This window comes from Rhynchophorus ferrugineus, unplaced genomic scaffold (assembly GCF_030347505.1).
Source record: "Rhynchophorus ferrugineus isolate W39M unplaced genomic scaffold, kcgeb_rfMv2 rfM8, whole genome shotgun sequence".
In the NCBI taxonomy this organism is placed as follows: Eukaryota; Metazoa; Arthropoda; class Insecta; order Coleoptera; family Curculionidae; genus Rhynchophorus; species Rhynchophorus ferrugineus.
The window spans coordinates 31,204,755-31,348,933 of record NW_027472587.1 but is presented as its reverse complement, the minus strand read 5'-3'; the positions used below and the strand labels follow the sequence as shown (position 1 = coordinate 31,348,933).

General features: G+C 32.2%; 4 protein-coding genes and 1 non-coding gene across 7 annotated transcripts; 1 reads left to right on the top strand and 4 right to left on the bottom strand.

Annotated features, from left to right (window-relative positions):
* The first annotated feature begins 20,573 nt into the window (after nucleotides 1-20,573).
* LOC143201832 (U6 spliceosomal RNA) lies at nucleotides 20,574-20,675 on the top strand. Its single transcript, XR_013007036.1, has one exon. It is a non-coding gene; the product is annotated as a U6 spliceosomal RNA (small nuclear RNA).
* Nucleotides 20,676-55,831: 35,156 nt separating this feature from the next.
* LOC143201075 (farnesol dehydrogenase) lies at nucleotides 55,832-67,661 on the bottom strand. 3 transcript variants are annotated; one of them, XM_076411926.1, is made up of 6 exons: nucleotides 67,513-67,661; nucleotides 65,774-65,888; nucleotides 63,821-64,058; nucleotides 61,573-61,796; nucleotides 58,607-58,747; nucleotides 55,832-56,000 (listed from the first exon to the last, which is right to left on the bottom strand). In XM_076411926.1, exons 2-6 carry the CDS (start codon nucleotides 65,879-65,881, stop codon nucleotides 55,965-55,967), a joined length of 747 nt encoding a protein of 248 aa, XP_076268041.1. In that variant the 5' UTR covers nucleotides 65,882-65,888; nucleotides 67,513-67,661; the 3' UTR covers nucleotides 55,832-55,964. The 3 variants fall into 3 exon arrangements, with proteins under 3 accessions (XP_076268041.1, XP_076268043.1, XP_076268044.1); XM_076411928.1 differs by lacking the exon at nucleotides 67,513-67,661 and adding an exon at nucleotides 67,482-67,506; XM_076411929.1 differs by lacking the exon at nucleotides 67,513-67,661 and having other exon boundaries at nucleotides 65,774-65,907.
* Nucleotides 67,662-71,859: 4,198 nt separating this feature from the next.
* On the bottom strand, nucleotides 71,860-90,977 carry LOC143201073 (farnesol dehydrogenase). The gene is made up of 7 exons (XM_076411924.1): nucleotides 90,843-90,977; nucleotides 83,532-83,661; nucleotides 81,459-81,696; nucleotides 77,371-77,594; nucleotides 77,163-77,312; nucleotides 77,038-77,065; nucleotides 71,860-72,105 (listed from the first exon to the last, which is right to left on the bottom strand). The coding sequence occupies exons 2-7, from the start codon at nucleotides 83,631-83,633 to the stop codon at nucleotides 72,092-72,094; spliced, it is 756 nt and encodes a 251-aa protein (XP_076268039.1). The 5' UTR covers nucleotides 83,634-83,661; nucleotides 90,843-90,977; the 3' UTR covers nucleotides 71,860-72,091.
* Nucleotides 90,978-92,032: 1,055 nt separating this feature from the next.
* LOC143201074 (farnesol dehydrogenase) lies at nucleotides 92,033-110,339 on the bottom strand. Its single transcript, XM_076411925.1, has 5 exons — nucleotides 110,175-110,339; nucleotides 105,420-105,657; nucleotides 92,822-93,045; nucleotides 92,604-92,753; nucleotides 92,033-92,310 (listed from the first exon to the last, which is right to left on the bottom strand). The coding sequence occupies exons 1-5, from the start codon at nucleotides 110,268-110,270 to the stop codon at nucleotides 92,269-92,271; spliced, it is 750 nt and encodes a 249-aa protein (XP_076268040.1). The 5' UTR covers nucleotides 110,271-110,339; the 3' UTR covers nucleotides 92,033-92,268.
* Nucleotides 110,340-115,228: 4,889 nt separating this feature from the next.
* LOC143201071 (farnesol dehydrogenase) lies at nucleotides 115,229-124,373 on the bottom strand. Its single transcript, XM_076411923.1, has 6 exons — nucleotides 124,235-124,373; nucleotides 124,080-124,186; nucleotides 122,619-122,856; nucleotides 120,354-120,577; nucleotides 119,968-120,120; nucleotides 115,229-115,326 (listed from the first exon to the last, which is right to left on the bottom strand). Exons 2-6 carry the CDS (start codon nucleotides 124,179-124,181, stop codon nucleotides 115,285-115,287), a joined length of 759 nt encoding a protein of 252 aa, XP_076268038.1. The 5' UTR covers nucleotides 124,182-124,186; nucleotides 124,235-124,373; the 3' UTR covers nucleotides 115,229-115,284.
* Nucleotides 124,374-144,179: the final 19,806 nt, after the last annotated feature.

Below are 144,179 nucleotides of genomic sequence, written 5' to 3'. Positions count from 1 at the left end.
TGAGATTTAATAATTTTTAGAATAAGTTAGGATAGGCTTTAAAAAAAGCTAGTATAGTATCTAAAATAAGGTTTAGATTATAAGTTGTATAGCAGATCATTTACTGAAGCGATCTTCTGCAGGTCAGGATAGTTATATTCTATAACGGAAATCATACACTAATACTTATTGCCCACGGATTATTGAAGTTCTAAGGGATTAATTAAAAAAATCAAGTCCAGCCAATTCAATTTCTTCAAATTATTTTTTTATCCCTTAGATTTTGTTTATAATTTAAATCACTATAATCTCTTTTCAATAGCAAAAACGAAAATTGATAATTGAGATACGAGTACCATCATCGTAATTATATAAAACTGCATGATGGAGTTTGACAACAGATATTTTCAAATCAGTTAACCATAACTCGAAATTATTGTTTTGAGCTCTTCATGATTATTCTCTGCCTGTCTGTATATATAGAGTAACTCAATAACAATGAAAACGGTCTTCTGAGATACAAATATTGTAATTTTCTAAATACGACAATATGAGCAATTTAACTAATTTATCTCGCCGACATCCTGAACAAATATTTTCCACATCCATGGAAGTTTAAAATTAATTTACGTCGTTTAATAGTTTTTTCTGTACTGATACTTCGCATTGTCGCCAATCCGTGGTTAAAATACATGCACCTAATACATAAACACTATATACTAGGAGGTACAAAGTAAAGATAAATAATAAAACGCCGTAAAAATGACACGCAAACGCCTGAAACAAAGTACTTTTTCCGTACGTTAATCCATCTTCTTAGACCGCCGCGGGTATGGATTCAACAAACTGATTCAACGCAATATCCCCTTAGAACCCATCACGAGTGTGATTCGAAGTGTTAGTGCGAGGTACTGTGAAAGACTATTAGTGCATCCCAATGCAATCGCCAAACAGTTAAATGTGCGTGATGAACAGTGTAGTGCGTAGGCTAAAACGCAAAATACCATACAAGCTGATCAATAGACACATAGAGTGAGATTTAATAATCTCTAGAATAAGTTAGGATAGGCTTTAAAAAAAGTTAGTATAGTATCTAATATAAGATTTAAATTATAAGTTGTACAGCAGGTCATTTACTGAAGCGATCTTCTGCAGGTCAGGATAGTTATATTGTATAACGGAAATCATATAATAATACTTATTTCCCGCGGATTATTGAAGTTCTAAAGGATTAATTAAAAAAATCAAGTCCAGCCAATTCAATTTCTTCAAATTATTTTTTATCCCTTAGGTTTTGTTTATCATTTAAATCACTATGATCTCTTTTCAATACCCAAAACCAAAATTGATAATTGAGATACGAGTACCATCATGGTAAATATATAAAACTGCATGATGAAGTTTAACAGCAGATATTTTTAAATCAGTTAACCATAAGTCGAAATTATAGTTTTGAGCTCTTCATGATTATTCTCTGTCTGTCTGTATATATAGAGTAACTCAATAACAAAAAAAAACGGTCTTTCGAGATATAAATATTGTAATTTTCTAAATATGACAATATGAGCAATTTAACTAATTTATCTCGCCGACATCCTGAACAAATATTTTCCACATCCATGGAAGTTTAAAATTAATTTACGTCGTTTAAAAGTTTTGTCTGTATTGATACTTCGCATTTTCGCCAATCGGTGATTAAAATACATGCACCTAATACATCAACACTATATACTAGGAGGTACAATGTAAAGATAAATAATAAAACGCCCTAAAAATGACACACAAACGTCAGAAACAAAGCACTTTATCCGTACGTTAATCCATCTTCTTAGACCGCCGCGGATATGAGCTGTTTTCCTCATAAATAAACTCTGCCAAATGGAAGCGAACGAACGAAAAAAAAAAGAAGAAGAAACCGAATCCGAGCTGCACCAATAAATTTAAAGCATCCATCAATCAACGCTCCGCGTTTGCGGCTTCAAATCGAAATATATTGTACGGAAGATTAAGCCTGATTGTTGTTAAAGACCGAGTCTAAAACATTTTCAGTGTTACTCTGAAATATTTTCAATATATCGCATAAAAGAATGGAGATGATAACGTCCCAGAAATAAAAGCAAAGATAAAATGTTATAGGAAGGGCGTGTGTCATGGAAATATTCGATTGATAAAATAAAATAATGGCATAAATGGATTCGACATGAACTTTAAGTAATTTAGTTGAATTTTTAAAATTTCTTTCGAAAATTTTCAACCCTTTATGGGAAGGAGTCTGAAATGACTATAGATTTGCGGATCATTTTCTAGCTCAAACAATAAAAGATAGCAACTATCCAAGATCTATTCAAAACATTTTTATATTTATATAAGCAAGCATATGATTTACATTTATTTACTGTAGGAACATAGACGCTTTAAAATTAAAAACATTGCGGAACGAACTGTAAAGATAACATTTCCTATTGAATTTTGTTAATTTTCTCCGTATATTATAGAATATACAGTATCGTATTAGTACGGAATATTCAAAGTTATTTTAGTAATGCGTAATGGATATTTGTGACGTCGAAATATTGCAATGTTGCCGCATTAGCTCTGAATTTTAATTCAGTTAGGCTTTGACATGCAGGAAAATTCTAACTAAATAATTTATCAAATATAATTTATTTTAAGTTTATAGTACATTTAATACATATATTATCGAAAACTTAATCAAAGTTATTAAAACTTCAATTAAGAACACAGGCATAATAGTTTGTAGGTTAGATTTGTTTTGTTTATATTGAACTCTTTTCCATGTCACCCATGAGGTAGAGTTTTTTGGCGCTTTTTTTTAAATAGCGGTATTCCCCTGGAGGCCTAATCCACCTAATTAGCATTTGTATATGTGAGAAACGTATTTTACTTTCATTCTAGAGCATATTTACCTTTTTACGTTTGGTACTTTTTTCCTTCGATGGTGTGTTTACTTGTCAAGTCATCTTGGTATCACTGTATATTTTACTTCTTCTGCTACTATCTGTGTACACCATTCTTCATAAAATTAATCACCGAATTCTGTCTAATTCACTTACCATATTTACAAAGCAGTTAGTATTAGTTCTCACCTCATACGTTCTAACCTAATGCTCATGTTTAATTTTAAAACATTACAATCATGTCTGTGCACAAAAACCTTTCGTGCCCTTCAATATCATTTTCTACACTAATATTCAATTAACAATATGCATACCTTTAGTTGTTTCCATTCTCATCACTTTGTCTCGAGAATTTCCAGAATTGCACATCATTACACATATCCTGAAAGTTTTCTTCAGTTATTTTCACTTTCCGACTCACTGTCCAATTCAATCACTAAACTGTTAATTTCTATATGTAAACATGTTCACGATTCCACCATTCATCAATTACTTCATCTCTACGTCTTAACGAATTTATCCAACTCGAAGGTGTTATGGTGGACAATGACAATTCCTTCCACATATCCAAACCGTTTTTAATGGAATATCCTTTTAGACCTGTAATATATCTGTAATTAATTATTAATAAATATAACTAACAAAACCTAATCGAATGCTATTGTAACTTTTACCTTTTTCCATTAATTTTTGTTTTCTTTGCACTATTTTTGTTACTGTCTTGCCATGTGTGTCACAATGAATCATTTTGAAATATTCAAGTTTCATCAAGATACACAAATTCAAAGAGTTTATCTTCATTGCACTTATTGTATGCCTTTAAAAATTAAATTCTTTTTAAGGCAATATCTGGAAGTTTCATTAGACCTCTTCGAGGGTTATCTTTACACCATTTAAACCATATCCAAACCATCCCTCAAAATATTGCATATTTCTAAATATTTTATGTATACTTTTCAGACCGACAATTTCCTCGAAAATAATTTTATTAAATTATGTTTATGTTGATAAAATAGTTTGTGTACTTACTGGTTTTACCCATTTGGTATATTTGGTCTCGAATAGAGCCAATATCAAGATGGTCAAGATTCACCACACATTTTGTATATAGACGGGTTTTCTTGAGTGAATCTGGAGTATTATACTTCATTTTGAAAGCGATGTTATTTACAGTACCCACACTAATATTTAGAGCTTCAGCAACCCCCTAAATAACATTTTCAATAATATTTTAGGGACTTATATTATTTAATATAATCAATAACTACTTCTTTAAAGGAAATTATAGGCAAAAGAGAGTCTCCAATAACTCGTTGCTTTTAGAAATATTTTATTAAAGCCACAAGAAATTTGTGATGCTGATTATCTATTGTTTTTGGTATTTTCAAACGAAATGATGTCTATATGACAATATCCGTAATATATACGGAGCGATTTAAAATTTGTCAAAATAATCAAGGCGCGATTTAAAATTTGTCAAAATAATCAAGGCGCTAAAGTAACGTTTGTCGGTCTGTAATTTGTAGTAATTATAATAATAATATATATATTTTAAATAATTTTGCATACGTCTGACGGCGGCCGGTATGCAAAATTCTTTAATCCAATAGTGTTTAGAGGTTTTAACCTAAATTATTGTGGCTGTATAATTAAGTGTAGTTTTCAGATACTATAATGTTACTGCAAATTATATTTGATAACTTTTTAACTTAATTTGATAACTTATTAACAAATATCTACGGTGTTTAACTTCATACCCGAATAACCTGAAATTATCCTTTAATAATATGGCACATAATCGATATTTCTTAATAAAACCGAACGCAAACTATTTTAGTTACCCCAATATAAAGTTTTACAGTAAACTCGGTTGAAATTTCATAAATTAACAAACTACGTAATGAACAAAGATTTTAATAACATTAATGCTTGTCGTGGCCCTAAATTACAAAGCACTTGTAAACTGTAACGTTGAACGTGAGTGGTATTCTGAGAGTATAACCTTGTTTTAATCTTAGACGTTAATAAATAAGAAAGTGCTTTACGGATTTGATATTTTCGGGGATTATGTTTTGAAGCGGGAATATCTATAAAATAGTAAAAAGCTCGAGTGACTTGAGTGAAACAGAATTCGTTATGAATATATATTTTTTATGTATGTAATATTTTAATGCGTGTTGGATACGTACGAATGGGTATTATTACTTTTTTCTATAAATTCATAGATGATCTCAGGTGTTAAAATCGTTCTTTCACATTAATTTATTAATGATATTTATCGTCAAAAAATGCTACAATACGAGGATGACAAGTGCTTAGCCTCACCGTCCGATAACGCCATTATCAAAAGAAATGTAGCGACCGCTACGACCGTTTAGGCCAACACGTATTCACATACATTAACTTCAAAAGTTGGCAACGCTGGTGGATTGGTACCATGCGGCTCCCGGCTATAAAAGACCACCACGCCGAAGTCTCGCTCTCTCAATCAGCAGCAGGCAGAGCTACTAACACAAGCAGCTTTTTTTCTTTTACCAGATTCACCAGCTAGAACCAAATGGTATTTTGCTGATGTCGCTTCGGGTTCGGGATAGTGAAGTGTCTTGAGAGCGACAGAGACCCTAGGTTACGACTGGGACTGTCGTGGTTTGTTCACTACTAGGGTTTGTGGATGGGTAGGGATTTTAACAAGGTGTTGTCGGGTTCTAAGGTCCTATGGAGAACCTGACAACTGAGCATTTTTATCAAATTTTTCACAAACGGGATGCCTGATTCGAGGGGTGTATTGAAGTTCCTCATAAACCATGGGGCTTTGAGTAACACGCTGACTTTTATGGATTGGAACACTTGTAGTAGTTCAAGTTGTCTCTCCAAAACATACTTGTATCACACCTGTGCTCCGTTGAGGCAGACGTAATAGCATTTTATACAGCGTCGCTTTCTGTGGGATTGGAAGTTTGCCTTTCTGCAGAGTAGTGGAAATAGTAGGTTGTAGATGCTATTTCCTTTGCAAATGGCATGTTGTATTTGGGCTGACCATTGCAATATGCGGTCGAACTGGAGACCAAGGTATGAAACTTTCTGGAGCCATGGGATAGGGACTTTATCAATTTGGAGGCGATAGACACGGAACTCCTTCTTGAGGTGGAGCAGAATAGCCTGAGTTTTGCTCGATAGCCTGAGTTTTGCTCGAGTTTATACAGATAAACCTACAGAGCCGTCAGAATTTGTACCACGCTATCAGTTGGTTCAGCTGTACTTGAAGTCTGTTACAGACAGCGTCAAGGCAGTAACCGGTTGTGAAGAAAGCGGTATCATCTGCATAAAATGCCGTGTGGTAAGTTTGTAGAGCGGGAAATCAGCCATATAAAGGTTGAGTAAGGCTGGAGCTAGTAAAGCACCTTACGGGACACCTGAGGAAATCTGTTTATGAGAGGAGACTGCGTCACCGATCCTCACCTGAAAGGACCTACCGTTCATGTATGAATCTATCAGGGAGATTAGGTTCAAGTACTTTTTCTTTTCTCTACCCCCTTGTAACTGTACCACTTCCGCAGCGCTACCGTACTTTCTTTACCTAACCTAATATCCTGTTCAATCTCCCGTCGACCACATGTGTCATTCAATATCGAAATAAACAAGTTTTTATACAACTAGTGTTTTCAGTTCGGTGCGAATTCGTCAACAAAATTGTAGTGAATGTTCGGACAAACAGTCGCATCGACAGTCACACATTCCGACCGACCAGACGAATATTCCTGCAAGGAAACTATTACTATCGTATAGTACATTCTCGTAGACGGCTACTGTCGAAATTTCAGACGGATGGGACTCGTAGTTTTGGTTTGACCACCTGTAGGAGCGGTTGTGTCTACTGATTATAGAAAAATGGAAAAAGAGCAACATCGGTTGGTAATATGATTCGATTCTTGTTTTCGGAAGGGAAATCACGCGGCGAAATCAAAGACCGCTTAGACGCTATGTATGGTAATTCATCTACTGCGATGGTAACAATTAAAAATTGGTTTAACGAGTTTCAGTGTGGTCGTACCTCGGTTTTTGATTTGCTATGTCCACATGCCCAAAAATGGAGAATAATATAATATACCGTGATAACACGTTTCATGACCATGGAAACATGGATCCACTGGTATACACCAGAGACCAAGGAACACGCGAAATAGGACTTCTCCCGGCAAACGTACTTAAATAATATAAATATCGTTGATCAAAATACATGGTATTTATGGTAGCTATTTTAATTTTTGTGTATTAATATTAATTTTTATAGTTAAGTTTCGTACAAGTGACATAGCGAAAAAAACTGCTTCAAAAACAATTTTACTGTCAAATATTGAAAAAAAAAACTATTACAAAGTGTGTTAAACACATTTATATATTTTTTAAATGTAATTAGTAAGCTGCGGGTTTTAACTATTATGATTCCTGTAAATGGGCCAAAAATTTTAAAAAGAAATTTGGAATTCTTAATTATTTCTATTGATGTTCATTGAATCTTTCGGCAAAAATTGAGAAAATTTGGTAGGGAAGTTTTATGCATACGTCGTATATTTCGAACCATACCTGTTATAGGTAAGTAGTAATGGTAGCTGTTATTTAGGTGTCGTTTGCCTTTATCTTAAAGACGAAGCTATTTATAAATTTTGACGGAGTTTTAGTGATATCAGACAACTTGTCGATGGATCAATTTTTTTTTTAAATTGCATCATTTGATGATGCTACATAATCAAATCAATAGATTCTTCAAGTTTAAGAATCCTACCAAATTAGTGGTTTACATCCATATCCATTTGTGAAGTTTAGCCCATGCTTTTTTCCAGTAGCTTCTTTATCTAGTATCCAACCTTATGTAAATTTCTCAAAATTATTAGCAGATCGACGTTTAGTGATATCGAAAGATATTTGAACGTTTGTTTAAAATTTTAGTGATATATCTAAAGGCGATGACATTATAATTTTGCTTTGCAATAAAATATAACACAACCACCTGGTATTATTATTCAAAGATTAGCATTTTGGACAATCATTTGATAAAAGTAAAAGAGTGAATAATTAAAAGAGCCGCTATAAATTTTTTCAGTCGTGATTTTATTTCTGAAGGCCTAACATTTTTATAGCTTGATATCTACATACAACAACTTAGGCTTTCTTTGGATGTTTGCTGTAAGAAACTACGAACTGTTTTTTATAAACCTAATCCAAACTTACTGTTAAGGGATGAGCCTGTTCGGGTCACTGATTATTATAAAAGTTTTTCCAAAAGCCACTTAGGTTCGGTGTTTTATTCAAGAATTAAAAAGAAGCTAGAATAACAAAAATAAAAAGCTATAGACTTTGTAATGTTACAAATTAAAAATGTTAATATATTTGAAGAAGAATAAAACTGATTTTTTTCTAGCTATTTTAGAAAAGGTAAATGATAGACTGTCTGGAAAAGCACAAGGAAAATTAAAGTAATGCCAAAATGCTAAATATAAATTAATATTGATGTTTACATGGTTTCATAGGATTTTACAATATACAGTTTTGCTACAGTGAATAATAGCAACATTTTAAAATAATATAATTATATTATATATTATTATGTTAGCGTTTTACAAAACATGGTGCCAGAAAAAATAATAATTTGGAAATTGTTATGTCAAGGCAAAACATTGGTCTATGATTCCTTATTATTATACACAACGTAATATATATATATATATATATATATATATATATATATATATATATATATATATATATATATATATATATATATATATACTAAATGCAAACGGTGGTCATATTATTGGTAAGAATGTTTGCGGAATGATTCTAGACGTTTAAATCAGGTTATTTTGCTGTTTGGAAGGCAAACAGACTCATGTACAAGCAAAGAGTTATTGGACAAAGACTATCATTGGTTAGTTTAAATTACCACTACAGGGACCTATGAAGAAAATATTTTATTAGGACAATATTTCATTGGTTGAGGATTGCACACGCACAACTTGACCAATCTCTGACGATATTATAAACACTAATTAAATGTAAATATAACAAAAGTTGACGGAAAAAGGTTAACGTTGGAATAATTATCGATTAAGTTTTGTTAGTCATAACATTTATTAATAATTAATTGCTATATAGTTCCTCATGCTGGAAACAGGAATTTTTCCAGGTGCAGAATTAGTGCTTTCCTCTAAATCCAAGGGTGACTATCATCAGCTCAATCTCAGTTAAATCAGCTTTTAAAGAACTTGGATGAATCATCAGTTATTATTGTGTACAATGCACCATATCTATCTATCATCCCAACAAGTGCATCAACAAAGGCTGCTATTAAGGAATGGCTTAAAGTACCTAAAATAATTCTCGAGAAAGTCACGTTAAAGAATGAACTATTTAAAATTGTTACTCGGTAAATATATACGAAATATTTAATTGCATTTGCTGAGAAAAGACAAATGGTAGATCAGATTACTGAACGTGACAGCATCAGAGTATTATGTCTTCCTATCACTGTATATTTAAACCAATTGAGTTGATATGGAGTATTGCAACAGACATCAAACCAGGACTGTCTGGATTTATGGAAAGGGGCATTGTCGTAAATAACTCCTTCGGTTTGTGTAAGCTCGATCAGATACATAGAAGAAGAAATTGACAAATTGTCAATTGATTAGTATGTCACAATTGATTAGTGTTTCTGAAAGTTACAGTGATTGAATACAATTTAATTAATGTTGGTTTATGAATAAATGCTGACAATTATCAAGACAGGGTGAAGAAAGAGGAAACAAGTCAAGGTCAGTATACAGTTAATATAATTTAATTGTAGGAAAATGTATTATAGAGTGTGAATGCTTTATTAGCATGTGTGTTACTGCTCAGAATATATATGAACATTTGGTTAACATGTAAGAGGAGAGAAATAATACTAACTGTTTTGTAGATATGGCAAATGCATTAAGGAGAATGCAGTGATTAAATGTAGTTTTATTAAGAAAGTTGTATATAAGTAGTAACAGGACAAACTGAGGAGAAATATAGAAATATCATAATGACTTTACAAGGATATATTGCAGCGAAAGAAAGACGAACTAATCGTAAAACATAAATATGCTCTCTAATGAAAGTAAAATATATTACTCAGCTATATAATTGTTAATTAGGTATATTAGGCCTTCGAGGGATACCACCACATAAACGCGCCTAGAACCCTACCTAATCTAGTGTGGAAAAAAGTTCAGTGTATATATAATAAAACAACCCTAACCTATTATAATTTTATATATAGGCTTTATAATTAATTGTAGTTAAAAATGTAGTAAAACTCAAAGTTACTGCGGCAACATTGCGACGTTTTAACAGGTCTCCCGTGTCACTACTGTTTTGAATAGACTATATGTATCAAATCATAACATTTCATGCCTAGTGACATGTGTTAGGAAAACCAGTAATAACTTTCCGGTACATCACCTGTTTGATGCATTCTATTTCTCCTCACTATGGAGTAATTGTTTCATGTTTGATCGATTAGTATGATTAGTATTGTTTAATTTAAAACAAAATTAAATTCGAGGACATTGCGTGCAGTATCTTAAATTAGCAATCAAATAATAAAGATGTAAGAAACTGCAGACATAAAAGAAGATAATCCCACAACGACTATCTGGAAAATATAATAATGAAATAAAAGGCAACGCAACAAATCCGAGCGAAATAAAAAAAATTAATCCAATAAACCGCAAAACGGATTTAGGTGATAATATTCGCGGGCCCATATTTCAATAAATAAAAAAAGTGGGTCAGAAAGTGTGCGAAAACAGACAGAAGTTTTGCGTAACTGCGAATATAAACAAGCCTATAATTTAGAAATATGAGTCGAGGGGTATGGGGCACGGGAGATTTTTATATAAAATCCCTGTCGGTGGCGCTTTTGTTGGAGCTCGGCATCGCCGTGACGGACCACATGAAAAATTAGCCTAATATCCATAAAATTTGAATATGCTTTAATAATGGTTACGTGTCCCTAATGTTGAAGAATTTGGGTAATTTTCATCTAAATCAAACGGGGCTGTATCAATTTTCAGGTGGAACATTCAGGACTTATCAACAAAATCGCCATTAAAATATTTCAACTAGGTCCTGTCAAATAAAAGACAATTTTTATTTATAGAATATTATAAAACAAACATATTTTCGCGTTCAAAAATTAAAGGAAAACGTTATTATTGTTAAAAGGACGAGCGAAACAGATTAATATTACATCAACCCTCTTGGACGGATGGATGTTAAAATTCGCGACAAGACCCCTTATTTTAAGAACAAAAATGTTATTTCTCACCAAAACAGCGTTTCTCGGGTATGATTACCTTGGCTATCCCTCCTATTCTCCAGATTTGGCATCGTCAGACTTTTTTGATTTTTTCATCTGTTCCAAAATTTGAAGAAATTTGTTTAATTGTACTGTTTCTTATTTAATATATATTCAAGGTGATAGGGCCGTAAATGAACAGTTGCAAGGAAGATTATGTAGAATCACTGAAAATTACAGGCACAGAACATTTCGTCTTACAGATAACTTCTGAGATGAATTATAATTTGGTACCTTACCAGCTCATATAGCGAGTTCAGTTGATAAAAACGCTAGGTGGGCAAAAGTAGATTAAACATAATTTTTACACAAAAAGAAATGTTTTTATCGACCACTTGTAGAATCTTGTTTTTTATTTTTACCGATTTTTTGGAGCCAACAATACTATACTAAATTATATTTGTCCTTTTGTTGGTGGAAGGAGTTGTCTAAAATGTGGAAATTTTATCACTTATTACATTTTTGCTTGAATCTATATAACATTATTTCAATTGGAAACATATCGTATGAGTTCAAATTTATAGAAACTGTTGCTCGTTGCCTTAACAAGCCTCCGTTGCATTTTAAAAGCATTTTACTCGGCTGACTTTTCAGGTATACCGAATTATAATCTATAATACACATCAAATAAACAGTTTTCAACAAACAGCAAACAACAACCTTTCAGCAGTAGATTTCAATGAATTACACTGAAAAAGTAAAACTACTATTAAATTGTGTTTCAATGACTCTTAATTTAATCTTTTTGAAACTGAAGAAGTATCAAATACCTCCTTGTTTATATTTTAACTAAAATTTAGAAGACCACGAAAATTTAAGTTAAGTGAGGTTGGATTTTGAGAACAGGGTAAAAATTGTCCAAGGGTCTAAAATGAGTTCATACTAGGATTATTCGTATCTGTAGGTGATATGAACATGAACACTATGTAATTTTGTTTCATTTAGGATTTAATTGTTATATTAGGGGATACTAAAAATTGATCTGAGTGATAACAGGGTTCTGTTGGAAAACGTCTTTCCTATAGATCTAATTTGTGTCGTATTTTGTGCTATTGCTTTATGGATAATCACAATTATAAAGAATCACAAACATAAATTAACAAGCATGCTCTACCAGGATTCAACACACGATTATTATATCAGCAGAACGACCATCCTGTCGCCAAAACTACCGTATAACAATTATAGTTTTTTGTATAGGAAGTTTTTTCTTATTTTTGGTTTTTAAATGATATTCAAAATTCAAATTTTTTCCTGCAGTTCAACCGAAATTAAACGTTTCAAGGAAGAGTTTATTAGCTTCAACTATTTAAATTTAAATGTTTTGCAAAAAGTTAATATTAATACACATATTAAAATAAGATTGTAATAAAATATGTACGATTATTTTTAATTACTTTTAGCGGTTTCACAATCTGCCCAATAGGCAATAAGTACTTCTTATGTTTATATTATACTAAATAATGAGCGATCTCCTGTATAAAATACTATTTTAGTTAATTATTCATATTCAAAAGTTTATTCTAAAGTCCATATATATCCAATTATCAGACCAGGTGGTGCTAAACGTTTTACTCTACGCACTTCACTATCACGTCGCATATTTAGCTGATTACCGAGTACATTGGGATGCACTAACACTTTCTCGAAGTACTTCACACAAACACTTTGTATTACACTCGTTATAGACTCTAGAGAAATATCGCGTTATATCACTTCATTTGAAACATAGTACGGAGCATCAACAATGGCACGCAACACTTTATTTTGGAACCGTTGAATGATGGATATATTAGATTTGTTATCGGTACGCCATAGTAGGATTTCATATGACCAAATAGGCTTCAGTATAACTCATACAGCAATACCTTGTTATCTAATAATAAGTTAGATGTTCGCCCGATGTATAGGCTCATAAATACGATATAATTTAAGTCCAAGTTGTTTTCCATTAGAGAGTATGTAACTATTCCTAGTTAGCCATCGATCTAAAGCATACCGAAATATGTAACATCCTCTGTTTGGGGGAGTTGACAATGATTGATATTCACTGTTTTTCACTGGAAAAATTTATATGGTTGGATTTTGTTTCATTGGCTTTAATGCGCCATCTGTTCAACCACAGTTGTATTTGCTCCAGGTGGGCTTTTAGGTTCATTGATGCTGTGACTGGATCTTCATGATATGCTAAGATTGCTGTGTCGTCTACGTATGTTGCCCCAGTAGTTATTTTTGTTGTGAGTAGATCGGCTGTATATAAAAGATTTAATATTGTAAGTACACTACCTTGTGGAACTCCTAAATATATTGAATGTAATTCGGTATGTTCATCGTCTTATTTTACAGTAAAATGTCTATCAGTGAAATACGATTTTAGAAACTGGAACTGATATACGTTTATTTAATATCGAAATTTAAGGGGTTTTCAAACTAAGAATGAAGTAAAGCGAAGCTTAAGTAAGAAAAATAAAAGTAAGCCAAACAGTTACTAAGCCAATTCGAAAACAGTAGTTTTGGGAAAAGGTCTCGTCAGAAAATCACCTGTATCTCTGAAAATAGTTTAAATTTAAAAAATTTTATGCTAAAGAGGACGTATTCTTCAAAGGTTACGTTTAAAAGATATGAAAAAACTCAAACTCGGGCTATTATCGATATCAAAACCTTAATGTTTTTTATTTTCTACTTCATATACTGTCTGATAATTTATGCGAGTTACTGCAAATGCCTATAAATTTAATTGACGCTTGTAGTGATAGCATAAATGCAAAAAAGTAATAATTTAATTTATGAATTATTTTATTAATGCATTTATTTAATAAAATAATAAAAAGTAGAATCGATTATCATAAGGAATTGTTAAATACGGGTAGTAATACTGAACACTATAAAAGCAAATCACGGAGAACGATGACAAATACTATATGCAGAAACCTCCCAAAACATACGGAAACAAACTAAACCGACGACCTAAAGAGCAAATGTACAGGCGGACAATTTGCCCACATACAAATTGCAGTTTGAATCGTTTTCTTTGGCGTTCGCACGTGCATCGTTTGTTTTCGCCACTGAGCACATCCATTATCATCATGTTTAACAAAATATTCAACGACTGCGTGACTGCGGTCCTACCACTGCAATTACTTTCAGTCAAATTTGCCAGCGAAGCGTTTAATTACAACCTAAATTGTTTATACCGCTTTTAATTTGATATAAAGTTACGACTACGTCTGTTCGAATACTGAAATTATATATTTAGTCTGAAGTGTTTATGTAAAGTTATTGGGCTTTTTAAAGAATCAATTAATTCCTCATCTCAAACAGTTACCTTGGATGAATCTTTTTTTTATAACGTCTTTATTAGATATGCTTAGTACAAACTTAATTATAATATAATTTATTACTTCATTTCATTTGTACTTGGATTAATTCACAAGCAATACGAGTATTCCTCAATTATAAAATTATAATAACTTTAGCTATAGTTTACACTAAAGGTATACACTTTGTATAAGTTTGTATGGTTTGGTGCGCTTCAATCTTCTAATATGCTGCGCGTTGTCTGGTAGTTGTATTTCATCAACGTTACTATGATTTAGTAATCGTGTTTTAAGGCGAAATCTTGGAAAACTTAGCAAATCCATTTGATTTCCGGGTCATCGTGCAGTTCTTCGTTGGTTACGTAACGATGGGCATTGGTATTTAATATAACAATTTTGTTTTGAGAGCGTTGGTTAGCTAGTTGATTTGTTGTTTTATTTTGGTTTTAATGTGTTTTGCTTTTTGTCTGACATGATATTTCCAATTTAATCTATCCTCAAGATGAATGCCGAGGTATTCGAGAATAAGCTAGAATCTGCTTGAGGAAGCGGGCATTCATTGAGCGATATAATATATAATAAGTTTTTATTATTTAGCCGCAATGCAAAATTAACATGAACAGATTTGAAGTTATTAACTAAAATTTTCCAATCTTTCGTCCATTTGTAGATTTTTTGACTACCATTTGTACTTTTTCTACACACCTAGGCAGAGGTATGTCGTTTGCCATAATAATTGTGTCGTCAGCAAAGGTTCCAAGTAGTGTTTCTTTTGTTGTTGGGACAAGACACCGAGACCTTCGGATTTTAACTGTTATAGATGTGTGGCGACCTTGAGACATGTCGAATCTTACATTGTGGTATAACAGTCTACAAAATACCCACAAATACAATCCCAGATGTTGAACACGGGCGGAACGCCTGCAGCGCCAACTAGTAAACGATAACGAATATCTGGCAATCCAGAGACGTTTACTTAGGAGATTATTAAATGATATTTTCATTCATTCAGTGCTTGACGAGCGCTCAGTTCAGATGTGCCGCTATCGACTGCCCTCGTCTACAGGTAAACCCAGCGCCGCTTCCTTTCATCTATTGTATTTTGCATTTTTTAAAACACCAATAAATAACGAGGACCCCATGTAAAATACCACCAGTTTCATTTGGTTTTACCTCCATTCACCGAGTCATATATAGAGATTCGCCACAAGACATGAGGAAAAACCCCATTTCCACATAAAAATCGAAGTGCTAGAATTCTTGAATAATACTGATTTAGGACATAAACTAAAGACAATCAAACCGCGTGATCTTGTGAGTTTGATTGGTGTGGGGACGTGGGTCCCCACACCGAGTTTGATTGGGTTGGGATTTGGGTTCCATGGCGGTGAGGTATAATATATATATATATATATATATATATATATATATATATATATATATATATATTGGCCAAACTAGCTACCCTTTCCACCCTTGGCGTCGATAACAAAAGGATGAAATATCCAGGACCCACTATCTGGTACAGTTATGATCTCTATTCTAATAAATATATCTCTCTTAATATTCACGTGTTTATTGTACCGCCCTTGTTGTTTTAATATATATTTCATATTTGCTCTGCTGTAAATATTTAAAGAAGCGTTTTAATATACGTGTGAAACCTGTTTGAGTATTTTCCTTTGCTCTTCATTTCTAACATCAGAAGTGGAATACGTGTTCAAAATCACTGGCGAAGGACGAAGCTGGATGTCCAAATACGCAAGTAGTTTGGGAATAAGCGTATTCGAATAACTTAGGTCTGTTCATCGACAATATATAAGTACAATCTGTCCACCAGAGAAGTGGTACCGAGGAATGTGACATCGACATTCCAAAAGCCTCCTTTTGTAATCCACGGCAAGGGTGTAAAGGGTAGTTAGTTCGACCAAATTGACAGAAACGATATATATTTATATGTAGTTGCTTAGCGCTAACTATGTTGTTGTTCTCGGCTAGTATTTATACCGAACAATCGAGACCCGACTAAGAGAGACGAAGATGAAGCGACCGAGACGCTAAATTAATTTTCCGAAAGGACCTAGACCGAAGTCGTCGAAGCGATTAATTTTTATCCACTTTAACGCGCGTGCAATTCCATTACGACGCAAAATAAAACTTTTACCACGGCCGATTCAAAGTGAATTACAGCTGTTTGGACCGCGCGACTCTTAAATAGCCCCCGTCTTCTCCCGGCCTCCTTCGACCGTCTCCGACGCCCGCCAAATAAGAAAATCTAATTATGGCGCGATTGCAATCGTACAATTTAATTTTTGTTTAATTAAAAACGGGCGCCGACGTCTTGACGCGGCGCGAAAACACAATCAAGGTAATTTCCTGCCCGGTTTTTGCCCGGTTTTATTATCTGAACGCGGGAATAATGGCGGCGGTTTAATTGACGACGACTCGGGCTGCGACATTTGACGGTCTCGCGGTCGTCTTCGGGTCGCTCGCGGAAGAGATTGAAAAATTAATTGTCGGAAATTATTTGCCGCCACTTGAACTAAATAGACGAAGAAAAAAACGAAGTTCTTTGAATAGTGTTAGGGGTCAATGTTGTTTTGGTCTACCTCAAATTATCTATGCTAAAATAGATGAATTATTTTTCTCATCGGAGCTGTGTAATTAGGTGAATGTTGTTGTAACAGGCATGATATTAATAATCAACAATCACCAAAATATTGTACTTATTCCATGATTAATTAATCGATTTAGGTGCCTGATAAAGAACCTTCCTTCCTAATCCGTCACCCTCCTGTATAATAATTGTAATGAAATTTGGTGAATTTCCTTCGAACCCTCCTGGTCCCACTGTATCCTGATCCCAATCCCTGGAAGAAGGGCAAATCCCGGATATCTCTCCCAAGCTACCGTCGTATTTCCCTCGCCGACCATTTGTGTAAGATATTCGAACCTATGATCCTCAAAAGCCTATTTCAGTTCCTGGAAACCCGTTCATTAATATCTGATTTTCATTGTGGGTTTCGCTCTGATGGGTTTAAAGTTAACCATTTAGTGGGCTTAGAGGATGACATATGGAATACTTACTCGGATAGAAAACACCTGCTGGCAATATCATTGGATTTGCATAATGCACTCGACATAGTTAATAGGTTTTTCATCATCAACAATTTACACTGCTTCGGACTGACTGATAATATCCTTGACTTCGTCAAAAATTTTCTCAGCAATAGATCTTTTCGAATACGTACAGAAGGATTTCTCTTCTCCACCTACCCGTCCTCGACTGGAGTCCTTCAGGGTTCAGTTCTAGGTTCCACTTCAACTAAATTATCTCGACTCAAGTCTCACCTACCAATTTTTTGCGGACGACGTACTTACTTATTGCTGGGCAAGTCTCCAAACTTTGGAGAAAAGCTCCTCCAAGGAGCACTAAATCGTCTTTTCGCTGGTCCTCCTCCACCTGATTCATTATCTCTCCTTCAAAGTCCTCTCTAATCCACTTCTGTTGGAGGCGTAACTATACAGGCGTCCATTTCCTCTCTCTTAATAACACTCGAATCGCAATTGTTGATCCTATAAGGTTCTTTGGGTCATTTTCGACTGCCTGCTGCCCTGGAAGCATATCATTAAAAATCTTATATCTCACTGCTTCAGAGACATACAAATGTTGTCTACGTTATCTAAGCGCAAACTCAGAGATCAGTAAACCATATTTAATATATATTCCTCTAAAATTTTTCCCAAGCTAGTCTATGCTCTCTCTTGTTCGCCGCTGCTGCACCAACTTATCTCAAACCCCTTAATGTTAGTCAAAATACCGAAATCAGGATATCGCTGGATGTATTCCGATGCTCCTCTGTAATTATCTTGTACAGTATTACATCCACGCCACCTCTTTCCTACCGTAGGGCTTTTCTTTCACTGAAGTTGGCTGTGATATCACTTGCTCTGCCATCTTCTTTAGATCTAAGGCTGGGGCTGACTTGTTACTTCCCCTCCCAATCCACAACTCCAATTTCCCCCTTGGACTTTCACTAACCCCTTCATAAACACATCATTTTACCATTTTCAAAGATAGAGCTTTACCCTTATCTTATTCGGTCCAAGTTCCATGAACTTCTCCTTTCTTACCCTAGCCTCGCTAGTATATTATCGCGATGGTTCTAAATCTTTCAGTGGCTTGGCAGTACATTTGGAGTACATGGAGGACAACCGGGCATTCCGTTTCAAGTTTCCTAAATAGGGTTCAATATTGAGTGCTGATTTTTTTTGCGATACTCAAAGCTTTAAGCTACATCATAGCAGAATTTTTCAAAGAATAGCTAATCCTTACCCTGATCCCCTGGTCACCAATTCACTGTAAATCGTCTGTACGGTCTATGTGAATGGCTACAAAAAAGCTTTAGTGTGGATCGCTTCTTACATTGGCATATCGGGAATGAGCGCGCGTATACTGTTTCTGACAATTAGATACCTAGAAGATACTTTTTCATTATCATCATAGGAACAATTATAATTTTTCTCCATCGTGCTTGTCTATTTATCAAGATCATATGAGTAGTACTTGAATTTTGTGATTCTTATTTATTTTATCATACTTTGATGATTTTATTGTCGTTATTAATTTTCTGGAATGGTAATTACTTTCAGAGTGGCTACAACTTTTTCCATTCTTCGAAACGCTCATCATGTGACTTCTTCATGTGATTTTCCTTCAGTCCACCTGTTTTTTAAATGCTGTCGTTGAATCCATTTACTCGTATAGATTAATGTCCTAAATGTTTAGTACAAAGTCCGATATTCACTTTTCGATGTAGCAACTTCCAAATCGGGTGCCACACCATTCCAGTACGCTTCCCCTTCTATCTTTAGCTTTTGCTTGACATCTCTATATAATTTCGGGTACTGTTCGAGATCAGATTGTTTTGGTTCATCTAGCATCTGCAAATATTCGTCCGATATCCAGGACTGAGTTTACAGCAACATCGAAAATTCTCAAATTTCCTCTAATGACTTAAAGAATATATTTTTCTCAGTTTAAATATAAATCTTCTTGTTATGAGCTGTCTTTATATACAACGCCACATATGTTATTGGACAGCATTTAAACTATTTATACATAAATTCTATTTGAGAAACATTTAGATGATCGAAATTATTTTGTCTCCAACCAATATATTTCACTCAACCTGACAAACTTTGTTACATTGGTTTGTTCTGGCTACCTCAAGACAAAAGGTCCGCTATCGATCGGGAACCTAACGGTGTGGTCAATTAGTTCCCTAACCAGATTAAATCCGCACGGAAAATTTCAGTAATTACCGGATACGCCGCCAAGGAATTGAGACTCATTCCAAGCTCGATTTGCCGGAATTTATGGTCACCCTTCGCCATTGTCTTCTTGTTTCTTTTAGTAATTGAGGTAGCTCTGATTTAGTTCGTTATTAAAAAACGGAACGGTTTATCTTCTTGTTTATGTTCAATAAATATTGGTTTACGTATTTCGATAGCAGTAACAACAAATAAAAATAAGCTGCCATAAAAATATGTTGTTTTAAAATTACGTATCATTTTTGCCTCAGTGATTAGATCTTGCTAATGAGCGAAATTGACAAAAATAACATTATTTCTATGAACATTTTCCATGAAAGAATTTTTTGAAATATATGGAGAGTCAGAACTTTGAAGGAATTAAGTTTGGCCAATAAATGTTATATTGGAATCAATCGTAACAGGTGCATCATTAGGTGGAATATTCGCAATGCAAATACTGGTATAATACTGGTCTCAGTAAACTCTCCTGTGCGCCACATCATCACAAAACTGGTTCTTTTTTTCAAATTTAACATATTATTGAATTAGTATATATTAGTAATTACGAGTTACAATAATTAGAGTTCCCAAATAGATATGATTTTCATTCAAAATAGCACAATACTTTTTCACTTAAAGAGGGATTTCTTTAACCCGTCAGTACTCGTCTCGGTGGTATATATACTAAAATTGGAAAGATACAGGGAATATTAGCATGGGGCCGGCGCAAGGACCCAAAATCATGAAGAGTTCCTCAAACTAACTCTGAGATCATTGAAAATGAAAGAGGAGATTACTTAGCCAAGAATAGGGGGGGATCACTATTTCCTCTTCAGGAATAGAGACATGAAGCACCACTCTACTAGAATCTTTGGAGATCTAGACCAACTCAGATGGGATCTAACAGATAACAACAAGCTTTGGTAGAGGTAGAAAAAAAGTATTATCAGGGCTTTAACACCACATCAGCAGGTGCAAATTAATCTTATTCTATCGTCTCCAAATTGGTCACTGTAAACGGGCCCATGAGTTTCTCATTAAGGAAAGAAGTCCACCATTGTGCATCGAATGTGCGGTTCTCCATTGTCAACACATACTAATCGAATGCCGAAGATACAACTCGCAAAGAGGGTTGGTAAACCTGAAATAGATACTGTTTCAGAATTAAAAATTGTTTAGATTAAAATTTGATTTAAATTGAGATTCAGCAATTATTTTTTTAAGCATTTTATAATTTCCATATTCTGAATTTGCAAGTACGATAACCTAATATAGTTCTTCTATTATAGGTAGATAACTCATTCAATTTCTTATATTTTCGACCTTTTTTTACGAAACAATCTGTTCATATATGTAATATGTAATGTTATACATAATACACATGTATCATAAGACACATTTTTAAAATATTGTGATATTTAAGTGTTAGTTTATATTGATTTTATTAAATTTTAATTACCATAGATTATTATTAAATCGTATTGCTTTAAATTTAACTGAACAATAAACTAAATATAAAAATTAGCAGATCAGACTCAAAATCAAAAAAATTTACCGTTTAAATATAGGATGTCAAGTTTATCAGCCTCTTGTAATATCTATTTGTCTTATGGAGAACAACTACACGATGACCTCCAGACTAATTGAGTCTACGAAGATATTCATTAGTTCACCTTACAATATGAAATAAGGTTACAAAATAGCAATGGGGAAAGAATATATAGACATCCTACAGCAGTTCATTGAAGCGAACCAAATCACCTAAACTTGTATAGTGTATAAGTGCTTCTCTTAACTCTAGCTTAAATAGACTAATTTAATTTTAATTTGTGAAATATATACTGATATACGTATACCACACTCATATTGCTTGTTTTTTGATGCAAGTTAAACACTACAATAGTTATAAATTATATTGTAGATTAATATTGTTGACATATCTAACATACCAAGTAGGTAGTAAAAAATATTCAATTTAATTTCGCATTACTTTCTAATAATACATTTTTGATGTATACGTTCAATATGTTATACAATGGTATAGCTGAAAATATTTAGGTCGTTGTAAATGACCTATGATATAATATATTATACCATAACCGATATATAATTCATAATCAAACAACACTACTTAGTTCTGTATTCAATTTTTACTTAAATAATATAATACTCGTGATACTACTAGAATAAATACTAATGAAATCGCATCGTTATATATCTAAGAGCTCTCGTGGATGCATGATCAACTCTAACAATGGCGAGAAAAAAGTAACAGAAGAAAATCGTGGACCAAAACCCCATACAAGCCTATATTGGATATATCCGTGGATTTCACATGCATGTTCATCTATAAAACATCGTAATCGATTCGGCTTTTGATGTTTTTGAATAGGCCGCGAACACATGCATATTCCGTGCTCGGCTGTGGTGAAATGGCGTGTTTGCATTCCATATTTTGCATAACTGTGATTGCGTTAACACGTACACGATATTTTGAATAAAACAGCATTCAATTATTTGTTATGTTACCAAGTATCAGGTGTAATATGGTTTATTTTTCGCCGCTCATAGTTACAGTTTAAACGTAATACATTTGCTATCATGACGGGCATGATGACAATAATAAAGAATCATAAAATATTGATTTATAATAATAAAATAGGATAGAAAGATTACTTAAAAATACATATTTTAAAATGAAAGTGTGATTACTAAAATTTTAGTACAAATAAACGCCATGGAACTATGATGTCCCTTGATGTTATCTAGCCATCATTTTATTAAATAAATTATTAATTGATTATTAACGATTAATGATTAATTATTATTAATTTATTATTATTATTGTTTATTATGATTAATTGATGATTAAAAAATTAATGATTAATAACCCATTAAATTATTTCTCAATTATAATAGTCGAAGGATGTATACGCCTGAGTCCAGAACCTCTAATAGATCCAAAAAAAATCTATCTTGGTTAAGTAGTCTTAATACTATATATTTATTCGAAATATTACCCACTTTTTTCTTTAACGTAATGAGGGGGTTCAAGGTAGTTATTAAATTTTAGATTAATTAACTTTAATACATGTTTTAACACTTTAACAAATGTTTTCCTAGATCGAGAATTCGCTTTACTTATGGTACTAATAATAATAATTTATAGATACTAATGAACAAATAGCTTCGTCTCCAAACGTCGTAAAAATCTAAACGCATTATTCCTTACGTCAGGCATACTGAAAATGGCGCCGAAAATAAACAAAGAATAGAGGTACCGTAGTAACGAAGTGCCCTTTTTTTTCTTATTCCAGAATGACTAGCCAGAACCGAATGGTCTTTTGCTAATGTTGTTTCAGATTCGGAATAGTGAAGTGTTTTTTTTTTGCGGGCAACAGAGGCCCTGGGTTACGACTGGAATTGTCGTAGTTGGTTATCTACCGAGGTTTATGGATGGGTAGGGATTTTATAAAGATGTTGTCGTGTTACACTGAACATGTTCTTGAAACACTTCACGAACGGGATGCCTGATTCGAGGTGAGTGGTGACGTTCCATAACCATGGGGCATTGAGTAACGCGCGGACTTTTTTGGATTGGAACACTTGGAGTAGTTGAAGTTGTCTCTCAGGGACGTACCTTTACCTGTGCTCCGAAGAAGCAGACTGGATGGACTAGCATTTTATATAGAATCACTTTCTGGGGGATTGAGAGTTTACTTTTTCTGCCGAGGAGTGGAAATAGAAATACGTACACGCCATTGCCTTTGAAGATAGTGGGCTAGATTTGGGCTGACCATCGGAAACTGTGGTCGAACTGGAGACTGAGTATGATACCTTCTGGAGCCAAGGGATAGGGACTTTTTCGATTTGAAGGCGATAAGCGTGAAACAGCATAACCTGAGTATTGCTCAGGTTAATTTGTAGCCGCCAGAATTTGTACCACACAATCGGCTGGTTCAGGTAGAATTGAAGTCTGTTGCAAATGCCGTTGGGACTGTAACCGGTGGCGAGTGGAGCACCTTGCACGATGCGAGCAACTTGATGAAGGCTTGAGTGTTTGGCACGGAAACCGAATTGTTAGTTCGGGATTATGTAGTGTGAGTCTTTAAAACTGTTTAAAGCGTGTAATATAGTTTTTTCAGCAAGTTTAGAAAGTGGGGAAACTAATCAGGTTGATGGTACTTAACGAAGTGATTCAGTCAGATCCCGTCGCTGCCCTTAGTATTGCGATTAAAGCAAGTAATAAGTTAAAGTAGCGCCTATCTAGGTGTTGGATGTCCCGAAACATTTCCACAAAACTTCTTCTAAAATTAAATTTCTAGTTTCCTGTGTCTACAATATATAGTCGATGATTATAATGCTGTCCAATGACTGTCATGTCTCAATTTTTGTCAGGGTATTAAAATTATCAGGTTATCAGGTATTAAAAATTAATTACAGATCACCCAGATATATATTTTTCAGGTATTCTTTCTACTTTATGTAAACTGTTAATTTTAGTCAACAAAAAATGCACAATACTTAGTTTGCTATTAAATATAAATAATCCTGCCTGCTGGGACTTTATTAAGGACTAAAAATATTTTACGTTACCACTAAACTATTGTTTATACATGAGGCAGGGGAATTTGAATTGAAATAAACCCTAGATATGGTTACATAATAAGCAATAACTTACTTTAGGCATTATATAGATAGGCCATCAGTTTCTGACGTCCCTTGTTAATTGGATTTGAGTGACAATTAGCAAATTGACAATAACAATAATTTCGTAATTTTCATTAATAGTCCATAAACTATAAGCACACAGTTATTCTCTGTATCTCCAGCAGCCTAACATAATTGAACCCAATACAAATTTTACTGTCTGATGAATTAAGTATATAATGACGGGGAAGAAGTATTTTCGTTTTTTTTTTGTTCGTCATTTCTATGTATAAATTGGAACCAATACCAATGATAATGTGCCATTTTGGGGAATGGCTTCTTTCACCGTCTTGATAACATATATATAGTCCAAAATAACAGTGAATAGCCGTATTTTTTTTTGTATGTAACACAAAAATTTAAATTATAATTATATTTATAATTATGGAGTACATACCAAGCGATTCCTTAAATACGACCTTTGTTGATTGACGTGTTGGGATTTTTTCCATAGCACATTGTATTGAGCATTTTTCATAATAATAACTGATGGTCTCCCAAACTTCTTATACCAAAAATATGTTGTGGTTCACTGCACCATGATCGTTGCCTGTGGATTTGGAGGAAAACACTAAATCAGCTACAGGAATAAATCCATGTCTAGTTCTAGCACTAGCAAAAATATATCTGTAATAAATTAATTAAAAATATTATAACTAACAGAACCTACTCAAATATTCTTCTAACATCTATTTCTTTCGATCGACTTTTGTCGTCTTAAGCTATTTTTATTCTCATATGTTAATATAAAGCAGATATCAGAATATTCCTTATATTCCTTAATTTGACAATACGCTTTTGTATACTACATTATTTTATGATTTACATCACTCATAATACTTGCCTATGAAATAATTGTATTAAATTATGATTATATCGAGAGAAAAAAAGTAACTAGTACCTTTTTTTATTAATTTCTCATATGTTATATCTGATTTAGAATATAGCCAACATCAAGATGATCTTGATTCATCACTAGCTTTGCACTTGGACGGTTTCTGTTTGGTGAATCTAACATTAAATTGTTCTTCACTTTTTGCTACAATTTCTATGTTAATTTTCAGTGCAGCTGCAATACGTTAAAAAGTATTGTTTTAAAATTAGCTTACAAAATGCTTTTGACAATATAGGGTTATCGTGATGATGTGAGGTCACTGTTATTTTTGTTATAGGTCTTTTTTAACGTATTTAAATATAAATATATAACAGATGTATGCGGCATAGGAATTTATCTTTTTCTTTGATATATAACAGCAGATTGCTATAAAGTGTTATAATTAGGATATATCTGTGCTTTACGAAACATATTCAATATATAGATTCTTGGCATAAGCATCGTATATTACTGTCTAAGGCCTTCAAATAGGGACGGTGCTACGAAATGACATAATCTAGCGCAATTTACTCAGCTGCTTGCAGTTCAAAATGTACGACCATAAAATGGTAACATAAAATAGCTTTAAAATGAAGTGAAACATTTTATTTGCAAATTCTACATGTTACATAACATACTGTATTATTTAAAAAATTAATATGGAAAAATCGAACATACAAACACGCGTGGTTCAAGAAAATTTTTAACCCCCCAGTATCAACCGTTAGAAAGTCTACATTAACTACAAAACATTTTAAATATATTAAGAGTAATTTGATATTTTTGGATGTAGCGTTTCATATGAAGTATTGACGTTTTCTAGGAAAATTAAAAAAACGATAAGATAAAGCAAGGTTGTCACCTCTGCCTAATCAGAATGTGCCACCCTTGCAGATACCCAGCAACAAAAGTAATTACCATAAATGGTAACAAATTTGGTCCTCTTTCCATCAAGCTGAGCGACATGTGATAATTTAACATATCCAAGGGACGTTTAAGCTCCATGAGAGTCACTATCTTTTTCTATCGAGTCGATTATACCGCACAGTGTTGTACAATCTGATTTCATTTAAACGGTGAGTTTATTTACAGAGTATTCCAGTTTTCTTGTTGTTTTAGTTCCACTTATTTATCTATTATCACTCTAATTATCTCTATTTGTCACTCAAAATCCTCAGATCATTGTAAATTAGATAATAGTTTTATACTTGCAACTATAAATACAAATTATAACCGCAAACTAATGCCAAAGTGATATCTGATGTATAGTCATGACTTATGGATAATCTGAAGCATACAAAAGCGCCACCGAAAGTGGTTTCTGCTGGCTCTTGATGACAGCGTATCTAGCGTGAGGCCTTTGGTTACTTTCCTTGTGTGCATTGCACGTTCATCATAGCTGGAGCCAGAGTGCACAGTAGCAAGTGTATTACTTATTCATTCATCACAGAATTTAGCTTAATCATAACGAGGCCTATTAAACTTAGAAGCAGTCATAACGAGGCCTATTAAACTTAGAAGCAGGATGTTGCGCGTTTGCTTCTCTTCATCTCATTGTACGTTCATTATTGTTAGTGTTAAGATATATGCTGGTACGTCGTGCGTTACGTTCCCTTCGTACTTGTTATCAAATATATCTATTATATTATTAATATTCCGCAACTACACGTCGAAAATTAAAGGTACTTTTGCTCAGGTACCTTTTTCTAAATCTATTTAACTATTTAATTTATTGTTATTTTTATGTACTTCTGTTTTGTTATTTTTGTAATATTTTATATTATGAAATTATATTACAAACGCATATTTTTTTATTTTATGCGCATATATTCAAATTCGCTCAATAATACTAAATATAGTTTTGCTAAAATGAGTCGTAGATAACACAAAACATAGACGCTATCGATGAAACATTTTCGTAAACATATTTAATTCAATGCGGCCGAAAGTTTTCAAAATGTCCAAAAACGAAAACTTTTCCAACGGCCAACGTTCCTATTGAAAAATATATCATATGTATATTTACAGTCAGCTATTTTGTTGTTTGGGATCAATTCGAAGCCAGGACACGTAGCCGCTTCCCTTCTCTGGGCCCCTGACCGTAAACAAGGCGATAGAATTACGTTTTAGTTCTAACAGATCAAGGAAAGTTAACCGAAAGTATAACTCGACATTGTTGCCTTTTTTGGCGGTATTTATACGTGAGCTTCGACCGTTTCCGAGATAATAAAAGTCTTTGTTTGAGTATCGGTTGCTAAACCTCATAACCCGTAGAGATTTTATGTCCTTATATACGTGGAGGTTCGAAGTTCTTCTTTCTGTAGACTTTTCTTGCGCTTTGAATCAAGACAACAAAAGAATCATATAAAAAAAGAAAATACACTATTAATTAATTATAAATTATTTTAATGTGAATATTTATATATAAACTATTCAAAATAACAGTGAACTAACGTTATCTAGATTTTTAATATATTGCCTGCCGCAATTTGTAAATTCCTTTTAGAAAGAGACGATATTTTCCTTCCTATTTTATTTTAGTTAAAAAGAGACGCAATGCTGTGTGATAAGTTTGAGCGTGTAACCTAACTAGCCTGCAAAAGTCGTCCTGTTGTTAAGAGCCTACAAAATTCTTCAAAATATTAACTATGACAAGACAGGTTATAAACCGGCAAACATTCTTTTGCTGCTTTGCTTCTTTTGATAAATTTAAAATTGCTGCATGTGATTATTCTGATTGAAAATGTCGAAGAAAGACATATTGCTTCTATAGTCAGTTACTTCGAACAGAAACGGGATAATGAGAGCCCCCTCTTGCCAGTAAAATTTTAGTTTTTGTAAAATGTTAGTATTTTTTGAGCGTGTTGCAGCTGCACTAATAATATTTAGAAACTAATACGGGCACGGTGACTAAAAGTTTTTTTGCGAAACGGGTGACGAATCAAGATCACGTTTAGATCAGATCTATCGTAGATCAAACATATGAAAGGTATGAAAACAGTCTAATGTTAGTATGAGATATTCAGCTCTCAGGGATGTTGAACATCTTTTCATTCTCTGTTGGGTAATATAGGATTTAAATGGTATGAAGGTAACCCACGAAGAGGCCTAATGTAACGTCCAACATTGCTTCTAATAAAATGCGATTTTCAAAAGTATAAAATAAAATCTAGGAAGTTAAAACAATTCAACGATTGATCTTTCTGATTATGGGTTTATGATTCAATGCTGATAATTTCCAAGGCAGTTTTATTAGAGTGGAATTAGCTAAATTATTTATGTGTACAGATATGTGATTCAAATTCTTCAAAGAGTGGCTAATCCTGATCGACTCCCGAAATGCTCTCGATAGTTTCCTGAACCATACCCTAGTCACCAACTTGCTGTCGATTATCTGTACCTTCTATCTGAATAGGATCAGGACAAGTTTACTGTGGATCCCTTCTTACGTTGGTATACCGCGAAAAGAGCTCGCAGATAGTACGGCTAATTCTGTAGCCTTATCACGGATGTTTGTATTCATACCGACCTTATCCCATTCGTTTCTTGTTTTACAAATAACGACGCACAATGTCGTTGGGCCCACGAGACCAACCATAATAGGCTCGTTGAGGTTAAAGCTCATTTTTCTCCTCTCTTCGCGTTCCTTCCCTTCGTCACCATGCCCTGGCTTTGAATCGACTAAGATTGGGCCGCTGTCGTTTCTCCCACGGTTACTTGATGACATTTTGTTTTGTCACCGTACTCCTATTTCAGTCTACCACATATGGAACGACTGTTCACGACTCATCCGGATTAGAACTAAGTATGGGCTACAAAATTTTAGAAATGCCTTAACAGGATAAAATACTAACAGACTTCTCGGATGTCTACGAGAGATTGATTTTCTCCATAGAATCCAGCCTATGTGAAGTTTAGTGTGTTACTGACCAAGTAACCATAACCACATCGGTATGGGTGCTGATTTGTGCTGTGTGGATGGAACCTCCAATTTGTTATGGTTTTGTTTGTAGTCCTGTTTTGTGTTCATTTTTAAATTGTTTATAAACTATTTATACATTTAATTTAATTTTTATTTTATTTATTAGTTTTATTTATTTATTAATTTATTATTTTATATATACACTTTATATATAAAAAATACAACAGCAAAACATCACTAGGGATGAAAAGTAAATATGAAAACATCATCAGGAAAAGAAAGTATTGTTGACCGATAATACCAGGTTCTAACAAGGAAAAGCTTTAATGTTCTATATCATTCAATATATTTAAGTAATTATATTTAAACCAGCAATAAATATAAGCATTTTCAATAGTGACGGGCATAATCCAATAATGATAGCAATGTTCTCTTGACAACTTCTTGTTGTTTATTACGTAGAAACTGATTTCAAATTATCACGGGATATTCCAAGAATAAAACATTATTTTCAATATATACCCTACTATATTATATTTCGTTAATATCTCAGAGGCGTCTTGCTTCATTCGATTTCAACATCTCAACATATTACATGAAGCAGGAAAACATTAATTAAGGTAACTGGAAAAAATATAAAACAATATTTTCAATTGGTTGACATCGTGGAATAATCGCTCGAATAAGCACAAGTACGGACCCAACTTTAATGTTGGAAATAAATTTCCACTGCACGTAAGTCCTGCCATGAAAATCATATATTTTACCGTTTAAAAAATATGACTTTGACCGATAAGCATTCATTAATCAGAGGGAAATGGCTGACCTAAATAATGCGAAGTGAAAAAACGGGGTCGGTTGAAAGCTTGAAAACAATACCGCCCCAATATTCGTTCCAAGACTGAACATAATCGACAAAATGATAAGCAAAAGCACTTAAAAGATTTGAGTGAAAAAAATAAAATTCCGACAATATGTCATGGGAATAAGTGAGCGGGTATTAGTTACGTAATATAAAGCTTTATAATGGTTTAAAATTTGAATTTTGAATATCACTTAAAATATATTTATTTGGAGATATATAGTTCAGACATAAATAAATTAACTCTTTATAATATTAAATAGATAAAGATGTTTTGAACGTTCACTACATCTTCCTATGTTATCTGAAGTATCTGAAACAAGATTTTTTCTATGATAAAATAGATCTCACGTTGGTCAGCCAAACGTTAAAAAGCCAATAATATTATTTTAAATGAAAGAAATTAGACCAAACTTCGCCTATAAAATACTATTTCAGTTATTTACATAACGCTGAACTACGAAATAACAGTTCAACTGAAAAGTCCCCGGCCTACCATAGTAAATATTTTTTAAAATTATTATTAAAAAAATCATTAATCAAAATCATCATTTTATTGGACATAATTCCTTTCAAGGGTAATACACTGATTATAGCGACCCTTCAACTTTTTGATACCATTTTTGTAGTACGATTTATCTCCTGCTTCAAAATAAGCCTCAGTTTCGGCGATTACCTTTTCATCCGAGAAAATATCTTCCCAGCAGGCATACTTTTGAGATCTCGGAATAGGAAATAGCTGCTGGGGCCCAGACCTGGAGAATACGGTGGATGAGGAAGCAATTCATGGATTTTTGACACCGTGTATTGTCTTGGTGAAGCAGCACTTTCTTTTTCTTCAAATATGTCCGTTTTTCGACAATTTCGTCCTTCAAACGATTCAATAACGCTACGTAATAGTCGCTGTTGATGGTATTTCCTCTTTGAAGGTAGTCAAAGAAAATTATTCCATGCGCATCCCAACATACAGTCTACTCGGATTACTGTCGATTGGCATTCGGAGTGAAATGATGGAGCCATGTTTTATTTATTCTCACATATCGATGCAAAAACTCAGGTTTATTATGCTTGATTATCTTCAAACCCTGCTCCGAATCACCAACTCGTCGTTGTTTTTGTTCAAAAGTGAGCTCACACGGCACCCACTTTGCACAGAGCTTTCTCATGCCAAAATATTGGTGAATTATATGATGTATACGTTCACTTGATATGTTTAGAGTGTCAGCTATTTCATTCAGTTTCAATTTGCGTTAATTAAACATCATTTTGTGGATTTTTTAAATGTTTTCGTCGGCAACAACCTCTTTTGGGCGTTCACCGCCTTCGGTGCTCATTTCACCACGTCTAAACGTAGCATGCCAATCCTTGATGGTTGATTTTCCTAGGGCAGTGTCCGAAAATTCGGCGTCAAGCCAAATTTTTGCCTCAACTGTATTTTTTCCCTTCAAAAAGCAATATTTTATTAACACGCGAAATTCCTTTTTATCCATTTCTTTACAATAACAATAGTTGCTTAGCTCAAAATGCTATAATTCACAAACTAATGATCCGACAGCTGTCAAATACATACATGCATCTTTTGAGAGTTAGTGCTAACTAAAAAACATAGGGATTTAATTTTATTAGCGCCATCTATATGTCAGGCCAGGGACTTTTCAATTAACCTGTTAAGGTTGGTTCTTAGGTGCCATACTTACAGTTATAATGTTATTAAAGCACTTTTGATATGAACAGACACATGAGGACATTCGATCAAGGTGCGCATTCATTCAATTTTTAGTTAAATTTTGCAAATTGGATTCTATTCACATAGTTTATCCTGCCAAAGTAAAGGTACAGTCAAATATATATCTCGATGTCCTATATTTGACAAATCGTAGCACTGATATTGAGCAAGAAACATAAAAGTTAGCATCGCTTGAAGATTTTTCAGTGTGTCGATTTCTATTTTGGTATAGTTATTACTACTTCTAAATGGGAGCGTAATCAATCAGAAATTCATGAGATTGTGTCAAACGGTGAGAGGTGCGAGTTATAAAACTCAGTTAAAATATGATTGCAGCCAAACTGCCAAATTAACATTTCAATGCATGCTTTTTGAATGAAACCTGAGCTAACTTAAGCGGTGGCAATCTAAAAAGTTTAGATACAGGTACAAATCAAAAAAGCGTTACTGCAAGTGTTGAAACAAGGGTGAATTAGGGTGAATCAACAATAGAGGATATTTATTACATAAGCCACAATCTCTTTTATGGGTACCTACGCTACCTTAAAGAAAAATTATTTTATATTAATCATAATAATTGAAGCAAAACAGGAAATGTTAAAAGAATATAGTAATGAAAGAATACATGTACATTATCCTTGCTTCTATCGATGCATATCGATACTTCTTCGCTTTTATTGAATGAATTGAGAGAAGGTTTCCATAGTGTTTTTGCATATAAAGAAGATTCGATCAGGAAATAATGAAGGTCTTTTTTGGTGCCGTGCAAGATATATATACTCGAGTAATTTTAAAAGCAAATTGATGCTTGTTACTTCGCATATTATTTTATTTTCTCTTTTTCCCTTTAAAATGAAATATGTTTATAAAAGTTAAAATAACCTAGACGTAATATATATAAATTTCAAATTACAGACACAAACTTAACTAAATTTAAACTTGTGTTTCAAGTGAGATTAAAGGGTAATTTGCTATTTCAAGCATATATATTATAATTTTCAAGTATACGGATAATTTACAAGAATTTTGACTTTGATTTGTTATTGTAGCATTCATATATAATTATATATTGTTCAATTTTCTCTTCTTACTTTTCAAAATTATTTTAAAATTAAAGGTGTTTATAAAAGTTTCTCAGAATTAGCTTTCTTATGTTATAGAACTTTTTAACTTGTGTCTAAAGAGAAATATCGGGTCAACTTGTGAATTCAAGATTATTTATTCTATTTACATTATATGCTTCAAATATACGTATAATGTTCCACAACTGGCAATGTTGCAAATTCAAAACCTTGGGCGCATGACAAGATTCTCCGGACTAGCCCCTTGAAAAAAAAAGAATACATTACTTAAAAAATATCTCCTGATTTGGAATATACACACTATCCTGCATAAAAATCCATAGAAAACAATAAACTATATTACCTTCCTTTTCTAATGGCGGTACTTTATTTTCTAATCGATGGGTACAGTCGATCAAGTCAAAATAGAAAACAAAAAATTTAGAATATCTAAATTTTGTGTTACACTAATAGTTCTATAGTAATAATGATTAAATTATTGTGTTATTCTTGGTGGTTTAACATATATTGGTTTTAAAATATGGAAGAACAAGTGTAAGTGCAGAATGTAAGATTAAATTTTTAAAAGTTATAAAATCCAAACTGCATCAATTTCATTTATAGTGGGAATGTTAGCTGCCAAATTTATTAAACATCATTTTCAACGACATCTAATAGGTATCAAAATATGGCAAAATTTAATGATAACAAGAACAGAGAAGAAAATGATTCTTGTTATGTTGGAAGCAGTCAAATCATTAATGAGATTTGTTTATCAAGAATAGTAGCAAAAATTGAAGTAACTGGTAATAACTAGACATTTATTTTAAACATAATATATTTTAGTATTGCTTTAAATTTTATTTGATAGGTAAGATGTAGAATTTGTTCTGAGTGAAAGTCGAAGAATATGAAATTCAGAGAATCAGAAAAGAAGAAATTAGACAGCCTTTTGCTAAGATGTAAGAACAGTATACATGAAATGTACATACTATGAAATAATTAAATTTGCTAACAAAAGTAAACTAGGATCAAATAAACAAAATATAAATCAAAGATACACTACATAAGAGATTGTTATATAAGAGAATAGGTAAATAAATTATTGTTTTGTAAAAATAATGATGTATTGACTGATATTTTAGGCTAGCAAATGTAGAGTATGTTAATTGAAAGCTCTAGATAGTAATTAGTGGGGTTTGTGGATCAAGAATAGTGGCGATCATAGTTGATCCTATTTGGCGATTCTTAGGAGGATTTCACTACTTTCACACAGAGTGGTGGCTTTTTCGTTTGGATTTAATTATATTGGCCGAGTCTGATCTGAACGAATTTGGTTTTTTTTTGTGGTAATGTTTATTTATATAGTTCTTGGAGTTCTTTTAATTGTTCAAATATGCGATTAATTTAAATATGGTGTTTTTATAAAAATATAAGGGCATATAGAAATTATTTGTATTATTTGATATTATTCAATAGATGTTTGAATAATTTGTGTTATTTCAAAAAAAAATGCATTGCTTATATCCCTCCTTATACACAGCTTCAAGACTAAATCAAATAATTATCAAATTTGTGTATATTTATTAAAAAAAATATTTTAAATAGAAATAAGGGTATATACGCATGCGCCAAACCCGGAGACATTTGTTGAGTAATGTATCCTGTAAAAAATAACGCGTGTGCGTGGGTACCAAAATGACTGCCAGAGATTCGGATATATTTCAACGTGCGCAATGTTAAAGTACCGGTTAATATTAATGTGTGCTGCCTTGTGAATAGTAAGATAACATTATTTTAGTTAATGGGAATGTATGTTTGTCCGAAAACATAGCTCTGTTCTTTTAAAAATTATTTTGCTATTTTCTATTAACCGTCTGGTCACTGACCAAACTTTCGTTCCATTCGTTCAATTACCGGCTACCCGGGTTCCCACCTATAGCAGATAGGCAAATGTGCAAGTCATTAGTGTACTGAATAATTTTTATTCTATGTAAACTGGCTATGTGGCATATGAAATGGCTATAGGGACACAGTTTATAGTCCTCATAGAAATAACAATAGCGGAATGCCAAGCCAATCGATATTTAGGTACCTGACATGCCCCTTTCCCCTTCTCATGTCGTACGAATGGTGGTGAGAAAAACGTTGGTGAAAGAGTTGTCAAAGACTTGATGGCATCGTATAGAGGATCCGGTAGAAACATCTATATATCTTCTATGTCTCTTCCACTGACAAAATTTTTACTATCTTGGAACTTGACAATTGTTGGCACCTTGAAGAAAAATATAGCATACTTTCCACCAGAACGAATTTAACGATCTTAATAAAATAAAATAAAACGGAGTTATATATTTATTACTTACTAATTTTGTTATTGTTTATAATAAGAATTATTGCTTAATTATTGTTTAAATAAAAAAAATTACAAAATTGTATGTTAATGGGTACCCGGGTACCTGGATGTGGAACGGGCTGGGTATCAAATTTGAGAGTTAATAACTTTTATTAATTAATTGATTGTTAAAAAATTTGACGAAAAATGGGTGTCAAAGACGCAGCTCGATTCAACTGGGAGGAAAAATATTACTGGTGTATGCTATGAATGTCTCCAAAGTGAATTTAAAAACCATCGCAAAACTAGAAAAATATGTTGGGTATGTGAAAATCGTATTTGTGACGAAAACTGTATTACAACCACGACATGTGAAGGATGTACGAAATAATTTAATGTACTTTAATTTTGATATGGCATTGTGTCATAATAAATAAAATAATGTAAATAAATAAATAGTAAAAGAATGGAAAACGATATTAATAAAATAAAATAAAACGGAGTTATGTATTTCTAACTTACTAATTTTGTTATTGTTTATAATAAGAATAATTGTTTAATTATTGTTTAAATAAAAAAAATTACAAACTATATTATCTATTATCAGTTTAAAATCGTTCATAAAGTCGTTCATGTACATTAATCTTAGTGGGTACCCGGGTACCTGGATATCGAACGGGCGGGGTATTAAGTTTGATTGTTAATAACTTTTATCAATTAATCGATTATTAAAAAATTTGACGAAAAATGGATATCAAATTACTTGAATTTTGGGGATCCAGACATAAAAATTTTTTTAGGAGAAGTTAATATATTTTACCTGCGGATTGAAATGGATAGCCGGGTGCCCGGTCATTGACTGGACAGTTAAAAAGCGACGGAATATATATCTTCTTAGTTTCTACAGCAGTATAATACGTAAATTTATCTATTTATTCCACTCCTTTCAGGTGTGCGTAAGTTCCAGAACTATCGACGGGGACAACACCGTCTCCGTCTCGAAATAAAAATAATTACAGTTGGCTCATCTTAGTCGAGATTAGCAGTTTTGGAGTACAATTAAACTAAACGAAACTGAAGCGAAATACAGTCCGCAATCCACAACCAACAATGTTTAAAAGAGATCAAAGTAAATTAGAGCGCCGGATGAAATAGAGTAAATACCTCGAGTGAAATAGTTTTGTCGCTGCTTAAATACGAAACTGTTTTGTTTTAGTTTCGCTTTTTTCTCTTCGCCGGTTTTTTTTCTTTATCCCGTTCTCTGTCCCCCTCTCTCTCTCTCTCTCGCGCTCTCTTTTTCCGTTTACCGGTCCTGACTTAAAATTCGCGTAATTACTTTAAAAGCTTTTTAATAAAATTAGAACACGGCGTCGCGCCTTTAGTACTGCGTTCGTATAGATACTTTTAAAGTTTATTAAAATTTCACTCTATTCAAAATTAGAAATTTTACAGACCGACTTATTAGAAATGCTTTTCGTTTTTTTGTCACTGTTTCATTTCTGTTTGTTGTTAGAATATTTTGCTTATAAGGCTTTTGTGTCTGTTGAATTACATTCTTTTCATTCACTAAATAATATTAGCAGCGGGTGTCCAGCTCGAAGGATCATAAATGTCTTAATTATGACGTTACTAGAAACGTGAATGTAAACTTATCGCGAATATATACTTGTCGTGAATGAAAGCAAATCTCTTGCTTCGTCCTATTTAAGGTTACACGCCACCGTATCACCTTTCCTTGGAACCACTAGCCCCTTATAGGGATTTTTCCTTTTCCAAATAAGCTAGAGGCTAGGCAGTACCAATAAAATATGAAATAATGGCCTGAAACTGAACAAAAGCAATGAACTCAAAAAATATTTAGATAACTTAATACTAACTGATGCAACGGAATATTCTCTTTGGAAATTAACAGAAAAGACTATAAACCTCAGCAACATAATCGGCCCTTTAAAATTAATAACAATACTTGGGCTAGGAATAATAAAGATACAGCGGAAGTATTATCTAAACACTTAAAAAGAGTACTTATCCGTACCGCTCCAAATTATATAGTTCACTTTCTTACCACCCCGTTTCAAATGGATCTGCCACATGAGAAATTTACTGTTAAGGAAGTAAAACGAACAATAATCAAAGAAATCAATGCTAAAAAATCTACCGGCTTTCGTTTAATTATTGGAATAATCTTAAAAGAGCTCTCAGAAGATTGCATCAAGTTTGTAACGTTTATATTTAATGCCATATTAAGACCTAAATACTTTCCTATTACTTGGAAATTGGCTCTTGACCATCTTGATTCTTAAACCATGAAAAAAATTAAAAAGCGTCTCTTCCTATCGTCCTATAAGCTTGTTACCTGTGATCTCCAAAGTTTTTAAGAAATTTTATATTAAGAGACTGAAAGTAACCACGGCGTAAGAGAGAAAAATTTTTAGGAACATTTTGCAGTCCATCAATTTAGCTTCCGTAATAAAGACTAAACAACAGAACAAATAAACAGATTAGTCAAATAAATTAACAAAACTTAAATGATAAGAAATATTGCTATTCTGCGTTTCTCGCTATGTCTCAAGCTCTCGACAAGATGTGGCACACTGGACTGCAGATTATATTGAAAAAGCTTTTGCAATATACGCACTTTCAACTACCGAAATCATATCGCACTCGAATTTTATTGTGAAACACAATGACGAATACACTGATCTACATCCAATATATTCATTTGTTCCGCAAGACAAGTCCAGTTATATCTATTGTATGCAGCTCACCTACCAACTTCAAGAAACACTACTGTTGCAATATATGCTGATGATAAAGCGGTTTTATTATCATACAAGGATGCTATATCAGCCAAAAGAAACCTCCAACTTCATCTTAACATAGCCGAAGTGTGGTTGAAAACAAGGCGTTTTAAAGTAAATGAGTCAAAATCTATACCTGTGATTTTCACCCTTTGTAGAAGCCCTTGTCCTCCAGTAAAAATGAATAATTGTGAACTCCCGCAAACAGACAATGTTAATTATCTTGAAATGCATTTTGATTGACGTTTGAAATGGAAAAAATATTCAGTGACAAAGCGCAAACAGCTTGGGCTTAAACTAAACCAAATGTATTGGCTGATAAAGGGTAGGTTGATAGGTTTTGAACTCAGGGGTACTACTAGCAAATCCTAGCTATTCTTCGGAGGTTCCAGAGTGAAGTGTTGCGAGTCATTGTGGATGTCCCACATTACGTCTCCAGCAAACCAATTCAGAGCGATATCCCGTTAGAACTCATAACGACAACCACAGGAAGGCGTATTAATGCAAAATTCTCTGAAAGACTGTCAGTGCCTCTCAATGCACTCGCCAAACCGTTAAATGTGCGCGTTGACAGTGAAGTTTAATACGACATTTAAACGCAAACTACCAAAAGATCTGATTACACATAGAGTGAGATATAAGAACTAGAATAAGTTGGGATATTGTCTGGAATAAGAATTTGATAATCAGTTAGTACATCAGATCACTTAGTGAAGCCATCTTAATAACAATAAAATTTGTAATTAAAATGGTACTAAGCCTATCTAATAAAATATCTTACGTAAAAAAAATTGAGAGCCTGAAAGTTATGTGAGAATATTAAGGTGTTTATTCTATATTGTATTAATTAGATGGATTGGACTAATAGACAAACTAATTTGACTAATGAATTTAACGAAATTTTTTGAAAATATATTAAAGGGATATTTCATTTCTCAGTTTAATATATTCATGTTTAAATATGAACTTCCACAACGTACACTGTGCATATACACGCATCTCTCTCATATTCTTTATATGTTTAATATATCTGAAATTTGCTAGTTTTTATATTTTGCTATTTTCTACTTCCTCCAACATCAACATTTTGTATTGGATTAATACACTGTTTATTCAACAAATAATGTTAAAACTGAAAATAAATGTAGCCCTTCTAAACGCAAAGTAATAACTTCCAACAAAATGACAAAACGAGTTTAAGCGTCGTTTTATATGTGGTTGAAAATTTAGTTTACTTTCGCCATAATAAATAGTAAAATGTGAAGTTTTATTTTGGCCAAACTTAGTTTATGTTTTATTATATTAAATAGAAAATAAAGCCGTAGTATTTTCTGACGAGTTTAATATAACGTGCTTGAAAATATCAAATTCTGCGCCAAAACTGGAATATTTTTTAAACTTAAATTATTAGAACTTTCTCTAGAACTCTTTTGCAAGTGAATTAACTTTCTTTAAGACATTACGTATACCGTAATGGCATTGCATGGTAAAAATAATTCACCTCCCTGTTAATTCTCTATCTCAAGATGGCTTTAATTTAATTTCATGAACGTTTAAGCCTGCAAACGCTTCTGGAAAATTTCGACTTAAATTCCGCGAAGTTTCCGACAACTGTGCTTATTTGTTCTTAGACGTGACACTTCGAGCTACTAATATATGTAAAATTCATCTTATATCTGTATAACGTAACAACTTGAGGAACTTGTTAGAGTGAAACTGCGATTTAAACTAATTTGATAATAATTACTAGATAATATTTTCATCTCTTCTAATCCTTTACTAATTTTTGCAGACAATAGTAGATTCGGGATTTTAGTCTTAGGGTAGCCTGACCTCACTGAGAGTAGGTTTGTCAAGGTAAACACTAAAAAACCTTATCGTGGGAGGATTACCATTCTTTGAATCTTTATTTATTGTTAATTTTATTACAGTTATACTCGAAAAATGTCTAGGTTTTTTATTTATTTGCTAACTATTCTCTATTTTCTAATATAAATTCTCTATACGTTTTCTACCTTATTAGTTGCTTGTATATGTTTTCATTATATTCTGATCTTAAAAATGCACTTGTTCAACAAAATTGTTACAATATATATTATTTAAAATACGTTTTATACATTTCTACAACTTACCGGTAATATATTGAAACTGTACAACAGGTAGTTGAAAAGTCCCCATCCTATCACATAGATGGCGCTACTAGAATTAGATTCATATACTTTTAGTTAGCCGTAACCCTCAAAAGATGCGTCTATTAATTTGATAGCTGGCTGATCATTAGTTTGTGAATTATAGCTTTTTGAGTGAAGCAACTTTTGTTATTGTGAAAATAACTGATAAAAAAGAGTTTCGCGTGTTGATAAGATATTGCTTTTTGAGGGGAAAAAAAACTTGGCTTGATGCCGAGTTTCCGAACATCGCGCCAGGAGAATCAACCATCAAGGATTGGTATGCTAAGTTTAGATTTGGTGAAATAAGCACCGAAGACGGTGAACGCAGTGGACGCCCAAAATATATTGTTAACGACGAAAGCATTAAAAAAATCCACAAAATGATTTTGAATGACCGTAAATTGAAATAGAATGAAACAGTAGACACTGAACCTGTACATCATATCATTTATTGACTACATTTGAAAAGGAAGGACCATCAACCATCGACTATTACATAGCGTTATTGGCCATTTGAAAGACGAAATCGTCGAAAAACGGCCACATCTGAAGAACAAGTATGTGCTGCTTCACGAAGACAACGCACCGTGTCACAAGTCAGTGAAAACTATGGCAAAAAATGCATTCATCCACCGTATTCTCCAGATCTGGTCCCCAGCGACTATTTCCTGTTCTCAGATCTCAAAAAAGTGCTCGCTTGAAAGAAGTTTTCGTCTAATGAAGAGGTGATCGCCAAAACTGAGGCCTATTCCGAAGCAAAGGACAAATCGTACTACCAAAATGGTATCGAAAAGTTGGAGAGTCGTTATAATCTGTGTATGATCCTTGAAGGTAATTATGTTGAATAAAAAAAAATAATATAGCCAAAAATTGTAGTTTACTATGGTAGGCCGGGGACCTTTCAACTGACCTGTTAGATATAACGATGTTGATTTAGTAGCTATCCAATCTTCTATTTTTGCATCATTTCAGGATTTCAAAAATGTGTACCAGCCGAGCCATGCTCCACTGATCTGAGCAAGTGGCAACCAGGACCCTGCGCCTGATGAGCAGGCGGTATGCGGCAAAACTTCCCATTCGAGCTATGATAATATATCCATCAAATTTCTCCAAATATTTCTGACAAGAGGAGCGTTTTTAGAGAAGAGAGTTTGCGCTTGATACTCGCTATTGCTTCTTGCAACCATATGTTATCAAATTTGTTAAGTCGTCGGTAGACATCTACAGAAACAGCTTCATTCAGTTTTAGCATCTCATAATACACTACATCTTGCTGACCGCACCATAAGCACAACAAGACTTTATAGATAGGAAAATTCAGATTCGGTGTCAATATGGATGGCCTTTTTGGATTAACGCATGAACTATTGCACTTAGAATTCTTGCGGTAGATAATATTTCCAACCTCACTGACAGTATGTCAGTGCAAACATTTTATTTTTGGTTTAAAATTGACTAGTATAATGACTTTTGACTTTTGCTAGTATAATTTTTAACCAAAGCTTGATTTTTTCCGTTGTTGGCTATGCTGATGTAGTACAAAAACTCTCTAACCTCTTAACATTACATATCATATAAATCATGTCATAAGATCATGTCATAAGATTGTTATATAACATATATGTTGATTGGTGAGAATACGAATGAGATTGATATATGAATTGATATATTGATATATTGATATATTGATATACGAATATGTTGAAGTCTTGTAGATGAGTGTTTGAAAAGTACAGATTAATTTACATTCTTATTATTATTTCTATTTAAAGAACAACAATTTAGAAATAGCTCAGTCTTTAAAATGGTATCTTCTAATTTGAATTAATGTTTTGAAAACCATTCATCACAACCTTTGTTGATCCACTTGTTAGGATCTTTTTAACCAGTATTTACTGTAGGGTGCATTGGCTTTAACAAAAACTCATGTATAACAGATTTTAGCCACAGTGCCATACTAATTTCAATTTAGTTGCAACACGTTAAAATATTTCTAATAAACTGTATCATTTTAATATTTAATTTACTCTAGAGACTTAATCTGATTTTAACTGACCCTCGAACTCTGTGGAATTTTCAATCAGACTTATCACAAATACGAAGAAACGATTTGAAATGTATTAAAACAAGGAAAGCGCCAAAACAATGTCTACTGGTTCATTATATCTAATTATTATCACTAATATTTTGAAGAATTTTGCAGATATTTTGCAACCGGGCAAAATTTATAGACCGATTCGGTTACACGTTTGGCTGCATAAAACGACATTGCACCTTTTAGATAGAAAAAAAATGGGAAGGAAATATACAGTCTGATTTTAAAACGAGTTTACGAATTGCAACAGGCAATACATTCGACATTGTAATGATGTGAGTTCACTGTTATTTTCAACAAATTAGATTTGGATTTGTTCGTAATTTAACTTTATGTATACGACACAAAATTATATTGTTATTTTTGTTTGTATATTTGTTTTTGTATATTTGTTTATTGTTTGTACTCGGCACCGACCTCAAACTAATCAGTTGGTAGCAATCAAAATAATATTGAAAATAGATAAATAGATTAAGATAGGTAATAAGCTAAATTGTGTGTTTATGGTGGAATATAAAATACGAGTATTATTATGCATATTTTATTTTAAAGCGTTTGTTTTTTGTGTTAAAAACCTTAGTTTGGTTATTTTTTACTTATAGTGAGTTCCTTATTTATTTTTAGTCTTAGATATTTACTCATTAAATTACCCAATTATTTTATTGAGTATTACAACGGTTAGGTCAAGTAAAGATGCAGCCCTTATTTGGAAAAATAGAAATTAAGAAACTATGATCAAAAATAAAGAACGATTAGAAGTGTTTTGACAAACTTTCTAACCAAACCAGAATAACAAAAAGTCGTTGCCCCTGCCAAGAATTTAACCCACGACCTTGTGATCTGAATGCCTTCACTATTTGTACGGCTTCTCATGCTTAAAAAGCAAATTGAACGGCTTTTCACAAAGCCCTGAAGAAAAGAATTTTGAAAGTTAGTCATACATGAAAAGAAATATATTCGGTCGAACATAGAACCTCCTCCTTTTTGAAGTCGGTTAATAAATACATCAGGACTGACGTATGCTATTCCTTTTAACAAGATAACTGAGAGTTTAATTAAATAAACAAGCCCGAAACTTTTGAATCATTTCCGGTAATTTTCACTGACCCACTTGTTAAACGTATGCTACGTAACTTATTCGAGTTCAAATTATTTCTGACATAAGACGTATCTCTCTCTCTCAAATACGAAATTACCTACTTCGCCGCCAACATTCTCGTCGCCGTATAAGACAGCTGATGAATTTATTCCGCTTTACAGGCAAATCCCGCCAAAAATCATATTCGAAACGAAGTCGGATACGATCTCCTTCTCCTCCTCCCCCGCCCATTTCCCCTTTGCGCCCGCGGAGGAAGGGCAATACGTTCGTTATACTGTTCGCGAAGTATTCCTCATTAAATAAAGCCAGTTAATTCGAGCAGTACACGCGGCGTCTTTCTCTCCTTGCCTGTTCCTTCTTAATTCAATTTGTTCCTTTTCTGTTATGACATTAAGCTGCCATTAAATATGTATTACCAGTTGTGAGGGGAATGGCGGGAATTTAATACAAATAAAGTGGCGCTTTTTAATAAGTTATCAGACACGGTGGATACGAGCCCTAAGACATTTTCCAGATAGGATACCTTTGATGTTGGCGGCTTGGGATTGGAGATAGAAGCGGTAAAGATCAGTAATTCGCCGGGTTTATTTTAAGGATTATGGAATCAGTTATTCTAGTTTTTCACACTTTTTTCTCATTTTATTCCGTTTCTATTTTCCTATTTTATTATATTATATTATTGTAGTATTAGTTTTGCTTTTTTCTCCTGTCAACTTTCTGTAATTATTTCAGGCCACTTCTAGATTAGCGTCTTAGGCACTCTTTCATTTTCTATATTCTTCCGATGTAATTCTTTTCTGTTTCTCGTTGAATATCTTCGACCTGTCACTGTTCATAATCCCTCGTTATTATTTTTGTATTTTCTTGTAGATTAATACTTTTCAGTAATATTTTATATGCCTAGAATGCTTTATTTATTATGTTTTCTTCCATTTATATCTCTTTGCGTCCATATCCTGACACTATTTAGGATTCTTACATATTTAAATTTATCTACCTCCACCTCTAATTGTGTTTGTGTATCTAAATATCAACTCTTTGTTCACTGTTGTTCATTTATTTACGTTTTTTATCGCTTCCAAAAATACTTCTGAAATATAATCAAACACTTCCTTCGGTTTTCCAGCATTTTTTGCTTTGTGCGTTTAATATCTGGAATCACCTTCCTGCATCAGTTTTCAATCTCTGTAAATCCGCTTAAAACAATCATATCCGACAGAACTAAACCTGTCTGAGCGTGATACTCGTTGAATGAATATCATTTACTATCATTTACTATAACTATATGATATTATATATAATTTTCATATAATTAAATTTGTCTACCTCTATCTCTAATTCTTGAATTCCTATATTTTTGTTTACTCATTGTGTTTCTGTTTCTAAACCCTTGTTCACAGTTGTTCATTTATTTAGGTGCACAAGGCAACTGCGTCTATTGGAAAGGCGTTTGAGGAAAAGAAATACTGCCCAGCAATATTCCTGGATGTCTCACAAGGTTTTGATCAGGTTTGGCATTTGTAATTAATCTGTAAGATGAGCAAATTATTATCGCGAAACTATTGTCAACTGCTGGAGCCATATTTTTCGGTAGAAAATTTAGAGTCTTGCACGAAATGGCGTTCTCGACATTTAAAACTATTTCGGATATAGTTCCACCTAGATATAGGCTCGATTCCTCAAGCAGAATCAAATAAATACCTGGACATCCATCTTGACGGTAGATTAAATTGGAAACATCATGTTAGACCAAAGGCAAAAGACAGAACTATAATTAAATAAATATATTGGTTAGTCAGAAGATACTCTCAACTTTATCTAAAATCATAGTAATTAATTTATCAGACAATTATGAAGTCAATTTGGACTTATGGGTTGCAAATATGGGGTAGCACTAAAAATTCAAATCAACTAGTCATACAACGCTGTCAAAACAAGGTTCTTCGATTAATTACCAATACCTATCGTTACGTAGCCAATGAAGAACTGCACAATGTTCTGGAACTAAAATGGATTTGCGAAGTTATCCAAGATTTTGCCTTAAAACACGAAAATAAATCATACTAACGTGGAAGCAATACAACTACTGGAAAACGCGCAAGATATCAGAAGATTGAAGCGAACCAAACCATACTAACTTATATAAAGTGTATACCTTTAGTGTTAACTATAGCTTCAGTTATTATAATTTTATAATTGAGGAACACATATTGATGTATTTATCACGCACTCGTCTTTCTTGTGAAATAATCCAAGTGTAAATGAAATGTAGCAATAAATTAATTTATAATTAATATTTTATTAAGCATATGAAATTTTTTTTATTTGTGTATATATTATCACTTCCAAAAATAGAAATGATTCTGAAATATAATGGACCCCTTTTTCGGTTTACCAACATTTTTTGCTTTGTGCTTTCGCTTTCTAGAATGACCTTCCTGCTTCCAATCAACTTCCATTCTCTCTAAATCCGCTCGGAACGATCATGTCCGACAGAACTGAACCTGTCTGAACTTGATATTAGTTGAATGAATATCATGAAGAACGAATACTTCTGTGGAGAAAATTTTAAACGTATTTTCTAGAAAACAAAACAAACGAAAACTATCTGAACTGCATTTAATTATTGTTTTGCATAGCGTAGCATTATATAAAATGTGGAGTTCCTAGTTTCAGTTTAAGACTGAAATATCTGTCTCTATGAAGTTGCCTTCATTCATAATTATTTTCTTAGATGTCTTCTGGAACTTTTAAAAATGAAGATGGCTCGCTCGCTCAACTAATGTGTGCAAAGACTTTGTAAGTAATGTAATTTCCTGTGAAATCATTAAGTTAAAATTTGTGAGTTGTGCATGACTTCTTAATTTAATTTAATTTAATTTAGTTTAAATTAAAATGTAAGCGATCTGAGGTATATAAAAAAGGTATATTAAAAAGTAGTTAAGTTTTGATAATAGTTGCCCTTATACAGCTTGTAGTAGCCATTTAAATAACTGACAGATTGACAGATTGATGCCTGAAAATTCGAAGTCGCGTTTGTGGTGATTGTTTGAGCTTCAACGCAACTTATAATGTCATATATTATAAAAATATAAAAATTGATGCTGTCGATAACTAATTATTTAATTTGAATTTACTACTTTATATTTACATACCTCATTGTAACAAAATCACTAATTTTGTTTCAGGTATGTACAGATCAGCAAGCAGCAAAACAATAGGCGGCCGAAGAAATACCAAAAAGTGAGTTGATGAATTCAATTTTAAATAAGTAGCTATATTTATTTTATAAAGTTACTAACTAAATACGATAGAGTAGTGCGTATACCAGATATGTTAGTAGTTTCTTACATGTTATACGCTAAAGATAACACGTTATTTACAATGTATAGTTGAAATGTATTTATTCAAAGTAGCGGTTATTTGACTGTATCCGTTCTCTGAGCCTGATTTCTAATTCAGCGTTTAAGAGTTGCAGCACCTCGGTGTTTAGATGGGAGTGGAGTCTTTCCCAATATGTTGTTGCGAATCATTGCCACTGTATGGGATAATATTATTCATATTTATTGGTATATGAACAGTTTGGATGTAAATGAAATGAATATGTGCAGATTTACTCTCGTTGACTTATGACTTTTTTCTCATTTTTATTATTACTTGCATGTTGCAATATCCTGGTTATTTATTCACTATTGTTTCTAATAGCTAGTATAATAATCATTATCCTCAGGAAATGTAAGTATAATAATATTTGTGATATGTCACAATTATAGAGTAGGTAAAGAACGTGTTGGTTTAGGTATATAGACGCAAATTGCGGCACACCTGCTTCAGTTTCGTTCATTTTTAAATAAGCTTCGTCTTGTTTAACTCTAAGCATCCTGGCTGAGATATACGATTTTCAACAACATATTGCTTTGTCAATATTTTATGGAGTTAATGTACGAGTCTTTTATGCCAGACTTTTGTGGAATTGTAGAATGTTTGATCATAAAACCAAACTTTATTCGAAATGTTGAATTAGTCAAGTTGACGAGCCTTATAATTGCCTTTTTTAGTAGATTTTTTATCATCTGTCCGATCATTAAGTCATACCCTGGAGTTTTCTTTCGAATAATGCCACTTTTTATAACGCTGGAGACCTCTTTTCACTTATCAAGTTCGATTGGAAAATTTTCACATTCTCTGATGGGTAGATTATGTTCAAACTCAGTTCCATTTGGTTTAAAGGTTTGATCCAAACTATCGGCAAGTGCTTTTTAGGGTTTTCTTGATAGTTGCGTGCAAAATTTCTCCCTAGGTGTCTTATAGGTGGACTGTGCAAATTTGATTAGGTTAGGTTAGGTTTTTTAGTGAGCTTAGGTTTTTAGTGACCTTCCAAAGTATTCACTATTCAGTCAGTTTCTTAAATATTTAAAGCCGATTAAATATTAGTGTGTTTAGGTCGTACTTATTGTTCATATTCAAGAATCTATATATTAATCGGCTTTGACTTTCAATGGTAGATAATATTTTGTTTCTGTTTAAGGAATATCAACTATCCGCACCTAATTTTTCACTCGAGAGTTATGTAATTCGTGTGTACATCGGAAAATATTTGTTCAGTGAGGCATCTTGCGATTTACTGATTGTGCAGAAATGAAATAATTAACCGGTCGTGCAAATTAAACTCAAAATTAATATAATATAATTAGTTATAAATAATTAAAAAATTCAATAATATGAGTTATTAATGAATACATAATGAAGTTACTTGAAAATATATTTGATATGAGAGTTACACTGAGATAGCAAAAATATTTAATTACTACGCTTGACGCATAAACACTAATAATAGCCGAAAACTGTAGAGGGAGTGAGAGGAGGCTTATTGTTTTAGAGAAATAGCAGACCGTTTTCGTTGTCATCTCTACTCCGTGCTGTTAACTGATGATTATAATTGATATTATTAAGCGGGATAATAAATAACAAAATTATTAAAATGACTATTAAAAAGCAGGGGTTGGTGATAGAAAAGTGAAAATTTAGGATTATACTTATTTTTTAATGCCACATAAGAAAAAAAGATCATCAAAATAATTTTAAAAAAATGTTTTGGCTGGACACCCCTTATCACTTAGGGGTTTGAAGAATGTATAGTAGCCGATTCTGAAGCCTACTGAATATACATAACACCTACTGAATATACATAACACATTTCATAAGAATCGGTCAAGCCGTTTCGGAGGAGTATGGGAACGAACATTGTGATATGAGAGTTTTATATTTATACGATATTGTGAAAACAAATTTTCGTAACTTAACATTTTTAAATAATTCCCTTTTTCTATGTTATGAATGAAATATAATTAACTTAATAAATTGTTGTCGAATTTCGACAGGGCGATCACTAGTACATTTAAAGGTAACATCGAACGTTGATATATTCTATCTGAATAAAATCTATACGTTTTCGTATAAAAAGAGAAACCTTTCGGGTATTTGAACACCTAACTGACCGAGGACGGTCCCGCCAAACCGAAAAACATCAACGACCGTCAAAAATAACACTCCGTAATTAAGTCGCCTTTCAAATTTAACCGGGCCAGAGGTTGCACAAACGGTACATACGAGGGTAACCCTCTTCAACGGCGTGTTCCAGACAAGCGGGCAACCCTAGCGCCCCCTGCCTAACGAAAAGAACTTAAATATTTTGGAAAGGCGGTTAATTGGATCGAGTGGCGGGATATCTCCCACGAATATGCCGGCAAATATTTTCGTAACCTGTCTAAACACACCGGGTCGACGACGTCTCTTCTGCGTGCTTTCCTGCCGGCGTTTAGAAATAACGTTTTAATTAATTCATAAATTGATTCGACTCTTATTAAGGGTCGGTGAAATTTTGCGTGTGGGCAGTTTATTTGTCGAGTTTTTTCGTCGTTCGAATCCATAATATTTCGCGTTAATTTTATTGTTTTATTAGGGGCTTTTATTTCTCAATTCATCTAGTCGGGTTGTTCGATTCCTTAAAACACTTCCATAGCATTTTTCGGTGAACTTTTTGTTGTAATGATATTTTCTTAGTTAAGCTCGCCGTTGGTAACTCTATATAATTCACTATGTTCAGGGGGAAAGTTGATATTTATAGCCGATTTTGGTCCTTGGAATGTTGGTCCTTTTAACTAAATCAGTCATCAAGCTATTTTCATCATCGTTGGGAAAAGTTAATAGTTGGACAGCGCCGAGTTTGAACTGTACATGGGGTGGGATAATATGTCCTATTCATGTGTTTTCAACGCTTTTTTGACAGGTTTTGCGACTTTATCGTGCTGTAAAATTGGTTTACCATTTCTTCTGCTCCACTCTGGACTTTTTTGATTAATGCATGGTTTGAGTTTGCCATTTGTTGTCAGAAACGATCGCTATTCATGGTTTCAACAGTTCGCAATACACTACGCCTGGACCACCATGATGGTCTCACCAAACACAGAGCACTGTCTTACGACTAAAACAATTTAGCCTTGGTGCCGATCCGCCGACTTTCACGATGATAACCATGATTTTTTGTGCTTAGGGTTTTCAAAATAGACCCAATTTACCTCCCCCGACAATATTCGCTGCAGAAATGACTGCCGATCATACCTTTGAGCAGCATTCTACACGAGATTTTTTGATTTGCCGGTCATTTAATTGATGTGGAACTAACTGATCTGTTTTACACTTTGGGTTGGATATTCATCCAATAATTCTTGCAGTTTTATAGTTTTTATTGGCTCTTTCCAATACGTATTTTAGTAATTCACCAAACCTCTCACAAAGCAACTGGTAGATCACAATATATTATAGTTACGTAGTATGATTGCTACGCTATTGGTATCCAGTTTCTTTACATCCCTAGTTTTCTTTATGTCTGCATGTATTTTTCTGACAACTTACTCGTTTTAACTATAAAAGCGGGTTTCCATACCTATACATTTGAATCATACATACAGGCGTCCCTCGATCGATGACGATGATTTCTAGGGATGATTTTGGTTCTATATTAAATGAATGTGGGAAGTGTATATAATCGATATAAAAAATTAAATTTTCTTTCTTTGTATTGAAACAGTTTTTTTATATATATAAGCAAATTTTAGACTTTTTCACTTATAACAATAAATTTCTGAGGTACCCTCCAGGTGAAGGTTATTGAAAATTGGGTAAAAATAATATTTGTTATTATACTCTATATAGGCAAGTTTACAATAAAATAAGATGATGAATACACTGGAGTATATTCAATATTTTCTCTGTTTATAAACCAACATCAAAAAATCACATCATATAACATATATAGACTATGTTAACATATATAACTCCAGTTTTATTAATTTACGAATATTTGGTGATACCAAACCAAACCAAACCCAATGAAAGAAAATATATTTATGCAACTTTTACCTTGAATAGAACAACATACTTACAAGTGAATCCTCAGACTAAATACTAAATATTTTCAGTTGCATATAGAACGACGTCTAACCTGGAAGAAGCATACATTTGCCAAAAGAAAATTTGTCAGATGCAAGTCGTAGTTATTTTTAGATAAGGAAGCATTGATGTACAAATTAATACCTATGCCCATTTGCATCTACAGAATACAATTTTGGCGTACTTCTAGCAAATCTAATTTCGCCATCATTAACAGTTTCAAAACAGAGTATTGCGTGCTATATTCAGAGCTCCATATTATATTCCCAATGTATTGTTATAGCATGTTATCCTTTCAGAGTCCATAATATGTATAAATCAAAATGCTAAGTATTTAGAGAGAGCGTCAGTGTACCCCGGATTGGGCAACACTGCAAATAAAAATCTTGAATATGGCAGAATGTTAAATACAAATACTGATCTTAAAAATGGAATTTATAATTATTTTAAAAACCTATGGTAATATAATAGTTATAGGTAGAAAATACATTTTAACAGAAATGTAGTGAAGAACCAACCGCATCAAATGTTAGTGTCCCCAAACGAGCTAATAATTTTCCTAAACGTTCAAAAATGTTCAAAAATATAGCACGCCGGCTTGGTTAGCGCAGTGTTAAAGGCGACAGGACGGTCCTCTTATTGTTGCGATAGTCGCGGGTTCGAATACTGCTCTCCAGCATGGTCGTAAATTTATGTTTGTGATTGTTTAACATTTATGATTGTCCTTAGGCAACAGTTCAAAACCCGACAAAGAAAATAACCAGTCTGGGTAAATCGGATGTGTTATGGGGTGATTTGTAAGTTGGTCACTCGCCAGTCGGTAGAGTTAAGGCCGAGTGCCGTGGTCCGAGGCCCATGTGAAAATGTAGGTCCAGTCCAGTAAAGCCTCGTTGGTAAAACGGGGACTTTAAAGATTTAAAAAAAATGAATATAGCGCAAGCTTGTCCTAATCAGGATCTGTAGAAAAATTGTTTCCTTTAGATTATTTCTTTAGGTTTTAATAATGCGCCAACAAAAGCAAGAATATAAATTACCTGCTTTTTTAATATTATGTTTAAAAATATAGTATTAATAAAAGGAAATTATTATTTTATTAGTTAATAGACAGGACTGGAGTAGTTTAGATTTAAGTTAGTTCAGGTGAGCAAATACATTTTTATTTCGTATTTTAAATACATGTGAAATAATGTTTCGTAATTTATATTTTAATCAAATCAAATCATGTATTTTGCTCAGCTCTGACCTATGTGTACATGCCATTCAGCAAAATGTGAGTAATAGTAGTGAAATTGGTCAGTTGAAAAGTCCCCAGCCTGACACATAGATGGCGCCATTAGAATTAAATCTGTGGCGACCGCCACGACCCTTTAGGCCACCACTAATTCACCATCAACAACTACAAAAGTTGGCAACGCCGGTGGATTGGTATCATGCAGTTCCAGGATATAAAAGACCATCACGACGACGTCTGGCTCTCTTTTTCTTTTCACCGTCCCCTTGTAACAGTACCACTTCCACAGCGCTACCATACTTCCTCTACTTAATCTAATATCCTGTCAATTCTCCCATCGACCACATGTATCAATCGTAAGTTAAAATAAACAACTTTGATTCAACCAGTGTTTTTAGTTCCCATGCAAATTCCTTCCAAAAATAATAGTGAGTGTTCTGACAAATAATCGTAGCGGCAGCCACACATTTCGACCGACTGACCGACCCGACGAACATTCCTACAAATCTATCTGTTTTTTAGTTGGCCCTGACCCTGAAAACATGCGTGTATAAATTAGGCAGCTGTGGGATCATTAGTTTGCGAACTATAGTATTTTGAGTGAAGTAACAAAAGTTAAAAATTATGATTGCTAAGTTTAGATGTAGTGAAATGAGCAGCGAAGACTGTGAACGCAGTAGACGCCAAAAAAAAGAGATCGTTACCGACGAAGATATTAAAAAATCCACAAGATGACTTTGAATGACCGTAAATTGAAATTGAATTAAATAGCAGACACTTAAAAGATATTGGATTGGACAAACAATTGGACGTGTACGTCATATCTTTCACGAATATTTGAATATGAGAAAGCTCTGTGCCAAGTGGGTGCCGCGCGAGCTCACTTTTGACCAAAAACAACGACGAGTTGATGATTCGGAGCAGTGTTTGAAGATGATCAAGCGGGTTTACTACCTGAGTTTTTTCCTCGATATGTGACAAAGGACGAAATATAGCTCCAATATTTCACTCCGGAGTACAATCGATACTCATCCGAGTGGACTACGAACGATGAACGCGCTCCAAAGCGTGGGAAAACGCAACAGTAGGCCGGCAAGGTTATGTATTTTGGGATGCGCATGGAATAATTTTCATTGACTACCTTGAAGAAGGAAGGACCATCAACAGCGACTACCACATAACGTTATTGGACGGTTTTACCGAAAAACGGCCGCAATAGAAGAAAAAAAAATTGCTGCTTCGCCAAGACAATGCACCGTATCACAAGTAAGTGAAAGCGATTGAAACAATCCATGAATTGGGTTTCGAATTTATTCCTTATCCACCTTATTCTCCAGATCTGGCCCCCAGCGACTATTTCCTGTTCTCAGATCTCAAAAGTGTGCTCGCTCGGAAGAAATTTTCGTCCAATGAAAAGGTGATCGTCGAAACTGAGGCTTATTTTGAAACAAGGGACAAATCGTATTACAAAAATGTATTCGAAAAGCTGGAGGGTCGCTATAATCAGTGTAGCACCCTTCAAGGGAATTATGTTGAATAGAAACAACTAATTTTACCAAGCAAGTGTGTTTTACTATATTCGGCCGGGGACTTTTCAATTGATCTGTTATGCAAAGGAGTGATTTTCTGTCTATAATGTATGCAATAATTATTATAAAAAATACATTATAGCAATAAATATTTGTTCATTGGACAGACTGCTAAAGTATTAAGGATATTAAACTTTTAGACAATTTAAGCATTTGACGATATTCATACCGAAGTAATTCTCAATATATTTAAACTTGTTGTGTTGAAAACCTTGTACAAATTAGAGACCAATAGTAATTCACTTTTTTCGAAGTCTTTCGATAATAAGGAAGCAAACCTAGGTGCTTTGATTCATTCAATAAATCATTTATTACTCTGTGTTTTATTTAATGATAACTATAACAACGATTTGTAAAGACACCTAAATTGTATAAATCATCGTAATGTGGTGAAAATTAATCGAAATTTATTAATATTCGTCCTTTGGTAGCAGGCATCTGTTTCAGTCGTCGGTTCGCAAAACTTTCGAAAGCGTCAATTATTGTTTGGCAGCGTATTTCTCTTCATAGGTGGCCCACTTCCCATGATTAATAGCATTTTTATTTCTGGAGCTTCCACGTCCCTCGGGATTCGGCCCAGCTGCTTCCCATCGCCGATAATAAATTCATCATTTCTGACAGATATTTAGCAATGCCGTTCTTTTTGTTTCTATATTCGGTTTTTTTTTTCAGAAACGTCTGGACATTAGCAAATAAAGTCCATTTATTTTCCAGTCGGAGTTGCTCAAACCTTGCCCGCGTTAACGGCTTTAAAATAACTGGAATTGTAAAGGGGAATTATCTTTTGTGTTGTTTAACAAACAATGAAGTCGATTACAAAGTTTTTGTTTCTAGTTTATATTTTAAATATAACAATTTTATTGTTTTTATGTTAAAATTACCCTTCCTAATGTTGTAAGCTGGAACTCTCTATTATATGCCCTCTAAATGTCTTTTAAATAAATAAGGCATAAACCTTTTTTATGAATTCTACATTTACTTGATTAAAATCAGTATTCAGTTACCAGTAAGCATTTATTCTGACGTGAACTTTAATAAGGGCCATCTCATTTATTATTATACTCGATTGTTATAATGGTTTTGTGCGTTTTCGTCAACTGACTTTTTATAATCAAGATATTAATTAATGTGAGAGGCGAATGACTAGGTAGGATCTGTTGACTTTCCTATTCTTGAAAATCATCCCACGTTGCATATGGTTTTTGTATCATTACCTAAATTTTCTTATTTACGGATTTATGATTAATATATCTCTTGCATATGTATACCATGTTCAAGTTTATTACCTATGAAATTATGTTTCATAGGTAATAAACCTACCTATACGTATTACCTATACCAATACCACTATATATGAAGGGAATGCACTGAGCTTCTGTAATAATTAATATTATGATAAGAATTGTACAAATGTTATGAATTGAAATGTAATCCTAACAAAAGATGTAATATTTAATTAAGGATACTAAAATGACATATATTACAAAAATTAAAAACGCTGAATGAAAATGATTTAAAAAATAAAATAACTATAGTATAAAATTGAGTAAAAATGGAAATAGAAAAAAAAATATTTTCACTGTTTATATTTAATATTGGCCTATAAATTTCATTTATACGATAAACAGATGGTGTTACTTTGTACTAAATAGCATCGGGTACCACCCGCGTATTCCTTACTCTCCTGACCTTGCTCTCTCTGATTCCTACATTTTCCGATAAATAAGTCGCGACCTGCCTGTGCAGCTGGGATTTAGTATTGTATGAAGATACCAAAAATTGTGTAGAATCGTCCTTTCGAAAAATTGCCTGAATGATAGGAAGAAGTAGCAGCTATTGGTGCGCAAATATAATTGATGGATAAATCAAATTAAAAAAAAATATTTAAAGTTTATTTATAGGCCGATATTATTCGATTTTCTACTAGTAAATCCAATCAATCAAAGCTAACACATTTAGAAGGTATATAGGTCTAAATTAAACAAAATACTGAAGAAAATTTAATGTTTATTTTGGATATATAAAATCGATAATATATATATCTACCTTAATCCAACAAATATAATATATAATAAGTGTAGAAGTAATAATTTGCGTTTTATAGTTCATAAAATGTATGTCACTTAACTCCCAACTGCTTGAAGGGTTATCTCATTGATCTGAAACAATAACCGAAAGTATTTCTGTAAAATATTACCTGTAACTAAACTTAAATTGTAATAAAACAATTAATTGGTACTAAATCCAATAACACACCAGTAAAGTACTTTCTGTAAAGCTATAAAGACACACAATTTCAAATTCGCCACGTTAAGTGAAACACCAGTCAAAAACACTACGAAACATTGACGTCACTTACCGTATCATAATCTTGTGCTAAAACTCTAACGCAATTGACTGAGTATTGCCGACACACCAACCATGAAATATGGTGGAGTATTGAAGAACAGTAAGAAAAAATACTACCGGTATAACACTTGGCAAGAAAATTATTAAATGCAAGTAATACTTCTAAAGAGTATTCAATAGCCACTTAGGATGTGTGAGAATAGCATTATTGAAATCAAGTGCACTATCGGCTAAGGGAAATCAAAGTGTATAGGAAAACATACAAAAAATTATATGATGATAATCTGAAGATACAGATACAAATGAATAGATACAAAAGTTCAAAATATATACATTTAATGATGCATGTTTCATTTTCTTAAGTTTTTGACATCTCTGTGGAATGAAAAATTCTATTCGGTATTGCATGAAATTACCTTGTAATATTTGGGTAAAAAAAAGCATGCGCAACTGCAATACTTCAAAAATACTGTATTTTGAACATGCTTTTCTATGAATTCTTAAACTAGATATTTTTTTAGTTTCTTTTACTTTACATGAGTGATTCATATATCGCCTGTACTAGATATTTAATATTTCTGTTCGCCATAACACACACATGCCGATCTTGATAAAGTCACATTATTCATTCCATTGTAACCCATCAAGCTATTTGATGTATAAGAAATAATATATTTGATATTGGCTCTTTGTAATCTAACCATGACGGGTTTTGATTGACATTAGTTAAAGGCTTGCATTTAATTAACATTTTTTATATTTTGAGAATATATGGTCATTAAGTAGTGAACAGCAGTGAATGTTCAGTGAGTTCAGTTAGAAGCTGATTTTTAGAAACATATAGTGACTTCATGCACTTTTCGACAAACTTAGTCACAGTTAAACATGTATCCATATATTACGTTTTTCTATGAATTCTCAAACTTGATATTTCCTTAGTATCATTTACTTTACTTGACATGACTGATAACATTTGGATTCATATATCGCCTGTACTAAATATTCAATATTTCTGTTCGCCATAACACACACACATACCGATCTTGATAAAGTCACATTTTTCAATCCAGTGTAACCCATCGAGCTATTTGATGTATAAGAAATAATATATTTGATATGGGCTTTTTGTAATCTAACCATGACGGGTTTTGATTGACACTTGTTGAAGGATTGCATTTAATGAATTTTTTTATATTTTGAGAATATATGGTCATTAAGTAGTGAACAGCAGTGAATGTTCAGTGAGTTCAGTTAGAAGCTGATTTTCAGAAACATATAGTGACTTCATGCACTTTTCGACAAACTTAGTCACAGTTAAACATGTTTCCATATATTACGTTTTTCTATGAATTCTCAAACTTGATATTTCCTTAGTATCTTTTACTTTACTTGACATGACTGATAACATTTGGATTCATATATCGCCTGTACTAAATATTCAATATTTCTGTTCGCCATAACACACACACATACCAATCTTGATAAAGTCACATTTTTCAATCCAGTGTAACCCATCGAGCTATGTGATGTACAAGAAATAATATATTTGATATGGGCTTTTTGTAATCTAACGATGACGGGTTTTGATTGACACTTGTTGAAGGCTTGCATTTAAATAAAAAAAAAATTATATTTTGAGAATATATGATCATTAAGTAGTGAACAGCAGTGAATGTTCAGTGAGTTCAGTTAGAAGCTGATTTTCAAAAACATATACTGACTTTATGCACATTTCTTAAGGACTTAAAATATTAAATACTTATTTTGGAATTATCTTATTGCTATAAATAAACTAGCGATCTCCAAACGATACTAGCTGGTTCTTGACTTGTACGGTTTAACAATATTTTCCTGTCTTGGAACGGAAATACACGACATGTTTGGAGTTTTGCAATTGATGATGGGGGTCCTCACACTACCGATACATGTCTAAATGTCTCAAAATGTCTAATTATAACACACAATTGTTAAAATATTGTATAATTAATAACTGAACACACACAAACTGTTCAGTTCGACCAAATTAACTAGGCCATAATTTAAAATCCCACCATTGTAAACGCTAATTTTTCATTCAAATCCATTTTTTTTTGCAGAAATAACTTGTATTCCGGATAAAGTAAATACGCAGTATTGTCACGAAGTAGTTTTTCAAAAATAGTCATCTAGCCTATTATGCATAGCCACAGCAAACAAAAAAAAACGGCATTCAGTTGTCGCGGATACGTTTCGACCGCAGTTGGGTGTATTATTTAATCGGTGAAATAATCCACGTTTTGTTATTTTTACGCACGCCAGCGCTTGTTTATTGCAATTATGCACGCTTTTGTTGCGATGCACATTCGGCACCGTCGGTGGTACGACGGATGCAAACAAAATCCTGATCAAATAATGTCCGTGTCGTTGCTCAACTTACGTTCACATGTGCTGGAGTCGACAGAGCGTAAACCACCGCTTCTGCGATATCTGAAGCGTTTAGGGCCGGCATTGAGATGGCGTCTGCTGGAAATCCCGCCACTGCTTGTATTTCGGTCTCAACGTAACCCGGACTGACACTCTGTAATTGTAACAAAATGTTAATATTAGGCCCAGTAAAAAGAAATCCATTGATTTTCATTGAGAAGAAAAGAGAGGAAAAGAGGGAACACACTGTAATTTGATTAGAAGTTTTAATTACAATTTTAAAAATATTTATTATAACAATCTAGTAAATTAACACTAAAAGGCTATAACAGGTCAATTCAAAAGTCACCGGCCTACCATAGTAAAACACATTTTTTTAGGCAAAATTATTCAACGTAATTCATTTCAAGGGTGATACACTGATTATAGCGACCGTCCATCTTTTCGATACCATTTTGTAGAACGATTTGTCCTTTGTTTCAAAATAGGCCTCAGTTTCGGCGATCGTTTCTTCATTCGACGCAAATTTCTTCCCAGCAAACATTCTCTTGAGATCTGAGAACAGAAGATAGTCGCTGGGCCAGATATGGAGAATACGGTGGATGAGGAAGCAATTCGAAGCCCAATTCATGGATTTTTGCCATAGTCTTCAGTGTCTTGGTGAAGCTGCACTTAATATTTCTTCAAATGCGGCCGTTTTTCGCCGATTTGGTCCTTCAAACGGTTCAATAACGCTATGTAATACTCGCCGTTGATTATCCTTCTTTTTCAAACTAGTCAATAAATTTTTTTTCATGCGAGTCTCAAAATACAGACGCCATAACCTTGCCAGCCGACTGTACCACGCTCTGGAGCGGATTCATCGTGTGCATTCCACTCTGATGATTATCGATTGGACTTCAGAGTAAAACAGTGGAGCCACGTTTCATCCATTGTCACATATTGGTGCACAAACTCGGGCTTATTACGCTTGATCGTCTTTAAACACTGCTTCAAATCATCAGCTCGGTTGTTTTTGGTCAAAAGTGAGCTCGCGCAGCACCCACGTTTCACAGAGCTGTCTCATACCCAAATATTCGTGAATGATATGATGTACACGCTCAATTGATACCTTTGGAGTGTCTGCTATTTTATACAATTTCAATTTACGGTCATTCATAATCATTTTCTAGATTTTTTAAATGTTTTCGTCGCTAACAACCTCTTTGGGCTTCCACTGCGTTCACCGTCTTCGCTGCTCTTTTCACTTCAATTTAGCGTACCTATCCTTGATGGTTGGTTTTCGTGGGGCAGTATCCGAAAACTCGGCATCAAGTCAAATTTTCGTTTCAACTGTATTTTTCCCTCCAAAAGCAATATTTCATCAACACGCGAAATTTCTTTTTGGCCATTCTTTTTTCACAACAAGAAAAGTTGCTTCACTCAAGATGCTATAATTCACAAACTAATGATACAGCAGATGTCAAAATTATACACGCATCTTTTGTTATGTTAGGATAAAAATTTGTTTAGAATTACAAAGTACTTATTCCACGAAAGACACTTAGGGCTTAACATCTATATCACTGCTTTTAAGATGCACTGAAATAGCTCAAGTAGTTTTACTCTCTATAATTTTCTTAGTAAGCCATTATTATTATCTAGGAGATGGTGGACCTTAACATAGATGTGTTGACGGAGTCTGTGGCTTATATCTTTGGATATAGTCCTTGATAACGCCATCGACAGTTTCTACCTTCAGGTCCTTAAGCAGATTGTTGTTTCGCATGTACCATGCCATGGCATGGCTTTTGGACCTTTTGTATGATGTTTCAATTGGTATGGCTGGTACAACACCAGAGTTGAATGGCACAAGTTCCCACTGCTATACGGGACTGCTTACTGATTTATTTATATTGGCTTGTGCTTGATATTGTTGTTGGTGAAATCAATATTCACTGATTTATTTTGATTCATTTTGATGAGTGATGTTTCTATCCAGCATTGTATTTCGCCAATATCTGAATTGCTAGAATAACAGTCTCATAATACTCTCTGTAAATGTAGCAACGACATTTTCATTCAATGTACAAATGTCCTGAGTAGTATAGAAGATAAATGACTGGTATACTTCCCTATGGCACACCTGCTTGTATTTTCCTTCAGTCAGAATACACATCCTCTTGTTTCACTCTGAGGTATGGTTTAGTTAGTTTTTTATAATAGAGTAGTTTATGGTAGTAATATGCAACTAAACATTTTTAAATATTTATCATAGAGAAGCCTCATAGAGAATCTATTTATCATAGAGAATCTTATGCTTTAAAGCGTCATGCCAAACATAACATTTTCTATGAGACTAGTGTTTCTGTGAACCTCCTCCACGTATTTTCTTCAAAGTGTATCCATGTTTCCATTTTCAAAATCATCTGATTCCTTTTACCCTTACTTTGCTATATTTTTGGTTAACTTTAATTTCGTTCGTCGTGAATTGTGATTGTTTTGTTTTGTTTCCATTTTTATGTGTTCGAAATACCCTTGTTTGATTTTTGTAAGTTTGTTTTTTAATACATTTTTATCGCAGTGGTCAACTCAAACCAATCAATTCCATATCGATGGTGATCCCCATTAATGGTTTCTTCGAGTAATGTCTTCAAAATGTTTTAGCTGTCCAGAACGCTCCTAAGTCGTCGAAGATCTTCAACTGCCTTTTCCTTCAAACTGAAATAAACAGGTAAAATTTGCTGCAATTGCAATTTACTCGGTGTAAATTCGCAGATGATCATACTTCGAAGAAACCACATATTGAACATTAACAACTATATAGAAATCTGTGTATCTAAAGCATAAATCACCACCATCATCATACAAAATTATTTAATATAATAATGTAAACTTTTATCACTTTTCAAAATAATGTAGTGGCAATACTAATATAACAAATGAAGGCATGACCTTGTTGTGTGACCTTAAATATTTTATTCAGTATGTTATACTTACAGTTATTTTGATTGGCAATTTTTCTCTGGTAAGATCCCTTCTTAGTGTTTCGGCTAGAGCTGTCACAGCGTACTTCGTACCGGAGTAAACATTCATGTTGGGAATATCCACAATGTAATGACCAGCGATGCTATTGATATGGATGATATGACCTGCTGTATTATGGGCTTTCATGCTTTTTAGTGCCTCTCTGGTTGCAATGCATAACCCTAACACATTGGTATCTAAATGTTAAGAAAATACTAGTTATTATATCAATTAAGATGAAAATCAGTTGTAAATATTAAATAAAATATTGGATAACATGAGTTTAATGAACATAATCTAGGGTTTAAACACATTTTTAAATAAATTGTACCCTGTGCGTTATTAAACGGCCTGTTGCCATTGGAATCATATATCCTATAATTATCTGGGTTTAAAAATAGTTATCGTATATCTATTTATTAAAGAATCATTAGTATGTTTATGATTGGCTTAGATACACCATTTTATAACCAATGGTCGTTCTATATCACTACTATAGATCTAACTCTCTAACTCCTTCATTTTTAAATATGCTAAACCATATCATAGATACAAATATTTTTAAATCTATATATTAGAGAACTTTAAGCGCTATTTAAAATTTGTAATTTTGGATTGATTTTCATCATCATCATCATCTTCATCTCGAGCAGAGTGTCTAATTCTGAAAAAATAATTTGCTCTTACTGCCACAGGACTTCCAATATTATTCACTAAATCAATTCGCGAATGTTAAAGGAACTAACACCCTCTTAAATTTAAAATTTTCATATCACATTCCCAATTCCCACCATATTCCCAAGCTGTTTGCTGCGTCTTCCACCCAAAAGCTTAATTTCTCAACAAGCCTATGAGGAATTCGTTATTATTATTTATTACTATTTTTAGGTAATTTTATCAACTAATAAAATATGGCTGGGGGAACCATGCAGAATTTTCTTCCTTCTATACTTTGTTATATTTCAACAGTCTAAGTCTATATATATGCAGAATTACTGTACAGAAATATTGGGAATATAAGCAGATGAATTTTAATAAGGAATTTCTTTCATGTGCACCATCGTAGAAAAGCAAAAGCTCGTGCAACTTGTCTTATTACTTTTAGCAGTAGATGTTGTGCTCTGTATTACTGATCTCAAGTACATGTCCTACCTAGATACCCTAGGGATTTATTGTAGCAGGTCCTATCTGTTAGGCGTCAACACATTGACTTACTAATTCATTAATAGATCATATTACACATCAATCGTTACATTAATTATTAAGTAGAGTTTCTCAATGTATCAGCAGAAACAGCAGATATTTTAAAGCAACAAACCAAAACAAATATTTTTACAAGCTAATTAAAAAATAATTCAAGCCCAAAATAAACTGAAGTTGGAACTTACATGATATGGACAAATAAGGAAGTGTAAAAGTTTAGTATTATATATTTTAATTTAAAAAATACAAACTAAAGTTTTATGGGCATATTAAAAGAACGGAAACAATCAGATTGAGGAGACAGGTGGTGGTATTCTATGTAACTTGCAGTAACGCCAAGGTTGAAGCAATGAAATGGATTGCTGCAGTTAAAGACGACGTGAAAGGCGTAAAAATAGTACAACAAGAAATACAGGATGGAAAGGTTTTTAGACAGAAACTTTACTACTTGGAGGTAAGCCCAACAGATAAACCAAGGAAACCTGGGACCAATTGATCAGATGAACACTCCAAGAGCCCGTTCCCAGATAATAAAAACAATATGGTCCGAAATAAGAGAAAAGATACCGAAATATCCATTTGCTGTACTTCGCATGGTCCATTAAGGTCCAAGTTTGTATAATAATATTATATCATTAATTATCAAGCGTTATGTCTTGATTTTACTACACCTTATCTTGTTTCGCCATATCCTACGTAATCTAACAACACATAGCGGAAATTAATAACACATTTTGGGTTGGTTTTGCTAGGTCTGAGTGCTGATAAAATAGATCTATTAACCAAAATATTTAGAATTATCTACAACGTGTAAAAAGGAAAGTATTCATATCGATTTTTGTATTTGCTATCTTTCTTATCGTAAAAATACATTAAAGAATTACATACCTATGTGCAAAATAAATAAAGAAATTTGTTGTGAATTAAAAAATCCAATAAAAACTCTATTGATTATTAAAATAAACATCCTCGAATTTTTATAAAATTCGGAATTTAAATGAAAAAGGTCCTTTCTTACCAAAAGTGGTGCGCCATTTCTCTGTATCACCATCAATTAAGGTGGTTGGTAGCATCAGACCGGCATTGTTAACTAATACATGAATGGGTCCTAGTTCTTCAGTTATCCGTTTGAAAGTTGACAGGATGTCTTGTTCTTTGGTCATATCGCATTTGTACGCTTTCAGTTTACCTTTCTCGCCGCTCAGCTGCTTCGCCAAATCTTCTATTCGTTCCACACGTCTTCCTAAACCAGCTACCTGTATAAAAATTTAGTTTTTAAGCTATTATTGTATAAGATTTACTAAAGAATTTATTGGGAAAAATAATTGGAATTTATATATTAATCGACTTCGGCGACAATTTTGCCTCCATTTTTGAAGAAAACGCTTACATGGAGGAGGGAGTTTTAGGCCTAACATTTTTTTGTAATATGAACTACAAATAAATATATTCCAATAAAACGAAAAGCGCATAAATCAAGTAACCTGTAATAATCGTCAGATCGGTGACACAAAATATGTAAACAAACCCAGGGGGAGGGAAGAAGGTAGGGTTAGAAGAGAACAGTTAATGAGGAACTCCGCAGTTCAGAGCCAGAAACAGTTGATTAAGGAATAGCCAGAAATGATCAATAAGAAAAGAGTTGCCTTTCATCTTGTCGAAGCTGGACAATACACATATCCAGTGACTCGGCTAAAACTGATAGAGGTCATGAGATTTCACTCTGACATAAAGCTGACCTCAAAAACAACATTACGAAAATCAATTTAAGAAGTTCTATTTTTCAACCAGAAGTCGCCAAACCAACATCATTGATGAGTACATAAGCTTACAAATAGGGGTCATTTTCTGGATTCGAACAGATGAGAACTATCACCATCTTCAATCCGCGTGTGAAGACTAGTATTAGTTTTCTAGTTTGCGCATGGTGGCTCTCTTATACTGTCTGCTGAATAAAATAAATGAAGCTTATCTTTGTGCAGTGAAACGCGTGAAAATGCGGCGACAACCAAATCGGTAGGAAGGGTTTTGTAACATTTGCTGATGCTAAATGCTTGGTAATCGTGGAAAAATCATGATAAATGCGCTCAAACTTTATTACAGTACCTTGGTTTTGCAATATTGAACACTGTCAGACCATTATAAACTGATCTTTAAAAACTAATGAAGCAAAATTTGCAATATATTTAACTCCAACCATTGAACCACTGAAGCAGCAGCATGGATATAGTTTCAAAATGCTGTTCACAGTTTTTTCGATAAACACAAACTACCAGATTGCAAGCACGTAATCAACGATTTCTTTCGAAATTACCACATGATGGGAGCTCGAATATCTCTTAGAATATATTTTCCGCGTTCACTTCTTGATTTTTTTCCGACAAAAGCGACACGAGCGACGAGTAAGGAAAGCATCCACACCAAGATATAGCAGAAATCGAAAGGCAATACCAATGCTTTTTGAGACAACGAGGCATAATCAGTGATTGCTAATGAACCCTGCTAATATATGGAATAGATCCCAATCAGTATAAAAGTCTCAGTTCGGCCTTTGTTCAAAATTGCACAATAGGTGAATTGTTGAATATTTCGAAAACTAAAACCAATTTCAAAAAACGGACTGCTGATTTGGATTCAATTCACCAGATTATCTTATAAACAGCTTTTACTTAATCATGTCCAAAACCGTGAATTTATGGTATTTATTTGTATAAGTTTGTAGGAATAAATTCGCTTACATAAATTTGACGAATATTTGAGAAATCGAAGTTTATTTCTCTCCAACATTGTGAAAAATACCCAGACGTTTTTTTCCCTATAAATAATTTTGCCGATATAATATATTCTCAAGGATTAGGTATAACATTTCTTCAGTTGAAATGAATTTAACCTTGACCATGGCGGAAACCAATTTATTGTTTGAAAATAAAACATAAATATATAAGGTAACATATGTTAAAAAAACACTTACTATTAAGCCATTTTTAACTAAAGCTTTGGCTGTATCTTTGCCTATACCAGAGGACGCTCCGGTCACTACCGCCACTTTACCTTGAAATCTCGCTAAAGATAAGGCCATCTTCTCCCTGTAATTATAAATATAACGTACTAAATTTGGTTTTTAAACATTTGTAATACACAGCTATTACATGGTTATGCTAGTTTATTTTGAATATCCGTTGTATAACAGATGCAGAAAAATGATCGCAATGTCGCTGAAGGTCAGTTTAAATTCCTGCTAATAGCTGTTTACAGTGAGCACCAGTACTTTGTTTAATTCGAACCTTTAATTTAGCGTAATTGATCCTGACCTTGCTGAAGCAATGCCACAATTAGAAAAACGTCAACAAATTATTTCACCATTATGTATTAGTAAACAAGATAATATATAACATAATTTAACCCGTTTCTGATTCGTATATTCATCAAACTCAAAACGGTTTTTAAAAAATATATTAAAAATAATAGCAGGATATAAGATTGTAAAGTCCTAATTAGCAGTAAATTTGCAGCATATTATTACGCCTAAAGACAAATAAAAACTTTTTGAGTGCTTGGATGTCCTTGGGTACAGGATGTTTTTAAGCTTGTAAAATATCAAAAAGGAGTCATAAAATTAATAATCAAGCTTGCTCCAAAGTTACGGTTTATCACTTCTGAGGTTTCAGACGGCTGATAAACTTCCGACATTATTTTTACGTATTATTCCGTGGACTATGTTTTGTAATATGAGGTGCTGGCATGTATTTTGATCGGCGATGAACGAAATTGTTAAATTCGATAGTTTTTAAATACTACAAGAAATAATAATTCTCGACATTTATTTCTTTTGTTGCTTAGTTTGAAGAAATCTGCTGCTAAATCACATCAAATATTTAGGGAAACTTATAGAAATACTGCAGCTTCATATTCCAATTATCGGGTTTGGTTTGGTACTACCAGAAAGGTTCGAAAATAATAAATGGTACGACTGAATGGATGAGAACTCCAAACAAACTCTCAAAGAGTTTACTAAAAATGATGTTTAGAACCGTTTCCATACTGTATTTTGTTCAAATCAGTTCCGAATCGCTTGGCTGACACACGGCTTCAAAATTCTGAAGAAGGGCGAAAATAAATCGATGAAGAGATCGCTGTCAAACCGAGACCTTCTACCACATGGTATCTTTATATTGATAGAAACATAAAAATGGATGGTGGTAGGGTAAAAATATAAATCTGTCAATAAACACATATCGTACGAAAATCTGTTTTAAAGTAAAAAAAAACGATCATCATACAGGCAAGCTCCTAATATATAGTATGAATTTATGTAAATCTAGTCTGTGCTGACCATCCAGCAACTAGGAAAACAATTTCATTAATACAATTATATGTATTGGCCTTAAAATCCAAAAAGGCTACATTTTTATAAAAAAAATCACAGTGTCGTACTAAATTATCTGAAAACAAGCATGCAAATCTTATAATTACATGCATAACACTTTATTTCAATCCGATATAAACAACTAATTGTTACAATTGTTATAATATAATAATGACGAAAAGGTATAAATACTATAATTTATGAATGAAACATATTTTACACAAATGCATTTCTGTGCAAAATGCAAAATTATATATCAAAATATATTTTAAATTAGAATAAAACTTTAACTATGTACCAAATAAAAATTTACTTAACTAAAAACTAGATCGCTATACACTTACCTCCAGAAGTACACAGCTCTGAGAAGCGACGGAGACTAATTTTTTATTTTATCCCCACCATTATATTTATAGTACCGTTTCGTATGTTATATAACGTAAACAAACATATTTTTGATAGAGACGATGACTAGATGTTTAGTAAATATAAATAGATTTTGATTCATAGTTGATTTGCGATTATTTTAATGAATATTGTAGCTGAATAAAATAAAGAATAAAATTATATAAAATAAATATTGAAAAACTGTCTTTAAATGTCAGCTTTTAAACCAAATTATTTTAAATTATGTATGGATTTATTTAAGTATTTAAGCTAAAATTTTACAATCTTATTAGGAAGCACGGAATAATGTTGGATTTCTTGTATTATACGTTAAAGATTGTTATGTAAAAAAACGGTATATCATTGTTTTTTTTTAATCTAGGAAGCCTTGAATCAGTTATTGTCACTACCTTTTTTTGGTCAGCTTGATAGTCGAACTGAGAAAAGTGACGGGACGGTCTTCCTATTGCTGCGATAGTTGTAGGTTTAATTCCTGCCGGCGCATGGTTGCAAATTAGTTTGTGAAGGCTGGGCAGGACCGGGCGACTTTTGGGATGATCTTTAAGGTGGTCCTTCGCCAGTCGGTAAGCTTAATTTCCGTTCCGACGCCAGTCTTAAACTGCAGATTCCTTGCAGAAACATTTAAGAGACAGTTATAGTTGAAATTAGCGTTAGAAACTATCGACTGAACATAGTCGAGACAGTCGAACTAATCGATAGTCAAAACACTGTCGACTGAAAATAGTAAATATTTCACTCAAATGTAGGCTTCTGTTTTCTTTCTCTTCCTGATAACAGACGGAGATGTACCTTTCCGTACCAATTTTGAGAAAGTGAAGAACTTAGATAATTGTTTGATTCTCTTTGCTGTACAAATCAGTTCATTTAAAACTATTTTAAATTGACAAACAGCAGTTTTATAAAAGAAATGGAATAATGATGAATGAAAATAACAATGATATAATATAATAAAACTAATTGGCTTATTCCTATTTCATTCCAACATGCGCTTACAAATGTTTTCCTTTGTTCAACCCTGCCACAAGTGGTACGGTGATGTACGTATTCCTGTTCGAACTTTCTTTGGGAAGGAAAAGGAGGGATATAATTGCTGGAATTTATTACTTTCAAAATAACAATTTTATTCTAAAGAGAAATTGATTTAACCATTTAACCACCCTTTTTAAATGCAATAATAATTTTATTAATCCGTAATATAATAACAGGAGTATTTTAATATTATTATTCGTTGAAGTTGGAAATAAAGAAGTTACGATTCAAAAGGCTTGAACAAATATCGATCAATTTTACAAGACCTACTTTAGTATTATTTATTATTTATCAGTCAAAACATTGTTATTTTTCTCCTATTACATTAATAAATACACTTGAAAAAAAATTTTATATTAATATGTAATATATTGTTATATACAGTCATACTACAACAAAACATAAAACTAGCGTTTTGGAACTAACGACTAAAAATAGTCGAAACAGTCGATAGTCAAAAACCAGCGGCTGCTTGATTGTGGGAGAGGAAAGGACGGAGATAAATTCTTGGATAAGTTCATTTTAACTTAATTTAAATGGATAATTGGCAGTGTTGATTAAGGTTATATTTTTGTAATACTTTGAACTTTTTAAAAATAAATGGAATAAATATCCCAAATACGTTCCATCTTATTTAATATTTGGAAAGTAATGAAGACATAATATGATAAATGTAATTAGTTGTTATATTTTATTCGAATGTGCACATTTTTTCGAACCGTACTCTAAGTGAGATGGAGGTAGATTTTCCTTCTCCTACTATTTATAAAAAAGAAAAGGAAATAAATAATTGTTGCATACCATTACATGTTCAATGAATGATTTGATTTCGATTAAAGTAGAATTATTTTTATATTTGAATATCGCACAATAACTATTCGATCGTTTGTAAATAAAATCAAAGTTTTATTTGTTATTGAACGGAAATATTTTTAAAATACTATTCAGTAGTTGCAGTTGTGTCGGGAATCGAATTGCCGAACTGTATTTGTATTATTAAGTTAAGTAATTAATTTTTAGATATAATTTAGAATGGAAGACATCTCTTTTGTGATAATTCTATGAATTAGCTCAGCATTATTTGTAATACCAAATCCGGCGTTTCTAAATCTAAGATCTAAAAGTATGGATTGTCTAATTGCAGATAGCAGATGTTGATGTTTCTCTTTCAAAATATCCCCAAACCATAGAACATTTCTCTGAATGCATCACTCTACTGAAAAGTTATAAAATAATTAAAATAGATTATAAAAAAAATGTGTCTGTCTTACCTGCTGATAAAATAAATCTTAACCAAAAGTCCTCGCGACAAATGCGAACATCATTAATTTCTTGTGTTTTTTAATAGCCATGGAAATAAATTGTTGAATATTAAAGAAGAGTTTTCCTATCAAAAAATGTATTTAATAGAAATATTTAGTATAAATATTGAATACAGTTTATCATATTTTACCTTTCTATATAAATAACATTACATATAAATTACATATAAATATCATAAATAACATTATGCATTTATGTAAGCATAAATTCGGCACAATTTTTCAAGGTCGCGGCTAGGACGACAGAGCCAGAATTTTAAAATTTAGTTGAATGAAAGTAGTAGAACCGAAAATATTAATTAAAGGTACACGACTGACACATTTGATGAAAATAGTGATAAAATAAATCGGACCGAAAATATCGACTGAAACAGTCACTAATAAAAAGTCGTAAAATCAGTCGAACCGAAAATAGCGACCGAAACAGTCTATAGTAAAAAGTAGTCAATTACTAAACAGTCGATAGTCATTTTCAGCCAATAGTTTCCAACGCTACATAGAACCTTATATTTATTACATATTAATTTAGGTAAGTGTACATTCGACACATAATTTTCAAGGCCGAGGGTAGCACGGCAAGGCCAATACTTTAAAAGTCAATCGAATGAAACTCGAGCGAAAATAATGACTGAAAGGGTGCGACTGGAACAGTCGATAGTAAGAAATAGTCAATTACTAAACAGTCGATAGCAAAAAATAGTCGATTACTACTAATTACTATAGATAGTCGATAGTTGTTTTTAGTCGATAGTTCCCAACGCTAATTACAATCTATATACACACATGCATTCTCTTTTTTATTATTTTCATACAGCATTATTTCAATATTTATTAAGTTTTATTAATTGAGAGTTTATTAAAAAATGAAGCTTTTGTGGACTATTTGTTGAAGCGGAAATTATTTTATGGATTTAAACAAAGTGTTGAGGTTTAATGAACACATTTTGGGTATACAAAAATATTTACTTTTATAAAATTAGCGCGATTATAAGTAAATAAAGCAATTTTTGAGGAAAGCTCGGATTAAACTCTGACGAGTGTGTGGACCTGAAATAAAAATATCGTAAATTTACATTATTTTTCATCAGGAGATTATTCATAATAATTCCTATGATAAATGGTATATTTTCTCTCATTCGATTCGAAAGTACGTCGGACATCTTCGGTTATATTGGACTTGTAGGAAAATTGTTATTACTACTTTATTTTTATAGCATTTAAGGTAAAATTTATATGTTTCAATGTAACACAGGAAGAAAAGTGTTGTTTTTCAGGATATGAAAGTTTGAATAGAATGAAAATATTAACGAATTCCGCTGTGGCGCAAATAATGGTTTTCAAAACAAATAATGTTATGAGTTTTACATAGAGCTACTAGATAGAGAAGATTGTTCTTTGTTTTTTGAATGGATATGTTATGAGTCCAAATGAGGAAAAGCATTGCTTAATCAAAATATGATCGATAGTTATAATTTAAATGACGAATATTTCCTTAAAGCCTATATCTATAATTAAAGTGAAATACCTAATTCATGTATATAAATACATAATATTGACAAATCAATTATATAACAACCGGCTTGGTGGCGCAGTGGTAAAGGCAACAGGATGGTCCTCCTCCCGTTGCGATAGTTTATATTTTGGCGAACTAATATCGTTGGCCTTGATGGCACATATGGTATATCATTTTTTTATGTTCTAAAATTATATGATCGAAGAAAATTAATTATTTCTTCATTTCATGTACTTAATTAATATTTTCATTAACTCTATGACAGATCCTGAAATAGAACGACGAGCTATTTAAACAGTGTGCTACAAAATTTTATTAAGGGTATGGGTTATTGCTAAGCCGGATCCTGAAGCCATATCTATATTCCAAGGAGCCGCTTTCCTGAAAGATCCTTGGTTTTTCTTTTTAAATAAATAACATTTACTTCAAAACATTAATTTTCGATTTCCTAAGAAAATAAATCGATAGAAATTTAGTTTATTCCTAAAATATTTACTTATATGCTATCTTAAAATGAAATGAATAATGATTGTAAATCATTAAATTGAATATATGCAAAAATATTAGATGAACACTGCGTTATAGTTAAAACAGTCGATAGATTTTATATCCTCTATTACGCTGCTTCAATAAATCACTTTGAATCATAGTTCAATGCAATAAACCTTGAATAGTCAGTGTTAACTCTTTTATCTGAAAAGCCTATATCAATAATCAAACTGAAATACCTAATTCGTGTATATAAATACACAATACTGTATGATTATTATGTATATGTATGGGTATGATTTGAATGTATTATATTTCACATTTTAAAGAATAAAAATTTAAGTATTTTTCCATTTTAAATTGAATTATTGAATCAATGAAATATTGTTCATATGTTATAAACATAACAATTAATTTTGTTTTCTCCTGAGATGTTAATCTACTAAAAATAAATTAGGGAATGACTGCTAATCGGCAATTCTTATTGCACATATTTCATTATTTCATATAGTTGTCCCATCTTCACTTTAAAAGATAACTAGTTGTAGGGTTGTATTTTATGTTTCGGGATAACATTTTATTGTCTAAAATAATTTCTCGGCTACCAAATATCTTTTTAGGAGCATTAATAATTTACTATAATTTTCTATTATTAATAAAATTATGACTCTTTTTCACCCACTTAATAATTCAATATATAATAATTTAGTTCAATATATTTACCTTCGGTAATGACTTTTCTTTTTGATCCATTGCTTTTTCGCTGAGGCCTGCTTTCGAGATCTGCAGTAGTCAGTGGGTGTCAAATCTGCGATATATGATATATTATGTAATATCTTTATGAATTGGGTCATTTTGCAACTTATTATTTTCCAGATATTTACGGCAACATTATCATAAAATACGCATTGCTGTTTGGAAGTTAGGACTGGTAGTTTAGACTTATTAGGAGTTGATGCTTTGTAAGTTATAAAAAGGGAAAAGGGTTTGAACACAAAAATATTAGTTTAATATAAAACCGTTTTATTTAAAGAAATAAGGGGAGAGTTTCTGAACGGCGATACAAAACGGTACTGAGAAATTTTAATTGTTAGAAAACAGAAACAATCCATTTCATTCGTTCACCATTCAAATTTTAGAGAGATTCTTAAAACAGTTAGCAGTACAAGTCCGTATGCGTGTGTGTATAAACCCGGAAATTATAGGAAGATAATTACTTTGTAGTTGCAATTTGAAACAATGCATTTTGCGTTGTTTTTTTGCAAATTGCAAGACAAACAAAACAATTTTAAGACGCATTTCTATTGTGCTACTGATAGTTAATACAATCAGTAGCATAGAAACTTTAATTTATTAATAATCATGAGAGATAAACGGAAATTTTTTATAATTTTTTAAAATGTTTAAAGATGAAGACATTAGTTTTTGTATGAATATTTTGTTTTAATTGTATAAATAATTAAACTTAATGTTTCGTACCTACTCTACTATTACTGTAATTAATATAGTATAGTGTGTAATTATCTAAGCTATTAAAATTCTAATACACGCACTACACTCTTGAAGGTGATGGTGATTATGTCACTGCTTGTAGTGATGGTGGTAAGGTAAAACGCCCAAAACTAAACAATAAAAATATATGTTGCTATTTTAAATCTTTAATTTATTTACTAAGAATATATAAACGATATCTTGAATATTAACGGTTTTGTATATACATTACATTACAGCCAATGAGCACTAATGCGAATTTCACATTATCGAAATATATATGTCAACGAACATGATTTATGTGAGTGAATAATAAACATTTATTATATAGATTATAGTTAAAATAAATTAAACACTTACCTAAAGAGCGATAATTAGAAGAAATATAGTCTGTAATAAGATTGTTTAATAGGATAGATGAAAGTGATGGGGTAGTATGGTATTATGTCATGGTTCATTGCTTGGAATAATGTTACGTTTGGTACCAAATATATGGCTAAAATTATTCCATTATCGCTCTTCAGTGGCTATTTTGAAGAATAACTAACAGTAACAACGCTTTTCTCAAAATTATATGTTGTATTAGATAATATTTTAGCTACAAATTTAATAGATATATATCTCAAAATGTTAAATGGAACAGTGGATTAATTCATTACTACGAACGTTTTTAACTTCTTCTTAATTGATGAGAAAATGTCATAGTCATGATAGATAGCATTTTGGATAAGATATATTCTACTAATTGATTGGTTTGATATAGTCTCAAAGGTAAAAATATGTCACACCGCATTTACGCAAATTTGTGCCACAAACAGTAAGCATTTTACAGTAGCGATCAATTGAATTAAATTATATATGATAACATTCAAATAACGACATTTCTAAAACAGCTTCAGTTATGGCCTCTTCGTCGACAACAGAGGCGCCAGTAACAGAGGCAACTTTACCAATTCAACGATTCATTGACTTTGCCCACCCATAGGAACTTCCTCTTATCTCTAAAAGTTTGAAAGCATGTTGCTTAAGTGTTTTGGAGATAAAAAAAACTACGTAACACGGAAAGTTTTTTTATATATATGCTACATTATTTTTTTTTAACAACTATTTATTTGTTATAACGAATCTAAGTAATAATTATGTGTTATATGTTATCAGCAACATGTTATATGTACATTTTAAATGGATTTTGAATTATTTTAATTGAAATATTGTAAATAGTATAATGTCCAGTATTTCAACTAAATTTGAATATTCAATATAGTTTTTTAGAAATACTCTGTCATCTCATGGAGATTTAGAAATAATTCAAGATATCTTGAAACAAAATTAAGTTTACTTATGGCAATGCTTTTTACTTCGTTCGATTAAAAATGTTTGCTAAAATTGAGCTTACTTTTGTTTCTGATTTTTGTAATTTATAGCCAAGAAGGTAGCGGAAATGGAGCTATATTAGCTTCAAATAGCATATTGAGAATGCATCTTGTGTCTTTGGGTAAGCTAGTGATCGCTGTTAGTACAACTAAATACAAATTAGTGCCAGTTACCACAAGCCCACCTTAGTATTCATATATAATATACCATTTTACATAAAATGTTATTTAAATCATTCGTTTTCAGGTTCATATCAATTCAAATTCAAAGATCTTTCATTGCATTATTCAGAGATTACGTCATCAATTAGTTATATTCACTGTAGCAGTTTTTGGTAACAAACATTTGTAACATTTTAGTTATTCAACAACTCTCTTGTTTTCCACTAACATAATAACAATTTATGACGCTAGCAGGTGTACAATTTGTTACACGTTCGAATATAATACATACTTTTTCTTTTCAGGAAGCCCATATTCTTGTACTGTTAATAGTGACCAATTAATTAATTAATAGAAATTAGATATGTTAATCTAATTTCAGTTGATCCAGTTTCTTTTCAACATATTACTTAATATATATATTTTCTGTCTTATATTAGCATTTGTTTCATACAAGGGCATAATTTTCTGGTGAATTTTACTTTTAAAAGTAGTAAAAGTCTTTAATAAATGAATTTTGTAATTTTAGTGAAGCTTCAAATATGCACTTAATTGGTAAAAGCAAAAATTAAAAATGGTACTTTACTTTGCGTACTTGTTGAATGCTTTCGAATATAAACATTTAAATCTATTAAAAGATTAAATCTATAAACTATTCAACTTAATTAACTTCAAAGGATATTGTAATAAATTTAATTGAATGTGAAAGTGATGATAATAAAATTATTCATAGTATCTAAAAAAATCAGACAAGCACTTCAACGTTTTAGCTATATTAATGATTGATTAGTATTTACTTTATTTCAGTCTATTAATTAGTTTGTAAATTAGTGGACAGCTGGTGTTATTCCCGCCGTTTCTTTTATTTCGGCCTTGACGTATCCTAGACTGATGAATTCTGTGTGATTGTAATGAGTAATGTAATAGAATGATTTATAGGATTGTCACCAAGGAATTCCTCGCTGATTATGTAACATAAGCACTCGTAGTTAATCGAAGAAATCTGTTTAGCCAGGAATGAATTATTAATATTTTTGATGTTTTACTGTATCCTCATATGTGTTTCTTGTAAGTCCAAATAGGCCTTATAGTTTTTGTTGTGTACTTATATACCAATTTTTTAGACATTAGGGTCATTTGGGTGTATCTTCCAAGTAAAACGTATAGTTTATTGATTCTAAATCTGATCAGCTTTTCTTTTTGTCTAATGTGATGTGAATTATAATTCCAATAAGTTCAATTGTGAGTAAACAAGGAGCTTAAAGGCACAAAACTAGACGCAAAAGGGCCCCAATGGCAGTTCCATTCATTAGCTATAGAAGAATTTTGCCAAAATATGTGGGATAAGACGTATGTGTATAAAAACATTGAATTACTTCGTTGCAGATACAATACGGGGTTCCAACGATGACAAGCAGTGTTTAATTTTCCAAGTGCTACCGGATTACTATACTGAATTTAGTGCTGAACACAGTACATTCAGATCTATATTAACATATTCAGGTCAAGCGATTAACATTAATTACTGTGATTTTATCAACAAAAATGGTGTTCTGTGTTTTCTACTATAGAAAGTTTATATTTTGACGAACTAATATCGTTGGCCTTGATGGCATATATGGGATATCATTTTTTTATGTTGTAAAATTGTATGACAAAACAAAATTAATTATTTCTTCATTTCATGTACTTAATTAATGTTTTCATTAACTCTATGACATGTTCTGAAATAGAACGACGAGCTATTTAAACAGTGTTCTACAAAATTGTGTTAAGGGTATAGGTTATTGCTAAGCCGGATCCTGAAGCCGTATCTATATTCCAAGGAGCCGCTTTCCTGAAAGATCCTTGGTTTTTCTTTTTAAATAAATAACATTTACTTCAAAACATTTATTTTCGATTTCCTAAGAAAAAAATCAATAGAAATTTAGTTTATTCCTAAAATATTTACTTATATGCTATCTTAAAATGAAAAGAATAATGATTGTAAATCACTAAATTGAATATATGCAAAAATATTAGATGAACACTGCGTTATAGTTGAAAGAGTCCCACTTTGAATCATAGTTCAATGCAAAAAACCTTGAATAGTCAGTGTTAGCTCTTTTATCTGAAAAAATAAGATGAAAATTAGTTATTATATGATGCGATATTTTGTAGTAACATATGATAGTATTTCTTATTAAGTTAAAATTGAATATACTCACATTTACATGTTCAGGCGTGGATAAGACATATATAACGGCATCAGCAATATCTTTAGTCTCCAGTCCTGGTCGGTCCACCTGGAAATCTTTAATTTCAGTAAGAGAGGCATTGGTGAAGAAATCGCTCTTAACATATCCAGGGCTCAGGCTCTATAAATACATTACATGCATAATGATAAGCCATTTTCATAATATTATAACTAAATACCGTCATTTTTATCGGCAATTTACTTCTGTTAATTTCAAGTCTGAGGCATTCGCTCAATGCGGTGATAGCATATTTGGTGGCGGGATAAACAGAAAGACCTGGTATATCAAAAATCATATGTCCTGTTATGCTGTTGATGTTTACGATGTGGCCTTTGATATTAGATTGGATCATACTATTAATTGCTTCTCTGGTACATACCGTCACTCCGAATAAATTTGTATCTGAAAATTCATAAGTTAATATATGTTATCATTATTTGTAACTACTAACTACAATATCGAGACTGTATTTAAGATGTTAATATTGTGTTTTTAAAATATATTATTGGTTTTAGTTGCTTATGCGGTTTCTTTTGGGTAGCATCTGGGGACAGTAATACATAATCACTACATAGTATAAAACAAAGTCGCCTTTTCTGTCCCTATATCCCTATATGCGCTTAAATCTTTAAAGGCAACATTGCTAATTTTAGAGGTTTCTAACGTGATGTCGTAAATTAACCTATTTTTTTAGGCTTATTTAACAATTAGCAAAAACGCTGCCTAACCCTAAGAGTTAGATCAAATTAATGTACTACAGTATTGTACACCATAAAAAGGTCTACAAAAAAGTCCCCGATGGTATATGTTTATCTTTTAGGGATAGCCCACATTAACCATTTTTATTGTTTATTTTTTACGTGAGAAAATGGCTTATTTACGAAGCTATTTTAAGCAATACGGCATTAATCCTTATCGAATTAAGTACCTTAAATACAGTGTGCAATTAATATAGATCAATATGGTTCCTTACAGCATGTAAATTAAACAAATATTTTCGGAGATATTATAAATTTAAAATTTGCGTTTAAAAATGTGTAATGTAATAAAAATTGTATGAATTTAGATATTCCAAAGATAGCAGGAAATCTTCATAGTAAGTATAGGGGAAGAGGAATTGTTTTACTCCAAATTTAATGCGTGCAGGCCAAGGGCAGTAATGAATGAACCAAAAATACTGGATCGATTTTAATCATGTTTTCATTGAGTGACATAGGCATATATATTTTATGCCCGTGCAAAGTCGGAGCGGGCCGCTATGTTTTTATATACAACGTTCATATTTTTTCTGTAGTGTATTTAATTTAGTATCAGCATTGCACCCGTGCGAAGACGGGGCGGGTCGCTAGTGTAATATAAAGGGTAAAATTTTTTTTTATATAAGAATATAAACAATAAATTAGCCTAAACAAAAGTTTGATATAGTTATTATTCTCTGTCGCTCGGGTTAACTTAAATGCTCTTTTATAGTGACTTCTGTCATGGATGAATATGGAACATGCATTTCACATGCTTTTAGTCGGCTATTTATTAATTTTACTTTGTCTGTACCTACATATCAGGTGCTTTTTTCATGTATGTATACTGCTTATATTTTCACTTCAAAAAGGAAAATCTTTTGGCAACAATATGTTTTTCAATTTCTTTAACTGACATCGCTAGACATATGCAATGACATGTTTCATTCAACTTTAGTAACTTGTAATACATAGTAAATCAGCTTGCAATGCAAAATTCGGCCATGAATATTCATCTTAAACCAATTCGTGTGCTACCCATTTTTACAAGTTTTAGAGTCTGTTTCATCGCATATAAACGCGTGGAAACCGTTGACCAATCAGTTCTCAGCTGTTTCAAAGTTCCTTGGGAGCTTGTTGAGTTTGATTTCCGCACAAAGAGTCTTACAATGTATTGTCTTGAACTTTTTAGGTTCTCCTGAACCTTCCTTGTCGCTGAAATCAAAATCCCTGCAAATCAGTGCAACCAAAACCGATAATTAGGATTTGTATGAGTGATATAAGCTCCTAAAAGTGTTGGATGAGCTTCATCACTACAATTTTTTAAATCAAAAAAGCTAGATTAAGGGATATTCTAAAATAAATTTTGATTATATATCGTAACACTAGACAATCAACCACGCGGACGGGGACAATATAGGCACAAAAATGCTTCCAAAGCAATAGGTAGGGCTTTTAAGATATCCCATCTTCAACAACTTCCTCAAATTGACCAATAAGAAGAATGCTATTAATTAAAAGTCATATTCCTAGGACAAAAGCTCTATCATTTCGATATTAGAGATACGAGTTCTAAAGGTGTGTTTACGATTAATCTTTGAGTGTATTGTACAACACTTTCCGACCTGTATAGGAAGGAAGAAGCATGTATAAAGAGTTCTCAAACATCTAAAGGAGATAGACGAAACGTCTCAGAAGTTAGACCTGATAGAGGACTCCTTATGGCGCCTATAACCATAAATATCAAGAAGACCTGAAATTGTGGACTATTCGGAAATTTCGAGTCCGAAACGTACATGTTTTATCAGTGTGAGAAGTTCCTAGCTAAAAGAGTGTTTCCCACCCCGATATTGTCTTCAAATCGGGATATAGAAAAGGGTTTCTTGGACCATCCTTGTTCATCACCACCAAGAACCCGAGGGAGGATCTTCAGCGATAAAACACTGACTATAGACAACGAAAGGACAGAATATACATCGACAATAAAAGAGCTGAAATGACGAGAAGAACGTATTTGACTGATTGGAAAAGGGATTAAATTAATTGAAGAAGTATTGAGTTGATTTGAGTGAAGAAAGTATTGAGTTTATTTGATTGAGGAAACACTGAAATAAGATTTGTTAAACGTATTAAGTATTGAAGACAACATTGAACAAATAGTTAGAAGAGTTGAGAGCAGTATGGTTAGGAGAATTGACGAGAGTAAAGTTAACCCCAATCAAGGGCAACCAGCAGAATTACTGTCTATAATAGCCACGCCCAGACCATTCCTCAGTAAGTACATTCGATCTGAATCACAATTCTTTTCCCACAACGTATTGTTTAATATATTTACCGTTAATAAATGTAGCGTTTAATATATTATATATATATATATATATATATATATATATATATATATATATATATATTATTATTATTATTATTAATTAAACAATTCGTCTTTGGGTATTAATTTGCTCGAAGAACAGAGAAAAATTGGAATGGACAATGTTGAATAGATTAGCGGACCTGAAAATAAAATGAAAGATAATCCAAAATGCCAACGTACTAAAAGACTCAAAGTAGACAAAGTAGAGATAAAGACTAAAGTAGAGTTTTCTGTGGTATATGGTGACATATCGGACTTCAAAAGGTCATTGGATCTAACTTGCTCTTACTATGGTGGGACCAGAAAAGTATAGTTTAAAGGCGAAGTGAAAGCGTTAGTGTAGCTGTCTACCGACATCAAATGAACAAATTGAGCGACATATTGACTTAAAAATACCTTTAATAACGAGTGGTATAAACAAGGGGGCAGGAGGAAGACTCTTGCATGATAAATCTCGGATAAACGTTCCAAGAGTTTTGAAGGATACACTTTTACAGCTCGTGAAACACACCATCTTCCAATTATCAATTATTTATATCTGCTAGAAATGCTAAAGAAGTGAAACAACAATATTCTTTTGAACAAAATTTGTGAAAGAATGGTAAAATATGATGGGACATATTTTGATTAATATATATTTTACCAATTTTTCTCAATGCATGTATTTTTAAAATGGAAAAAAATTATTAGAATATATGAAGCACGTAATAATTATATCGATTGTGAAGTTCTATATATAATTTTAGATGCGAAGCTGCATGACCACATTGTATTGCACAAAATGTTGTTGAAAAACTAATATGTAGTTCTATCTGATAAGTTAAAAATCTAAATATTCCTTTTAAAATTGTCTTAAGTGATCGGTTGTTATAAGTGGTAATTCTTAGTTAAGTTTTCCACATGATGTTGCAAAAATATATTATCAATGTTCTATTAATCCAATATTCTATAATGTTACACAATAATACCGTTTTTATCAAAAATAAACAACCAGTATCAAAGCACTAATCTAGGTTATTTAAAATTCCACCGAATTAACAAGTGGTTACAGTAGAAATACTAACCTATATATAAACAGAATGTAGTAGGTGTGAGTCAATATTTGATTTGGTTGTCTCGATATTCATCAGGATGTTTCAAGTATGTTTATTATTTTACCTATTATTTGCTTCCACTTGCTAATATCACCTCCAATCAGTTCAGTTTGTAATGCTAATCCTGCGTTGTTAATTAAAATGTGGATTGGTCCAAGGGTGTCCGTTATTTTTTTGAAGGTGGCCAATATTTCCTGGTCCTTTGTTAAGTCGCACTTAAACGCGTGTAACTTTCCTCTCTCGTTTTTAAGGGTCTCTGCGTGCTCTTCAACATAATGTACTCGTCTAGCGATACCAGCAACCTAAAATAGACATCATAAATTATGGCAGTGAAGTCATTTTAAAGGATATTTATATACTCAAGAAGGTTTTATTTAGTTTTAATTTCCGAAAATTAAGTCGATTTTGATGCGGTATAAATCAACAATGTTTGCAAATTAGGAAGGCGTATGTTTCCACGAAGTGGTTATTGCTTTAAACTTCTAATTTTTCGTTTTTTTGTTTTTTTCGTCTTTGATTTTCGTAATTATCTTCAGTGTTCATTTTATCATAAGAAAGAAAAATTTACTTTTCAAAATTAATAATTTGTTTATTCGTAATACACTATAAGCCGAGGTGAGAACTTTTGATATGTATAACAGGTCATTTGAAAAGTCCCCGGCCTACCATAGTAAAACATATTTTTTCACACCCACACTCCAAATTCTCGATACCATTTTTATAGTACGATTTGTCGTTTGCTTCAAAATAGGCCTCAGTTTCGTCGATCGCCTTTTCATTCGACGAAAACTTGAGCGAGCATTCTCTTGAGATCTGAGAACGGGAAACGGTCGCTGCGGGTCAGATCTGGGGAATACGGAGGATAAGGAAGCTATTCGAAGCCCAATTCATGGGTTTTAGACATGGTGCATTGCCTTGGTGAAGCAGCACTTCCTTTTTCTTCAAATGCGGCCGTTTTTCACCGATTTCGTCCTTCAAACGGTCCAATAACGCTATGTAATAGTCGCTGTTGCAGGTCCTTTCCTTTTCAAGGTAGTCAATGATAATTGTTCCATGGGTATCCCAAAATACAGACGCCATAACCTTCTCAGCCTGAGAGACTGAGACTGTTACGTTTTCGCACGCTTTGGAGCGGGTTCATCGTGTGCAGTCCACTCGGATGACTGTCGATTGGACTTCGGAGTGAAGTAATGGAGCCATGTTTCGTCCATTGTCACATATCGACACAAAATCTAAGGCTTACTAGAACTTGATCATCTTCAAACACTGCTCCGAATCATCAACTCGTCGTTATTTTTGGTCAAAAGTGAGCTCGCGCGGAACTCACTTTACACACAGCTTTCTCATATCCAAATATTCGTGAATGATATGATATACAGGTTCAGTTAATATCTTTAGAGCATCTGCTATTTTATTCAGTTTCAATTTATGGTCATTTAAAATCATTTTGTGGATTTTTAAAATGTTTTCGTCGGTAACAACCTCTTTTGGGTGTAAAAACTTATGGATTTAATTTTAGTATCGCCATATATGTGTCAGACAGCGGACTTTTCAATTAACCTGTTCTAATATTATAGTACTGTTGATTTGAGTTATCAAAACCCAGAAAAGTTTCATAAATGATTAATAAGCGCGCCATTCAGTTTTTCGTGCATACATCTTATACAAGTTCATCAGCAATAGGTAAATCGATTTAACTCAACTCAGAAGGAAACAAAGACGAATGTAATGGGTATTATCAGTTATGACATTATTTAAAACTTTAAAATTGCATTCATACTCTTTTCTGTTAACAAGTTTTACAAACCTTATATATTATGTTACGTTATAATTACTTTATCGGATATATTTTTCAAGATATAAGTAGACACTGTTATTAAGCTCTTTAAAGATTTGTTATGACATATTATAAGTAGATTATTAAATAAGTCTCTTAGGTGTCACCTAACTTAAAAAATATATAATGCTGATATCAAAATGCCCAAGACTTGATGGTTATACTGTTAACATATGTCTAATCTTGGGATATTATTAATTTGTTTATTATAATTCATTATTTATCGTCTAAATATCGGCTTTTTATTTATTATAAAAATTTTAAAGCAAAACAGTGAGAAAAATAATTTTCTTTACTTACTATAACACCGTTTTTTACTAAAGCTTCAGCTATCGCCTTTCCGATGCCAACAGAGGCGCCAGTAACAACAGCAACTTTACCAATCCAACGGTCCATTGACATTTTCAGCTATCGAAACTTTCTGTTATCTCTGAAAGTTAAAAAATATGTTACACAGACGATTTAGAAATAGGAAAATGTTTTCGTTGTAAATAGATATTTTGTTGAAACGATATAAACCCAATGAGGTAATTTTCATATCAAAAATGTAATGTTTTTACGTCAACTGTTTTTAAATATATATATAAAGTTTTGCTCAAAGAACAAAGGGTTTTTTAGGCACGGCATCCATAAATTTCCTGAAGGATAGGCAAGATGCATAGCATCAAATGGTTAAATTAATTAATCAGTTCTCTTGAATTGTTTTTTCGACAAAAGCGGTAATGACTTTACGGTGCACCTGGTAACTCTTCTCTAGGTATGTATGTATGTTTCATAACATATATTACTTGTTATCACAACCAAAATAATAATTGTTGTATTTCAATATTTTGTATATTGATAAGCTTCAATATACAAAGCCTTTAATTATATGTATGTTAGAGACATCATAAGAATTGCGATAATTTATGAAATTATGGTTATTTTAGTGACACAATGTAATTATCTAGCAACAAGTCGGAAAATATACGACTACATGATTATCTAAAAGGCGATTTTTTCAAAACATTTGGCTTGTATTTATGTAAAAATGGTATTTGTGATGTCACATTTGCACCAACCTTCAGTACTATTCTGCTGGCTCCATAATTTAAGTGTTAAATAATATATATGGATTTATTAATCTCTCTTAAACTCCTGTTAAGTTCAGCAATTAGACACCCTAATATACAAGCATAATAAGTTCTTTGTCAACTTTATTAAAGCTAAACTTTATTATATGTGCTCTATCGTCCTCATTACATCATTCATTTCCTCTTATTAGTTTTATTAGTTATTAGATATTAGTTGCTGATTTTTTTTTACAAAATTATCATACAGAGATCCCTTTGATATATTTGTTAGGACATTCTGCATAAGGAGATCAATGTAGAAACAGTCTATAACATTATAAAGGACTATATCGAAAGACATGAACATATGCTCCGTCAGCATATAAATGTTGAGACTCTCCAGCTCCTAGATGAAAATGACTTAGTCAGAAGATTAAAGATAGTAAACCCATTTGATCTAGTTCAGTGAAGTTTTAAGTAAAACTCTATGCAGATTAAAAAGAGTGACATGATGAGATGTTAAGCCAAAAGCGTCTATAGTTGAATAAATACTTTATAATATTATAACCTTAGCAAATAATAATAAAAACATTAAAGATAAGCAAATGAACGATAATGTTGCAAGCTGTAAGGGCATCAAAAGATATGAAGTTTATTCATTTCGTAATGTATATTCATATTAGTCCATTTATAGTCTAGCTTTATGCTAGTTTATGAGAATGTATAAGTGTGACCACAAAGTAGAAAGATGTAAATGAACCAAGTTATCAACAACAAATATTCTATTAATCTCATGAACTGAAATAATAAGAAGTACATCTCAAGAAGCCGGAAGAACGATGGCTTGAATTCAAGTTTCAAGTAAAACTCAATACAGATTAAAAAGAGTGACATAGATGTTAAGCCAATAGTGTCTATCGTTGAATAAATACTTGATAATATTATAACCTTAGCATAAAAATTAAAATAAAAACATTAAAGATAAGCAAATGAACGATAATATTGCAAGCTGTAAGGGCATCAAAAAATGTGAAATATATTCATTTCGTAATGTATATCCATATTAGTCCGTTTATAGTCCAGCTTTATGCTAGTTTATGAGGATGTATAAGTGCGATCACCAAGTAGAAAGATCCAAGTTATCAACAACAAATATTCTGTTAATCTCATGAACTAAAATAATAAGAAGTACATCTCAAGAATCCGGAAGACCGATGGCTTGAATTCAAGTTTTAAGTAAAACTCAATACAGATTAAAAAGAGTGACATAGATGTTAAGCCAATAGTGTCTATCGTTGAATAAATACTTGATAATATTATAACCTTAGCATAAAAAATTAAAATAAAAACATTAAAGATAAGCAAATGAACGATAATATTGCAAGCTGTAAGGGCATCAAAAAATGTGAAATATATTCATTTCGTAATGTATATCCATATTAGTCCGTTTATAGTCCAGCTTTATGCTAGTTTATGAGGATGTATAAGTGCGATCACCAAGTAGAAAGATCCAAGTTATCAACAACAAATATTCTGTTAATCTCATGAACTAAAATAATAAGAAGTACATCTCAAGAATCCGGAAGACCGATGGCTTGAATTCAAGTTTTAAGTAAAACTCAATACAGATTAAAAAGAGTGACATAGATGTTAAGCCAATAGTGTCTATCGTTCAATAAATACTTAATAATATTATAACCTTAGCATAAAAAATTAAAATAAAAACATTAAAGATAAGCAAATGAACGATAATATTGCAAGCTGTAAGGGCATCAAAAAATGTGAAATATATTCATTTCGTAATGTATATCCATATTAGTCCGTTTATAGTCCAGCTTCATGCTAGTTTATGAGGATGTATAAGTGCGATCACAAAGTAGAAAAATCCAAGTTATCAACAACAAATATTCTGTTAATCTCATGAACTAAAATAATAAGAAGTACATCTCAAGAATCCGGAAGACCGATGGCTTGAATTCAAGTTTTAAGTAAAACTCAATACAGATTAAAAAGAGTGACATAGATGTTAAGCCAATAGTGTCTATCGTTCAATAAATACTTAATAATATTATAACCTTAGCATAAAAAATTAAAATAAAAACATTAAAGATAAGCAAATGAACGATAATATTGCAAGCTGTAAGGGCATCAAAAAATGTGAAATATATTCATTTCGTAATGTATATCCATATTAGTCCGTTTATAGTCCAGCTTTATGCTAGTTTATGAGGATGTATAAGTGCGATCACCAAGTAGAAAGATCCAAGTTATCAACAACAAATATTCTGTTAATCTCATGAACTAAAATAATAAGAAGTACATCTCAAGAATCCGGAAGACCGATGGCTTGAATTCAAGTTTTAAGTAAAACTCAATACAGATTAAAAAGAGTGACATAGATGTTAAGCCAATAGTGTCTATCGTTCAATAAATACTTAATAATATTATAACCTTAGCATAAAAAATTAAAATAAAAACATTAAAGATAAGCAAATGAACGATAATATTGCAAGCTGTAAGGGCATCAAAAAATGTGAAATATATTCATTTCGTAATGTATATCCATATTAGTCCGTTTATAGTCCAGCTTTATGCTAGTTTATGAGGATGTATAAGTGCGATCACCAAGTAGAAAGATCCAAGTTATCAACAACAAATATTCTGTTAATCTCATGAACTAAAATAATAAGAAGTACATCTCAAGAATCCGGAAGACCGATGGCTTGAATTCAAGTTTTAAGTAAAACTCAATACAGATTAAAAAGAGTGACATAGATGTTAAGCCAATAGTGTCTATCGTTCAATAAATACTTAATAATATTATAACCTTAGCATAAAAAATTAAAATAAAAACATTAAAGATAAGCAAATGAACGATAATATTGCAAGCTGTAAGGGCATCAAAAAATGTGAAATATATTCATTTCGTAATGTATATCCATATTAGTCCGTTTATAGTCCAGCTTTATGCTAGTTTATGAGGATGTATAAGTGCGATCACCAAGTAGAAAGATCCAAGTTATCAACAACAAATATTCTGTTAATCTCATGAACTAAAATAATAAGAAGTACATCTCAAGAATCCGGAAGACCGATGGCTTGAATTCAAGTTTTAAGTAAAACTCAATACAGATTAAAAAGAGTGACATAGATGTTAAGCCAATAGTGTCTATCGTTCAATAAATACTTAATAATATTATAACCTTAGCATAAAAAATTAAAATAAAAACATTAAAGATAAGCAAATGAACGATAATATTGCAAGCTGTAAGGGCATCAAAAAATGTGAAATATATTCATTTCGTAATGTATATCCATATTAGTCCGTTTATAGTCCAGCTTCATGCTAGTTTATGAGGATGTATAAGTGCGATCACAAAGTAGAAAAATCCAAGTTATCAACAACAAATGTCCTATTAATCTCATGAACTAATATAATAAAAAGTACAACTCAAGAAGCCGGAAGAAAGATGGTCTGAATTCAAGTTTTAAGTAAATCTCAATACAGATTAAAAAGAGTGACATAGATGTTAAGCCAATAGTGTCTATCGTTGAATAAATACTTGATAATATTATAACCTTAGCATAAAAAATTTCAATAAAAACATTAAAGATAAGCAAATGAACGATAATATTGCAAGCTGTAAGGACATCAAAAGATGTGAAATTTATTCATTTCGTAATGTTTATCCATATTAGTTCGTTTATAGTCCAGCTTTATGCTAGTTTATGAGGATGTATATAAGTGTGACCACACAGTAGAAATATGCAAAAGAACCAAGTTATCAACAATAAATATTCTATTAATCTCATGAACTAAAATAATAAAAAGTACATCTCAAGATGCCGGAAGAATGATGGCTTGAACTCTAAAGCAATAAATCGAATTAGACAATTGTTTCAAGGCATCAATACACAATTTTATTGTGAGCTTCTCACCACTCTCACTCTCACTCACCACAGTTAAAGTAGTATGATTCATTGAGAATAAAATATCCCATATCTAAAAATACATGTTGAAAAAACAAAAGACTTATTAATGTATATATGCAAATATTTTGAAAATTAATTTTAAGCCATCTATTTATAACTCACTTGTTTTTATACTAATGTTAATTGAGTTTGAAATGTTTATTGCATAATTACTTAACTTAAATGAATTATTTAATAAAATAAAATTTTGGGAGCAATAACTATCCTGCTAGTATAACTTTATTCAATTCATACTCGAAATCCGATAATCTTTTTGCTTCGATTAGTTCTTTGAAAATCCGTATACCAATATTTGATGGAGTAAATAACGTTTCATTCGTTTTCCTAATACAACAGTGTCTGCTGTGTAATCAGTCTATTCCCCTTTACTCGTCCCTAAGTTCATCATATTTGGGTTGTTGTTTATAGACGTTGTCATGTAAATTACGTACCGTTAAATACACGAAGTACAACAAAGACTTCAAATTAAATTTAGATGTGCTATGTTTAGTTTCTCTATGCGAAATTCTCTTTCGAGCTACAAACTCTCTATTTGTAAGTAAATTATATTATAAAATTCGTAATATCTATATGTAAATAACAGCTTCAAAAGACTTCTTCATATAAGCATAACAGATTCAAAGTAACGCAAAAAGATTGTCAACTTGAACAAGAAGAAGAAAGTAAATAACCAATATCTTCTACTCGATTTGCTGCCTCATGCACTTGAAATCATAAAGAAATTTAAATTTTATTATAGACCGATGTTTGGTTTCATTTTCAGGGTTATATTTTTGACATTGGCTGAACATTTTTTCGGATTGGCTTTATTTACTTCAATATTGCACAATTGAGACTCTGACGCTAGACAAAGTCACGCGACCAAGTAGAACGACCAAGGATGGTAATAATAGAGGAATATAAAACTTCTTGTTTTCTGAAAAGATCACTAGTAACACTTTTTCAAAGAATGCGTATTTTACCGCGCTTGAGAGCGCATCTAAAGGTCTACAGAACATCGCAGACATAAATGTAACCTCATTTGTTCACTTTACATTGTGTAGAGAGAAAATTATAGCGACAGTATTACATATTCAAACATAAATATTTAGTTAAAAGGAAAGCAATTGTGCATAACTAATCAAATTGAAGTATGTGATTGAAGTACAAAAATCAGATTTGGTCTCCTGTAGTCTACAATAATTGAGAGAGATCAGCTGGGAAGTTTTTACGTATGCACCGTATCGCCTGCATTTAACCCCGTCAAAATGCTATATTTTCAAGTGAAATACGAGTAGACATACAACAATGTAATAACATCTATAATACATTTTGAAAACCTGACATATCAGTCCTGATCTGTCTAACAAACGCTTCACCTCTATAAAAATATGAAAGAATAGGTCGATTAAAGAAAGTCCTCTGCCTAACACATAAGTACCGCTACTACAATTAAATCCATATGTTTTTTACTTAGCCCTAACCCGCAAAAGAGCTAAGTTTAGACGTGGTGAAATGAGCGCCGAAGACGGTGAACGCAGTGGGCGCCCAAAAGAGGTTGTTACCGACGAAAACATTTTAAAAACCCACAAATTGATTTTGAATAACCCTAAATTGAAATTGAATGAAGTAGTAGACACTCTAGAGATATCAAATGAATGCGTACATCATAGCATTTCGGTATAAGAAAGCTCTGTGCAATGTGGTTGCCGCGCGAGCTCACTTTTGACCAAAAACAACGACGAGTTGATGATTCGGAGCAGTGTTTGAGGATGATAAAGCGTAATAAACCCATATTTTTGCGTCGATAAGTGACAATGGATGACACATGGCTCCATTACTTCACTCCGAAGTCCAATCGACAGTCATCCGATTGGACTGCACACGATGAACCTGCTCCAAAGCGTGGGAAAACGCAACAGTAGGCTGGCAAGCTTATGCCGTCTGTATTTTGGGATGCGCATGGAATAATTTTCATTCACTACCTTGAAAAAGAAAAGACCATCAATAACGACTATCACATAGCGTTATTGGACCTGGGAGGAAATGTTCGTCGAATGAATAGGTGATGGACGAAACTGAGGCCTATTTTGAAGCAAAGGACAAATCGTACTACAAAAATGGTATCGAAAAGTTTGAGGGTCGCTATTATCAGTGTATCATCCTTGAAGAGATTTATGTTGAATAAAAAAAAACTAATTTTACCTAAAAATGTGTTTTACTATGGCAGACCGGCGACATTTCAATGGCTTGTTACACTCTCCTTGCGAGATTGAAGTCGTAAATTGTTTAAAATATGGGTAGAATTAGGAGCAATCAATACTTTGAATAAACTTTTAAACTTAAGAAGAAATTCTTTAAAACTGATTTATAAATATTGAATATATTATACGACATGAGAATATCGTTTGAGAATAATATGGTGATTATTGAAATTTTTTATGACCTAAAAATATTTGAGATCATTTAAATTTTTCAAATATTTTTATGAAATTAGTTTTGTAATGAAGTGAAAAGAAGATCTAGTTCTAAATCCAATTTTTAAATAATTGTTTATTGGTATTGTTTTAATAAATTCTTTACGTACCGGAGAAAAAGAATCAGGTAATCTGCAGAAATGGTTTAATGTTATCGAAACACTAGACAAAATGATACTGGCTTGCGAAACTTAAAAAACCACTTTTTCAATACTTAAATTAATATTACGCCGGCTTGTTTAAGCCATGCGTAGTTAGACTATCACAAACACTTTAGATGTATCATGCGTTGCCTTGGCGGACATTCTCAAATATATCACCTATATCAATTACCTATAATAATGAACTAATTTGCTTGTGAGGAACGTACCTAAACTTTGCTATAAATATGTATTTATACATATTTAAATATTTGAATAACTATTTGGTTTTATTATTCGATATACTGATACCTTCATCCAAAACTGAATTCTAGTATGACTATGTATAAAATCCATATTGTCTTTTAGTCATTAAACGTGTTATTAATATTAGAAACCTATTACATATGAACCACTTTCCAATTACTCAATAGTACCATTTTAGATGGGAATATACCGATATTTTTATTCGTAAAATACTAAATATAATGTATGTAAAATATATCCTCTTCATTCGGCATTGATAAAGACTTTTATATTTTTAAATTTAATATGAATGGCTATTTGATATTCAAATGATTTCTCATCCCCCAGAACAAACAACACTACAATGTTATTGTTTTCATAGTAATATCCTGTATTCCAGTTATGGTATATTTTAAAATACCAACGTTTGCTGACATAAAATATGATTACGAGAGCTCTTGTTCACTTAAGTATTGTAGACAAATGTGATAATTAATGAAATTCGATATGTAGCATCACTCATTAATGAATTTTAATAGACAAGTAGATAACATAATAAAATAATAATAGAAAATGTGGCAATTCTGGGTTGCTAAATGTTAGATCAAATTTGCTTCTTTCAAAATATTCTGCGCAGAAACACATGTTACAATCATCAATTTCGCAATTTGCTACCTTTGAAAAAAATTGTTTCCTTTTCATTTAAACAAAATGAGCCTTAAATGCTATAAAAATTACGTTTCTGTGGCATATTTATTGTTTTATTTGATTACTAAAGGAAACTTTAATATTTTTGCCAACGTTTCCAGAGAATCTCATATACCATATTTAGGTCATCCTTGTCCTTAACTAGAAACTCGAGCTGAACATCATTACAGATCAGTTTATTATATAAATTCTGTTATGGAAAATACTTGTAACTTCTTATTCCCAATTTATTCAAATAGTACATTTAGTTTAAATAAAAATATACATGCACAAATCTACAATTCTACAATACAATCTATATCAATCAATACGACATGATAGATTAAAAAGTTACATAATTTAACTATTTCTTATAAAGAATAAACACATTAAGTCTAATTTATAATTATTTTATTAAAAAATGTGCTCAGTATCATACGTGGCTTAAAAGATAAATATATATCTAGTACAAATATCCTTGTGTAACCACTGTGAGCTCTTTGATCTGAAAGGAAAAGAAATATATAGAAAAATAACAGCGGTATAATTTTAAAATCTTACACAAAGGATAAGGGAGAAGTGTTACAATTTTATTACACTGTTAATTTAAAAAAAAGTTGACAAAAAAGTACTTTAAGTTTTTACAGAGACTTACATAAAACTAGATATTAAAAGAAGCTCTTCAGTCCGAGTCAAAGTAAAACTACTTTCTCCCTTAATATATTAAAGATTTATTATTTATATTATTTTTTTTATAATTACAAAACATGGATGTACTATTTGACACATTGTACTCACATCTACGTGCTCTGGCGTGGACAAGACATACATAACATTTTCTGCAATATCTTGCGAGCTCAGATATGGTCTGCCTTCAAATACTTTGTCACCATCCTCTCCAAAACTGTTCAAGAAAAAATTCGTTTTCACAACTCCAGGACTGATGCTCTAAAATGGAATTGAAAACAGTGTTGCAATTTTTAAAACCCCGACCTCAGTAAAAATACTAAACTCACTGTAAGTTTTATCGGTAACTTTGCAGAAATAATTTCTCTTCTTAGTACTTCTGTTAAAGTAGTGACAGCATGTTTTGTCGCTGAGTATAGGGAGAAACCAGATACTTCGAATAACATGTGTCCGCTGATGCTGTTGATGTGAATAATGTGTCCCTTAATATCGTGGGCTTTCATGCTGGATATTGCCTCTCGTGTGCACACATTCAAAGCCATCACATTGGTATCTGGGAAAAAGTAATATATTGTTATATCTTTTAAAGCAATATGTTAAAATATTTTCAAATCTGAGATCACATTTGATTTAGAGGTAAATTAGTTATTCTTGGTAGAGATATGACTTACTTAGTAAATTAAATTAACCACCTTTATTCAAAAATATCACATTTCAAACAAATAAATCGTCATCCAAATAGGTTCAGGTCTAGTATATGAGGCTGCGGAAGATATGTTTTCGAATTTTCCGAGTAGATAGCTTGAAAGTCTTGTGTATTTAATAATATTTATTCAATGAAGCCATACTATAGCCGGTTTGAAAGGTAATAATTAATACAATACTGTAAATGTAAAAGCAAAAACTCATTGCGTGTAGAAAATAGATTTCAGAAATCACGTATTCTTCATCTTGCTTTTCTACATAATAGAAAATTGTGGCGTTAATGGTAATTGTTGGTGTTGTAATTTTTATTCTGGCAATTTCGTTGTTTAATGACCGGCCAATCATTGAAGGATTCGAGAATGTTTTTCACATGTCGACATATTTAATCTCACGATATCGCCACGGAATTACACATAGGTGATAAAATACTTAACGTGATTTAAACTTTGTCATTGGTTCGCCTACATGTCATATTCATATTACTCTTTCAATTATTAGTTATTGAAATATAATAATGAGTTTACGAAATTACTTTTAATATAACAGTTTCGTTTAAAACTAAATTTAACTGTATGGAATTGTTAAGCACCTGATGCAGTAACAGAGCGAATGTAAAAAGTCACTAGCAACGCAAATATACTAAACATGTTATTTACATTCTAAAAAGATTTAAATAAAGTGTTAGTGTTTATATTAATCTTGCCAATGGAGGTCGCATAAGTAAGCAATAATGGGTAAGTAGCATGTATAATATACTACTGTAACTCACAGTAGTTATTTGTGAATTATCACAAATAACACATTTGTAGTCTATGCGTCTTGCATCTAGAAATAATTTAAGATTCTTGGAATTAGCTCCATAAATTCTTAAAAAAAATTGGATTCTATATTTACGTGTATAGAGTATTAATAGAATAATATATATACGGAGTGGTTACATTGACAGTTATCATTACTAAATATAACAATACATTTTTATCGTAACAGTAAATTTATCAAATTAGTTTAAAATAATTGTCGTTTGCTTATTTTAGATTTTATTTATAGAGAAAATCAAATGAAATCATTAAGCAATACAATAGATACATATATAGTATAAGATATATATATATATATATATATATATATATATATATATATATATATATATATATATATATATATATATTCTAGGTTCTATTGTATATTCTATTGTTTTATTGCTATTCTTTTGTTTTTAATCTATTGTTGTGGAAAGTAATGACACAAAAACAACTTTTTTTATTCTGGCCCGAATGCATAACGCATACCTGGTCGCGGAGACTTGCCCTGGAGTGACAAGTTGGACCGGGTTATGTGAAACTGCTTCTGGGCTTACCAACACACTAAACCGAAACCACCTCACAATTGACCCCTGTGGGTCGCTATTGCTACCGCATTAAATTTGAGGATATGGCACCCGCTGATCAGGTAGCCGTCATTGGGCACGAGGACTCGGCGAAATGAAGGTAGTGAAACAAGCTATTGATTCGCGAACTTGGGTTAACATAGGACTAGATACTGTCGTATGGGTGCAAAAGTCATGACTGCAGCGACGGATAGCGTCGTTTCAGTCTAAAAAGAGGGAGCAAAGTCCCAGCCTGTTAACCAGCTCGCGAACAATCGCGCGTTTTCAGAAGTACTTGAGCTGAGTTGTTGAGAGTTCGTAGAATGATTGAGATATGAAGTGCTTGATTTCTGGAGTGCCAATTTCCCAATGAATTTAACTATTTCTGACAAACATGGAGCGTTTAAGATTCTCCTGGGGAGCTTATCTTGGAAAACTTGAAGCTGTTTCACCTGGTTGGGTGTAACAAACTTGAAGTAGATATTAGATCCATAGAAGAGTACGAGCCGAATTAACATATTGTAAAATAAGCATTTGAGGGAGATGGGAAGTCTGCCAGAAGGGCAGATCAGAGAAGATGTCAGGTTTGCTATTCCCGAACCCTTTTGGATTGCTTTCTGGATTTGGGAATGCCAACCGAACCGCCGGTCGAAGTGGAGACCTAGGTACGTGACATTATCCAGTCATATAATTGTAGCGGTATCGATCTTAAGTTGCGAGACGCGCAGTGCTTAACACTTCTCATAGAAAACGATGGCCTGGGTTTTAAGGGGGTTGATTTGCAACCTCCAGAATTTGAACTATTTGACCGCATGATCGAGCTGCTTCTGCGAACGTTCTTGAATTGTAACCTCGAAACTGGTGGCCGTAAAGAAAGCAGTGTTGTCAGCGTAAAACAGGACGTCAATATACTGGAGAGGAAAAACTCTCCAGATTGTCAAAACGAATTTATAATTACAATTTGAGGTGAATATCCAGCATATAATTTTATATGTTGATTGTTCTGTTTCTAATATACAAAATATAAACACTAGGAGTATCTTATACACACTGTACACTTGAGTGTTAGTAAATCAATCTGATCAGATGTTTCATTATACACGAGGATATCTAGTATCAATGTTACAGAATATGATATTTAGAAGCATCCTTAGTGCACCATGTTATACTAAATTTCATACCGAAAAGTAACAATCTATAAAACATTCCAAATATAAAGGTAACGTCATTACTTTGCTCAGTGACAAATATATACTGTTAGAATATCGACATTTCAGAGGATTAGTTTGATCATTTATATCACATTTAGTTTTTTATTTTCTAAACGCTACTAAAACAGTCCAGGTTCATCGAAAATAATGTGATGCTAATGGCGATGAATATCACTAATGGTTTGTGTGTTTTTATAATTACTATATTCGAATATGAACAATTGCCGTGGTTAAATATATTTGATATTCGTATATTAAATCAGTTTAAAAGAAATAGTTATATTACAACATATTTGCAAGAAATATATTTTCGCATATTATTATTTATAATATATGTTTTAAAATAATTTTGCCGTTTTTTATATTTAAATACATAAGATTACATAATTATACAATAAGTTTGAATTAAAATAAGGCTAATTTTGTCGATGAGCTTTGTGAAATATAAATTCATCCAGACCATACTAGTATAAAGTAGTATAAAAGTAAATAAAAGTATTACTACTTATTTAAATACCAAATTTATATATATATATATATATATATATATATATATATATATATATATATATATATATATATATTAATAAGAATAAGAATTGTTTATTCACTCGTGATTAAATTTTAGAGTTATAGAAAAATAATACAAAATGAAAAAATCTTCGTTTTGATTGTGGCTTCCACATACGTCCTATTATGGAAGCAAATGCTACTTCGGCTCGTTCAATTCAGCCCACAGCGCTAATTTTTTAGTGATTTTATTAAATTTTAAATTTTAGTAACGCTCTTGAGCTGCATCAGTGGAGAATGAAAGAACACTTACTATCTGGATGAGCGAATTTACAGGCAATAGACAAAATAATATGAGCCTCATGCAAGTACAAATTGTTGCTTGCTAGCAACATTGCTGGCAAAAAATCAAATCTTGTAGGTTATATTTCAGTGTATTATATGCTTTGTTCTCCGATGATTAAGACAAGTGATCGGTGAAATATGTGATCTATCATGCTTGGAAAGAGGGCAAAATCGTTTGCGGTGATACACAGTACATATGCTAACTATACATAAATTAAAGGCAAGGGGGAATAGGGGACGAAACCCAAAGTTAACTGACAGAGACCAATAATCAGTAAAAAGGTGTCTGGTCAGATAACATAAAACTACCGAGGAAAAGGTGACAGCACAACTAAATACTTACAATTTTGGCAACAAAAGTACTGCGGAAAGTCAATAAGGGCATTATTCTGGAACGACTGCAATTAAGAACCCCTCTATAATGGATATTTTACGTTGTTCCTTAGGAAAGACAGGGATATGGACAACTCCATAAGAAGTATATAATCCAGGCTACCTGCTTACTACAGTGTATGTCAATATCAGGCAGGATCCTCAACGATGAATTTCTTACGATGACCAGCATATTGCTGCTAAACCCTGATACTGTTATCTTCCAAGATCATAATGCGCCCAAACACTAGCTAAAAGAAGTTCAATCTTCAGGTCTGAAGAGCATTGGAATATCATCAAACATCCCTCCCACGCGGTACAATCGCCACAACTGAACATAATTAAAACTTTTACTAGGAGTTTTTGAACAGATACTGAAGAGTATACATTTCATTGTAAACTATTGATTCATTCGATGTACTATTATATTCCTGGAAGAGTTGCCGCTGTTTTAAAAGCAAATGGAGACCCATCATGTTATTAATAAATAAATATTCCGTATATGCCAGATGCTGATTTTATTTCGATCATCCCTTGTTTCGCGATCACTAGTGATTTTAGTAAGTAAATTTCTTCAAACATTACATTTTATTTGTACAATTCATCGCGTAAAATAATATAATGGTATATCAATAATATACCTAAACAAGCAGATTACTATAATTCATACTAATTACTTACTGGTTATCATAAATTATATATTGCATTCGATAGATAAATTTGAATATAAATAATTGCTATTAGTTATACTTGATATTCATATGAAAAATTAGTGTAAAAACAGCCTATTATAATATATTCGTTTCAAACTTAATTATTCTCTTCGCCGTATAATTAACTATGAATTTTTTAGCTATTTTTGGACATTTTTATTCGCGAAAAAATAATATTAATTCTGTCTGTAACCTTTGCAAAATGCTAATTTAGTTAGAGTTTACTAATATTAAGTAGTATACAAGTTAACGGACATTTACGAACAAGAAATTAGGTATTCTAGGAGTGAATGAATGAATAGCCATCAATGCTGGCTTCATTAAATATATTCATTTACTTCGGGACAATTGTTTAAATATTTGAAGAAAAAAATAAAGGTTGTCTCAAAAAATTCTTTAAAAGATACCAGAAAAATTTGCATAAACTAATGGACTAAAAAACCGAAATGCGATTCATGTTATAGCGGCAATCATCGTCAACTCCCACAAGCAGAACATGTTAAATATCTTGTCTACAAAAAAGTCCGCGATGGTATATGTTTATCTTTTAGGGATAACCCACATTAACCATTTTTATTGTTTACTTTTTACGTGAGAAAATAGCTTATTTACGAAGCTATTTTAAACAATACGGCATTAATCCTTATCGAATTAAGTACCTTAAATACAGTGTGCAATTAATATAGATCAATATGGTTCCTTACAGCATGTAAATTAAACAAATATTTTCGGAGATATTATAAATTTAAAATTTGCGTTTAAAAATGTGTAATGTAATAAAAATTGTATGAATTTAGATATTCCAAAGATAGCAGGAAATCTTCATAGTAAGTATAGGGGAAGAGGAATTGTTTTACTCCAAATTTAATGCGTGCAGGCCAAGGGCAGTAATGAATGAACCAAAAATACTGGATCGATTTTAATCATGTTTTCATTGAGTGACATAGGCATATATATTTTATGCCCGTGCAAATTCGGAGCGGGCCGCTATGTTTTTATATACAACGTTCATATTTTTTCTATAGGGTATTTAATTTAGTATCAGCATTGCATCCGTACGAAGCCGGGGCGGGTCGCTAGTACTCTCTAAACGAAAACAACTTTGACTTAAATTATATAAAATGTATTGGCTAATCGGGCGCAAATCCAAGTTATCATTAGATAACAAAGTGTTGCTGTATGAGTCTATACTCAAGCCTATTTGGTCATATGGAATCCAACTATGGTATACCGCTAGCAAATCTAACATATCGATCATTCAACGGTTCCAAAATAAAGTGTTACGTGCCATTGTTGATGCTCCATACTATATTTCAAATAAAGTGGTACAACGCGATATTCTTCTTGAACCTATAACGAGTGCAATTTAATTTGTTTATGTGAAGTACTTCGAAAGAGTGTCAGTGCATCCCAACATACTCGCTAACGAGCTAAATATGCGACGTGATAGTGAAGTGCGTAGACTAAAACGTTTAACACCACCTGATCTGATTACTGGACATATATAGACTTTAGAATAAGGTTTATAATAATACTAATTACTTAAGATAATATTTTATACAGGAGATCGTTTAATGAAGTGATTTTCTACATGCCATGTATATATAATATGGACATAAAATTATACTTATTGCCTATAGGGCAAATTGTGGAATCACAGAGTAAAAAAAATGTTCTATCGGGACAATATATTCTCATAATAATCAAATTCTTCAAGTAGCCTTGCATTATCTTCTACTGTACCCTATAGCAAGCAATAACGAAATTTGAATTTGCGATGAAAATAAAATTTGAATCAATGCTATTTTTATTAGTGATTACCTCCGTAAAGTGTTAATTATATTTAGTAACTTTTGTTAATTAAATTAATAGGCAAATACTAATTTGTATGTGCAATATTGTGTTGCATATAAGGCTGCAAATAGTTTCAACAAAATTTTACCTCTTAATATAATCTCACCAAACATGTCGAATCACCTTAATCTTCGTTAAATCAAATAAAATATTTCTTTATAACCATCCATAGATAGATATAAAAACCAGTTTTTTTGTTTTCGGACCAATTATCTAAAAATATTTCTTCACATTATGTGTTTTTTATTTTTTATTTCGTTGAATGACTCACTGAAAAATTCCACCTAATCATTGACTGACATTTAAAACTAGATATTTATTTAATAATATATTTTTTATAGATACCCTTTAGTTTTCATATTGGTATTTAATTATGGCACTATTCAACATAAAATCAATAGCTGTTAATGGATTTTGTAATTAAATTAATTGTAAAATCTTAATCATCGTCGGAAGGTGACAGAAAAACCCAACATATGTGAAAATGTCATCCAAACATAGATCAACAAAATTCGAGAATAACAAGGATCGTCTGCTTTCTTTGCTTGCAAAATATTTATATTTTCTAAATCACTATATTGATTTAATTTGGTGTTTGGCGAAAGGAAAGGAATAAAAGAAAAATTGTTCTTACTTAAGGATTGTTTTTAATTGATATGGTTCTGGAGATATTAGTATATTATTGCACTAAAGGTAATTCTAAAGGTTGCTAAGATTTCTCCGTAAATTTTTGTAGTATTGACTTCTAATTAATTTCAAATTTAATTAGTAAATGCATTTCTTAACAAAGCACTAACCAAATATTGTAGGTAATAAATACGTTAATTTGTATGAATAGTTAAAATTAATGTTGCATAAAATAATAACAGTTATAAAATAGTCTCATAGAATATTAATTTGAAATATGGGATGTAAGAGAAAGCAGGAAGCAATAGATAAATCAAAGCCATAAAAGATAAGGATCAGCTATCTGTTAGGGCGAAATCGAATAGATCAATAAATGAGCAAAGAATAATGTATTTTATTCAAAAACTTAGGTAAAGAAATTATATTTTTAATTAGCCTGGTGTATTTATTGTTTTGTTATATATAATTTAGGTGGGAAGTATGGATGAACGATAAAGACTGTATGAATACATAAATGAAGTAATGAAAATATGCAGGAGTTATGAATTATTAACAGTATATTTGTAAACATTTGAAAGCATTGATAAATATTAAGGCGTTTAATGATTGGTGACTATATGACATTTTATTATTTAGACCTTTATCAAATATCTTGATTATTTAATTTATAGACCTAAGTCTTAGAAAATCAATTGTTAATTTAATGATAGTAAATACATTGCTTTAATATATACTTCTAAATTGTAAAAAATAAATTACATAATTGTGTTCGTTATTGTTTTAATACACAATCTCAAGTCAAATATCAATTTCAAAATTTTTGATTCATATACTTTCTGTTTTAATATACAAATATGCATAACTTCATTTATTCTACTATTCTTATGTATATATATATATATATATATATATATATATATATATATATATATATATATATATATATATATATAAAATTATTAATACGTTGTTATTTATTGAAAGTTAATGGAAATTAGATTTAATTAATTGCAGTTTAGAAAATGTTAGTGCGTGTCAGTTCTTGAGATAGTTTGCATATAGTTTTATTAGTTTTAATATACAGGCATTATTATTTCAATTAACGTTATGTATCAAATACATTTCTGATCTTATATTGAAAATACTGAGAAAAGAAGTTTTAGTAACATATCATTGTCAAATTAGTCCTTTTCTTCTATTACTACAGAACTATGATTAATTTAGTTCTATAATATATTTGTTAATATGGACAAACTTCGACCACAGGGCCTAAACTACTGAAAATAAAATTTAACAATTGTTGTGCTACATGTATTCTAAGATTTCTTTAATATAGTAAATAAAAATATTCTTTCAAAATATATTTTTGCCAACATGATAATATCTTGTCGAGAAAACGATGTTGGTTTGGTAGCAATGCAATCATCGATCCATTCTGGCACTTCAAACCCTGTGCCAGGTAAAACATGTCGCATCGGTGTGAAGAAATATAAATCAGAAGATGCTATGTCTACTTAATACGCTGGGTATGGCAACATATCCAATTTAAATTGCAATTGTGTATCCTTGCAACGTCTAGCCGAACGTTGTCATGCAAGAGGGTGAATTTGCGTCTAATATTCGCTATTGCAGTTTTTTTACATCATCAATGCGTTATTCAGTTCCTTCAGTTTACGCCGATAAAGATCAGTAGCGCCATTTTCGATTGGTTTCAGTAATCTGTTATATACTAGGGGAATCAGATATAAACAATAATTTTGGTATTTAGTTTTGCATGTAATTCCAATCTAGAGGATTTGATGCTCGACTATTCTTTGGTATATGAGGAGGGGAGAAACCGGTGCGGATAGCAGCTATGTTCGGTTCTGTCCGCAGTACAGGTACTTTTGTGTACTGCACGACGCATCATCATGAAATGTTTAACCAACGAAGACGTTAAACCATCGGAAATTTTCACTCGTTTGAAGGCACAGTTTGGGAATGCTACACTGTCTCAGAATCGATTGTATATGTGGGCGAGAGAATTCAGGGATGGGCGAGAACTCGTCGAAAAGGAATGACATGAACGACGCCGGCGGACAAAGGGAGTTACTCAGAAAATTTCTTCACGATTATTATAAATATTTTATCTCCAAGTAACACTTTCGAGGGCGCAAAAAAATAATCGCAAGGTAACAAATCAGGAAAATAACAAAAGTGATCGAGGGTTTTCCAGCGCATTTCTTCCAATGTATTCCCTGTCAAAATTGCTTCAACAAACAGTCAATGCGGCTTAGTTCTCTGAGTTGTTGCAGTTGACAAATATCGCGTATCTAAGCAAACGACGGGGTATGTCCATTTTCGTCATCATCCGTCATGACAACATCAGACCATACAAAAGCAATTTTGACAGGGAATACATTGGAAGAAATGCGCTGGGAAACCCTCGATCACTTTTCTTATTTTCCTGATTGGTTACCTTGTGATTATTTTTTTACACCTTCGAACGTGTTTCTTGGAGACAAAATATTTGAGAACAATGAATAAGTAAAATAATATGTGCGAAATTGGCTGACAAATTTTTAAAAAGACTTTTTTAATTAACCTTTTAATTAACACTTTTTATCGCCGGTCACAATCAGCCAGCAGCATCTATGTTTTTTGCTTGCCAAAAAGTCACAATACTGAAATGGATCGACATGACATTTTCAGTAAATACTTGTGGTAGCCATTTTCCTTCCTTTTAGATATCTCCTATCCCATATAATCATCTAAGACTAGTTTCTTCCTCAATTGATAAATTGTCTGAAACTTTCTCGTCGTTCGGTTTCCGTCTAATATGTCTCTTGCACTTGCAATGTCTTCAAACTTTTTGGTCATCCAGGCAGTTCTTTGTCATTGACATCAATATCACAACTTTGAAATGATTGAAACCAAAACTGTCGATAGGGATATGATGGAACAGCATCAATATGAGTTTTTAAAAGTGCTTGATAATCTTCGACAATAGATTATGACTAATCAATCAAAAAAACTTATAATTATCCCAAACTTAAGCTTTTCAAAACCAGCGTCTGTATTTGAAAAGAAAACGGTTGTGTTAGGCGAAAAGTAGAGATACGAAAGGCACACACTACAACTTGACCTAAAATCAAAAAGATTGGTTTATCAGTCAATCATAAAGTCAATTTGGACCTAAGGGTTGCGCTAAACCAAACCCGCCAAAAAAAAATTAAACGATTAATTACCTGCAGAGCTGCACGATGTCCTCGAAATCAAACGGATTTACGAAGTGACCCAAAATTTCACCTTATAACATGAGATAAGTTTTAAATGACAGCAATGCACATACAGTTACTCGACAACACGCTTGAAATCAAAATATTCAAGCGAAGCAAATCACATGAATTTGTGTTAATTTTAACTTTATCTTAAGTAGTTTAATTTTATTTAAATTTTTGAAATACCTACCGAGGTCCGGAACAATAATATTAATTTAATTTGTAAATCTAGATTGTACTAAATATGTGTAATATAAGATGTAATTAATTAAGGAAATATTAAAGGAAAAGCTATTGTTATATGTAAATAAATGTTAAAGAAATTAGATTTAACAGTTAGGTTAAGTTGTTAACACTTGTTTACGTTTATATCTCACATTTTTACCAATAGATATCGCTAAATATGAATATATGTGGCGACCGCCACGACCCTTTAGGCCACCACGCATTTACCAACAACAAGTTCAAAGGTTGGCAATGCCCGTGGATTGTTACCATGCAGTTCCAGGCTATAAAAATCACCATCACGACGACGTCTCGCTTTCTTCTCTTTTCTTTTCTCCACCCTCTTGTAACAGTACCACTTCCACAGCGCTACCTTACTTCATTTACTGAACTTAATATCCTGTCAATTCTCCCGTCGACCACATGTTTCATTCAATGTTCAAATAAACAAGTTTTATTCAACCAGTGTATTTAGTTCTCGTGCAAATTCCTTTCAAAAATAGTAGTGAGTGTTAGGACAAACAATGGTATCGACTGCTACACATTCCGACCGACCAACCAGACGAACATTCCTACAATTGGTGACCCCGACATGACAAAGTACCTAAAAAGTAAACTAGCTCAACATAAGCTACTCGACAGCTGTTTGATACGTGCATGGAAGGATGGCAAGAGGAATGGAACCCATCAATATCACATGGTCGACATTTTCCAACGAGACTAGCCTGTTGGGTGAAAACCACAGAAGCCCATCATGCATAACATCAACACATGGGCACCCTTGCATCACGAAACGGGACACGTAAGGCACCTCACTTATAGCTACTCTCAAACAAATCGGAATGCCCCAAGACGAACGACGTCCAGCTACAACTTCGATGGCAGCTGATCCCGTAAAACTCCTCGCTCAGGTTGGGATCCCCATGTCATCAGCAGGCCCTGGGCCATTGTTTGCGTGACTGCGGGTGCATTCCGGAACCTGCACCACATAGAGGTACGTTCCACGGCAGTTGCACCAGGAGGGGAGTCATGTGGCGACCGCCATGACCCTTTAAACCACCATACAATCACCTACATGAATTTCACAGTCTGGCAAGGCCGGTGGATCGGTACCATGCAGTTACAGGCCATAAAAGACCATCACGATGACGTCTCAATCTCTTCTCTTTTCTTTTCTCCAAACCTTGTAACAGTACCACTTCCACAACGCTACCGTACTTCCTTTATCCAAGCTAATATCCTGTCAATTCTCCCGTCGACCACATATATCATTCATTGTTAAAATAAACAAGTATTTCTTCAACCAGTGTTTTTAGTTCTCAAATTCCTTCCAAAAATAGTAGTGAGTTTTCGGACAAACAATCGCATCGACAGTCACACATTTCGACCGATCAAACCGACCCGAAGAACATTCCTACATATATTCAACTTAAACTATTGTACTGAAAAATAAAGCTATAAAAAGTTTTAAATTCGCATCCGGTAATTCATTGAACAGACTAGTGGATTATCTTTGTGAATGTTGTTTAAAATGTAAACTTATGGAAACTTGAACATATCCAAAAATATGAATTAGAAAAAGAAATTAATTACCGGTAGTTAATAAACGCATTTAAAAAAATAATAAACTGTCCTAATGAATAGTTATTTCTCTATATTAGTTGATGAGGCCGATTTAATATAATGTTGCGCTTTTTATCGTTGTTATGTTTATGTGCGGCTAATTACCGGTTAATTACCCATTATTTGACGCCATTTATCGATATCACCGTCGATCAGGTCGGCTTCCAAGTTAATGCCAGCATTGTTGACTAAAATGCTTATTGGACCCAGTGTTTCCGTGATGGCCTTGAAACTATTTATGATTTGATCCGATTTGGTTACGTCGCATTTAAAACCGTAGAGCTTTCCTTTCTCCTGCCGTAGGTTATCTGATTGTTTCTCTAGTATTTCTATCCGTCGTGCTAGACCGGCCACCTAAAATTGATAGAAAACCGTTAAAAAAAATCCACTTACTTAATGTATATATTATACTAAGAATAATGCATATATATAACTAAGAACTTATGGTGATAAAATATGGAATAATTGTAAAAAATAGTAAAAATGTCAATTCGGTTTTTCCAGAGAATGTGTCTTTACTGTTACAGTCCTCATTAGTTTCAATGAATAGAGTAATAAATATCTCTCTACTTCACTGTCCAAAACCATTAACATATTTGTCATAGAGAAAATAGAGATTTATATTCAAAGGCAACTTTGGAGAAATGTTTTGCAACGTCCAATAAATCATGTCATGCTTTGAACTTATTACTTGTTGTAATAATTAGTATGCCACGAGAACATTTGATTGGTTCATTTCCTTTCTATGGTGCGTTATTGTTTAATTATTTTGGGCGTCAGAATTTGGGCAATAGAATTAATAATCAGCCGAATCAAAATATTAAATAATATAAAGAGAATTGCTTTCAAAAATATGTAAGTGAATTAAGCTCAGAAGCGCCAGTTTAAGAATAATTGAAGTGAATGGGATTCGACGCAACGATGAAAAAGTTGACTTGTTCGCAAAATACTTAGTATATTTCAACCTAATGATATAGAATCTACAAGGAATACAATTCCTATTATATAATATAGGCAATCAAATGGAAGTAGATCTAAATCTATTTTCTCCACTGGAAGTTGCCACCGAAATTGATAACCTCAATCCTAAAAAGGCTAAAAAAATAAAGGCCTGAAATAGATGATACTTCACCTAGATTACGGAAAGAACTGCCACGAAAAGCAATCATCATGTCATATATATTTAATGCCTGTTTAATGTTGAAGCAAGTTCCAGAATGCTTTAAGGTGGCACAAATAATTATGCTCAAAAAACCTGACAGACCTACAGAACAAGTCAAATCCTACAGACCTATTTCGCTGTTACCAGCAATATCAAAAGTATTTGAGAAACTAATATTTAAGCGTGTTAAATTTTTTGTAAAAATACCAGATTTCCAGTTTGGTTTTCGATATCAACACTCAACAATCGATCAATTGCACAGATTAACTGCGGCTATTGAAAAAGCTTTTGAGGAAAGGAAATAGTGTCCTGCAACATGCCTGGATGCCTCACAAGCTTTTTATCGGTTTGTTGTAGTATTGTTATTTTTAATCACATGGAAAGAATAAATTAGCCACTTGAATATGTTACTGTAAATAACACAAATAACCCTCATGTATTTTAGTTGTAATGCTAATTTAGTGTAATCCCGATTATATAAAACACAATTAGTGCGTACTGGATAAATAAATATATAAATATAAATATATATATATATATATATATATATATATATATATATATATATATATATATATATATATATATATATATTTGAGGAATATCCCTACTGAGGAAAACCTAAAAACATATTGAATATCCAGTCAGTTTTTATTTCGGTTCAGGCAGTTTTTAGAAAATGCTGTTTGACTTATTGAGTACCAAGTTAATATTAAATAGTTGAAGAGTCAATTCCTCACTAGTTCTTATAAAAGGCAGTTGTTGTATTTTAGTTGTAACGGTAATTTAATTGTAATCCCGATTATATAAAACTTAATTCCTGTATACTCGAATGCGTCTAAATTAGTACATAAATAACCGAACCTATGTTAAATCTGTATCGGTTAACTAAATTAGGAGTTATAAAATTAATTAAGCTTTGTTGATATCCTGAAAGGATGAAATGTACAATAGACGTTACTTTAACACAAACTAAATTCAAGGCTATGGATTTTTGAGTGAATTAGATGCAAATATTGCCCATTTGAATGTTTCAATTTAGTTCTTTTAGTATTGTACCAATTCGTTTAATTTCGAATCTATAAACATGTAACATTTCTAACAAAGAAATGTGTTAATTTTTATTCTTCCCAATATTCTTGCTTGTATAAAGTTGGAAACAAGGTAATTACGGTTCCTCCTAATCTGTAATTTTAAATTACGTATCTTCAGTAATAATAAAACTGTCTTGTATATATAAGAAAAAGATGTTGATGTGATAGAGACACTCACATGCGGAGAAAAAAAGTTGATTGTGACAGAGGCAAAGGTAATTTGATACCGTCAAGCAATTTAATTATAATAAAAGTGTACCTGTGGACAAATAAATTTTCTTCAATTTAAAGGATCATAACTCTTCAGTGGAATCAAGTTCTTCCACTGATCAATAACCTGACGATTTCAATAGTTTCCTGTTCAAAAATTATCTATATCGATATCTAAAATATATTCTAATCGATCAGTAAAGGAAACTTTTACTTAAGAATAGATAAGTCTAGATGAAATTTCTAACAAAAGGCATAAATAACATTATAGACTGTAGAAACAAGTATTATTACTAAATCAAATAATGAGATCGTTAGGTTTTGTTCTAAATATAATAAAAAAATGAGGTTTAAAAGAGAATAATATGATGATTCGAAAGTATTCTTAGTGTTTATGAATTGAAACTGATTTTAAAAATGTACACAAGAACAAAAAAGTATCAAGAACATTTAATGAAATTCTATGTTAAAGACCGGTTCTCTTTTATTGCAGAAAAGGTAATGAACTAATTGTAGAGAAAGTGATATTTCTATATTGACCTCATCAACTATAATAAAATCCATTCAAAAATGTCAATGTAATGCATTAGCAAAATAGCATAGATTTATAAGGCAACCTAATAATAAAAACTAATAATAGAAATTTAAATTATTAGAAACATGATTTTTAATTTATGAGTACTATATCTAAAAATATTAATATATGTGCATTTAAAACGTATTTTAAAATATATATCTAAAATGAGTATTAATATTTTTGAAAAATCTTGTAATCTAATTGAAGCTAAATATTTTGCTTTAGAAAAATAGGTGCTATACTTTATTTAATTATTAAAAGGTCAATTGAAAAGTCCCCGACCTGGCACGTAGATGGCGCTACTAGATTTAAATCCATATGTCTTCTAGTTAGCCCTAACCGTCAAAAGATGTGTGTATACATTTGACAGCTGTCGGATCATTAATTTGTGAATTATAGCATTTTAGTGAAGCAACTTTTGTTATTGTGAAAAAATGGATAAAAAAAAATTTTCCTTGTTGATAAAATATTGCTTTTTGAAGGGAAACAATACACTTGAAGCAAAAACTTGGCTTGATGCCGAGTTTCCGGACACTGCCAAAGGAATATCGACCATTAAGGATTGGTATGCTAAGTTTAGACGTGGTGAAATGAGCACCGAAGTCGGTAAATACAGTGGACGTCTAAAGAATTTGTTACCGACGAAAACATTAAAAAATCCACAAAATGATTTTTAATGACCGTAAACTGAAATTGAATGAAATAGCAGCTACTCTAAAGAAATTAACTGAACGTGTATATCATATTATTCACAAATATTTGTGTATGAGAAAGCTATGCGCAAAGTGGTTTCCGCGCGAGCTCGTCTTTGACCAAAAACAACGACGAGTTGATGATCAGGACAGTGTTTGAAGATGATCAAACGTAATAAACCCGAGTTTTTGCATCGATATGTGACAATGGATGAAATATGGCTCCATAATTTCTCTCCGAAGTCCAATCGACAGTTATCTGAGTGGACTGCACACGATGAACCCGCGCAATAAAAGCGTGGGAAAACGCAACAGTCGTCTGGCAAGATTATGGCCTCTGTTTTTTGGGATGCGCATGGAATAATTTTCATTGATTACCTTGAAAAAGTACAGATACTACTACATAGCGTTATTGGACGAAATCTCCGAAAAACGGCTGCATATAAAGAAAAAGGAAGTGCTGCTTCACTAAGACAATACAACGATGGCAAAAATCCATGAATTCGGCTTCGAATTGTTTCTTCATCCACCCTATTCTCTAGATCTGAACCCCAGCGGCTATTTCCTGTTCTTGGAGCTCAAAAGAATGCTCGCTGTGAAGAATTTTTGGTCGAATGAAGAGGTGATCGCCGAAACTGAAGTCTATTTTGAAGCAAAAGGTAAATCGTACTACAAAAATGTTATCAAAAAGTTGGAGGGTTGCTATAATCAGTGTTTAATTAAAAAAATAATTTTGCCAAAAAAATGTCTTTTATTATGATAGGTCGGGGACTTTTCAATTGACCTCTTACACTTAAGTAAATCATAATCGGAATTATATTTGTCAAATCACAGAATCAAGCATAAGTAAAGCACTATAATATTAGAATTAAAGGCAATATTATATAAAACAATTAATAGGAATAACTGACTAGTAGTAAGACATTTTTTAACATTTATTTTGGTACCATAAAATAACAAAAACAAATATAAGAAGAATAGGAACAATTCTTAGAAAAACAATTTTCCTTTCAGATTGTTAGATACAATTATCATACATGCAAATCAATATAATTAAATTAGTTTAATTATATACACTCTACTAGTCGAAACTAGATGCTTTACTATTATGATAATGAATTTATTGTGATACTTACAATTATACCATTTTTCACTAAAGCTTCTGCAATTGCTTGACCTATCCCTGAAGAACACCCTGTAACCACGGCTACCGTGCCCACCCATCGATTCATATCTACAACTGTATTATAATAAACAACTCGAACTAACTTAAAGCAATTCGTAATGTTATTGTCATTTATTGGTCAAAGAGGTTTAACAATTTTTAGCAAAGTTGTTGTGAGAATATATAGTATATGTAGATATACTTGAACTTGATTGCGCATGCGCTAGTAAGTGAATGTAATCCAACACACGACAAATTCTTGCCTATGTCATCAACCGCTATTAAATTATAATTTTAAAGCACGCTAGTAATTCAAATGAAATGAGTATACATTAGTGAAAATATCTTTACAGCGAGAACGTTTATTGGAAATTTATTTTATTTTAAACCAAAAGAGTGCCGATTTGTTGAAACGCCCACACAAACGACACTAACTGTTCAATTCCGTCATAAATGAGACCGTTATAATGCAAATATTTCACCTGATAAAAGATATATTTCTTCTAGTATAATCCAAATAATATAAAAGTAATTATAATATGGTTTCATTAGCTGCGTTCGTCAAGGTGATGTTGTCTTTTCACTATTTTTCAACATAGTAGTGGATGCAATTACAAGTTTTTAAAACAGGAATAGCATATAATAGGTAATACAAACCTCTAAATTCTTATCTGATTTGATGTTCGCTGAAAATAGCGCGATATTCGTTGATACAAATGTATATTATGTTGATGAACAAATTCAGAGACCCAATGGATAAATGAAGACATAAAAAATGACGAAAACGCTACAAATTAGAAAACGGGCTGTAATAGTACGTTTATAAATAAACTTCGTTCAACTTTCAACAAAAAAAGACGTTGTCTATTAACCAATGCAAAAGAGCCTGATTAAATTTTCCATTCTATACGAGTAAAGATGTCTTAGCAACACACCTTTCAATCATTAGAGTTTTTTCTTTTCATGTATTCTCGTGTTGTATTTCCTTTTTTGAAAATTGAGCTTCAGGGTGCTTTCAAAAAAATCTGCAGCTGTGACCTGTTGATTGTTTTTAAGTGCATATTGTAATGATGACCGAAGTGATGCAAGTTATCTCGAAAGGGTTTAAGCGTATTAAATTTAAGGTATACAATATCTTAAATATATGAGGACAGAAAAATTAAAAAAAGAAAATTGAGCATTACTTGTCCTAATTTCTCTAAACAATGATTGGAAGGTGAAAAAAGTCGTCTAAACTTATAAATCCAACGGAATAAAACAAATAGTCAAACGAAAACAATTAAAATGTCCAAAAATAACGACATATAAAAATAATAATAAAACTGTTTACAAATTCAGAGACCCAATGGATAAATAAAGAAATAAAAAATGACGAAAACGCTACAAATTAGAAAATGGGCTGTAATAGTACGTTTATAATTGCTAATTATTGACCTAGTCATAAATATAAGTAACAGAAACACGAAGACAAAGACATTCTAAAGCAGAGATGTCAGGAAAAATACCCAAAGACGAAGTATAAACAATAAGCTATATAACCAAGCCGGCACTACACCACTGCTGCTCATCATATAAATCACTTTTTAACACTTTTATGAAATATTCTGCGTTTTCTGAACTAGCAACTGAATCGTGATCGAAGCCATTTTCGAAAGTCTCTTGAAGCCGGAATCACGCTAATAAAAGGCTTCCAGAGGCAGAAGCAAATGATCTTAATGAATACCTTTATATACCTTTATATAGTTTTATATATCTATTTTTATATAATTCAATACCTGAGGAACGGCCGGACCTAATTTGAAATACTGGGTGTGTGTTTTTATGGATTGATTTAATGATTAGGTTCATAACCGGACCCGATAGGTAGATAGGTTTACATGATATTTTTATCTTTTTATTACTGAAAACTTTTTATTTATTTGAAGATTGCATGGATATGCAAGTTATCAATCGATATAGTTGTATGGTATGATCCAAGCTAAAGTCAAGAAGCAAACAAAAACAATATGTTATAAGGTAAATATATAAATTATTTCCATTCAATGTACTAATGTTTTCTACCTTTTTGGTCGTAATTGATTTCCACGATGGGAAACCGATACGTAACCTTAATAAGTGCTGTAGGTCAATATAAAACCATGTGGTAATAACATCGGTCAGGGACAATAACAGTAGTGATTCTTTCTATGCTGGTACTATGTACAGTACTAAATCATGTTTTGGTCAAGGGTACTTGATAATTTACCTAGTTTCTTTTAAATTAAAAACACAATCTGCAAAGGGTATTTATAAGCTTTCAATTGGGCATCTTTTTGACTAGAATATAAAATGTATATGGCAGTAAACTAGCTCAAAAGTCATTGACAACACAAAGGAGAAATTATCTTAAAAATTGATATTTTAAAATTACTACTGTGTTTTTAAAATAATAAAAATTGGGCTGAATATTGATTCAGTTTTTTCACTTGTAAGAAGGGTTGTCTGTAGGATAGTCTGTTTAAAGTAAAACCCAGTGAATCAAATGCAGTGAAGCGTCAGTTAGGCAATGTATTTATGATAATCCAATTATGTAGTTTAAATAACAGAATATATACCATAATTTTCATATATATTTTACAGAAAATTAAGAGCAATAAACTAAACACAGTTACTTAACAGGTCAGTAACTTACAGTATCAGATCATGCCAGCAACTTCCTTAGAGCAGAATGTGATACTGTGTCTGTATTTATTTGTATGTTACGTGTAGCTGTTTTCATGTAGTTTAAAGCTAATATATTTAAAAAATAATTTAAATAATATAAACACTTTAAAATAATAAATAATCCTTAATTAATATATTCTAACAGTATATTACATTCGATAAGAAAAAAATTATCTTTGATAGAAACAAGTAAAATAAGTTATGCGTGTTAAAGTAACTGCATTATTAAAATTATCATCATCAATCCATAGTCCGCGCACGGGAAGAACATGTACAACCCTATCAATAAGCTCCTGTATCCTACTAAATCTCGCCATAGCTGGCCAACTGGTTTTCTGGCCTGGGATAATGCTAGTATCCTATTTTTAGATGGTCTCCAATAATCTTGATCTACATCTTTTCTATACAATCTGAGTGAGAAACATGTACAAATTTTCTTGAGTATACCATTTGGAAGAACTCAAGGTTACTGATTTCAGATTGGAAGTTTTAGATTCCAAGCAGTACAGCAAGATAAGCAAGATAAAAACTCGAGAGGGACTAATATTGCTCTAATTGGATTCTGTGGATTTGTGACATGTTAATAGTTTGACATTTTCTGCATAAGTCCTCAGATTATATATCACTAAAATGCCAACTAAATTATGAAGAATGTTAAAAGCCTGATCTGTATCAACGAATATAATACTATCGTCATACAATATATTATTTATATTAGATTTTAGCATCATTAAGTGTGTGACAAATTATATCAGCTTGATTTTATTTTAATATTATACTAATATGTACATACTCTAGTACACATAATATATTATATGAATAGTACCATTAGAGTAATATTATATAAAAATTACTAGGTTTTATTACAGAAAAAAAAATTAGTTAATGCAGATATAATTAAAATAATGCATTAATTGATCAAAATCGATACCTAATTATTTAAATATTCATTTAACGGTTTTGATAAATAACCATTTAATCAATTATTTTAAACTAGTATAATTTGCTAGACACTAATAATGAATAATGTTAAACCGGTTGTATTTATATATCTGGGACTAAAATAGTGGTTCCGTCCTGCGTGTGTGATATTTTTGCAAGTACATATCCCCAAGACTTCCTAATCTGCTTATTTTATTTAGGGTTACCTAAAAATATTGGTTTTCCAAATCTGAGAATCTCGGTTGAGCAGGAAGGATCCATTTCCAGCAACATTTCTTCTTTATTGGTTGAGTGGTTTCCTCACTAACAACTGTTCCATCAGTTCGAACGGCTCCGTTGTAAGTAATGTCGATATATCATATCCGAGTTGCACGTTTATGCTTTCTTGGTAGTCTGATTTCTAAAACCTAATTATCAAAATTATTGATATCTTCATCTTACAATGCGTTTGCGATTGTCATCTATTGAGTTCTTCAATCTAAAGGTTTTAAGCGATGTAATAGGAATATATATATATATATATATATATATATATATATATATATATATATATATATATATATATAAATTGTTACAATATAAGAATTATACATTATCCAAATTGCCCAGGAGTTAGAAGAATTAAGAGCCAAATATATATGGGTGTGAGATAATGATTTTCTGAAATAGTAGAGGGAAAAATTGTTCTTTTTAGGTTTGCTCAATTTTAGTACTTAATATTTTACAATTTTTATTTTTTCTTGAAATTACCGATACGTTTTTTTGTCAAGTATCGATATTTTTTGAAAATATCGATGCCAATATATCGATATTATGAAAAATATTGATATATCGAAATATCGAAGAAATTATGAAAGGTTAACGACATTTTTAAACATTTTTAAGCAGTGATAATATAGCTGAACTAAGCTAAAGTTTCTCCGAAGTTGTTACAGTTTTGAAAATAATCTTACTTATGATACATTATTTTAATGTCCAGTAGTGTAATAATTTAAACGTATTAATAGTTTCTTAATTAGGAAAATTGGGTTTATTTAGAAGTTTAAAACATTTTAGAGACTGTTAGTGCTTGAGATTGTTTGCATGTATTTTAATATACAGATATATATTACTTTAATTAATATTATATTTCAAATATACTTCTGATATTATAATGAAAATATTGTCAAATAAAATTTTAGTGGCATGAAATTTTTAAATTTTTGTCTTTACTTTAGTATGCGAAAAACTTTATTAACTTCGTCTAATTTCGACCTCTGGTCAACCACTAATATTTAATTAATGATATAATTTATAACCTACTATTACTTTTTTAACTTGGCTTTTTTTATACGTAGCGAAAAAGGGCATTTTTTAGGATTAAGGTAGCGAAATAAAATATTATATGCCATTAAAAGTGTTTTATTATATCGGTTATCAGACGTCGGTTGCCGTAGTTAATACAGTTGTCCGTGGAGCATAAAAATGAGTTCGTGGACCTGTAACGGTATTTTAAACATTTTCCAGTCCGTAGCAACATTTAAAGAATTCGAAAAATCATGACCGTTCGAATCTGATGTTCGCCGGAATTTTATAGAGATTTGGTTTTATTTATTTCAGGTAAAAAGTCTTACGTTACATCCGGACTAAACCGTGATCGGTATTTTTCATATACATATTGCACAATAAAATCAAGTAACAAATTTTTTATTATACTTTAATATTTGATTTCAAATTTGGTAGTATTATATAAATTTAACAGTACGAAATTTATTTCACATATATATGCATTCCTAAAATATTAACGAACATATATCTTTACATACGCAATTCACCTATAATCAGACTGCAGAAGCACCAATAACAATAAATAATAGAGAGTCACATTCTACGACAGCGCATCTTGGAATGAATCTTGATACAAAACATTGCTAGACAGACCATGTTCAAAAGAAACAGAATGGACTTATGGAGTTAAAATATAGGAAAATGTATTGGTAAATTCGAAGAAAATCACAATCATCAGTACGTAATAATATGCTCTTGTACAAGCAAGTTTTGAAACCTATATGAACATACGGAATTCAATTATGGGTACGTTCCGCGAAAACTACTCTAAATACAAGTATTGTAGGTTCACTGGGATACTACAGGATCGATTCCTTATATCCAGAACTTCAGATACCAAGGTTACTCAGGACATCAAAAGAATTGTAATTAAACATGAATACAAACTCCAATTCCCTGTCAGTATAAAGGTAATATAACTCTTGGATGACACCATAGTAGAACGTATACCCAAAAGAATTAAACCATTTGAACCAGTGAATTTTAGTGTTAATACATAAGCATTAGTGCGGTAGAAACTAAGACAGGGCCGATAGGTTCTCCTAGATATATATCTAAATTTAAATTATTATAAAGTAAAGTTAATTGGCACTGCTTAGTAATGATGTATCGAATAAGTTAAAAAAAATCCTTTGACCGGGTGACATTAACCGAAAATCTACGCAAGTTATGTTATAGATTCATAACATTTTTAAAATGTTGAGTTTTGTTTGCTTTCAGAGACTTACAGTGAATATCTCTCAACCATCAGAATATCCGAAACGTGGTATCGATAATTCAAATTTGTTGATTTTTAGGTTCAAGGGGAGAACGTTTTGGTAGCCAGAAAAAGCTTGAAAATACCGAATTTTAGGAGGCGTTGGATAGATACCATACACAAGTTGAAAAATAATTGTTAAAAAAGTTGAATGGAATTGACTGGAAATGTCGAAAAGATGGGAAGATGGATGCCATATGGATTGAACGACAAGCAGTAACAAAATAGGAAAATTGTCAGTGAAATGCTGCTTAAAATGTATGAGAGCATGTCATTCATTCACCGAATAGTACCGGGTGATGAAACAATTTATTATTTTGAAAATCTTGAAATATTTTGAAGACAATTATTAAATACTGTGCATTGCTCAAAAACTTGATAGTCATGTCGCAGTATGGCAACATACTTATACAACAAAACCAGCAAAAGGAGTTTTAAAATAATTTGTATGGGACATTATATAACACAAACCGTACTCTCCAGACCTGGCTCTATACAACTACCACCTTTATGTTACAATTATGTATTTATTTACGGAATAGCACTTCGCCATTTTCAAAGAAGAGCTCAAGAGAGAACCTATAATTTGGAAAGACCTGAGGGACAGACAAAATGACCATTACTTTGATTAAATAATTTTAACCATCCTTTGTAGATTATACGTTTTTATTAGAAAAATATTGAAATGGAATTACCGACCCACCTGGTAAAGCACGACATCTTGAACAAATATGGATAAGTTTTTGTGTTTTTTTGATGATGCAAATGATGGGATGTTCTGGAGCAGCATTGGAGTATGCATTTATATTTCTTAGAGGATAGATGATGATAACAAGTTTCGAATGATGTCATGACAAAATTGTTAGTAAATACATGAAACATGCTTTATATAGAACGCTATGTGAATTAAGTTAACATATTTTAAGCAAAAATATTTACATTCATGACTTTTATGGCTTTCAACTAGTGTCTCTATATGATTTTTTAAATAGTCCCTAGTTTAGTTGTTCTTTGTTTAACAGTAATATAGAGGATCTATAAAATAGTATATCTTATTGCATGCCCGCAATACTGTTTCCATATAAATAATGTGACACGTATGTAAGTCTTATAGGCAACATCTAAATTACTATACGCTTTGTCGCATATATCGGCATATAAACAAGTGAAACGAGTTTGTAAAAAATAGCCGAATAGCCGAAATTTTTAATGTTTCATCTGGGACAGTATTCACGTGACGATAGCATTCACAATACACGGTAAATCATCATCGTCGAAGAGGAATAGTGGGCAAAGCCCAAAGTTACCTGAGAGAGATTGATGTTCTGTTATGATTTGGGTGGAAATATCATGGTATTCAGCTCGTTCTCTCATTTAAATTTCTGACCGGATTACTGGGAATGAATATCTCGGCATCCTCAGTGTTAAAGTTCTTACTATGACCAGCATATTACTGCTAAAAACTGTCATTTTCCAAAATAATGTGCGCCCATAGACGCATCCTAAAAGGACCAGTCTTGGTTTGAAGAGCATTAGAATATCATCAAACATCTGCCCTGGGAAGCGCAATCGCCAGACCTCAACATAATTGAGCAATTATGTAGAATTTTAGAGCAGAGACTAAGGAACAGATTTTCATCTCGAATATCACTGAAGATATTTGACGCATGATTTTGTATCGGAATAGACCAACATTCCATTGAAATCGCAACTTCAAACACTCTACGAATCTATTCCGCTATGAATTGCAGCTGTTCGAAAAACAAATGGTTGATGAATACCTTACTAATAAATAAATATTTTGTGGAGGTCAGGTATTCATATTATTTGTTCCATCCCCTGTAGATGAAATTGGTAAAGTGTTTATAACAATCTGCTCGACTATTTCTTATATATATTAAGTTTAGATAATGTGACACTAAAATTAAAAAGGTTATCGTGAACTTTAACAGATTAAATCTTCTGCAATTATCTATAGTCGTGATTATCATTCATAAGCTAGTGCTTAGCCTTACATCACTTTCTAAGTATATCGTAGCACGCCACTGATGTTTTCTATTCACTCATACTATTATATATCCTATTTATTTTTGTTAATTCTTTCAATAAATAGGATAAGTGCATAACAATATAAGTTGATCGTTAATGTTCGAGTTCCAACTACAAGGATATTAAAACTTTAATGTTTTTATAGCGACATTTTTAACATTTTTCTCAATTTTTAAGCATATCATTTTAGAAAGAAGAGAGAAAATAAATTATACCAACACACCAGTTTGGGTTTTATTAACAAGCATTCAACAATCCACGGAATATACAATGAAAAAAATATGCTCAGCTATAATCTTAGATGTAGCATAAGCCTTCGATAAGGTTTGGCATGAAGGCCTTGTTCATAAACTAGACAAAATGTTACCAAATAACAAACCAAACTATTAAAATCGTACATTAAAACCAGAATGTTTAGAGCAACAACAACAACAACAAACAAGCTAAAGCAGGTGTACCCTACACACCGCACAAGCACCAATAACATTAAATAATACTATCATTCCATATAGCACCAACGCTAAATATCTCAGAATGAACCTTGATGCAAAACTTCGCTGGAAGGAACATATAAAGAAGAAAAGAAAAGAACCGGAATTAAAATATAGGAAAAAGTACTGGCTAATTGGAAGAAAATTAGAATTATTAGTATATAATAAATAGCTATAATATAAGCAAATACCTATATGGACATACGGAGTTCAATTATGGGGATGTTCTGCAAAGAGTAACATAAATAAAATACAATTATTTCAGAACAAAGTCCTGAGAGGTAGTGCTGGCGCACTCAACTACTATAGGACTGGTTACCTATATCGAGACCTTCAGATGTTCACAGTCAGTCAAGAAATCAAGAGAATTGCAAGGAGCATGAGGAAAGCTCTCATGAGAATATCGAAGTAGTAAAACTCTTGGATAACACCAGAACAGGACACAGACTCAAAAGAACCAAACCATCAGATCTCGTGTAGTGTTGTGTAGTGAGGTGCATATAATAATAAAAAAAAACAGCAGAGACTGAGCTAGGGCCGATGGAACCTCCTAGTTATATATCTAGATTTGAGTTATCATAAAGACAAATTGTAGGTCGATAACAATGTAATAATTAAATAATAAATAAAAAAAATTAAAAAGGTAGTTTCTTATTGCGGAGTAGAATTGTACATTTTGGAATTTATTTACACATTATATAATTGTATGGCACCTATTAATAAACTTATTGCGAACACACACCGTTTAGTTTCAAGATAATAATTTTTTCTTAGATGTTTGTTTTATTTTTGCACAAGTTTTATGATCAAATTTCTTTCTTTTCTTTCAATTTTCATTTCATTGACCTAGCGTATAATATACTGCAATTAATCTTAGACCGTTATATGACACAGCCACCACGGATTATTTTTAAGTGTTATTATTAAGCGTTTGTTAATTTTACGTTAAATTCTTCAACGATCGTGATTTAAATAAAGAAAAATAATTTGCATACATTGACGTGTTCAGGAGTCGATAGGGCGTACAATACAACATCAGCGACGTCCTTTGGTTCCAATCCAGGACGCCCATCTGTAAATTGAGAGGCCCTTTCGGGAGTGTACCCGTAAACGAAGAATTCTGTTTTAACATATCCAGGACTGATGCTCTGTAACATAAAAATTACTATTTTCTGGCCAAATTCATGTGAAAAATAAATTTTTTGATATTTAAATAAGCATTTCATAAGAAAGTTCAACATTTGTTTAACTTGCAATGGGAATGCAATGATGTGCACTATGCAACTTCAACAATGAACTTACTTTTATACCACTAAATGTAAACTTTCTTTTGAGACACTCTGTGTAATAATTTTCAGGAAATCGATTAATTGTCACCGACCGTCAGTTTGATGGGTAGTTTGCTTCGATTTATCTCCCTCCTCAAACATTCTGTCAAAGCTGTAACGGCGAATTTTGTTGCTGGATAAACCGATAGGCCTTCAGAATCCACGTACATATGTCCCAGAGCGCTATTGATATGGATAATATGTCCTTTGGTGTTATTAGCCCTCATGTTCCTGATTGCTTCTCTTGTACATATGTTCAAAGCCATTACATTCGTATCTAAATGATAAAAATAAAAAAATTTTATGAATATGTTAGAATGTTATCTGCTGGCAATTTGCGATGATAGCGGTGACATTTATTCTAGTAAATTTGAATAATTAGGTTATGGTTTAGTTAACTTTTTTTATGTATTCATATATTAGGAATCTGTGTCCTTGGAACAATACTCTAATATGCCGGCAGATTTTCGTCGGTAAATATATCTTTAGCTGATTTGTGTACCCACTGTCACCATCCCAATTTTCTGTCCGCGAATCTTGATGCTATATCTGGTATGCAATTTCTCTTTAGGCTCTTTACAATTCAGCAGCTAACTGGTTATTGTGTTGCTTTAGTCTGGCTTGATAGTTTTTGCTGTATGGCTCAATTTTTTACTTCAATATTCGCATATTCAACTCTAGTATACATATCTGTTGTTTAGGTACGATGGAATTTCAAAAAATATTGAACGTAATCATCATCGTTTTACTTTGAAACTTTTCTAATATTTTGATGTTGCTGTAGCTGTTTGTGTCCTATAGATGTATACCATGCATACATACATGCTTGAGCATAGCTTTATAAATGGTAATTTTACTGGCATGTAACTATTATGGCTTCGTCCGACGTGTCAGTACGTGCTCCAGAGTTTGCAGTCCAATAGATTACTTTCGGTCTATCTGTATTTAAGCCAAGTAAGGCGTGGGCGAAGATGCAAACTCAAATGTTTGGTGTCATCTGATTGTGGGATCGCTGTACTACAAAGTTTCAAAAAAGGGTAGGCTTTTTTTCTGAATGTGAAGCCTACTGAGTCCTCATCTTCGTATGTTGAAAAGGGTGTGGTATTATTTTCACACATGGCTGTACTGGTATAAGCACGAGCGGATATATCTGCTGTGAATATTATATAGAGAACTGGATCCAGTATACCGCCTTGTGATATTACTGACCTAGTTTCGTAGAATTGAGATCTGCTCCATCAATGAGTTAATCACGACAAATATTTGTGAGAACGAAGATGAAGATGGATAAACGAAATAAAAAAGTACACAAATATGGAAACATAATTCAATATGTAACAAAATAAAGGTTGAGGTGCTTAACATATGTCGGTAAAGTGACAGAGTACAGGTAGAGTTACAGAATATTGACTGAAAAAAGAATGGAGAGGAATGACTCAAGGAGAGATAGTTAGAGATAATTACAGACATAAGAAATGCTGTACAACAAATTAAAGAACAGCGGCACAAAATATATTTGAACAGAAAAACTGAAAAGGAAATTGAAGGGGGATAATTCTCAGTATTTTTGCGATCTACCTACATATCCATTGTTATATTGATAAGAAATTTAGACGTCTAATTGTGAATCTGTGTGTGGTGTATTGAAATTATCGTGTTAGGATATATTATAATCATAAAGTATGTTATTGATTCTTTTGAAACAAATTATTGCTGGTAGTTCGACGAAACGACATACACTGAAAAGTAAAATCTGTAAGTGATGCTTTAACAGGAAGTTGGTAATAAATGTAGTAGAGGCGACTACAATAACACCGACGGTTTTATATTCGGTCAAATATATTGTTAGAATGTTGTTTTATAAGAATTTCGATGGCTATTGTTATAAAATATCACAATATACTATTTAGGTATTAATATAAGGTTGGAGTAAGACTTATTTCTGTTTTCTATTTTTTTGGTCTTTGTCAAATATTCAGTGACACCCCAAAATTAAGCTCTGTTGACAATTCCTTCAAAATCCCCTTCAAAGGCAAGCTTAAAATGGTGACTATAGATTATAGATGATTACTATGGAAAGTGTATTACATGATTCAGATTACAGTAATATAATTACGGCTTTACCACATCAATAATAAATGAGTGAGAATGAGTAAGAACGGCTTTTCTAAAGTAAATTTGCTTTGAAAAATATGATATTAACCGAAAATTTTACTTCCTCAATCCATTATATTGATCTAAATAATTGACTATGACAAGAATTGTTGTTAGTTATATTTTCAATGGTTTTTCTCTAATTTTTCTGCTATAAGACTTACCGAACTCTTGTCTCCATTTCTCGGTGTCACCATCGATTAGCTCTGTATCCAATCCAACGCCAGCATTGTTAACCAGAATGAAAATAGGCCCTAAAGTTTCAATTATTTTCTGGAAAGCGGCCAAAATATCACTTTCCTTTAGCAAGTCACATTTGAATGGATACAACTTTCCCTTCTCTCCCCTCAGTAGCTTCGCATGCTTTTCCACGCGCTCACATCTTCTCGCTATACCGGCTACCTTCAGGGCATTAGTATTTTAAATCATTAAACATATGAGGAAAATTATGTATAAATTCAATTCGCCAACTTTGATAGAAAAAATAGATACAAATAACAGGTCAAATTAAAAGTCCCCAGCCTGACACGTAGATGGCGCTACTAGAATTACTAGAAAATACTAGATTCAAAAGATTTTTTAGTTAGCCCTTAAATGCAAAAGATGTGGGTATAACTTTGACAGCTGTCGGATTATTTGTTTGTGAATTATAGCATATCGAGTAAAGCAACTATTGTTATTGTGAAGAAAATGGATAAAAGGGAATTTTGCGTGTTGATAAATTACTGCTTTTTGAAGGGAAAAAATACCGTTGAAGCAAAAAGTTGGCTTGATGAGTTTCCGGACACTGCCCCAGGAAAATCAACCATCTAGGATTGGTATGATAAGTTTAGACGTGGTGAAACGAGCACCGAAGACGGTGAACGCAGTGGACGCCCAAAAGAGGTTGTTACCGAAGAATGCATTAAAAAATTCCACAAATTGATTTTGAATAGCCGCAAATTGAAATTGAATGAACTAGCAGACACTTTAGAGATATCAACTGTCATATCAGAAAGCTCTGTGCAAAGTGGGTGCCGCGCAAGCTCACTTTTGATCAAAAACAACTACGAGTTGATGATTCGGAGCAGTGGTTCAAGATGATTAAGCGTAATAAACCCGAGTTTTGCGTCGATATGTGACAATATATAAAACATGGCTCCATCATTTCACTGCGATTATCCAATCGACAGTCATCCGTATTTTGGTATACGCATGGAATAATTTTCATTGACTGCCTTGAAAAAGGAAGGACTATCAACAGCGACTACTACGTTGCATAGTCGGACCGCTTGAAGGACGAAATCGTCGAAAAACATAACAAAAATCCATAAATTGGGCTTCAAATTGCTTCCTCATCCTCCGTATTCTCCAGATCCGACCTCCGATGACTATGTCCTGATCTCAAATCTCAAAAGAATGTTCGCTGGGAAGAAATTTTCGTCGAATGAAGAGGTGATCGCCGACAATAAGGCCTAGTTTGAAGCAAAGAACCAATCAAACTACAAAAATTGTATCGAAAAATTAGAGGGTCGTTAGTATCACCCTTGAAGGAAATTATATTGAATAAAAAAAACTAAATTTGACAAAAAAATGTGTTTTACTATGGTAGGACGGGGACTTTTCAATTTCGCTGTTATACGTACAATAATCCCTTGCTTCACAAAAGCTTCAGCAATGGCCTTTCCGATACCTGCCGATACTCCAGTAACTATAGCCACTTTGCCATTCCAACGACTCAGAGACATTTCAACTGAAATCAAGAAATATATTATAAGTTAAAATAATTTTATTCATTTACCTATATCCTTTATATTGTGTATAGACTTCCAATATTATTTCTGAAAATATGATAATACAAAAGTACTGAACAGACTGTGAATTCAAGGAAGGTGGAGATGTTTTTTATATAGTTCAGTCAAGCATCAATTCCTTTAAAGGCGTTCTTTGAGAAGTAAACATTAAACTGTCAATATAGAAAACAAAGAAAGTTTTTTGACGAGCTGACATATAGAGACCGAAATTAAGGCATTATCCTGTCAATACGAAATTATATAGGGCAGATCTGTGTTGAAATTGAATAAAACAGGCTCTTATATTCCAAAAGCAATAATTTATTTATATTATTATTTATGGAAAGTAGTTTCCTTTATATATATGTTATTAAATATTTAACAGGTGGGTCAGTTTATCTTTTTTTACATATTTTAAAGTCTCCTTTTACCAACCATGGGTTTATCTGGACTGGACCCACTATTTAACGTGGGCTCCGAACCACGGTCCACCGACTGGTGAGTGACCAACTTAGAAATCATCGCAGAATGTTTTACCCAGCCTGGTTACTGGCCTGGCTAGAATCATTTTCCTTGTCGGATTTTACACTCTTGCCTGGGACAATCACAAATACTAAACAATCATAAACCTACATTTACGACCATGCCCCAGCAGGATTCGATCCCGCGGCTATCGCAACAGTAGGAGGACCGTCCTGTTGCCTTTATCATTGCGCCACCAAGCCAGCGCCAGTTTATCTTAGTTGGTCACTTGTTGATAATTATATATCGCATTTTTACTGACATTAATGCTTTTATCAGCCTATAAAATTCTATATGACTTGGTACTATTGAGCCATGTTGCCAAATGTTCTCAAAACGATAGCGAATTTATTTACAAGTTTTAAAATGACATATTGGACCAACTGATATCATATATTTTGGGCTATATGTAGCCCTTTCAATATAACGACCAATACTTGTCAGGGATGTAAAAACAAAATTTGTAAGAGCGTAAAACTCGTTTTATATTCGGAGCCAATTTTTCCTTCTAATTTTACTAATTAAAATTATTCGAGTTAAAACAAGGCAGGACGCTTCCTGAGGAGTCTTGAACATGTATTTTAATCAATCTATAAAATTTGATTCGTCTTGGTAGTAGACGACATTGCTGTAATACATCTACAAAATTATTCAAAATATTAATGATAATAATTAAAGGTTATAAGCCGGCAAATCTTTAGTATTCGTGATTATACTGATTGAAAATGCCAAAAATTGTTAAATAGTCAAGAAATTATTGGGTCTCTAACCAGTTGTATGAAACATGAATGAAATAATGGAGACCTCCTCTGGCCAGTAAAATGCGTTAGAGAGGTAAGTATTGATACTATTAAATATTAAGTTCTTATCAAATATTAAACGGTTTTATTGAAAACTGAGAACTTGCGAATACAAAGAGCGAAACATTATAATGCGGGTGACGAATCAAGATTTTCAGAGAAAACTGGTAGGCTGTGAAGTATCCATAGACAATTTAGGGATATGGAGCTCCTTGAAGTTTATAAGTCATCCCTTCATATACTTTTAGGAAACATAGGAAACATAGTGATGTAAACGTAATGTAGGAAGGGGTGTAATGGAACTTTCAGACATTGCTTTTAAAAGTATACCATTTTTGAGAGCCCATAATATGGACGTTTCAAAAGGTAACTGTGTCTAAAGACAGAAACAGCTAATAATGCGTGCATAATTGCTAAAGATAGTGAAATATTTTTTCTACTATCTACTATCCTGGCATCACTGTGCAGCTTATAATCTAATTCTTATTCTAGATACTATTCTAACTTATTCTAAAAACTAATTCATTCTAGAGATTATTAAATCTCACTGCATGTGTCTATTAATCAGTTCGTATGGCAGTTTGAGTTTGAGCCTACGCACTTCACTGTCGTTGCCTATATTTAACTGTTTGGCGAGAGCATTAGGATGAACTAATAGTCTTTCAAAGTACTTCACACTAACACTCGGAATCACTTTCGTTATGGGTTCTATGGAGATATCGCGCTGAATCAGTTTATTGGAGACGTAATATGACATCGACGATGAGTCGCAACACTTTATTCTGGAAACTCTGGACGACATCTATCTTAGATTTGCTAGTAGTATCCCACAGTTCAATTTCTAAACAAAATTTTGTTATCTAATGATAATTTAGATTTATGCCCATTTGGCAATTGGCCATCAGCCAATACATTTGGTTTAGTTTAAGCCCAAGCTGTTTGCGTTTTGTAACTGTATGTTTTTTTCCATGTCAAACGTCGATCTAAATGCATTCTCAGATATTTAACGTTGGCTGCTAGTGGAAGTTCATGATTATTCAATTTTACTGAGGGACAAGTTCTTCTACAAAGGGTGAATGGCGCATGGGTAGATTTTGTCTCATTTGCTTTGATACGCCACGTTTTCAACCATAAGAACACTGCTCTGCCGAATACCCAAATATATTGGGTGTAGGTCAGCGTATTTTTCACCCTGTTGGATAATAAAATGTCTGTCTGTGAGGCACGATTTCGGCAGTTGAAAGTGCCTATGGGACAAAATCTTTTTCAATTTAACATGCAGTCCAGGGTGAAATATGTATGTGGTTTGATGTTTTTTTAATTTTTAATTACATGTTACATAAACATTAGGCTCGAATTAATACTACATGTTTTGCAGATAGAGCAAATACTTTAGGGAGAATGTAGTGATTAAATGTAATATAATAAAGAAAAATATACATAGGTTCTAACAAAATAAACTCACGAGAAATTTGGAGATACCGAAATTACTTAGTAAGAAAACACAGTAACGAAAGAAACGATCACACTTCGATACACAATTGTTAATTAGGTAGGTTAGACCTCCAGGATATACCACTACATAAAAAATCGCGTCTAAAACTCTACCACATACGTGTCATGGAAAAAGAGTTCAATGTAAATATAATAGAACTCTAACCTAAAAATTATTGTGGCTGTTAACCTCTGTTTTAAGTCGTTCTAATAATATATGCATTATAAGAATTCTAATGTTAAAATAACATATGTTTTATAACGGTATTTTCATTCATTGCGTTGTTTAATTTACAACAGTATTTTGTTGTGTTAGATTTAAAATAAACAAAATTTAATTTTGATAGTATACATTGATCCACAACATCTCCGGATGCGCATATTGGCTCCATTTAATTTTACAATAGAGAATCGTCTTTTAAATCAGAGTATGGCGCATGCGCATACACAGCTTTATTTACTAATTTTTCATCATGTTTATTAGATTTAATGTCGAATATATTAAGCAGGTAAATAGGTTCCGGAAGTAACATCCATAAAAATAGAAAAAAAATTGGAAATAACATATTTTATTTAAAAAAAGTTTTGAATAAGACGAAATAATAAAAATATAATTAATATATGTCCGGATATTCTATTTTTATAAAAACATTATATTACACATCATTATTTTTATAAATAAAAATAAACAAATATGATAAATAACTAATTTAGTGTTGAAACTGTATATAACGACAGAAACAAACAATGATTTTTTTGAAATAACACATTTTATTTAAAAAATTAAATAAAAGGAATAATTAAAATACTTTCTGTATGCCTTTCTATTTTTATTAAACACCATATATAAACAAATTTACATATTTGAACAATTAAAAAGAACTCTAAAAACCATATAAATAAACATTACCATAGAAAAGACCAAAATCGTTTAGATCAAACACAGCCAATATAGTTAAAACAAAACGAAAAAGCCACCAATATATATGAAAGCAGAAAAATTTAATACTAATAATAAATCTCCAATATTATCGCTATTATTCTTGATCCACCAACATCTTTAATGAATTATCTACTTTTTTTCTAGCTTTCGATTAACATATTGTACATTTACTTGCCTAAAACGAATGGATGATCGTACTTAAGCTGAAATACATCTCATATGAGTCAATACATTATGAGTTTTACAAAACTATAATTTATTTAACTACACTCTTATATAATAATGCATTCTATTTTCATCGCCATTAGATCAGTAGGGTATCGTTGGCAGTTTTATAATTTGTTTATTTTATTCAGGTCTAATTTTGTTAGCAAATTTAATTATTTCGTAGTATCATTTTACTCTGTTCTTACATCTTAGCAAAATGCTGTCTAATTTCTTCTTCTCTGATTTTCTGAATTTCACATTTTTCGACTCTTACTCTCAACAAATTCTAGCTAAATCTTAGCTATAAAATAAAATCTAATAAAATATAATATAAAATAAATAAAAAATATAATGTATATTATATTATGTTTAATGATTTAAATTTTATTTTATAGCGAAGATGTAGCTAGATAATAAATGTGTAATTACTACCAGGTACTACAGTTTTTACTACTATTCTTGATGGACAAACCTCATTAATGACTTGACTACTTCCAACAAAATAAGAATCATTTTCTTCTCTGTTCTTGTTATCATTAAATTTTGGCATATGTTGATACCTACTCCAGGTCGTTGAAAATGTTCTGTTATAAATTTGGCAGCTAAAATTCTCACTATAAACCTTCCCAATATATTCCCACAAATAAAAGTGATGTTGTTTAGATTTAATAACTTTTAAAAATTTAACCTTACATTCTACACTTACCCTTGTTCTTCCATATTTTAAAACCAATTTATGTTAGACTACCAAGAATAATACAATAATTTATTTATTATTACAATAGAATTATTTGTGTAACACAAAATCTAAATAATTTAGATTTTTTTGTTTCTTTGATGAGATCGACTCGAAATGAATGGACCGCCATTAGAAAAGGAAGACAATATAGTTTATTTTTTTCTATGGTTTATTCTAGGTAGGAGAATGCGCACGCGCCGAATCCGAAGATGTTGTCGAGCAATGTATCCTAAATTTGATACTGCAACATTGCCTTATAAATTTTGATGACGTGTATTGGCATGACGTTTTAGTAGAAGGATTATGATTATTATATGTGTATGTATTTATCAACTTCTATGACTAAGGCTGAAAATGTTGAACGATTTTTTCGATAGGATAAATTACATAAAAATGAAAATGATTAATGGTACATAGTTAAAAAGTAGCGATCTCCTTTTTTTTGGGGGAATGTGATCATGGAAAACTTCCAGATCCAGATGCCGGTGTGGAAAAAAACTATAATTTTTCTTTCAGTTTATTCAGAACCGCCTGGTTTCTATCCATCGTTCTTAGGCGCTATCTAGATTTTCGTTCGAAATATGTGTACGATGTTTAGGCGATATACGGACAAACTTTTATAAGGAAATTTTTAGTTCAAAACAATTTTTTTCTTCAGTTCAGGTAAACGAACAGCAGAATTTTAAGTTTGAGTTGATTTATGAATGATAATATTTGGTAAAAGGGGGGAAAATGATTTACTTTGACATTATAATACAACTAATGTACATATTATCAAAAGACTTAAACTACAGATAATTAGCCACAGACGCAATTGTTTGTAAAGTGGGGCTATTTTGTTATATTTACATTTAACTCTTCTACATACCGCCTGTGATGTAAATTTGTATGCAGTGCTATCCCCGGGAGGCCTAATCGACCTAATTAACCAATATGTAACACCAAATAAAGTATTTAAATTTCATTAGAGAATATACTAACATTTTTATATTTATTTTTTCTTTCCTTCATTGCTGTGTATATTTGTCAAGTTGTTTTGATATCTTTGCATTTCTCCTTAGTTTTTGATAGTTGTATATACGGCTTGGTGAATGGAGATAAAACAAAATGAAACAGTGGTTCATTATGTTAGGTGGCCGTTATTTATTGGAGTTGTATAAATAGCGGAAAATATAAATAGATAAAAAGGGCTGGCAGAGCTGTTACCTGAAGACGAGGCTTGGGTAGTCGATGGCGGCACGTCTGTACTATGGGTAGTGACGCATGAATGCATGAAATTACCCTTCAATAATCTCTAATAAAAATCTCGGGGTTACCAGATATTTGTTATTCTGTACTAGTTGGCGCTGCTGGCTCCCAGCCCGTGTTCAACATCTGGGATTATGTTTCTGGGTATTTTGTAGATCGCTATTCCACGATGTAAAATTCAAGGTCGCTACAGTTTTTTAAGATTTCCTTGTATACATCTTGACAAAATTAGATTTAACTGCATTCTCGCTAATTAATTTAACATAACTGTAAAATTCTAACCATATACTCATATATATGTAAGCTTAAAAACCTTTTACGTTCTACAGTGCGATTTTCTACAATTTCCTAAATTAGCTATATACCTTTGCCACCTTGTCTTGGTAACTCTCGGCATTGTATCATAATTTTACATCCCTAAAGTTTCAGCTAGTCATTATCACGGTCTAAGGCACTATTCCAGTCAATAGGTAAATTGTTCTAATCTATCTAACACTGGTACATGATCTCACTCTTTGTAAATATCTTCTTCTGGGTACGGAGAACTATAAAGTCATCTCGAAAGTATTTAAAATCGCTTTTTGGAATATAGAAGTACAAATTTCCTATCAAAATAGCTGGATCAGGATTCGATAATATTTCTACTGTGAGAATGCAGCATGCAAATTACGCTGCTGAGAAGAAAGTTTAATCCTTCAGAATATGTCAACAAGAGCCTGCATAAGATGCACCAAGAATATAGAATTGGCTTGCTTTCTGATAATTTTTCATTTTAAAAAGCCATATGATCAGAAACATTGGTGAAATACATATTAATCAAAACACTTTCCATCAACTACCATAAATTTCTAAAATCTTCTAGCAGCATGTAAATGTAATCATCCAGTTGCGATCTATCATACATATTTGTTTTTATATTTAACTATAGATATCCTAACTGAGATTGAAGTGATTTGTTTCGCAATCTTTTTAAATTTTCGTAGATGAATTAATATTACAATGGCTTACACAAATATATATTAGTATAAAATATGAATTATCATCACGATAACATTCAAGCACTTGGTCAGTGGTAAACTCAAAGTCTAATCAAAGCAGTTGCCATCAATCAATATGTATATTGAAACTCGGAAAGGGATAGTTCGTGCTAACTTTCATCAATAACAGCTAATTAGCACTTAATTTGTATAAAATATTTCGCGTGTCAACATATATTTGCCTCATTGTTTGGATAAAGTATTCGTAGTTCCCACCAGTTTGTGAGCTTTAATATTTTTTAGTAAATATAACTAAACCAATCTTTTCTTCTGGACGAACTGGAGATTTATATACACGTATAAATATAGTGTCATCTTAGTAATGAAAAAAGCGCTGACATTTTGAAGCAATTGGTCAATCCCTACTGTCGCCCTAATACCATCTTAATATAAACGAAAATCGTAATTATACCCACGTCAAAGATAGAACGACAAATGATTCAGGAATATGGACATAGGACTTTGAGTACCTCCAATCCTCCTGTAATAGTCTTATAGGCGATCATGTCCTCGAACTCCACTAAATTATGTTTAGGAATATTTTGACTAAGTGTAAATCGATGAGCTGATATAATATGTGTCGAATCTTAGCAGAATCTTAACAATTTTTTTCGCGGATGATTGAATATTAGAATCGATTACAAAAGTATATATTCATATAAAATATGAATTATCATCACGATAACATTTAAGCGCTTGATCAATCGTAAACTTAAAGTATAATCAAAGCAGTTTTCGTCAATCAATATGAGAGTCCAATCAATCAATATGTATATTGAAACTCCTAAATGGATAGTTCGTGTTAACATTCATCAATAACAACTGATTTGCACATAATTTATATCAAATACCTCGCCTGTCAACATATATTTGCCTCATTGTTTGTGAGCTTTAATATTTTTTTACCATCTTAATATAAACGAAAATCGTAATTATGCCCACATCAAAGATAGAACGACAAATAGTTCAAGAAAATGGGCAAAGGCCTTTGAGTATCTCCAATCCTCTTGTAATAGTCTTATCGCCCAAACTATGATCATGTTCTCGAACTCCAACGAAAATTCGGAATAATATTAACTCTCATTTTAATTGAAAACTATTTTATTTTAATGAAAGGGGTGCTTGTTGAATGGACTGTTTAAAGCTTCTATATGTATTACACAGGAATAGATGTCATAACGGTGACACAAAATATATGAATAAATATTATCGGCCCTATATTCATTAGATCTGGCCGGAGCACTGCAAGTTTCAGCTCTTATGCAGTAGATTATTCGTCGGTTTGGCTGTACATAAATAGACCATAGACGCTCTTAAGCAGCTCCTTCATCACTACATAGTATAAAACAAAGTCGCCTTTTCTATCCGTATATCCCTATGTGCGCTTAAGTCTTTAAAACTACGCAACGGATTTTGATGCGGTTTTTTTCAGTAGATAGAGTGATTCAAGAGGAAGGTTTATATGTATAATACATGCATAATATACTAAGGCAACATTGCTAATTTTAGAGGTTTCTAACGTGATGTCGTGTTATTTAGCAATTAGCAAAAACGCTGCCTAACCCTACGAGTTAGATCAAATTAATGTACTACAGTATTGTACACCATAAAAGGTCTACAAAAAAGTCCGCGATGGTATATGTTTATCATTTAGGGATAACCCACATTAACCATTTTTATTGTTTACTTTTTACGTGAGAAAATGGCTTATTTACGAAGCTATTTTAAGCAATACGGCATTAATCCTTATCGAATTAAGTACCTTAAATACAGTGTGCAATTAATATAGATCAATATGGTTCCTTACAGCATGTAAATTAAATAAATATTTTCGGAGATATTACAAATTTAAAATTTGCGTTTAAAAATGTGTAATGTAATAAAAATTGTATGAATTTAGATATTCTAAAGATAGCAGGAAATCTTCATAGTAAGTATAGGGGAAGAGGAATTGTTTTACTCCAAATTTAATGCGTGCAGGCCAAGGGCAGTAATGAATGAACCAAAAATACTAGATCGATTTTAATCATGTTTTCATTGAGTGACATAGGCATATATATTTTATGCCCGTGCAAAGTCGGAGCGGGCCGCTATGTTTTTATATACAACGTTCATATTTTTTCTGTAGTGTATTTAATTTAGTTATTTAATCAGCATTGCACCCGTGCGAAGCCGGGGCGGGTCGCTAGTATTTAATATATAAGTACCATCAATCCAATTTAAATTTTAAAATATTCAATGAATTTGATGATGTGTGAACACAAGACAGCAGAGAACAAATATTCTTGTTCAAGAACTGAGGGTAATGTCTAAGGTTCTAGAAGTATAATCCGTCATTGTACTATACAAACGAAATATTACACAAGATATTGATTTAAACTATCACATTCTGTAAAAATTTGTATTTTCTAAAAAAAATTATACAGATGAGTCCTGCTGGTATTTGAAATGAAGTTTTTCGTTAAACCACGTTAGTTGAAACCTTAGCAAGCATTTAATAAGCGCCATGACGATAAAATACGATCAAACTTTGTAAATCGGCGATTGTTCATCCTCTATGGACAAAACCGATGGCGTCCTCTATTATTACTGAGGGAAATATGACAGGAAATTTGCAGGAATTTAAAACGAAGGTCTCCGATCGGAATCTGGACTCGGACATAAGTTAAGACCAACAGAAAGGGTCGTATTTTATATTTGGGGTTGGCATTTTCTTTTCAAGAGGTATTTTCATATTTCGGTAATAGCTTAGAGTGTGTGACCTAACTTCTTTATGTTTATAGATACTACACCCTCAATCTCTTAAAAAATAACTCCTGAAGTACCTCGGAAGCTTACGGAAAGTTTACTTATTTTATTTTCTGTTCGTTTGTAAATATGCGTTGTGAAGTATTATTGAAAACAAATTTAAAAGATAATAATTTATTTCCGAATTTCCAAATTTATGTCATACTTTTAAAGTAATTACTCGTGAATGCTGTAGATTTATATGAATGTATATTTCAGACTTGCTAACAAATGTTGCGTTAAATTTGTTTCAAATATCGTATTTTGCATGGCTTCAAATGTATATTCAATTGAGGACAGTTTAGGTATGATGTGTGGTTATTTTTATCAAATAATCAAAAATGGCCACATCACTAAGCTTAAATTCAAGTTTTCTGCTTGAGACAAATAACAGATTTCTTGAATAATTGCTCTGTAATGACATTGACAGTGTCTAAAATTGTAATTTTGTTGTGTCTGATTGCTAATCTTTAATTTTTGCGATGAACCTATTTCTATTAGTGTAGTGCTTTAGCATGCACAATTAAATTATGAATTATTTCCAGTGCTTCTAGTTTATGTCCAGAGCATATTGTCACGATCATGTTCAAACTCTCGATTAACCGTCATATTTCCTTAGGTAAATATTCTTACTCTCACGCTTGTTCCCTATTTCTGAATTCAATGGTGTATACTTAAATTTGAGGTAGTATCTGAGAGATACTCCTCTTTAGTCTGAAGATTAGTATAGTGTTGTGTTTCTTTAACATCTTAGCAATGCGATATGGTTTTGCTCTAACAAATGGAAAGACGAAAGTGGAAATATCGATGTCAATGAGAAATAACAATCCTAAGGACCAAAGAAGTACGAACTTAATGAATATCGAGACTCATTTGATGAAAATCCAACTGTTTCTAGACGTTCACAAGGATTAGAGGCATCCAAAAGGAGGAAAATTGATGCTACTCAAATTAACTGAAAATTCCATTTCGAATCGTTTCAACAACGTGTTTTAACGCTGAAGCATCTTTTGACATGCAATAGAGAGTCAACTGCACATGCAAATGCACATAGATACGGAAGATGAAGGTGGAATAAGTGAAGTGCAGTTATATTAACAACTGCTAGAACCGAATGGGACCTGTTACTCTCAATATGAATCCACGCCAATTGGACACATTGAACGACCTATTATTGCAAACAAAAAACAATAATACCGAATAACCAACCTAAAGTCATTATCATATATAACAACACTGGACTACATGTTACGAGACATATGAGAGTACAATGTCTCAGTTCAAAAAGGGAGTTTAGTCGCACCTAGCCTACTCATCAGCATCAACTCCCCTCTGATTACCACTTATTTGGATCATTTTACGAGGTTTCATCAGACCAACATCAGACCGTATGAAACCTCCAACTTCATCTCAACAAAATCCACTTCCATCCATTTGTGGTAATATATGACGTATTAGGACGAGTGAGACAAAATCTACTTACGTATCATTCACCCAATATAGAAGGACTCGACCTTCATTATATATTAATAAACATAAACTCCCGTATTCCTTTGGATAGGCGTTTTACTTGGAAGAAACATATATTTACAAAGAGGTTTTAAAATTAACCTGATGTGTTGATTTATAGTATTATGGTAATTATAATGATAATTTAAAAAAGTGTTCAGATAGATTCAGTATGGATTGACTGTTTTCAAAATGCTGAAGAACTGACAAACTCCATCGATGATTGTATTCCTACTAAACTAACCGGTTGTAGAAAATGATGCAAATATTTCTATTAATGCATTGTCACAAGTGTTCTCAATAAATGCATTTATAAAGTGAAAAAAATTCAGATTACACGTAAGCACATATATGCAGTGGGTTGCCAAATAATTAAGAACAATATTGAGAATAGTTAATTTTTTAGTTTAAAGAGACTTTTGTAATAAATGATTAGTTAGGTGTCTTTATTTTTATTTATATCTGTAATACACTGGAATCACAAAAATTGCAAATAAATATACAAAACAGATTTATAATCTACGTTTTAGAACTTTTAATATTATCGAAAATTATTAGAATTACTTCCAATATTTAGTGATGTTATCCTTTAATGCAATGAGAGTTTCTATGCATTTAGGTATCTCAATACATGTTGTCGCATCTTCCTGGAGTTTGGAGTTGTGATACCATTGGCTAATGAGAGTTTCAATTAGTAGCTGCTTGCTAGTTATCACTTATTTTGCAGTTGCCCTACATGGCAAATATGTAGTAGCACAACTGGCTTTGTGTCGCGATGCCGAGTTATGAATAAAAATGCTGTCATCGTCAGGGAACCATTCATAGATCTTCTGTAGTAACAGGGTTTCTAGTACTCGCTTGATTTGATTTTGTTTCATTGCCTCTTTAACATTGTATGCAATATCCTCTGCCTCTGGCTGAGATAACAGACCACACCATCACACTAACTAGGTGCTTAGCTCTCTCTAGAAGGCAATTAGTGTGAAATTGTTCACCAGGGTTTCGTGTTAAAAAAACTTTTATCAATCAAAATTGGGAAATTTAAATAGTCAGAAAACGACACCTGTAAATTAATGCAATTAATACTAGAAAATCGTTTTTGGCCATTTGTAATTTTCTAACCCATTAGAGTTGTTTCCTTTTTGATTAGGCATGTTTTTTTGAAAAGCAGCCTATTGGATTATCTACAACCAATCACCTCCGCATTGTCCTTTCAGAAATCTTTACATCCTCGTCATTAATTATAATAGTCAAACGAGCAAAGATATTTTTACGATTTTTGAAGCAAATGTTTCTGATTTTGCTGTTGTAAATTTAAGGTAATTGCTTGGGAATATTTATAAAATGAAAATTCGTAGCGAAACATAGTAAAAGTTTCATTAAACGGAGAACTAACCTTTTGATTGCTAAATTTAAATTGGATTTAAAAAATAATAAACTGTAATATATATAAATACGTCTGTAATAATTCCACCACCTACTGTAATTAAAAATATACTTGTGATAAACTTACAGAAGCTTTATCCATCTGTAATATAAATAAAAAGGAACTCTAATTGTTGCAATTAATCGATTAATACAAGCATTATAAATAATTACTATTCCATAAAGTACTAAAACTTTAATTACATCTCATACTCTGACTAAGCACCTTACAATCGACAGAACAAGAAGGCGGCAACGCGGAACTACCATTCCATCGAGAATGTGCTGACTTTTCCCGCAGACATTCCCAAATTAATGTTTTACCATTATTGTTTTTCGAAAAATGAGAAATTTCCACGGTCTGCCGTTCGGCAAGCTTCCTTAATTCTGATGAGGATTTGTTACTTCTAGACGAATAGTTTGAAACTATGGAAATAATGGCACGAGGAACGGCCACAAAGGAAACGATTTTAATCAGTATTAACGGCAGCATTTTCAACGACGAAACATCAGAATTTTAATCAGTCGTAATTAATTCGCATGCTTAATGATTCCGCTGTCTGATTTACAAGTTAATGAGGGAAGATTCGTTTTTCTGCAATCCGTATTTTGATACTTTTATTTTATTAGAATTGTTACTTATACGTTAATATAATATATGCGCTGATATTTAAAATTATGCTTTTATATTCATCTGGCTTGATATACTCTAAATTATGAAATGTATATTTATAAAAATTCACTTTTAATTTACTTCAGGTTGTTTTATTTTAACCTTTCCGTGGCCGAACGGGGTATTTTGGGTGCAGTTTCTTTTTAGTAGTTGTCCAAATGTTTTTTTGATTTTGTTTTCCTTCGAGATAATCCTAGAAAGTATATTACTAAGTCCATTTTTAAACTAATTATTGAATTTAGTTGGAATTTGTAAAAAACTGAATTTAATTACGTGGGGTATCTTCGCCCCCCCCCCCTGCCTATAAAAATATCATATCAGCATTATATATATCATATTTTATCATATATAGCATATCAGAAATTCTACGCGCACAATGTATGTCTCACCGGGAGACATAGAGAATATTCATGGGTTCGTCCAATTAGAAGTTGGCCATTTAGGATTTCCATAAATTATTGATATGATAGCATTCAATGGCTATATAATATATACTAAATATTTTCCAAATTGGAAATGTACTGACTCAAGTAAACGACGAATATAAAAAAGACTTGCCACAAGAATCTGCGCTCGAAAACGCTCTAAACAGGAAACAAAATAGTAGTAATCTTCACAAAACTATAATAACTGCAATAGATTTATTTCTTGCGACCAGCAATGTCACGATTCAAGAGAATTCTGCTAGAGAGATCAACATTATGCAATTCGAATATGCAGCTTTTTCGCCAGATCATGGGATAGAAAAACTAAAATATAATATAGAAAATATAAAAAAACTCATTTGCAATGTCCACCGAGACGAACTAAAACATTTTTCAAATTAATAGAGTTTGATTTTATAATTTTGCAATATAACTGCACTCAGTGTGAAACATAATTTTTGTAGCACGGTTCCGGAAAAGCTAAGAATGAGATGTGTCCAATATCTACAAATGGAGTGAGGACTGTAAAATACAGCTTTATATCTTCAGATCTGTCCATGTCATATTTTTGCTAAGGTGAAATGACGAAAACCTAATTATTTCACTTGAGAGACAACCGATTCCTCAAGTAGAATCAGCTATATGTCTTGGCTTATATGGTAGGTTAAATAGGAATCATCATGCTATACAAAAAGCAGAGCAGATTAGACTCGAAGTCAAGCAACTGGACTGGTTAGTCGGAAGATACACTCACCCTGACCTAAAATCAAAGAGATTTGTTTATCAGTCAGTCATAAAGCCAATTTTGACCTATGATATGCAAATATAGGGTTGCGCTGAAACACCAAACTAGCTGATAATCCAAGGCACCAAATCAAAGTTCTACGATTAATTGCCAATACTTATCCCTACGTACCTAACGAAGAGCTACGCGATGACTTCCATATCAAATGAACAGGTGAAGTGATCCCAAGATTGCGTCTTAAAACATGAAATAAGGTTGCTGAATCACAGCAACGTGGAAGCAACATAGCTACTAGACAACACGCAAGAAATTAGAAGATTGAAACCAACCAAACCACACCACCTTGTTTAGTGTATAAGGGTATAAGCAGATTAGTTTTATTTAAATTTAGGAAATACATACTGATTTATTAATCCCGTACTCGCCTTCTATGTGTAATAATGCAAGTACAACAGAACAGTAAGCATATCTACTGTAAGATAATAAAATTATTAAGTAAATAAATTAAAACAATCTTGTTAATATCCTGATGAAATCGTTTGCTGTGCTCATCGCGTACACTTCCCGGAATATCCAGAAAGTAGTCGAGGTTAGAATGAAGAAAACGTATATTGGACCTCCTTAAAAGCAATCCCACTTTCTTTTTATGGGGATATGCCATGGTCGTGATAAATCTTGGGTCAGTTATAAGTCGTCGAATGTCCGATCTGGTCTTTGCTTCTGAGCGTCTTGGAAATTTTGAAACTGTAGGAACGTTGATCTGGTCGGTCAGAAGGTATTTCTGTTGATGCGATTGTTTGTCCGAATATTTACTAGTATTTTGTGGAAGGAATTCGCACGGACACTGAAGACACTGGTTGATAACACTTCTTTATTGCGATATTAAATGATACATGTGGTGGACCGGAGAATGGGCAGGTTAGGTAAAGGAAGTACGGTAGGGCTGTGGAAGTGGTATTGTTGCAAGCCGTTAGAGAAAAGAAAAGAGAGCGAGACGTCATTGTGGTAGTCCTTTAGAGCCGGGAACCGCATGGCACCAATCCACCAGAGTTGCTAACCTTTGAACTTCATGTAGGTGAATACGTGGTGGCCTAAAGGGTCGTAGCGTTCGCTACAAAACTTTGTACATGAAGTAATCTTCATCTTTGGAAAATGATTTTATAAATTGGTTCATCATTACCCAATTTATGTACAGTGTTCATAAATATTCTCTATGAGGAGCAACCTACGTTTCTTAAAGGATATTTTTTTCATCGATCTCAAGCTCCCTCGGGGGTGAATTCCTTTTGAACCAGTGATTTTTCAGTTCCTGCTGGTGCCATAGAACAAACAGAAAGATAATTTGGTAAGCACTGATTGTTGTCTCAGCAACATGCACAATATTTCTAAAAACTTCTTGTAAGTTTCTTTGAGATGTATGGAATGATCTACTGGAACAGAACCATAAAAATCGCCGTTTGATGCAGAACCACTGTGCTGCTTCGTATTGGATAATTTTGCAATACAACAATTCCTAACGTCGTGGACTTCTTTTCATATTATTTCAGCTTTTATCGTACTAAAATATATAGAAATATGTCGCTTAGACACAAACAGCTTTTTTTCTGTAGACCTGTAATCATACCTTATAAAAATAATATAGAAGAAGTTACGCTTTTGATAAACAAAAAGTTTACTTTTTGATATCGATATGAATAAAACTCATTTTGCTTAAAACAGAAAAACTACCAAGGATCCCTTATTACGATAAAAGAAATCGACATAAATATATAAAATCTAAAATACAACATAACTAATGTAATAACACAAAATATAAGCCGGAAAAATAAAAAGCAGTTTTAATGGATCTTGTTCGTTACTACTAAATGAGATGTTGATGTTTAAGAAAACGACGAAACATTGCCATACATAACAAAATTATTATTTTGAAAATACTAACGATATGCTTAAAAAGCCTGAACAAAAAATAGCTTTGGATGATCCTTTATATTTGGGTTAATTAATGTTTTTAAGCAGGAATAGAAAACAAAAAAGAAGTAGCCTTTCAATTCTAACCATATTTTCGTATATATTTTTCACTCATCTATTTTGGTAAACGTTTTTTAGATTCGATCTTTGTCGGTTGGTCTTGCCTGGTCTTGGTCAGAATAATTGCCAAAATCTTTTAATATTCTACAATATTTTAACAAAAAACAGAACAGGAAGATAATAGCACAATTTTTTAATTAACAACAAGTTAAATTATGAAAGGAATGTGCGGCAATGCCAAGAAATAATTCAGTTTAAATTTCAATTTTTGATTTTCAGTTGGCTGATATTCACCTAAAATTATAAGGTCTTAAGATTTCTGAATATTTGCCAGCAAGATGCTAATTCTTTAGCATCTGCGAGAATGATATTAAACCCTTTATCTGAACAATATTCAGTTAAAGAATGAATCAGGTTGGTGAAACTTTTGAAATCCTGTCATTTATTTTTTTTTTGGATGCAATATTTTAGTATCACTGTCAACTTAACTAACGGGTCAATTGAAAAGTCCCTGGCCTGACACATAGATGGCGCTACTAGAATTAAATCCATATGCCATTTAGTTAGCCCTAACTTTGAAAATATGTGTGTATTATATTTGACCTCTTTCGGATCATTAGTATGTGAATTATAACATTTTGAGTGAAGCAACTTTTGTTATTGTGAAAAAATTGGATAAAAAGGAATTTCGCGTGTTGAATTATAGTAATATATTACTCTGAAGGACGAAATCACCAAAAACGGCCGCATTTGAAGAAAATAAAAGTGCTGCTTCGCCATGATAATGCCACAAGTCACTGAAAACTATGGCAAAAATCCATGAATTGGGCTTCGAATCGTTTCTTCATCGACCATATGACCGCCAGCTAGTCGCTGTTTCTGTTTTCTGTTCTCATATCTCAAAAGAATGCTCACTGGAAACAAATTTTCGTCAAATGAGGAGGTGATCGCCGAAACTGAGGCCTGTTTTGAAGCAAAGGACAAATCGTACTACAAAAATGGTGTCTAAAAGTGAAGAAGGGAACTTGTTGAACTTGAGAATGTTGAACAAAAAAAACTAATTTTGCCAAAAAATGTGTTCTACTACTGTTCTATTGACCTGTTAAACCTTACCTGGACTGTCACAAATATTTCAACCAAACCATATTAACCAAATCGGTCCATCCGTTCTCGAGCTTTAGGGAGACTAACGAACAATTTATTTATATATATATATATATATATATATATATATATATATATATATATATATATATATATATATATATATATACATTGAAGATATCTTTCTTTTACTCCACAGATTATTTTTTATCATTCATCTTTGGTAATCTTTAATATAATTGGAAATAAATCCTCTGCAGATTATAACCCAGCTATACTCGGACTGCCCTGGTATATATTTAAACACTTATCTAATTAGTTAAAGTAGCAAGAGGGAAACCCTCAGCCCTGAGTACAATCAAAATTATTCTTAAAGGGGAATATAAATTTGAGCTTTGACTGTTTAATATGAATGTTTTTATTTTTGTGCTGAATAACTTTCGACGGTTGCTCGACTTTTAATTATGTTTTGTACAATCTTCGAGTTCTTTTAATTAGGGAACAAACCGACGGAGATTTTCAGCTTATAAAATCTGGCATTTTTAAGGGACCGAATTGCGGTGTTTAGGAGTGTTCGTCGTGATGCAGAACTTTCACAATTAGTTTGTATTTTCTTTCATTGTTTGCGTTTCTTCTTTTTCTTTTTGTCGGAGATTCGAAATTAACTCGCGATGGAAAAATTTAAGGCGATTTCATTAAAATGGAATGCTATTATATTAATTCTTACATTTCTTTATTTGAACTTAGCTTTTTCATGTTTTGTTTAACCACACAGATAATCAATCACAATAATAACTTAAATTAGTTAATATAATATAACCACCGTTATTTAAATTAATATTAATGAAAGTTTGGTTTATATTTCACTATAATTTATAATGAATAATGATCGCCCAATGTTCGAAATTCGACCACTTTATGGTAAGTTAATCATACTTCTCTCACAATAAAAAGAATTAATAAAAAATGATATGTTATATTACTAAAGTTTGTTTTGGCAATATATTTAATATAAGATCAGAGAAACATTTTATTCAATAGAACAGTGACCTGAGCAGTTAAAATGGTGCAACGTTGTCGCATCTACTTTTACTTTTAGCTTATTTTGCTTTGACATGAAACAAATTTGTTCGATCTCGACCTTCATACAATAAAAATGTGTTTTTCCCTTCTCGAAAATAATTTTCTAGAAATATTACAGAAAATAAATATGTATTTTATTACGATCTACTTTTAGTAAATGGTTTCAAACAGATCCCATATAAGGATTGCTGCGATACAATCAACCTACAGTGGAATGAAAATGTGCCGCGAAAAAAAGAAAGTTTTAAGTTTCACTCGTATAACAATTGAACAAATAAAACAATACCTCTTGTAAAAATACATTACAAATATCAAAGAAAATGGATCCAATTGCACTTAAGAAAGAAAACAATGTGTTAAAAGCAAATAATCAACAGTTAAAACAAAAACTGTTGGCCCTATGTAATGAGCTTGCAGCTATGCGATCGCATATGTAAGGCCCATCACAAAATATCAAGGGGACACCAAGAAAATTAACAGAAGAGTATATCATCGATGAGGACGAACTAGAACGAGAGGTATGCGAACAATCCGAATGGACACAAGTGAAGAATTAAAAGAGGAAAAGTCCGAGGTAATACCTTCCCCACTGATAAGAAAACATCAAGGAAATATCGTACAGAGCATCAACAAAAAGAAGCAAGAAGATAAAATTCCTCAGCCTCCCCCGATTAGGGTAGGCAATATTGGTAGTGGTTCAAAGCTCTCTCAAATACCGACGTTAATGTTAGTATAATAGTTAATACGTGGAAGCAATATCGTTATTGGATAACAGGCATTAAATCAGAGGATTGAAGCGAACCAAATCACATGAACTTTGTTAGTGTATAAGTGTATTATTAATTTTAGCTTAAGTTGATTCATTTTATTTTAATTTGGGAAATACATAGTGACGTGTTAATCTCGTACTCGTCTTGCTTGCGTATGTATTAAGGCAAGTACAATAGAAAAGTAGTAATAAATTAATTTGTAAATTAAGCTTTTACTAAACATTTCTAATGTAAGATTTAATTAATAAAATACATAGAAGAAAATTCTAACGTAGATGCCAAAATAGTTTGTAGGTATTGTTATATTTACTACCCTTTTCCACATCCCATATGAATTGTATTTTTTATATAGTAATAATTTGATCCTCATAATTAACAATTGCCTATCCAAGTAACGTTAGAGAGTATATCTGC

What these genes read in the sequence shown, in the direction of transcription:
- LOC143201071 (XM_076411923.1), bottom strand. Translation starts at nt 124,181, where the DNA reads ATGTCTCTGAGTCGTTGGAATGGCAAAGTGGCTATAGTTACTGGAGTA. An exon ending in AACTACCCATCAAACTGACG is followed by an intron (nt 120,121 to 120,353) that starts GTCGGTGACAAT and finishes TTTATGTTACAG; the next exon opens with AGCATCAGTCCTGGATATGT. An exon ending in CGACTCCTGAACACGTCAAT is followed by an intron (nt 115,327 to 119,967) that starts GTATGCAAATTA and finishes ATACCGTTACAG; the next exon opens with GTCCACGAACTCATTTTTAT.
- LOC143201075 (XM_076411926.1), bottom strand. Translation starts at nt 65,881, where the DNA reads ATGGCCTTATCTTTAGCGAGATTTCAAGGTAAAGTGGCGGTAGTGACC. An exon ending in GAAATGGCGCACCACTTTTG is followed by an intron (nt 61,797 to 63,820) that starts GTAAGAAAGGAC and finishes CTTAACATTTAG; the next exon opens with ATACCAATGTGTTAGGGTTA. An exon ending in CGACTCCAGCACATGTGAAC is followed by an intron (nt 56,001 to 58,606) that starts GTAAGTTGAGCA and finishes TTATTGTTTCAG; the next exon opens with ATCAATGAGATAACCCTTCA.
- LOC143201073 (XM_076411924.1), bottom strand. Translation starts at nt 83,633, where the DNA reads ATGTCAATGGACCGTTGGATTGGTAAAGTTGCTGTTGTTACTGGCGCC. An exon ending in CAAGTGGAAGCAAATAATAG is followed by an intron (nt 77,595 to 81,458) that starts GTAAAATAATAA and finishes ATGAATTTTCAG; the next exon opens with ATACAAATTTATTCGGAGTG. An exon ending in AATTGCCGATAAAAATGACG is followed by an intron (nt 77,313 to 77,370) that starts GTATTTAGTTAT and finishes ATGTATTTATAG; the next exon opens with AGCCTGAGCCCTGGATATGT.
- LOC143201074 (XM_076411925.1), bottom strand. Translation starts at nt 110,270, where the DNA reads ATGAATCGATGGGTGGGCACGGTAGCCGTGGTTACAGGGTGTTCTTCA. An exon ending in TAGTGAAAAATGGTATAATT is followed by an intron (nt 105,658 to 110,174) that starts GTAAGTATCACA and finishes TATCAATTTTAG; the next exon opens with GTGGCCGGTCTAGCACGACG. An exon ending in TAAATGGCGTCAAATAATGG is followed by an intron (nt 93,046 to 105,419) that starts GTAATTAACCGG and finishes ACTTTTTCCCAG; the next exon opens with ATACCAATGTGATGGCTTTG.